Source organism: Jaculus jaculus, chromosome 1, assembly GCF_020740685.1.
Source record: "Jaculus jaculus isolate mJacJac1 chromosome 1, mJacJac1.mat.Y.cur, whole genome shotgun sequence".
NCBI lineage: Eukaryota > Metazoa > Chordata > Mammalia > Rodentia > Dipodidae > Jaculus > Jaculus jaculus.
Window position 1 is genome coordinate 315,606,112 of NC_059102.1, and position 122,383 is coordinate 315,728,494.

At 44.7% G+C, this 122,383-nt stretch overlaps 1 protein-coding gene and 2 pseudogenes across 1 annotated transcript; 2 read left to right on the forward strand and 1 right to left on the reverse strand.

Moving 5' to 3' along the window:
• Positions 1–27,053: 27,053 nt before the first annotated feature.
• On the forward strand, positions 27,054–37,102 carry LOC101611265 (annotated as a pseudogene).
• Positions 37,103–53,968: 16,866 nt separating this feature from the next.
• On the reverse strand, positions 53,969–56,248 carry LOC101601975 (annotated as a pseudogene).
• A 15,039-nt stretch (positions 56,249–71,287) lies between these two features.
• On the forward strand, positions 71,288–113,664 carry LOC101601692 (SLAM family member 5). Its single transcript, XM_045135436.1, has 8 exons — positions 71,288–71,411; positions 89,521–89,862; positions 100,655–100,906; positions 102,080–102,190; positions 109,269–109,301; positions 110,787–110,884; positions 112,481–112,543; positions 113,029–113,664. The coding sequence occupies exons 1-8, from the start codon at positions 71,366–71,368 to the stop codon at positions 113,092–113,094; spliced, it is 1,011 nt and encodes a 336-aa protein (XP_044991371.1). The 5' UTR covers positions 71,288–71,365; the 3' UTR covers positions 113,095–113,664.
• Positions 113,665–122,383: the final 8,719 nt, after the last annotated feature.

Genomic DNA, 122,383 nt, shown 5'->3' on the forward strand with positions numbered 1-122,383 from the left:
ACTATCAAATATTCGATTCAGCACTCATCTGTTATGGACACATGATATGGCAGGCATTATGCAAGGTGTAGGGGGAGACAAAATGTACAACCACAGCCTCTTCCCAGTCCCTGACATAATAACTGGTATATGAGAGCCCATTCACAAATGTTTGTTAAATGAATAATAGAATGCACTACATATTTGTTATATGCAAGTCACTATGTTCAGTATTTAATGTATATTAGTCAATGAATTCTCATACCAATTCTATGGGATTATTGTCCTGTTACAACTTTTTTTTTTTAACATCATGATTGTCCCTTCATAATTTATTTATTTTTGAGCTGAGAAAGAGAATGGGCATGCCAGGGCCTCCTGTTGCTACCAATGAACTCTAGATGCATGTAGCACTTTGTGCATCTGGCTTGTCGAGGGTACTGGGAAATCAAACCGGACTGGCAGAATTTGCAAGCCAGCTCTTTTAATCACTGACCCATCTCCCCAGCCCCCTGTTACTGCTTTTTAAATGAGAAAAGAGAGGTTCACAGTAAATTAGAAATTTCTTTGTGCTCACATAGTCTGACTCTAGAAATTTCCATGAATAAAATAGGATAAGCTTATGTTTGAAGGGTAAGAAGAATGGTAAAATTTGTATTGAAGTCCCATGGTTAAAATTTAGAATATGCTATCTATAATTGAATAGAAATGAGTTAAGGTGTAGAAATTTTCTCAGGGTGAATGTAAGAAGTATTTGGCCGAGGATGGAGAGATGGCTCAGTGGTTAAAGGCGCTGCTTGCAAAGCCTTCCAACCTGGGTTCAGTTCCTCAGTCCCCACATAAAGCCAGATGCACAAAGTGGTACATGCATCTGGAGTTCACTTGTTGCCACAAAAGGCCCTAATAGTCCATTCTCATTCTCTGTCTCTCTTTCTCTTTGCAAATAAATAAAAATAATTTTAAAAATAATTTATTTTTTTATTTATATGAAAGAGATGAGCAGGAGAATGAATGGGCATGCCAGAGCCTCTAGCCACTGCAAAGAAGCTCCAGATGCATGTGTCACCTTGTGCATCTGGCTTATGTGAGTACTAGGGAATTGTACCTGGGTCCTTAGGCTTCATAGGCAAGTGCCTTAAGCTCTGAGCCATCTCTCCAGTCCCTAAGAATAATTTTGTTTTTTGTTTTTTTTTCGAGGTGGGGTCTCACTCTAGTCCAGGCTGACCTGGAACTCACTATGTAGTCTCAGGGTGGCCTTGAATTCACGGTGATCCACCTACCTCTGCCTCCCAAGTGCTGGGATTAAAGGCATGTACCACCATGCCCGGCCCTAAGAATAATTTTTTAAAAAGAAGTACTTGATCTGAAATTTGGAAGGTAGATAGAAACTTTTTGCATCATGCAGGTTTTTGTTTAACTCTTTTGAGATCTGATTTGTTCATTGGAAGAGTGTTGTTTAGAAAACTTCCAGCAATACAAAATGAACTAAGGTGAAAACTAGCTTCCCTTCTGAAATCTTTGCATATACAACACTATTGTCAGCCTTGTGCGTGTGTATTTCTAATATATAGGTTCTATACTAATGGAACTTGAATATTCTAGATGGGGAGACACCAATGCAGAGCTAAGGAATCTTAAGTGTTTAGGAGGAATGACAATGGATCGATTGTTTCTGAAACCCAGTGTTTGTAGCTAAGGAACTTCCATCTCCTTGCCTACAAAGTGGGAACAATACTGTACCTCATCCTTCATATTCCTTAGAGGTGTTACAAAAATTAAACAGTATGTTGGAAAAAGAAGAACTTAGACTCATATTGTCATTCACTGATTCAACCCATTTCATTTTATTCATTCACTTGAGCAACAAGGATTTCCTGACTTTACTTCATCCCAGATGATTGGTAGGCATATGACATTGAATGAAATGGCACAGTTCATGCCGAATAAGGATGACATGCACTGGACCTGTTGACAATGGGATGCGTGGTATGAAGGAAGGATGTAAAGTGTGTTGGAAGCATGTGGCAGGGAAATCTAGCCTGAAATGGGAGTCAGAGAAATCTGAGAGGAGATGCAGATGCCAAGGTAGAGAGCTGGAGGACAAAGGAATTGGCCAGGCACGCAGAGGTGGTCACAGGCTTTCAGATTGAGGAAATGGGAGTGTACATAGTCTAAGTCACAAAGACCAGTGCTCTCAGCAATGTGCGCTAGGAGCTTGACTGATATTTATGTTTACAAACTGACCCTCTGGCTGGGCTGGGCATGGTGGTACGTGCCTTTAATACCAGCACTTGGGAGGCAGAGGTAGGAGGATTGCTGAGAGGTCAAGGCCACCCTGAGACCACATAGTGAGTTGCAGTTCAGCCTGGGCTAGAGCAAGACCGTACCTCGAAGAAACAACAAAACAAAACAAAAATCTGACCTTTGGGGCCCGGAGAGAGGGCTTAGCAGTTAAGGCACTTGCCTGCAAAGCCTAAGGGCCCAGGTTTAATTCTCCAGGACCCACATAAGCCGGATGCACAAGGTGGCACATGCATCTGGAGTTCATTTGCAGTGGCTAGTGGCTAGAGACCCTGGTGCACCCATTCTTGCTCTCTCTTCCTTTTTCTCTCTCTCTTTCAAGTAAATAAATAAAAATAAAATATTTTAAGTGCTATGGGGGCTAGAGGGATGACTTATTGGTTAAAGCACTACCCTATAAAGCTAAAGGACCCAGGTTCAATTCCCCAGGACCCACATAAGCCAGATGTACCAGATGGCACATGCTTCTGGATTTCGTTTGTAGCGGCTGAAGGCCTTGGCTTGCCCATTCTCTATCTGCCTCTTCTCTTTCAAATGTAAGTAAAAATAAAATATTAAAAAATACTATAGGAAGATGATTAAAGCACATATAAGATGTAAGGAAGTGACAAACTCTCATCTTGTGAAAGGATTAACTCTATCCTACAAATTTCAGGTCACTAATTCATGTGACCATGTGAATCATTGTACCTTCAAAGAAGAATTACCCATGAAGGAAAGTGAGTTGGTGTTAACAGTATAACTGTTTCCTCCCAGTTTCTTTCAGTAAACAGGGCTGACTGAATCACAGGTCCACTGGAAAACCCTCATCAAGCAGTAGGGCATCTTGGGAACAGGGACTCCATCTGAAAGGGGCTTGTGAACCACTCGAAAGCTTTTGTTTCCACTTGCCTTTGAGGGTGGGAGAGGGTGACCTCACGCACCCCTGCGGGCTAGAGCGCACAGGAGCAGTTACGTCATCGGGCTTTGTGTGGGTTGTGGGTGTCAGGTCTCCTGGGGGGAGGGGACACTCTGGTTCCATTCCCCGTGTGTGGGAGCCATGCAGTCTGTTCTGTTCTCATCAGCCCCTTCCTTTTCCTTTTTCTCTGTCTCCTCGTATTTTCTTATTATTTATTTTGGATACTGTCTACGAGCTATGTTCCCCCTTTTTGTCATCCCACCAAGTCCATGTTCTGGAGGAGTGGAGAGTAGTGATCTTACAATACCTAAAGTTTTCATTTTTCCTTCTGCATGTAAAAATTGCATGGTGGTGTACGCCCTTAATCCCAGCACTAGGGAGGCAGAGGCAGGAGGATCGTCATGAGTTTGAGGCCACCCTGAGACTCCATAGTGAATTCCAGGTCAGCCTGGGCTAGAGAAAGACCTTATGTCAAAAAACCAAAACAGAAAAAAAAAATGTTCTAAAAATTCAACTGTATGATAGTGGTTCTTAATTTTATTTCAATCTTAGATCTCTTTAGGAAATGATATTTATAGAAGTGCCAAAAGAAAAACACCATGCCTAAGTTCAGAGGCCCATGCTTGCACATAAGACTCTCAGCTTTCTCTCATTCTTTTATGTTTAGTTGCTGAGGTTCAGGAGTCAAGAAGTCACTCACTGCTTTGGGTGTTTTTTCACAGCCCAGGTATGAGCCCACTAGAGAAGCTATGTCATCTTGATAGTCAGGCAATCCTGGAAGAAAGTCCCACATGCCTCCCAATGTACCTATGGAAAAACCACCACAACATACCACCCCTCGGCCACCCATGCGGCAAGGGACAAGCACTCTGTTTTAAGCATTACTATTAACAATCCTGAAAGAGCAAATGCCTAACCACCTCCCTCACTCTTCTGGGGCAATTATGTTTCTCAACCACACTAATCTTGGCTTTAGACCAGATCCTCAGCCTTTTCTTTTTTCCCCAACCACTGGTCTTGAGTTAATTTTAGCTGGGCCCTTTAGTGGTCAATATGGGATTTCAGGGCATTTTGATGTTGAAAACATTTTGTCCAGTTTCCCTGATTCTCCAATGGCTGACCTTATAGCCACTGCTGATGTGAGGGGCTCTTTTCTAGACCCAGTGCCACAGCAGAGAGTTTTGTTTTACTCTTCCAGATTTCTTACCAACCAGAACGATCTATGCTCTCTGAGCCATGTGCTCCTTTTATGAACACCAGGTTATGGTTGAAATCAGTTATATACATGGTGGGCAAAGTTAACTAAGAGATTTGGTTTTCAGCCTTTGTAAATTGAACAAATATTTGTTTAAAAGCCTCTCATATGGTAGCTGCTGTGTTGGGTCCTGAGACCAAAACAAATTAAAAATCTCCCAAATGCCAAAATGCTGTGCTGAGCCCTAAGACCAGAAGAGTGACATGAAGTTCTTTCTCCAGAGGAGATCAACTTCCAGGGGAGCAGACAACAATCAAATAAACGAATGTTCACTATGACATCAGGCAGTGACAAGAGCAAGTGGGAAGGGCTATTTTAGATGCACAGTCAAAGGAGGCATCAGAGGAGGTAATTCTTTGAACAGAAACATAAAATAAAGTGAGGGAATGAGCTATCCAGGTACATTCAGGAGAATGTACACAGAGAAGCAGCAAATGGAAAAGTCTGGAGACACGGATATGCTTGGTCATCTCTTAGGCTTTTCACCTCTCCTGAAGTTCCAGGTCCCCGCTCTGGCAAGTGCCTTTAGTCTCAGCTGATACGGGGGAGAGTAACCGTGCTCCCGTGTGGGCAGGAGCGCTCTGCACTCTCCTCCTTCCTTCTCTTAATCGATTAAAGTCTCTTTACATCTTAAAAATAAAGAAGAATATGCTTGATGAGTTTAAGGATAAGAAGCCAGTGTGGCCACGGTGTGGTGAGAGCTAGAGAGAAGACAGGAAGTTCGAGGTACACAGTGTTTTAAAAGCAACAGCGGTCAAGGACAGCGAACCTTATTCTGAAAGCCCTGGATGTTTAAAATTAGTAGACAAAAACCAGACATGGTTTTATTTCATATTTTTTATTTATCGACATATTCGTATATATATGAGAGCAGCAGAGCCTCTTACTACTGCAAACGAATGCTAGACCAGCTTTACATGGGTGCCAGGGAATCAAGCCAGGCTATCAGGCTCTACAAGCAAGTGCCTTTAACCACTGGGCTATCTCCTGTGGTAGTCACGATTATCAAGGATTATTCTGTCCATTGTACAGATTGAAAGATAATAACACTAACTAGGCCTGTGCTGATGGCAGGAAGGAAGGACTTAGGAAGTGCTCAGATGTCAGACTTATTTTGAAATTAGAGCCAACAGGATATTCTGCCAGACTGAATATAGAATATAAGAACCAGGAGACAAAGATATTCCATAGTTTTGGCCTGAGAAATTTGCTAAATGATCACATTTGGCATGGAGAGTTCATCTACTAAGTTAGATGGCATTTCAACCTCTAGGTGGTGATTTCTGTAGGTAGAGAAGATTCTGGTGACGGGTTTGTTGGAAGACATAACTTGACACCATTGTAGAGGTCTGTAAGACTATGCAGCTGAATGAGAAACTGGATAGATCTAGATAGAAAAGAAAGGAAGTCCAAGTGCTGAGCCTTGGAGTGCTCCAGGAGTTAGTTAGATGTCTGAAAGAGCAGAAATTTCTCCAAGGAAACTGAGAAGAAACTAATGAAACATAAGGAACGTTGAGAGAGCATGGAGTTCCAGGCACCCAACACAGAGAGTGTGGAGGAGGGAGTGATGAGCTAGGTCAAAAGGTCCTGGGAAACACAAGAGATAAAAATGGAGAATTTTTGACTTGACTTCATGGAATAGATAGTGATCTTGACACACGTGGTCCCAGGGAGTAGTAGGGAAGAACATGTGTGTGGATGGCTCCATAGGAAATTAGGTCAGTAAGTGGGAACTGAAAATATAAACATACATCCAAGGGCCTTCCTATAAAGAAAACAAAGGGCTGGAGAGATGGTGTAGCAGTTAAGCGCTTGCCTGTAAAGCCTAAGGACCCCGGTTCGAGGCTCGGTTCCCCAGGTCCCACGTTAGCCAGATGCACAAGGGGGCGCACGCGTCTGGAGTTCGTTTGCAGAGGCTGGAAGCCCTGGCGCGCCCATTCTCTCTCTCTCCCTCTATCTGCCTTTCTCTCTGTGTCTGTCGCTCTCAAATAAATAAATAAAAATTTTAAAAAAAATGGAGGAAGAAGCTAGAGATGAACCTATGATCAGGGGAGGACTTAAAAAATTGATTTGCATATGAGTGTGTGTGTGTGTGTGTGTGTATACATATGCCAGAGCCCCCTTGCTGCTACAAACAAATGCCAGCCAATTGCACAATTTCTTGTGTCTAGCTTTACCTGACTGGTTTGGGATTTGAATCTGGGCCAGGAGGCTTTGCAAGCAAAAGCCTGTAAGATGGCCATTGAACCATCTCGCCAGCCCTTGGGGGAGGGAGGATTAAGATTTTCATGTGTGTGTTAATGGAAATATCTCAAAAGATAACTGATTATATGGTAAGGAGGGATTACAGGGGAAGAGCTGTTCAGTACTCCCCGAGGACGAGGGCCATTCCTCCTGGTTGGTAGGTTAACTTGGGACTGTCATAAATGGAAGTTCTCTTTTTGTCTCTTCTACTGTTTTATCAGTGAAACAAAAAGCAAGGTGACCAGCCAAGAGAGGAAGGAGGAAGGCGGGTGTGGGTTTGAGCAGAGAGGAGATGTTAATTAATCAGCAGCAGGATTCCTTAACAGTGGTTTGAAAGATTTTGAGGGTTTGCCACCTTTTCTTCTGATTCTTGTTGGCTCAGCTCTTTTTAAATTTTTATTTTAAAAATGTGTGTGTGTGTGCGCGCGCACGTATGGTGTAAGGGCAGGTACACATATGCCACAGTGCGTATGTGGAGTCACAGGACAACTTTCTGGTCTCCAGACTTTTCCATTTGCTGCTTCTCTTTCATTGTGAGGCTCTCCCATCTCTCTCTCTCTCTCTGTCTCTCTCTCTCTCTCTCTGGCACCTCTCACTCTGCCACAGGCTTCTAAGAAATCCTCCAGTCTCTGTGTCCTACCTCACCGTCAGCATGCTGGGATTTCAGAAGCCTACCATAGCTTTCGTTTTTTTATGTGGATTCTGGGGAATCAAAAGAGTACTCTGGCTTAAGTGGCAAACACTATATCCAGCTTCACCTTTTTTTTTCTTTTTGGATTTTTGAAGTAAGGTCTTGCTTTATTCTAGCCCAGGCTGACCTGGCATTCACTATGTAGTCTCAGGCTGGCCTGAAACTCACAGCGATCTTCCTCCCTCTGCCTCTCAAATGCTAGGATTAAAAGCATGGGTCGCCATGCCTGGCAACCTCAGCTTTTCTTTTTAATGCACGTATGTGTGTGCACATGTTCATATGAGTATGTGTGCAAGTGTGTGTGTACAGGTGTATGTATGTGTACAAGTGGAGGCCAGAGGACGATCTGAGGTGTCATCTGTAGGAATGCTACCCACCTTTTCTTTTTTTTTTTAAACTTTATTTATTTGTAATCAGAGAGATTGAGAGAGAGAGAGAGAGAGAGAGAATGGGCACGCTAGGGCCTCTAGCCACTGCAAACAAACACCAGATGCATGTGCCCCTTGTGCATCTGGCTTACATGGGTCCTGAGGAATGGGACCTGGATCCTTTGGCTTCTCAGGCAAGTGCCTCAACCGCTAAGCCATTTCTCCAGCCCAGCTACCCACCTTTTTTTGAGAGAGGTTTCTCATTGGCCTGGAGCTTACCATTTAGGCTAGACTGGTTGACCAGTGAGCCCTAGAAATCCTCCTGTCTCTGACTCTCCAGCACTGAGAATGCACACCACCATGCCCAACACTTTTATGTTGGTGTGGGACAACAAACCCAGTTCCTCAGGCTTGCAAGGCAAGCACTTTACTATCAGAGCTCACTCCCCAGTTCTGTCTCAGCTTTATTTTTAAAAAGGAAATAGGGCTGGAGAGATGGCTTAGCAATTAAGGCACTTGCCTGCGAAGCCCAAGGACCCAGGTTCAATTCCCCAGTACCCACATAAGCCGGATGCACATGTGGCACATGCATCTGGAGGTCATTTGCAATGGCTAGAGGCCTTGGCATGCCCATTCTTTCTCTCTCTCTACCTCTCTCTCTCTCAAATAAATAAATAATTTTTTTAAAAAGGAAAATAAAGAGAGCTAGAGAGATGGTTTAGCGGTTAAGCGCTTGCCTATGAAGCCCAAGGACCCCGGTTCGAGGCTCAGTTCCCCAGGACCCACGTTAGCCAGATGCACAAGGGGGCGCATGCTTCTGGAGTTCGTTTGCAGTGGCTGGAAGCCCTGGTACACCCATTCTCTCCCTCTTTCTCTCTCTCTCTCTCTCTCTCTCTCTCTCTCTCTCTCTCTCTTTCTCCCTGCCTCTTTCTCTCTGTGTCACTGTCAAATAAATAAATAAAAATGAACAAAAAAATTTAAAAAAAAGGAAAATAAAGTAACATATCACTGGGCATTGCTCAATATCTCGGGAAATTTTGGAGAGCTAGATTTCTAGCTTGGACACTGGGCTTGCCACCTTCCTGACTCCATATTCTTTAGATGTTTCTGTGTTTCTCATGCACCGACATGGCATTTCTGTAACCTTGGTCCCCTGGGCTCCTTTTCCTTGCTCTCCACCCTTCACCTTCTATATACAGTGTTCACAAGTACCCTAGTAGAGGAATGATAGATTGAGACTCTGGTCCTGACTGTAGGATCCCTGAAGTCTGAGCTGACAGAACCCCAGTGGACTGGTCCATAAAATCTCTATCCTAAACAATGTAAAGATTTCCATGGAAGGTTTTTGAACTATTGAGGATACAGGAGGGGCCCTCGTGGTAGTACTGTGGGCCACTGAGGTCATGGAGCCCTCGGGGGTAGCTCAAGAGGACAGGATGAGCTGAAGCCTGTCATCCCCGGCCCTCAGCACAATGTGGCTCCCTGTCGCCCCCATCACGAGGCCATCTCTTCCCCTTCCCACAGGTGGGGACCCGACGGAATGCCCACTGATCCTTAAACAGTTGGGAAGTGACATATTGCTGCCCCTGACATCCGAACGGATAAATAAGAGCATGAGCAAGAGCATCCGCATCCTCGTCACCATGGCAACGTCAAAAAGAAACAGCACCAGGAAGAAAATCGTGTCTCTGTTCCCGTCTGAAGAGAGCGTTCCCCGTTACGTGGGGAAGGGCTATCAGTTCCACCTGGAAAACATGAGCCTGAGGATCCTGGGAGGCACGAAGAAGAACGAAGGGTGGTACTATACGGCCCTGGAGAAAAACGTGTCCGTTCAGAACTTTTGTGTCCAGCTGAAGCTCTACGGTAATAACGGGCGTCTCCCCACTCCCCACTCAAGGGCCTTGGAGGTTCTCCTCCAGGAATTCAGTCCTCGCTCAGATGCGAAGGACACTGGGAACTGAAAGATCATGTAGTGGGAAGTGTATATAAGCTGCGCTTCGTGGAAACGTGTTTAGAGGCTTGGCATTCGTCATTCGCGGGAGCTGATCTAGCGTTACCCATTTTGGAAGGAAGGGAGCTAGGCTGCACCTAGGCCTGAGGACCTGCTGCAGGAAACCTTCTAGATTCGCCTTAGGATCTTGTGTTTACTTGTAACGCATTAGCATATATTAATTATATATAATGGATTTCATTCTGACATGTTCCTGCATGTATAGATTTTACTCATAGTCACCCTCCATAGCCCATAACCCTCTCTTACCCTCCTCCACCAATCCTTTTCCTCTTCCAAACCAGGCCCCCGTCATTGTCATGTCTAAAAAATATTTTATTTTTGGGCTGGAGAAAATGGCTTAGCGGTTAAGCGCTTGCCTGTGAAGCCTAAGGACCCCGGTTCGAGGCTCGGTTCCCCAGGTCCCACCTTAGCCAAATGCACAAGGGGGCGCACACGTCTGGAGTTCGTTTGCAGAGGCTGGAAGCCCTGGTGCGCCCATTCTCTCTCTCTCCCTCTATCTGTCTTTCTCTCTGTCTGTCGCTCTCAAATAAATAAATACATAAAATATATAAAAATATTTTATTTTTATTTATTTGATGGAGAAAGAGGGAGAGAGAGAGTGAGAGAGAGAGAGAGAGGAAGAGAATGGGCGCGCCAGGGCCTCCAGCCACTGCAAACGAACTCTAGACGTGTGCGCCCCTTTGTGCATCTGGCTGACATGGGTCCTGGAGAATCGAACCTGGGTTCTTTGGCCTTGCAGGCAAATGCCTTAACCACTAAGCCATCCCTCCAGCCCACATTATCATGTCTTTTACTTTCCCTTCTTTTTCCTTTTCCTCCCTTTCATCTTCCTTCTATTCCTCTCTCCCTTTCTTTCTTTTTTTTTTTGTGACCCAATGGATTTTAGAGATGTTTACAGCATCCTGGGTGAGAGTTTGCTTACAGGAATATAGGCACCTTGCCAGTGGTTTTACCACTGAAGAAACTGTCTCTCCCTTCCCCAACAACCATTAACTGCCTCTGAATTCTCCATGAGGGGAGCTACCCTGTAGCTATTCTTAATTGCTTATCAGTCTGTTCAAGGTAAGGGTTTATTTCACTAAAATTAAAAAAAGTATTTGCCGGGCATGATGGTGTACACCTTTAATCCCAGCACTTGGGAGGCAGAGGTATGAGGATCGCCATGAGTTCGAGGGCACCCTGAGACTCCATAGTGAATTCCAGATCAGCCTGAGCTAGAGTGAGACCCTACTTCGAAAAAAAATAAAAGAAAATAAAAGTTTTTCAAGTCAGGTGTTGTGGCGCATGCCCTTAATCCCAGTACTTAGGAGGCAGAGGTACAAGGATCTCCTTGAGTTCGAGGCCACCCTGATACTACATAGTGAATTCCAGATCAGCCTGGGCTAGAGTAAGACCCTACCTCGAAAACCCAAGAAGAAAAAAACAAGTTTTTCCTGTTTTTTAAATAGTTTGGGCTGGAGAGATGGCTTAGTACTTAAGGTACTTGTTTTCAAAGCCAAAGGACCCAGATTTGATTCCCCAGGACACATATAAGCCAGATGCACAAGGTGGCGCATGAGTCTGCAGTTCGTTTCCAGTGGCTGGAGGCTCTGGCGCGCCCATTCTCTCTTTTCCTCTTTCTCTTATTCTCTATAAAATAAATGAGTAAAAACAAAAAATTGTTTAAAGAACTTATCTCTGTCCAAATTAAACACAGAAAGCACCTCTCTCTCTCCCTCCCTCCCTCTCATTCTTCTCTCCCCTCGCTCTCTAATTGTACCACCGAAAACTCATTCTTTTAGGTCTAGGAAATAGTATTTTAAGCCAGTTAAAGTCCATCTACTCCTGATAGAATATGGGAGAATGAACAATGTAGATGGACAACATCAGGAAGGGCAAGCACAATCCCAAGACAGTATTGGCAGCGGGGGATTCAAAAAGAAAAGGACAACACATTCTTTTCTGTCTCAAGATGGTGTAACAGCGCACCTCCGCAGCGGAGGTGGTTTCCACTGCAGCCCTGTGGGGAGGGAAGCATGGCCTGCGTTCCAGGGAGAATTCAGGAGAAGTAGTCTCAGCGCTGTCTCCCTTTCTCCTCCTCGTGACAGAGCAGGTTTCCACTCCAGAAATTAAAGTGCTAAGCAGAACCCAGGAGAAGAATGGGACCTGCAGCTTGACTCTCACCTGCACGGTGAAAAGTGGGGACCATGTGGCTTACCGCTGGAGTGATGGGGCAGGCACCCCCCTGCTGAGCCCGGCCAACAGCTCCCACCTCTTGAACGTCAGCCTCGGCTCGCAGCGCGCTGCCAGCATCTACACGTGCACTGTGCGAAACCCGGTCAGCAACAGCTCGCAGGCCTTCGACCCAACGAACAGCTGTGGGCCAGCGTTGTCAGGTGAGTCCTGAGGTCGCAGCCAGGGGACCTCATTGATGAGTGCGCGTTCCATCTCATGGCTAACCGGGCCAACTGCTCGACTTCCACAGCCAAGACCTTTGATTTGCTAACAGTTTGCATTTTTTATAAATATATATTTTTAATTAATTATTTATTTATTTGAGAGCAACAGACACAGAGAGAAAGACAGATAGAGGAAGAGAGAGAGAATGGGTGCACCAGGGCCTCCAGCCTCTGCAAACGAACTCCAGACGCGTGCGCCCCCTTGTGCATCTGGCTAACGTGGGTCCTGGGGAACCGAGCCTCCAACCGGGGTCCTTAGGCTTCACAGGCAAGCGCTTAACCGCTAAGCCATCTCTCCAGCCCAACAGTTTGTATTTTTGTCTGTTTTTAATAGATTGTATTTTTATATAAATAATACTTTTATCTTATAAATAATATTTATATTTTTATATAAATATTTATATCATATTTTTATACATGCATACAATGTATTTTGATCCTAATTACCTCCCATTTAGCTTCTCTTGTTCTCATCCATATCCCCCTTCCTGTGAGCCCCTTCTTCCCAACTAGGCTCTCTTCAACCTTGATGTCTTTGCGTGTGTATGTGTGTCCCACTGAGTTTAATTGAGTTGTCTGCATAAGTATGGGTAGGGGATTATTTACCAGCACAAGTAATTTACTAGTGACATGTCTCCCACTCCCCCAGCAGCCATTAGCTGCCAATGACGCCGCGGGATGTGTTTCCTTTATATTGCCAAAGTTTCTCTCTATTGTTTTCATGTTGGCCCACGTGGCAAACATTATTATATTTGGTTTACAGTTAAGGAACCAATAAGAAACATCAGAACTAAAAGCAGAACTCAGGTCTCTGGTGTGGGATCCTTCTCTCTCTTTTCCCCTCTGTGGTGGTTTGATTCAGGTGTCCCCCCATAAACTTAGGTGTTCTGAATGCTAGCTCCCCAGCTGATGGAGATTTGGGAATTAATGCCTCCTGGAGGGAGTGTATTGTTGGGGGGGGGCTTATGGGTATTAAAGCCAGTTTCCCCTTGCCAGTGTTTGGCACACCCTCCTGTTGCTGTGGTCCACCTTATGTTGGCCAGGGGGTGATGTCCACCCTCTGCTCATGCCATCATTTTCCCCTGCCATTGTGGAGCTTCCCCTTGAGCCTGTAAGCCAAAATAAATCTTTTTCCCAGAAGCTGCTCTTTGTTGGGTGATTTCTACCAGCAAGGCGAACCGGACTGCAACACCCTCTCTTCTTCCTTCTCCTCCCCTTTCCTCGTCTTCTTTTTCCTCCTTTTCCTCTTCTTCCTCTTTCCCTGTCCTTCTCTCTTCTTCCTTGACACTAAACTGCAAGGATGACTGAGAAAGGAAGTACAAGTGACAGTCCCAAGCCCATGCTCCTCTAAGGGTAGAATAGTTTTATACCATTAATAAATATTTATCAATTACCTATACTGTAAAAAAAAAAAAAACCTGAATAGATATTATAGGGGATCTCTGCTCCTTGGCAGTGCATTGCAAGGGTAAGAGATGAAACATTTACTCAATAGTGAAGCACAAGATAGAATGAAGGGTCTTATTTCATGAATAAGTTGTGACTCTCATAGCAGGTTCTAGAGAGCGAGAGGAGTTAGCAAGAGATGACAGTAAGATCTAGACAGGAAACTGGAGGAGTGGTGATGAGCCGCATAGTACCTCGCTATTGGCAACGCACTTTCAACTCCGCATTCCCCTTGGACTCTCACAGTCGCCTTGCCAGATGGGCTCTATCATCAGCCTCATTTTATAAATGAGGAAGATGAAGTCCATAAATCTCAGTTTCTTCAGCTTATAAATAATGGTTAGCACTTAAACCTGAATCTTCTTAAAAATTAACTTTCATAATTCTGTACACACATGTGTATAATCTACTTTGATCACATTCACCCCCAGGACCCTCTCTTGCTCCCCGCTCACTCCTGCTGAACACCTGCGTCTGCCCAGCTGGTTCCACTTTGACTTTGGTGTCTTCTTTCTTTCTTTCTCTTTGGTGGCCCACTGAGTTAGTAAGGGTTGCTTGAATGAGCATGGTGCAGGCTACTGTACTGACTGGAGCATAAGCAACTTACCAGTAGCTACAACACTGAAGAAAGTGTGTGTCTCTTCCTCCCCCGGAGCCATTAACTGCCAGTAGCTCTCGACCATCTTGTAGCAGAGTCTCCCTTGGAGGAGTCTCACACGGGAAAATACTCCTGTTGTCTGGTGTGAACCTGAGAATTCTTCTGTGAGTTTAATGTACTGGATGTTGCCTCCCCCAGCTACATAATGGCTAAAGCAACCATCTGTCTACTTCCTAAATGCCCACCTACCACAAACACCATATTCAGAGGCTTTCTTCCCAGGGTAGATCTCACTACTTTCCCACAGTCATGCAGAACATGCTGCCGGGATCAAGAAAACAACGTTGAAGAAGGGAACTAAAAAGAATGTGGCCCTGTGGGCCCAGATGCAATCTGCTTACAAGGGTAGATCATTTTATTTCTCTCTGAGACTTGGAATCTTCATCTATAAACACCTAATAGATGTTAATTATTTTCTGTGTACCAGCTCCATGCTCTCTCACTTAATCCTCATAGCAACCAAAGAATATAGATAAAAATATCTTCACTTTATAGGTGAGGAAAGAAAACTACAAAAAGTGCAAGAGGGGCTAGACGGATAATGGCTCAGTGGTTAAGAGTGCTTCCTGTACAGGAATGAGGTCCAGAGAGGGGCCTGAGACCAGTGAGTTTGATTCCCCAGAACTCATGTAATTAGCTGGGCATGTCGGTGTAAGTCTATAACCCCAGTCCTGTGGGAAACAGAGCTCTGGGAATCACTGGGGTCACAAAAGTACCAAACTTCCAGAATCAGTGAAGAGACTCTGTCTCAAGGAAACAATGAGCAATGGGGGAGGGGGCTCACCTGCTGTTCCCTTCTGGCGTCTGTGCGTATGTGTATGGGGCACCGTATTTGTGCACATGCACCCCCACACACTCACGTGCACACACCACACATCAAACCTACTATGTATACCCATGCAAGAAATACCACCAGGCATGGTGGTACACATCTTTATTCCCAGCACCCAGGAGCAAAGGTGGGAGGATCGCCATGAGTTCGAGGCCAGCCTGGGGCTACAAAATGCATTCCAGGTCAGCCTGGGCCAGAGTGAGAGCCTACCTTGAAAAACAATCCCCTCCCCCACAAAAATCAGTTCAAGAAAGATCATATATAGATCAAGGGATGGAACCAGACTGTCTGATGCTGAAGTCCTCATAAGTATGAGCGAAAGAGAGAAAGAGCCGGGTGTCATGGCACATGCTTTTAATCTCAGCTCTTAGGAGGCAGAGGTTGGAGGATCACTGTGAGTTTGAGGCCACCCTGAGACTACACAATGAATTCCAGGTCAGCCTGGGCTAGAGTGAGACCCTACTTCGAAAAACCAAAACCCAAAAACCAAAAAAAAAAAAAAAAAAAAAAAACTTTAGAAGACATAAAGAAAAAGTAGTTTTTTTCCTTAGAAATGAGGAATAACTACTCATTATGCAAGTCTAGTCTCCTCTGGTTATAGCAACTGATGAAGGACAAGATAGCAAATATTCTGTCCTGGCCCAAATCCAAAACAGGGGTTGGGGGACTTCCTTCAGACATCAAGGTGGTTTTTTTAGCAAGACTCCAAGTAGTGCATAACAAAGTCTATGGTAGGCCATAAACCTTACCATAGGGACATTTGAGGACATTCTAACACATGAAAATGCTCCTGCCCATTTGAGCCATTCTGAGGATGAGGCATACGCTAGTGCGAACCAGATTACTGAGTATGAAGCAGGCTCCCGAGATGAGGGACACGAAGCACAGAGACATGATGCTCCAGGGAGATCCTGGTCAATATCTCATCCAGCCAATAGGAGAACTTCAGGCCACTGTTACCACCTGTAAGAGGAGGGAGGTGAACTACTGACATTCCTTCCAGAGGCGATAGTCTGCATTTAGTTCACGTTTATGTTCACAAGAACTACTAATAGGGGTTACCAGGGTGTGGTAGTTTGCTAAGGGTTCCTTAATAAAATGTCATGAGCTGGATATTCATACCATTGAAATTGATTGGCTCTCAGCTCTGGAGGTTAGAAGTTCAAGGTCAGGTTTTGTTTCTCCAGTGCCCTCTCCTTGGCTTACAAATGGCCATCTTTCTACCTCGGCACCTGTGGTCTTTGCTCCCTGCATGTGCATCCTTGGTGTCTCTACCTTTCCTCCTACAAGGACACCAGTCAGATTAGATAAAGGCCCACACTAATGACCTCATTCAAACTTAATTGCCTCCTTAAACGCCTATCCCCAAATATAGTCACATTCTGATGAGGGCTTCAACATATGAGTTGGAGTAGGGGGAAAACTAAGTCCATAGCACCACCCAGAGACCTAGATTAAAAAAAGAGAGAGAGACTTTAATGACATGTATCCAGGCTCACAACCATTTATTCATAATTGTTCCAATTTCTATTTAAGTGTTTTATGGTCAGAAACCATAGTGTGTCTATCATAATGAAGCATCTTTATTGCAAAGCCTAAATTTTGAGGTGCTATACAATCTTCTGTCTAGGTCATGTGAGTCATGCATGTTGCTGCGGCTCAGCAGTGGACAGTGTATGACTTGCTGTTGTCCTTAATCACCATGTTTTTAAATACTTATGTCAGTGCTAGGATGATTGATACAAAACCTCATCAAATCTGACTGGAAGGGAATGGCTCTGGAAGCTTGTCTTGAAAGGGACACCCTTTGTAGATTAGCAAACAGCTGCCTCAACATGTTTGCAAAGGCTCATGGAAGAAAAGGCTGACGCTTGCCAGTGAGCTACAGTGGGTCCCCTTGTCTAATAAAGCCCCATTTTCAAGGAGTCCCCCACAGGTGCCATACCCAGGGGCAGATCCTCTCCATGCTTCTCCCCATCAGGAAGTAAGGATGGAAGTATGGAGGCTGGACACTTCTCATGGGCTAGGGCTGCTTCTCTATGAAGAAAAGTTATGAGGAAAGCTGGGAAGGATAGTTCTTAACTGGGAATCCATGTGCCTAGACAATATTTGTATGGGCATGAAAGGATGGGAAAAATGGCCCTGGAGACATGAGTGTTACCCTCTGCAATACTATCTAGGAGGAATAGACATTTTTCCACAAGTTATAGGCTCTGTGAAAGTGTACACTTTGGTGGTCCCAGGCCTTAAATTTATATATGATTTGCTAGTATATTCTCCCCACCCCCAATTCTGAGTGAAAACTGCCACCAATAAAAAGGTATCTCTTAAACCAAGCTTGGTGGCACACGCCTTTAATCCCAGCCCTCGGGAGGCAGAGGTAGGAGGATCGCCTGGAATTGGAGGCCACCCTAAGAGTACGTAGTGAATTCCAGGTCAGCCTGAGCTAGACTGAGACCCTACCTCGGCAAACCCACAAACAAAAGAAGCATCTCTTAAAGAGATTTGACTTCTTCAGGGAGCCATGCTCCATGTCAGCAGCCTTGCTGGCAGACCACATGAAAGGCAGGAAAGAGATCCGGTACAATGACCGTTACGTGAGCAGCTCAGTAGCTTCCAGGGTGTGCTGCATTTGCTTCTCAGCTTCTTTTCTCTTTTCTTCTTTTTCTTCCTTGAAATAATATGATTTGGCCACTCAAGGAGACAGACACTTTTGTGCCTCTGTGACAACTGATTTTTTTCAGAAACCAAAGTTTAGGGCGCCCAGCATTTTCCTTGGAGGTGTGGCTCTGGGCCAAGTTCCCTTGTTTAAACCACAGCCAATAGTAGAAGAGAGCTACAGGGTGAAGACTCATGCAAGAGCATGGCCAGCTCACCTCTACGAGGTTCCAGAAAAAAAAAAATAAATAAAAATATATATATATATATATGTATATGTATATATATATATATGTATATGTATACACACACACACACACACACACACACACACATATATATATATATATATATGAAAATTCAGGTAGTGTTTCGTTGTGAATGAAAGGCTTGTGGACCCACCTTACTGCGTGGCTGAGAAAAAGGAGAGAGCTGCTGTGCAAATGAGAACACAGGTGATGCACTCTGTAACCTACTTTGAACTTGTTATTGTAACGTGCATGGGAAGTAGGTCATCGCTCCTTTCCTTTGGCTTCCTCCTCCAGGGCACCCAAAAGGGGACCTTGCCCTCTTGAGATCTTCTTATATTTAGTTCTCTGATAATTCTTAACAAAAAACGTATCTGATAGTCTTCTCCATTATTCATTCATATGGTCACTAATTTAAGCTCATCAAAATATCCCTATGCCTAACATTGTATCGTGTTTTTAAAAAAAAAAAAAAGAACAAGGTTCAAGGGGTTCCTTTATAGAACCTCAATCTTGATGGAACTTCTATGCCTTACTAGATGGAAAAACATTGCCACATTAAAGAGACCACTATTTATTTAGGATAATGGTTGTTGGACTCACTGAGGCCCCAGAGGGTATGATGGCCTCTCTACAACATGCCACTATTAACTGGCACACTGACCTTAGTAACTAATACCACCCTATTGAGCTATTGGTCTCATTTTGTGTGTCAATAGCTCTCCTTCACTATTTCCCAAAGTGTTGCTCACTTCACAAGGATTTGGTACAGTGGCCAAAGGAGAGAAAGCTGCAGAAGTTGACTCTGAATTGGGTTAGCTACGTTTAATATGCAGCGATTAAGAGTGGAAACTAGCCGGGTGTGGTGGTGCACACCTTTAATCCCAGCGCTCGAGAAGCAGAGGTAGGAGGATCGCTGTAAATTCGAGGTTGGCCTGAGATTATGTAGTGAATTCCAGGTCAGCCTGAGCTAGTGAGACCCTGTCTTGAACCCCCCCCCACAAAAAAAGAGTAAAAACTACATGCTTCTTTCAGTTCAGGTCAGGTGGGCTCAATAGACTTATTTGCATGAAACCTTCTGTCTGGCTCCAAATACCATTAGTTAAATTTGTTTCCATGGCAAAAACACAGGTTCTAAGATAAGAGGACCTAAACCACAGGTGCCCCTGAGCCCTTTGGCAGCGGGGGCCAGGGGGGAGTGAGAGCTGGGATGGCCAGGAAGGGCAACAGGAAGGGAGAAAGCAGCCTGAGCATCAGGCCTGGGCAGGCATGGTGGGCAGCTGCGGCTGCATCAGCAAGGAGAGTATGGGCGGGAGCCCTGCGGAATGGAGGATGGTGTCGGGCTGTCCACCCACAGAGCCTCCGACTCCAGAGGTCTTCACGGCATCAGAGCCTGCCACTACTGTCCTAAGGGAAACTGACTACAAAATCTGCCACTCTCCTTGTAGTCACTTTTGCCACCAGCATTTTCTGAGACTCTAGATATATTTGTCTGAGATTCAGTATCCTCACCATAAAAATTAATGGGCTGGGTCAAATAAGCACTGTAGTTCCTTTAAAGTTGTTTTAAATACTTTATTTATTTATTTACAAGCAGGGAGAGAGAGAGAGAGAGAGAGAGAGAGAGAGAGAGAGAGAGAGAGAGGGAGAGAGAGGGAGGGAGAGAGAATGGGTGCACCATGGCCTCTAGCCACTGCACATGATCTCCAGATGTATGTACCACACTATGCATCTGGCTTTATGTGGGTCCTGGGGAATCAAACCTGCCTGAGTCATTAGGCATTAATTAGTGCTTTTACTGCTGAGCTATTTCTTCAGCCCCAAAGTGTTTTTTAAATTTTTTATTTATTTGAGAGTGACAGAAAGAAAGGGAGAGAAAGAGACAGATAGAGAATGGACACACCAGGGCTTCCAGCCACTGCAAACGAACTCCAGATGTAAGCGCCCCCTTGTGCATCTGGCTAATGTGGGTCCTGGGGAATCGAACCTCAAACCAGGGTCCTTGGGCTTCACAGGCAAGTGCTTAACTGCTAAACCATCTCTCCAGCCCCCAAAGTTTTTAGTTAAGCCTATATTCCTGTAACTTAAATTTCCCCAGTAGATTCCAATATATTTCTAAAGGCAAGAATAAAAAATAGAGTTGATGAAATATCTTCCAGGATTATGGCCAGATTGTTGGAGATCTGCTAGGATTGGCAGAAGCTGACCATTTTTGTTACAGGACTTAGGTAACACATTGATTTCATCCACCTGAGATACTGGAAAGGTAGAGAGGGTGAGGGTGACCACATGTTTGGAGCCTCAACCACATGCCTATCATCATTGGCTTATGTGAGTAGGTGGGCAACAGAGCTTCTGGCAGAAGGCACCAGGGAGAGGAGGAAAGCGGACTTGGCACACAAGTCCTGATGAAGGTTTGCCATCTGTTGTTTCCCAGTTTTAGAGGCATTACCTAGGCTTTTGATTTTTTTTTTTTAATCTCAAATGAAATTTGTGAGACATAGTATCTTTCAAAATGATATAGATGGTTGAGGAGTTTGTTCTTAAATGAGCTGTTGTTGTTTTAGAAGCTCTCAAATGACACATGCTAAAAGAAGATAGAGGAAACAGTCTCAAACTTGAAAGCACTATAGTCACAATTTGCTAGACCAGATTGATGGTGGATGCTGGCTCTGCTTCTTATCTTAGCACTGGGGAGGGGGCTTCTCATGGTTCCTGGTCTGAAGCAAGAACTCTGAGCCAATCAGATTCTGACAGACATACACATGCCTCATACAGAAGTTGTTCAGCCAACATCTGCCAATTCAAAGTGCTCCTTCAGAGGGTATTCAAGGGTCCTTCAGCCTCATGTTTTATACAAATTCAGAAGTCTTTTTAAAACCCTCTGCTGGGTTGGAGAGATGGCTTGGCAGTTTAGGCACTTGTCTGCAAAGCCTAAGGACCCATGTTCAACTCTCCAGGTCCCACATAAGCCAGATGCACAAAGGTGAGGCAAGTGCAAGGTTGCACATGTCCACTAGGTGGTGCAAGCATCTGACATCCTATTGCAGTGTCTGAGGCCCTGGTGTGCCAATTCTCTCTCTCTCTTTGTAATTAAAAAAACTCTCTGCTTACCCTTGTTTGCTTTTTTGTTTGTTTGTTTTAATTTTTTCTGTTTTTGTTTATTTATTTATTTGAGAATGACAGAGAAAAAGAGAGAGAGAGAATTGGTGCACCAGGGCCTCCAGCCACTGTAAACAAACTCCAGATGCATGTGCCCCTCGTGCATCTGGCTAACATGGGTCCTGGGGAATCAAGCCTTGAACCAGGGTCCTTAGGCTTCATAGGCAAGCACTAAACTGCTGAGCCATCTCACCAGTCCTTGGTTGTTTTTTTTTTTGGGGGGGTGGTTGAGGTAAGATCTCATGATGCAGCCCAGGCTGGCCTTGAATTTGTCATCCTCTTTCTTGAGTAGTGAGATTACAGGCTGGGCCACCACACCAAGTTCCCCTTACTTTTTGATCAAGATCATATGATTATTGAAGATGCTGTCTGGCCAGGTTACAACATGCTTAATTTGGGGAAAACAATGTGATATCAAATCTATAATAAAGTCATTTCAAGGAGATTCTTTGGCATGACTAGATACATGAAAAGGACGCATCATGCCAAGGAAGACAAAGAATCTTTCCAGACCTAGAAGAAAGCTCTTGGGTAGCTGCCACACTGGAAATCCACTATGACAAAGGTGGGATGTGATTTATCAATTCAGTGAGATTTCAGTGTATTTCTCATCAGTTCTATCAATATCTAAATTGTGCCTACAATTACTTTGTCCCTTTTTAACCCATCCATTCCTTCTAACCCACCCCTCGAAGGTCCAATAACCAGGGGGTTTATTCCACAATCATTCTTACACATGAATGTTAAGACTTAGTATGACAACACAGAGAAACATGGTGCTGTATTACTTAGAACCCTGGTGCTTCACGTGGGACCTCGCTCTTCATTACCCTGCTGTTCTACTCTCCAAGCCCAAGAGTCTCTCTGACTCCCAAGAATGTGCCATTAGCATTCAGCCATGTTTCTACTTCCAGACCAAGCTATAGTGCTTGAGTCTCAACATGCTGCTTCCTTACCCACAGAATGGAAATCCTCAAAGCACCTACCTCAGAGGATTGTTGTGAGGATTAAGTACATTAGAACATAAAGTGCACTAACAAAAAGCCTGGCCTACTGGAAGCTGACAAGAAGTTTATTTAAACAACAAGATGTTGGGCTGGAGAGATGGCTTAGCAGTTAAGGCACTTGCCTGTAAAGCCAAATGACCTTGGTTTGATTTCCCCAGGACCCACATAAGCCAGATGCATATGGTGGCGCATGCGTCTGGAGTTCATTTGCAGTGGCTGGAGGCCCTAGAGCACCCATTCTCTCCCTTTCTCGCTCTCTCAAATAAATAAATAAATATTTTTTAAAATGGGTAAAAACTACATGCTTCTTTCAGTTCAGGTCGGATGGGCGCCACAGAGTTATTTGCATGAAAAGGCAATAATAGCACTAGGATGTTTGTTTTTTTAAGAAGAAAGCAGATTTCTTTCCCCCAGCGTCTCATGAGAGTGACCTGGGTTCATGGGACAGCACACAGAACCATCATGTTCTTTTTTTGTTGCTTTTACCAAAAATGGACATATGCTACATTAAAAATTTAAACATAGAGAAACGAAGCAGAGAGATTGACCTAAAAGGGACAAAGGTAAGTTTAACTTTAGACAGATAGTGGTTGAGGTGAAAATAAATCACCTTACTGGAAAAATATTTATGGAAACTAGAAACATAAAAGTCAAGCATAGTGAGAGAAATGAGGGTAAAAAAAAAAAAGTACAGAAATCTTCAGTGGTCTAAAGCTGGTCTCCAACACCATGTAAACAAATGTCCTCCCTGGGGAGACAGAACATGAGGCGCCGTCTTCCTGTTTCTGGGTAGCATGCTATTCAACCTGCAGCGCTCTTGAGCTGTCCTCTGACTTCTTTTCAGAATCCAGGCCATGGGTGCTGCCTGTTGGGCTGTCAGGGGCCATCGCAAGTGTCATCCTGATTGTCATAGTGACAATAACACTGGGAATAAAAGGTAGGTGTCAGACAACAAGGACATCCTTACTAAATTCCCTGTGCTAAGCAGAGTACCTCTTCCTGTAACAGGATAGCACAGTCATCTCTCCAGCTTTCTGCCTTGAACCACTTTTGAAGCATACTGAATAACCATATCCTGGGCCCTTGCTCAATTCAATTGAATTTTAATATCTTGAACCTCTATAGTAGGCTAAGGGAATAAGGAGAGAAAAGAACCATCAATGTCTAAAATAGGAGTCATTGTGCAGATAATTTGTATTCAGCGCTGCCATTCAGCTTGTACAGGATGCTAAAGACAAGGGAACTGAACAGTATCCACTAGGCAGGGGAATTCAGAGAACTCTCAAATCCCCCATCCGAAGTGTCCTAGAGTAGACAGAAACTAGCAAAGCCCAGTGAGTCCTCTGCAGGTTAAGTGCTTTGAGTCAGTATCTCCTGGTCTCTCTTCCAAATTGTCCTTTGATTCAAACCTCAGTGTAATGTGACCCCCACCCCCAGCCACAAGAACCACTGCCCATCCATCCCAGATCTGTCCTAGCCCAAGACCAGGTCAGATGCCTATCCCATGGGGAGAGTAGAACTTGACAGATTACCAAGTGGATGGCTCATCTCCTTCTCAAGTAGTCCAATGTTAGCAATCTTCATAGAAAAGCCCTTACCTCAGCACTCTGATGTTGGTTTTGCTTATATAAGAAAGGCTATATCATAGCACATCTGCCTGCTTGTGTCTCATTTCCTTCATCTGAGAGTTCAGTGGGGAGGAGATGCGGAAGGGGTGTGTGATTCAGATAGAAATTCTGTTGAAAGTATGGGGGTGGAACAGTCACACTTAGCTTCAATTATAAGAAACTGGTAAGATAGTAGGGATGAGAAAATTGGAGTTGATTTATACATATTTGCCTACCTGTCCAAGGTGCTGGAATCCTAATGCATACCTCAATTGTATCCTGTTCAGCACATGGCTGACTTTCCCATCAAGCCACAGTTCCAGCCATCTCCCCTCAAACACATACCCATCCTCACTTCCAGTCATCATTTATTCCTTGTAAGGTTGCAACACACAAACCTGCCTCAAACTTGTGTCAAGATATATATTTAGTTGCTATGCCCTCCACAAACATTGCTCAGAAGATCCTATTGGCAACTTCTAATGCTATCAGCTCCAGAATGTGGCCTGACTGAAAAGTTTCAGATTGACTCTGGCAATTTCAGAAGAATTCCAGAAAATACTAATTAACATGGGTTTGGGGCTATGTGTGGTGAGGCAAGTTTGTAGTCCCAATCTATCAGGAAGGCTGAGGCAGAAAGATCGCTTGAGCCCATGAGCTCTATCTAGACCAGCCCTGGACAAACAGACAAACAACATGGACTTTGGTATTACAGAAACACTCAAATGTAAAGATTGCCACTGATGAGCTTTGTAGCCAAGCAAATTTCTCATCATCCGGAAAATGTAGATATTATTATGTACTTCACAGCATGGTTGCCAATACACAGAAAACATCATAGCCATTCCTCTGGGTCATACATACATACATATATAGATACATCTATGGATGGATTGATAAATCTCTTGGTGTAGGTGAATTAACCTGTCAGTGTTTAAGTCATAAGCCAGCAGAAGACTCCATTGGAAGAATCTAGTGATGGTAATAGAAAACAACTTTATGCTTCAAGTCATAGCTAAAAAGGACATTAGAGGATCTATATACTCATTTTACAATTATAAGAGATCCATTATGTGATTGGTTTTGTTTAATGTTATATAGCAAGTGCTAATTAGAATGAAAATATCTTAATTCTCAGGCTAAAATATTATTACACTCTAAGATTTTGCTGATTTTGAGCCAACTTGAACTGCCTCTTGACAACCTTTTCCTATACTGGAAAAAGAAATGAGACTGATATCTTGATCCCACCATCTTTTCGACCTACTCTCATTTGTGATCTGAGTAACCATTTAACTTCTCCAATTCTGAATTTCATCCTAAGATGACCTGCAAGATTTGAAGTCTTTGAGGACTGGAATCTGCTCTGACTGCATGTAGAGGGTTCTGGGAAAGCATGTCTAACCTTGCAGACACTGTGGGTTTGAAGTTTGAATAGAATTACCTTGAACCCATCATTACCTCTACCCCCAAGTATGTCTGGTTGCCCCTGAACCTTACCCTCCATTTCTCTGCCTGTTTATCTCTCTCTACCTCTCACTTCTGGTGCCAAAAGAAGTGAAATTGGAACCATCAGGTACACCATGCCCAGACCCACAGGAAAATCTCATGCTGACTTTCCTCCTCCGTGCCCACACATCAGTTCCTCCCTAAGAGTTGCACTTGCATGTAGCACATCCTCCCGTATTTGCTTCACACAGACTAGAACTTTCTCTTCTAAATAAAAGCGCACTTCTCCTTGGAGCTCCCTCAGTGATATACGCCTAGATTTTAAAGAGGATAAGTTAAGTGATGTTAAAATAAGTTTACCCAAAGGACTAATTTCTTCTGGGTCAAGTGTCCACGGCCTCTGCCCAGAACTGGCAGTAGTTGCCTAAAAGTCCATGCCTCAGTCTCTTTCGACCCTCCTAACTGCTGTGTGATGTATGTAAGGCATATGACCCAATGTTAGCAAGAATGAATAGGTCCTCTGCACCAGCATGAAAAGTATCCTAAACACGTTTAAGGTGCAAAGGTCAAGTTCCTGAGAAATGTGTATAGAATCACACCACTATTATAAAAAAGAAATCCTATCTAGCAAACATTCAGAGCTGTACTGTCCAATATGATAGCCTCACAGGGCTAGTTAAATCTAAGTAATTTGAATGAAATAACATCTTTTTTCAGTTGCTTTGGGCACAGACTGAAGTACTTAGTGAGTGGCTTGTGTCTCTTAGACTGTGAAGATCCGGAGCATTTCCAGCATCACAGAAAGCACCACATTGCAGAGATGGTCTGTAAGGCCATACACCACACTTCAAATTTGGTTACTTCTAGAAGTGAAACTGAGTTGTTAATGAGAAAGAGAGAGTTGTACATTTTATCTTTTTCATTTCTCTACAACCTTAATTGTACAATGAGAATGAATTGTTCTTTATAACTGAAAAAGAAAACTTTAACTACTGACTAAAATTTAAAGTGGTTTGAAACTTATAAACGACAGAGAATCTAGGCTCTGAGCAAACGTTCCAGCTTGTGAGCATTAGAAAGGCGGTGCAATATTATTTTCCAAATAGTCCCAACTGGATCATCCCAGCTATTCCACCATCCCACACCCCGTCTCAAGTCCTCCAAAAACAGGGTGCTGAGAAAGCCATGAGGGAAGCAACATGCCACCAGCTGGAGCAGACAGACGAGGTATAAATAACAAGAACCTAGTGTCCTATGAGGAGAGCCAAATGCACACAAAACAACAACAGAGCTTAAAGTAATTGAATGGCACAGCAACGGCAGTAACATGCAGAGCCAGCTGCGGCAGTATTTGCCTATGACACCAGTGCTTGGGAAGCTGAGCTAAGGGGCATCATGAGTTTGAGGCTCGCTTGGGCTATGTAGTAAGAGACTGCCTAAAAAAAAGGCTGAGGAAGAGGAAAGAGGGGATAAAACGAAAGAGAAGGAGCATCTGTTGGACATTTACTATGTGCTAGGCACTGTTGGAAACACTTTGCAAGAACCCATTTCATTAGCACCATAGCCCTATCAGGCAGGTATTTCCAACTCCACTTGACAGGTAGGGAAACAGGTCTAGAAAGATCAAGTAACCATTTCAGTGTCATATGCCAGATGTGAGGGGCTTGGAACCTAGCCCTTTGTCCTATGGCATGAAACAGGGAAGAGAGGTAAGACAGGGCTAAGCAGGGAGCTCCTGATGGACGAGAGGAAGTTAACCACTGTGGTCTCTCCCCCAGGTAAAGCAAACCCGCCAGTGATGGAAGACAAAAGCCTTACTGTCTATGCCCAAGTGCAGAAACCAGGTGTAAGTGCTATGTTTTCCTTGGGGTAGGTAGATGGTCGTATTTCCCACAGGAGTCCTGACTAGACCCCTCGGACACATTGTGTCTGGGTTCTAGAGTAGAGGAAGTTGGGGGAGCAGAAGTGAAGAACTAGAGCCCTCCTAGTGGTTATAAACCAGCATCGTTGGGACACTCTTTGGTTTGAAATAATGGGAAACACTGAGTTACCTTTTAATCATCTCCTTCCTGGGAAAGAACAATGGAGAAGCTGTAAATGCATGCCGTGACTTTTTCCAGCTTGGGCATTCTAGAAGTTTGCAGTTTATGTTACCAAATCCCTTTGTCTAGGGAGAAGGGTGCAGGGTTTAAAGACAGCAGAGGTGGTTTAGAAAAGCTATTGTGTGACATATTGGCTGTTGCAAATTTGGTCATTTTCAAAGTTCAAGTTGGACAAGGGCAGGAAGATCTTCATTCCCTCTCTTTTTAATTTTTTTTTTGTTCATATTTATTTATTTATTTGAGAGTGACAGACAGAGAGAGAAGGAAGCAGATAGAGAGAGAGAGAATGGGCATGCCAGGGCCTCCAGCCACTGCAAACAAACTCCAGACGCGTGCGCCCCCTTGTGCATCTGGCTAACGTGGGTCCTGGGGAATCAAGCCTCGAACTGGGGTCCTTAGGCTTCACAGACTTAACTGCTAAGCCATCTCTCCAGCCCCATTCCCTCTCTTTTACTTTGTTTTATTTTTATTATTTTTTACAATTTTATACATATATATATAATGTATTTTGATCATATAGCTCTATTACCTCCTCTTATTCTATCAAACTTCTTTTTCTACCCAACTGATTCCTTTCTGGCTTTCCTGTCCTTTTGGGTGACCCATTTAGTTAAATTAGGGTTTGGTTGCTTGGATGAGCATGGGCCATTTGCCAGAGGGTAGACCTCTGAAGAACAAGCCACACGTCCCCCAGCGACCCCTAACTGCCAGGAGCTACAGTGGGAGGACTGGGGTTCACGACCCAAGAGGGGACTCTTGAGAGTTTCTCTAAGTGTCGTTGAGGGCTGGAGAGATGACTCAGTGGTGAAGGTGCTTTCTTGCAACGCTTGATGAGGTGGGTTAGTTCCCCAGGACCCAGGAAAAGCCAGATGGACAAAGTGGCACATGTGTCTGGACTTTATTTGGAGGAGGCCCTGTTGTGCCCATTCTTTCTCTCTCCCTCTCTCTCTTTACAAATAAATAAATGTTTGGTGTTTGCTTTTTTTTTTTTTTAATGTGGTTGATGCCAGGCATGGTGGCACACACCTTTAATCCCAGCACTTGGGAGCAAAGGAGAGAGGATGGCCATGAGTTTGAGGCCACCCTGAGACTCCATAGTGAATTCCAGGTCAGCCTGGGCTAGAGTGAGACCCTACCTTGAAAAACCAAACAAAAGAAAATGTGGTTGAGGGGTTGGAGATATGGCATAGCAATTAAGGTGTTTGCTTGCAAAGACTAACAGCCCTGGTTCAATTCTTTAGAACCCACATAAAGCCCAACGCACAAAGTGCTGTGTGCATCTGATGTTCATTTGCAGCAGCAAGAGGCCCTGGCACACACACTTTCTCTCTCCTCTCTCTCAAAAATAAATAACTTTTTTTAAAAAGTGTGATTGAGAAGCCGAGCGTGGTGACACATGCCTTTAATCCCAGCATTCAGGAGGCAGAGGTAGGACGATTGCCATGAGTTCAAGGCTACCCTGAGACTCCATAGTGAATTCCAGGTCAGCCTGGGCTAAAGTGGGACTGTACCTCAAAAAATAAAAAAGTGTGTTGAGACGGAATAAAGCAAAACTGAAGTAGTATGGCCATTGAACTAAGAGGAGAGAGCAGCATGTAGTAGGACGTACAGATATGCTATCAGTAGGAAATAAGGAAGCTGAAAGACTGTGATTAGATGTGAAGATGTTATGGTTTTCAAGACATAACATTAATTTTAAGTGATTTACAGACCAGAATCGAGCCATTTAGGATGTGGGAGAGGTGGATTCTGGAGTGAAGGATGTGAACGTAGTTTTGTTAGTACTTTGAAAAAAAAATGCTTCAGATTACAATAAATTCATTTCTGAGGCCCAGGAGAGTCTTGAAGAAAATATTTCTGCTCTCTTCCTACTTGCCTGGAGAGCTCATCAGACCTTTCATGCTCCCTGCAGCAAAACTTGCCTGTAAAAATATTGGAGCCCTGGGCTGGAGAGATGGCTTAGCTGTTAAGCGCTTGCCTGTGAAGCCTAAGGACCCTGGTTCGAGGCTCGGTTCCCCAGGTCCCACGTTAGCCAGATGCACAAGGGGGCGCACGCGTCTGGAGTTCGTTTGCAGAGGCTGGAAGCCCTGGCACGCCCGTTCTCTCTCTCTCTCCCTCTATCTGTCTTTCTGTCTGTGTCTGTCACTCTCAAATAAATAAATAAATTTTAAAAAAATATTGGAGCCCTAAGATAACAGTACCTGCTCATCCCTCATATTTACATGTGAGGGGCTCTGACCATCTTTACAATTAGTCTTTCTCTTAGCTACTACATCGCATGCTGCCAGTCCACTTGCTCTTCCTGTGAGGTATAAGATCTGCCAAAGAGACAAGAAACAAACAAAAAACCCACAGCACACAGAAATGTCTCAGCTGAGTGAATTACTTTTAACTGTCCATCATGATGCCCAGGAAGGCAGGCACATTTTCCCATCTTGTTTTTCAAGAGTTTTTGACTGTTCTTGTCCTTTTTTACTTTCATCTGTATTTTAGAATCAGCTTCTCAAGAACCACAAGAAGGAAAAAAAAAATGATTAGGATCACATCATATATATACTGATATATTTGACCAGAAACTACATCTCTCAGTTTGAGTGTTCTAACTACCATAAAACTACCACCACAAGAACACCGTCGCTGTCTCCAGAACACTTGCTGCTCTCTCCTGCCTAGGGACAACCACTATTCTGGCTTCTAGGAAATATAGACTAGCTGTTTCTTCTCTTGAACTTTGTAAAAACGAAATCCTTTAACATTTTTCTTCTTCTGTCATGAGACTTGCATATGTCTGTGAGTGTGGATACAATGCATTCATTTCCATTGCTTCATAGACTATCAATGTGTGAATGTGCTCGAATGTACTTACAGTTTACTGCTGACAGACATTTGTGTTACTTCCGGTTTGAGATCGTTATGAAAGTTCCAGCTATAAAGATTCATAGGAATGGATTTTGGTGGATATGTGCATGATTTTTTTTTGTTGGGTACATACCTAGAAGTAGACTTCGTGAATGATGGAGCAGGTGTATTCCCTTTATTGATTTTTTTATTTGCACGTGTGTATGAGTGTTTGAGTGTGTCTTTACATGTATGGGAGCACTAAGGCCCCTTGCCACTGCAAACAACCCCAGACATTTGCACCACTTCTTGCTTCCGGCTTTCATGGTTAGCTTAGGAATTGAACCTGGGCCAACAGGCCTTGCAAGCAAGCACTTTTAACCACGGAGCAATCCTCCCAGCCCCCAAATTCTCAAATTGACTAGTCAAGACCAAATTGTTCTTCAAAATGGGTATACCAATTTTCTTTCTCCTTCCTTCCTTGCTTCCTCCCTTCCTTCCTCCCTCCCTCTCTCCCTCTCTCTCTCTCTCTCTCTCTCTCTCTCTCTCTCTCTCTTTCTTTCTTTCTTCCTCCTTAATATCTTCCTCATTCCCTCCCTCCCTTCTTCTCTCTTCTCTTCTCTGCAGCCCATGTTCACTTTCTTTATTGAGGCAGAGTCTCTCACTGAACTCAAGCTTGCTCATTCAGCTAGTCTTGACAGCCAGCTTGGGTCCCGTCTCCACCCCTCAGCACCAGGATTCCAGGCAGGCTTCCGTGCTCAGCACTCATGTGGGGTCCTGAGTTCAGGTCCTGGGGCTTGTGCAGTGAGAGCTTTATTGTCTGGACCATCTCCCTAGTTCCCAACAGAAGATTTTTTTCAATTATATCTAATCACTTATTCAAAAGTTAGCATTTCCTTTGTTTTTATTTGTAATGGCTATATAACAGCCTTATAAAAAACAATAACACAGAAAAACATTCAACAAATGTTGATATCTACTAGGAACTCTAGGAGAACTTATCATGGTTATCCACCTTATGCCATGAATTCTGGAAGCCACCATTACAAAGAACATGCGAAGATCAATTGTGCTTCTGCAGTTGCTTTTAAGTAATGGGTATCTCTGGAAGGTGTGAAAGCAATGACCCTGTAAAAATGTACTAACTTGTTTAAATTGTGTTTAAAATAATTCCCTTATTTCTAGATAAAACCCTAAAGGGAAATCTCGAACATAGTCCCAGTGTGGTGTGGAGTGATTTTTAGTACAGTTTTCTTCTTTCTAAAACTTCCTCATAAAATGCTAAATGCCTAAAGTATTTACTCTCTCTGCCTTTAAGTCTGTCTGATCATACCAAAGTTCTCCTAGCCAGGAAGAGAAGCAAGGGTCCCGTCTGTGGATAAAGGCTGCTTAATAACCCTCTCCTATCTCATCTCATTGTTACGAATTCAAATGTACTACAAGGTGTGTTACCCAAGAATTGTATGGGAATCGTGCAAAGAATCTTTAAAACACCTATGAAGCACTAACAATTGACAAGTCTCCCTTGGGATGTAACTTGGAGAAAGTTAGAGCACATGACCAGGGAGCATTACCTTGAACTTCTGAAATCTATGGTTCTGTGTGGGGCGAGTTGGATGGGAAGCAGCTCTCTGCTCACTAATCTGCCCTTTGTTCCTCTTACAGATTCTTCAAGAGAAACCCGATGATGACCTGCTAACTCAGGACCCCTGCACGACCATTTACGTAGCTGCCGAAGAGCCTGTCCAAGAGCCTGTCCAGGTGAGGCATCTCTCCATGCCTCCCCGCTGTGGAGGGGAATAATAGGTAGAGGACATCGGGAGGGAAGAAGGGTTTTCATCTTTTTTTTTTTTTTTTTTTGGCAAAGGTAGAGCAAACAGGTTTATGAGCTCTGCACTGGGAAAGAGGGACATAGCAAGCAGGCAGTGAGGAGCAGCAGAAGGTTTGGTTTGAAGCTTCTAAGAAAACAGCTCAGGCCTGCTCATGGGGAATAAGCGGTGGTCCACTGCCCACTGGCTGGTGCTTTCTCTGACAGTCATCTAGCAGCCACATCGGAATCTTACTGACATTAAAGATGAAGGTTCCTTATCTGGGCGTGGTGGCGCACGCCTTTCATCCCAGTACTTGGGAGGCAGAGGTAGGAGGATAGCCATGACTTTGAGGCCACCCTCAGACTCCATAGTGAATTCCAGGTCACCCTGGGCTAGAGTGAGACCCTACCTCAAAAAAAAAAAAAAAAAAAAAAGAAGAAGAAGAAGGTTCCTGGGATCTCCTATCTAGGACTGTGTTAAATCAGAACATCTATGGAGTAGAGGAATCTATGTATTAAAATTTGACACATAGCTGGGCATAGTGATGCCTGCCTTTAATCCCAGCACTCGGGAGGCAGAGGCAGTAGGATAGCTGTGAGTTCAAGACCATCCTGGAACTACATAGTGAATTCCAGGTCAGCCCGAGCTAGAGCGAGACCCAACCTCAAAAAACCAACAACAACAACAACAACAAATTATTAGCTTGAGCCGGACACAGAGGCTCATGTCTATAATCCTACCCCTTGTGAGGTTGAGGTAGGAGGATCGTTGTGAGTGCAAGGCCAGCCGGGGGCTACAGACTGAGACCCTACCCCGACACAACAGCAACAAATCAGCACATAGTAGGTGACTCCGCTGTGCACCTCAGCTCGGGAATTGCGGCTTGGGTGCATTTCTCAGCTTTGCCTATGAAACAGAATCACCAGGGAGCTTTGTAAAGATGCCTCATGTTGGGCTGGAGAGATGGCTTAGCAGTTAAGCGCTTGCCTGTGAAGCCTAAGGACCCCGGTTCGAGGCTCAGTTTCCCCAGGTCCCACGTTAGCCAGATGCACAAGGGGGCGCACGCGTCTGGAGTTCGTTTGCAGAGGCTGGAAGCCCTGGCGCGCCCATTCTCTCTCTCTCCCTCTATCTGTCCTTCTCTCTGTGTCTGTCGCTCTCAAATAAATAAATAAATAAAAAGATGCCTCATGTTGAAACAATGCACTTCGGAAAAGGAAAATTTAAGTACAATCATGACATGTTAATCAAAACAACTAAATTTTTTTTTTTTTAAGAGAGGCTCAGAAAGAGAATTGGCACACCAGGGCCTGAGCCACTACAATCGAACTCCAGACGCTTGCGCCACCTAGTGGGCATGTGCAACCTTGTGCTTGCCTCACCTTTTGTGCATCTGGCTTACATAGGATCAGGGAAGGCGAACACAGGCCCTTAGGCTTCTCGGGCAAGCGCCTTGACTGCCAAGCCATCTCTCCAGCCCACAGTTAAATTTTGAGTCAGTTAAGTGCCTGCAGCACAGGCAAGAGGACCTCCATTCCTATGCCCAGAACCCACATACACCAGCCAGACATGGTGGCCCACGCTTGTAATCTCAGCACCAGAGAGGTGGGGACAGGATCCCTGGAGCTTGTGGGATAGTCAGTCTAGCCTACTTGGTGAGCTCCACATCAATTAGGAGACTTTGTCTCAAGAAAAGCTTGATGGTGTCTGAGAAGAATATCTGAGGTTGTCCTCTGGCCTCCATATACAAGTACACACACATGCACATGCACGAACACAAGTATAGCACAGAAACACACACAAAAAAGTTTTAGTTTAAAAACTTCCACTGGGCGTGGTGGTGCGCCCCTTTAAACCCAGGAGGCAGAAGTAGGAGGATCACTGTGAGTTCGAGGCCAGCCTGGAACTAGAGTGAGTTCCAGGTCAGCTTGGTAGTGAGACTCTACCTTGAAAAAATTAATTAATTAATTAATTAAAATTTCCATAATTATTAAAATGTTCCCATCTAGACATTCACAACCCTATTTAATCGGAACACTTGGGGGTGGAGTTTCTGCACAGCCAGAGGAGAATACAAAGCTCAAGCGAGGAGGCTGCTCTGTTCCATCCTCTGCTAGATCAGCATGGATTCCATTTACCTCACACAGGACTTTTGACCAAATGAACAGAAATGAGTTCTGGAGTGAAATACTGGCTCCTTTTGAGCTCAGTAGACAAAGCATTCGAGGGGAAGGTCCAGGATTACAGAGGGACAATGACCACTAAAGGACCTGTATCCACCATCCTTCTGTACTTGCATGCAGTTATGCCTGGGTGGGTGCCCTATTTCAAATAGACCTTCACCTTGAGACCTAGTCTCTTAGCACATTATCACATCTAAGAGTGGGAAAATATAAATTTTACGTCAGTACCTTAAAAAAAACAAAACACTTTTTTTTTTTTTTTTTGGTTTTTCAAAATGGAGGGTCTCAGTCTAGCTCAGGCTGACCTGGAACTCACTGTGTAGTCTCAGGATGGCCTTGAACTCACGGCGATCCTCCCACCTCTGCCTCCCAAGTGCTGGGATTGAAGAGGTGTGCCACCATGTCTGGCTTAAAACAAAACATTTTAAGGAAAAATTTTCTTTCACTTGAGGAAGGAAAACAGTGTATTGCATAATTCCAGCAACACCTAAACTTTCCAATCCTTTGTCCTTTTATCTCAGACCATCCTTACTTTATGGGAGGCTTATTAATTATTTTTAAATTTTTTGTTTGTTTATCTATTTGTGTACTTATTTGAGAGAGAGAGAGAGAAAGAAGCAGATAAAGAGAGACAGAATGGGCACACCAGGGCCTCCAGCCACTGCAAACAAACTCCAGATGCATGTGTCACCTTGTACATCTGGCTTATATGGGTGCTGGGGAATTGAACCTGGGTCTTTAGGCTTCACAGGCAAGGACCTTAACAGCTTAGCCATTTCTGCAGCCCTATTAATTATTTTTATATTACTCCAACCAAAATACTTAAGAGGACAACTTGAAGGAGGAAAGGCTTGCTTTGGCTCACAGCTTCAGGTGCTGCCTGCCCATCACGGCGGGAGAGCAGCTCACAGCAGCATGGACCAGAAGCAGAGCCGAGAAGAAAGGAAAGGCAGAAAATGCAGAGCACAAGTTCCCCTCCTTCTCCTAAACAAAGCTGCTTCTCCTCACAGCCTGTGAGGCCAGTGCCCATCCCTTCATTCATGGCCTCTTTCTGCTTTGCCTTCAGAAACCAAATCCCATCACCGTCTATGCCAGTGTGACCCTTCCAGAGAGCTGACAGCAAGGACCTATGAAGGGGCTTCTTGAAGGAAGACAGAAGAACCAAAGTAAACACTGAGCTTGGCCCCAGGGCCCAAGTTCTCTGCAACAGACACTGCACATCTGTACCCTTCTTGGATCAACTTCCTGCAACACATCTCCCACACACCTATGAAATGGACAGGGAAGTGAGATTTCCAAAGCATTTCCACCTGCTCTGCAGCTGGCAAAGCCACAGAATACAGAGCTGCTTCATACAGCTTCCAGTCTTTGGTGTAGCAAACAAAACAGTGTGAGCCTGACATCTCATTCTTTGCTGGGCTGGATAATAAAACCCAACGATAGGAAGCCAGGACATATGATGTCTATCTCAGACTGCCAACATCAAGGGACAAAGCCTGGAATTGTTTACATTTTGGCCACATGGGCGCTGTTCTGGGAGGTGACCCTGGTCACCCACCGGCAGATCCGATCAAGGCTCAGTGCTTCAGTTTCTTTCTCTAGATAAAGAGCAAAAGAAAAGCAAAGGATGGAGTCTTTCTTCGCGTGCTCTTAGCCAAGAGGCTGAGAAGTGATAAGCTGTTTCTGATCTGTACAACACTGAGAGATCATTCTATAAGAGAAGCTAAAAGAATCACCTCTTTATTTGCAAAACTCAAGCGAGTAAGTGAATAAACTGAAGCTGACTTTGAGATCTGTGAGCGCTGAACAGTAATGAAAGCCCTCTGAGTTTACGGTTCTGTGCAAACAGCATTCAGCTTTAAGGAAAAGCGGCAAGTGTTTGGTAATGCTGGTCTAAAGTCACTTGCAATGCTCAGAGAAACTTGTCCCCGGAAGATTTTTCACTTCTCCAAATGACTTATGAACTATATAATTCTCTGTTTATTCCTTTGAGTGACAAACGTGGAGTGTCAGCTCTCAACTTTGATTCTGACTCCATTTGCCAACCCAACTACCTATGGAATGACTTGTCTGCGTCTCCACCAGGTATCCCCCCCCCATTCTCTGCATACCTCTCTGTGTATTAAATTTATATTCAAGTATAAATTAAATTATTTTGATCCAACAGTTTCAAATGATTGAAGGCTCAATTACTTCAATTACAGGTTGCAGGGAGAGAAAGTGTCTCCATGTAAAGTTCTATTTTCTTTGTACTATCTGCCTTTGCACAGGCTGTCAGTCAGTTTGCACTGCATAGCAAGAAACACCAAGTGCCTGGCTGAAAATTCTGATGTCCCATTTATTACCCTGTACCTCCTCCTCTGTTCAGCCAGTTATCACTGTAAGTTCTGATGCTCATGGTATCCCATCTCCTGGTACCAGCTTCTGGAATAAGGTTTATAGTTGGGATCAACAAAAGCTTACTTGGAGGGTTTTTTTAATGTAGAAAAGGAGCATACTGAAAATAAATCAAATAACTATTAGGATATGCTGCAAAACCACCTTTGAAGAGGATGGGGCCGGGGAGATTGCTCAGTGGATAATGCATTTGCCACTCAAGCCTGAGTTTGAGTCACAGAACTAATGTAAAAAGTTGAAAGCTGGGTGGATCAGTGGTGACTTAACCTGTACGAGGCAAAATGGAGCTCAAGGCTATGAGCGTTACACCAGCCCAGCCAACCCAGCTGTCTTGCCCCACCTGACCATGGCACTTCTAGCCACAGGCATGTTCTTCACTGCCTGGTCCTTCATTTATGAGGTCACCTCCACCAAGGACACATGGGATATCGACAAAGAGTTCCTCATCTCCTTGGTGGCCTCACACTTCATAGGCTTTGGAGTCCTCTTCCTCTACTCTGGATCAGCATCTACGTATGAGCACCCAAAGGTACACACCACACAGCTTCAACGAGTTTCTGCTTTTGTAAATTAAATTTTTTTTGTTTATTTTATTTGTTTGAGAGTGACAAACAGAGAGAGAAGGAGGCAGATAGAGAGAAAGAGAGAGAATGGGCACGCCAGGGCCTCCAGCCACTGCAAACGAACTCCAGATGCATGCACCCCCTTGTGCATCTGGCTAACGTGGGTCCTGGGGGATCAAGCCTCGAACCGGGGTCCTTAGGCTTCATAAGCAAGTGCTTAACTGCTAGGCCATCTCTCCAGCCCTAAATTAAATTTTTTATTAAATTGTATTTATTTCTTTGCAAGCAGAGAGAGAGCTAGAGAGAAGAGATAAAATGGGCACGCCAAGGTCTCTAGCCACTGCAAACAAACTCCAGACACATGTGCCCCTTGTGCATCTGGCTTACCTGGGTCCTGGGGAATTGAACCTATGTCCTTTGGCTTCGCAAGCAAATACCTTAGCCGCTAAGCTGTATCACCATCCCATAAATTAATTTTTTTTTTTTTACTGTTGCTAGAAGTGTCCCATCTGCTACTTATAATAAAAAAAAAAAAGTTGGAAGCCATAGTGGACTTCTGTAATCCCAAGACATTAACAGTGAGGTAGGAGGCAGAGACAAGAGAATTTCCCAGAAAGCCCCTGAGGAGATGGAATGGTGAGGTGAGGACAGACCCAAAAGTCACCTATGACCTGCACACACACATCATGGAATGTGTCGTGGCACACGTGCGCCAGCATTCACACACATGAACACATATGCACATGCATTCACACACACATAAATAACCATCATCATTATAATAACGAGCAAGTTATAAGGGCAAAGGAAGTGCAGACTGTAGCTAGGGATGCAGACAGATGACAAAGCTAGGGACAACACAGTTTCATGTCACTGTCACCAACACTAGATGAGGGTTCTATCCCTGCCTCTGTGGCACTTAGATACATGATGTTACACGACTGTTGCATTGCCCACCATCCAAATAAATGCTCCTGGGTGCCTCCGCCACCTTCACATTTCTAGTTTCTAATTCAAAGTCTGAGAACAAGCTCATTTGACTAAGGGTTAAAACTTGTCATTCAGTGGGCGCTCCCAAGACCAGAGGAAAGTAAAATAACCATGTGTCACTTAACAAGGAAGACGGGCTCTGAGACATGCGGTTAGGCAACTTCATTGTGCAACCATGACAGAGCATGGCCAATCTTAGGTCACAGTCCATGTCCTACCTCTGAGGGATGCCAAGCGTTGGACATCTGGCATTTTTGACTCTTGTAGTGGTTGGTAGGCTCTGTCTTTTATGAATTGGGGAATTCTCTAAATATAAGAAGTGAGACTCAAATGATAACAAAAACATGTGCACTGCACCACCCTTCTGTAACTTTAGGTTTGTTATTAGCTAGCTATTCCTAAAACTGTGGGGTTACCACCAGGGATCTGCAGACTGTGGGGCTGTGGGCTCTCATTCCTTTAGTAAACTTGGATTTCTCTAGAAACTCGGTTCCTAACACTGGGGATTTTCCCATGACTGCATCTTACCTGAAGGAAGGGTAGAAACAAAGAGGGGAGGCTAGCCTCCAAGTTTCCTGAATCCCTGGGCTCTAGACCTCACTGTGGAGGGAGGCTGTGCCAACACTATTTGACATTATGCCTGAAACCCCAAACCTGGGCTGCAGGGTGGGAAGGTGGAGAACCCCCTTCTGGCAATACGCTTGCAAAACTCTATGGATGAGCCCTGGAGCATGTCCTCTCTGAGCTGAACGTATCAACTCTAAGGCCACATAGTCAGAATTCCCCATTTCTCTGCCAGTGCTGTTTTCTTTTGACCAAGCGTATGTGATTCTGGAGAAGTCAGGAGGAAGAGAGCAACTCTCAGTTTTAAGGGACTAATGTTCTGAACTAGAGCCAGGTGGAGTCCAGGCTCCTTCAGGAGTTACTCAGCCGCTGAGTGATGGTTGCTGGGTGCCCATGTTGTCTGGGAAGCCACTGGGCATTCATTCCCCTCCAAAGGTTATGTTTCCACTACTTCCTCTTTTGCTATGTAGCACAGGCTGGCCCTGAATTCAGTCCTCCTTCCTCAGCCTCCTAAATTCTAGGATTACAGGTGTTTGTCACCATGCCCAAATTATAGTTCTATTTTTTTTTTTTTTTGGTTTTTTGAGGTAGGGTCTCACTCTGGTCCAGGCTGACCTGGAATTAACTCTGTAGTCTCAGGGTGGCCTCGAACTCACAGCGATCCTCTACCTCTGCCTCCCAAGTGCTGGGATTAAAGGTGTGCACCACCATGCCCTACTCCATAATTCTACTTTCTGGAAATGACTATGATAGAGCTAATTCACCAAAATTTCACTTTCATCTTGTGTGTTCTAGAGGATTTATAACATGAAGGATGGCCGGACACGTTTCACAGCTTGTGTCTCCACAGCTGTGGTTATGAACAGTGAAGATGGCTGCTCTGCTTGTACAAGATGTGAGGTCCCCACAAGGGGGTGGACAAGGGTGAGCTCAGTGCTTCCCCTCCACCTAGGGTCAGACAGAACTGTGTCTACAGAATGTTTAATATTTGTCACTGTCAAAGTAATCCCCTTCCCTGAACTCCCCTAAGTTCCCCTCATAGAGAAATCTGGAGTCGATATCTCCTGTGTGGTGCCTCTAACATTTGTGGCTGAACAGGGTTTTGTTATGAGGGTTGTTCCATTTAGTAAAGGAGATTTTACAGCATCTCGGCCCCTTGCCTCCTAGGAGCCCATAGCACAACCCCTATCCTGGTCACAATCATCAACAGTCTCTGTGGGACTGGAGAGATGGCTCAGTTGGTAAAGTCCTTGCTGCATGAGCGTGTGTTGGATCCCCCACCATCCACATGAATGCTGAGTGGGTACGGTATGTATTACAATTTTAGCACTCCAAAAGTGGAGACAAGATTTCCTGAGGCAGGCTGGCTAGCTAAACTAGCTGAGTCACCCAGCTCTAGGTCCAAGTGAGAGACCCTATCTCAATAGTCAATGTGGAGAGTGATCAGGGAGGATACTTAACGTCAACCTCTGGCCTCCATGTGCAGGCACACATGCATGCACATGCATACACGTAGCCCCACACTCAAACACGCATACAGGCACACCACACACACATAAAAGTGTCTTCTTGACCTGGGGGTATGCCTCACTGGTAGAATTCTTGTCTAGCATGTGTGAGGTCCTGGGTTTGAACTCCAGCATGGAAGAAGAAAAGTGTCTCCAGATATTACCAAATTTTGTCTAATGGGAAAAAATAAACCCTCATAACCTAGAGCTTTGCTGGTTTCTTAGTTACCTGGGAGTAAACTAAGTATACTTCTATTACCAAGAAGTATGTCTATCAAAAATCACTTGGAAAGTGGCCACCTGGCCACTTGAGCATGCCAATATTACCAAGATTATTGAAACCTCAGAATTACTTTGAGTAGGTTTTTAAATTTTTTTCTATTAATCATGGATATACTTAGTATGGAAACATCATGTGTTTCCCCCATCTTTGCTCCTTTGTCAAAGGGGGGCCTCTTCATGGGGTGGCAGGTTATCCCCATGAGGACTGTGGGTCATGTGTTGTAGGAGCCACAGTCAGTTGTTGGGAGAGGCAATGCCTCTGGGCATGATGGCCCAACTTGTGGCTCTAATGCTCTTTCTGCCTCCTCTTCCGCAAAATTCCCTGGATGTTTTAAGTCTACTTTGGTGATGGGCTCTTAGGAGCCTCTGGATCTCTGCTTTGGTAGGTGTTGAGTGTCCTCAGGGTCTGTCTCCTTCACCCTGGCGCTGATTATCAGGATTGCATGGAAGCAGCCCTCTTGCTCATCTCCCCATTCTTCTGTGCTTTCAGCTGGGGCTGGGCTGAAGTACAAGTTTATCTCCTCAGGTCTTGCTCCTGTCTGAAAAAAGAGAAACAGATTCTCCAACAGAGAGTAAGTCAGCTTTTTTAAAAAAGAAAAATCAGGGCTGGAGAGATGGCTTAGCGGTTAAGCGCTTGCCTGTGAAGCCTAAGGACTCCAGTTCGAGGCTCGGTTCCCCAGGTCCCACGTTAGCCAGATGCACAAGGGGGCACACGCGTCTGGAGTTCGTTTGCAGAGGCTGGAAGCCCTGGCGCGCCCATTCTCTCTCTCTCTCCCTCTATCTGTCTTTCTCTCTGTGTCTGTTGCTCTCAAATAAATAAATAAAAAAAATTAAAAAAAAAAAAAGAAAAATCAGTGCTTAAAATGATTTCTACACACAGCTTCTTGGGAGGCAGAGGTAGGAGGATCACCATGAGTTTGAGGCCACCCTAAGACTAAGCAGTGAATTCCAGGTCAGCCTGGACTAAAATGAGATCCTACCTTGAGGGAAGGGGGGAATGAGTTCTACACAATAGCCACAAGAGGGTGGTGTGACAATATAGATTACCTCACCCCAATATCTCCACAACTGTCCACCTTGGGTGTGGAAAGATATGGACTTGGCCACATACTTGATTAGATTAGATCAGCTCATGACACTTACAGGCAGAGGGAGAGTTGACCCTCCTCTCATAGATAAGAAGGCCCAACATGGGGATGGTGGCACACTCACAGTTCACTGTATTCACAGGAGACTGCTAGTGCTGATAAATGCTTTGCTCATTTGACTAAGGGTTAAAACTTGTCATTCAGAGGGCGCTACCAAGACCAGAGGAAAGCAAAATAACCATGTGTCACTTAACAAGGAGGACGCGCTCTGAGACATGCAATTAGGCAACTTCATCGTTGTGCAGCCATCACAGAGCATGCCTACACAGCCTAGGTGGTATACATGACCAGGATATAAGATAGACAGTACACACACAGACACACACACACACACACACACACACACACACGAACCACCATATATACGTATGCCTCAGATCAAGCATCAGAGAAAATGATACAATCAGAAATCACACACAGTGCATGAGGCTGCTGATGGTATTATATGCATCCTGCTTTATAGTAAGTTTTTTAAAATAAGAATAAAGTAGAGCTAGGGAGATGGCTTGGTGGTTAAAGGCGCTTGCTTGGCAAGTCTGCCAACCTGGCCTCGATTCTCCAATACTCACATAAAGACAGATGCACACAGTGGCTCATGCCTCTGGAGTTTACTTGCAATGGCAGGAGGCCCTGGTGTACCAATACTCACTCATCCATTTTTTTTTTTCTCTCTTCCCTACTCTCTCTCACACACACAAATAAATAAATAAAATTTAAAACACTGCTTTACTTTACTTTTCTATCTCTTAAAAATGAATAGGGTAGGGCTGGAGAGATGGTTCAATGGTTAAGGTGCTTGCCTGAAAAAGGCTAAGGACCCTCATTCAATTCCCCAGCACCCACATAAAGCCAGATGCACAAGGTGGCAGTATCTGGTGTTTGATTGCAGTGGCTACAGGCCCTGGCATGCCCATTCTCATTCTCTCTCTCTCTTTCCCCCTCTGTGTCTCTCTCATTAAATAAATAAGTAAATAAATAAAATAAGGCAAATAATCTAAAACAATTACTAAAAAGTATAATAAAGTGAATTTAGCAAATACTTAAGCCAGTGACACAGCTATTCATCATCAAGTGTCATGCTCTGTATATAATTGTGTACACTGTACTTTCATGCTGCCAGTGGTGTGGTGGGCTTGCTTGCACCAGCATCACCACAAGCCCGTGAGTAATGCACTGTGCCCCTATTTATGACTGCTGCAACCTCATCGGGGGTAGGAAGTCGTCAGCTCCACCACAGTCTTAGAGGAACACTGCCGTATTGTAGTCTCTTGACTGAAACCCTGTTGTACAGCACATATCTAGGTTTTAAGTGGGTCATTACATGTTCTACCAGGACCCACTAGAAAAACAAAAGTGATGCTATTAATAGTTTCACTGGGTCAATGGCTAAGATGTATGGTCACCCTAATGACAAAGGGAGTGAGGGGTCCTCAGTAAGTGCATGGGAGATTTCAGCAGTCGGGAGGATTAGCCTATTTTCAGTAACAAGTTTAAAGTGGCAATGGAAATAAAGTAGAAAATTTCCATAAAGCAGTCAAAGATGACATGCTGTGACTCAGGAAAAAAGAACGAATCCTGTGATGCTGCAGTTTCTTTATCACAGCCCATTTCAAAGTACAAACTGGCAAAAGAACTTAACCAGCACACTGTGCTTACTTTACAACACCTAAAATAAAGTGGACTCTGAATTTGTTTTTATTTTGTTTTTTAATGAGAGATAGAGAGAGCAAAAGAGAGTGAGAGAATTGGTGTGCTAGGGTCTCCAGCCACTACAATCAAACTCCAGACACGTGTGCAACCTAGTGAGAATGTGTGACCTTGCGTACTTGTGTCACCTGTGTGTCTGGCTTATGTGGGAGCTGGAGAGTTGAACATGGGTCCTTAGGCTTCACAGGCAAGTACCTTAACTGCTAAGCCATCTCTCCAGCCTGACTCAGAATTTTTTTTTTTTTTTTTTTTTTTTTTTTTTTTTTGGTGAGGTCTTACTGAAATTTTCTTCTGATGATTTTTTTTAAAGTACTCATTAAAAAAAAAGAAATGAAGATTTTCTTGCATGGTCGCTGTGTGGGCAGGCACAGTGGTCTGGAGTGAGTAGGCCAGTCCCATTTCTGGTCTTCTCCCACCTCCAGGGCTCTAGGGTATGAGTTCCTTGCATCTGAGGAATGTAGGGATGGTTTAACACAAGGAAATTGGTAAACATAATGCACCACATAAATAAACTGAACCATAAGAACCACATGATCATCTTAACTGATGCAGAGAAGGCCTTTGACAAAATATGATCCCACTTCATGATCAAAACATGGAAAGAATAGGCATGGAGGATTTAGATCTCAACACAATAAAGTCTATATATAAAGCTCCTAAAGCCAAAATAATACTCAAGGAGTTCCCACTGAGATCAGGAATAAGGCAGGGGTGCCCACTCTCACCACTGCTCTTCAACATAGTACTAGAGGTTCTAGCCCAAGCAATAAGACAGGAGAAAGAAATAAAAGGGATTCAAATTGGAAAGGAAGAAGTCAAGATAGCCCTATTTTCAGATGACATGATCCTGTATATAAGTGACCTGAAAGTCTCCATCCCCAAACTTCTAAAGGTAATAAATTCCTTCAGCAAAGTGGCAGGATACAAAAATCAATGCACAAAAACCAGTAGCTTTTCTATATGCAAAGGACAAATATACAGACAAACAAATCAGCAAGGCTGTCCCATTTTCAATAGCAACAAAAAAATTAAATACCTTGGAATAACATAACAAAGGATGTGAAAGAACTATATAATGAAAGCATAAAAACACTCAAGAAGGAAATAGAGGAGAACATGAGAAGATGGAAAGACCTCCCATGCTCCTGGCTAGGTAGAATTAATATTGTAAAAATGACAATTCTACCAAAAGCAATAGACAGATTTAATGTAATACCAATAAAAAATACCAGCATTATTCTTCACAGAGATTGAAAAAATGATCTCAAAATCCCTATGGAATGGCAAAAGGCCTTGGATATCCAAACATATTCTCAGCAAAAGAAAACCCTCTGGTGGTATCACCATACCTGATCTAAAGCTATATTACAAAGCCATCCTTACAAAAGCAGCATGGTACTGGAATAAAAACAGAAACATAGACCAATGGAACAGAATTGAAGACCCAGACCTTAGGGCAAGCAACTACACCTGCTTGATCTTCGATAAAGGTGCCAATAATGTAGACTGAAAAAAGACAGCATCTTTAACAAATGGTGTTGGAAAAATTGGATGACCATATATAGAAAAATAATATTAGACCCACTCATTTCGCCATACACAAAAATCAAGTCCAAATGTATTAAAGATCTCAAAATAAGACCTAAAACTCTTCAACTACTGGAAGAAAAAATAAGAAGCACTCTCCACGAAATAGGACTGGTAAAATACTTCCTGAACAAAACCCCAGTAGCCAAGGAAATTAAACAAGCACTCAACCAATGGGATCTCATGAAGCTAAAAAGTTTTTGCACAGACAAACATACCATAAACAGAGGCAATAGATTACCTACTCAGTGGGAGAAAGTCTTTGCCAGCTATACCACTTACAGAAACCTAATATCTAGAATATACAAATAACTCAAAAAACTAACAATAAAAAATCAAACAAGGGCTGGAGAGATGGCTTAGTGGTTAAGCATTTGCCTGTGAAGCCTAAGGACCCTGGTTCAAGGCTCGATTCCCCAGGATCCACATTAGCCAGATGCACAAGGGGGCACACGCATCTGGAGTTCGTTTGCAGTGGCTGGAGGCCTTGGGGCACCCATTCTCTCTCTCTCTTTGCCTCTTTCTCTCTCTATCTGTCACTCTCAAATAAATAAATAAAAATAAACAAAAAAATTTTAAAAAATATCAAACAACCCACTCCAATACTGGGGCAGAGAACTAAATGGGGAGTTCTCAGAGGAAGAATTACAAATGGTTAACACACACTCATGAAAATGTTCAACATCCCTAACCATTAGGGAAATGCAAATTAAAACAGCTATGAGATTATACCTTACCCCAGTAAGGATAGCAAACTTAAAAAATCAAATGAAAACAAATGTTGGCGAGACTGTAGACAAATAGGAACTCTCATTCACTGTTGGTGGGAATGTAAGCTGATATAACCACTGTGGAAATCAATTTGGAAACTCCTGAAAAGGATGAATATAGAGTTACAACAGACCCTGTTATTCCCTTTCTGGGAATTTACCCTAAAAGCTCTACATCTCTGTTCAGAAATATTTTCTCAGCCATGTTTATAGATGCTCAATTCATAATAGCTAAAAACAGGAATCAACCCAGGTGCCCATCATTGAATGAATGGATAACCAAGATGTGGTATATCTACACCATGGAATTCTACTCAGCAGTAAGAAAAACTGACACACTGAAATTTGTAGAATTTTGTGGAATTTGTAGAACAGATCATTCTAAACGAACTCTAAATGTAGAAATTTGTGGAACAGATCATTCTAAATGAACTCTAAATGAACAATCACAGAAAGACAACCATCACATGATCTTACTCATCTATAGTTCCTAACCTGGATCAGCCCAAGTTGCTGACATAACTGAGTAACATTTTGAAGCTTGGACAATAAGGAGGGTAGGGATTGGGGGAAGGAAAAGGGTGGAGGGGATACAAAACTGAACCCAAATTGAACTGGTACCACAGAGTCCTATATCCTGGAAGTCAGACTTAAAGGTAGAACCTTCAAGAGGACCTCAGAGGGAGGACCTGAATCAAAGGGCTCTGGAGAGGGTAAGATGAAACCTAACCTCAAATTTCTCCTGTTTCTCTTTCTTCTCTGGCTTTTTTTTTTTTCTTTTCCCTTGGTGCTGGCCTGTAATTCTCTGTACCAGGATATGGTCTGCATCCACAATGAGCTGTTCATCAGAGAGACCTACTAGATCTCCCAAAACAAACAAGACAGACTTGTGTCAGAGCACTTGATTACCTACCAGAGGTTAATGATAAACCCTACTGCTGAAGACACCAGACACTATTGGCATGGACCATGGAGAGGCCTGTTTGGAATCCAGTGGAGAGCCATTTCCCAGACAGTAAGCCCATCTAGTGCTGAAAGGTGCTACATGAGCTACCAGGGGAAAGGGGCCAACATCTGTCCAAGCAACTCAAAGTCTAAGCAACTCAGAAACAAACAACCTGATGTGATGCGCACACAAATGGAATAGTGACACACAGCCATGGTGGGTAACAAGCTTCTCTTGTATTGGATAACAGATCTGCTCAGTGGAAAGGAAACCATATCTGGAACTGGGAAACAAGTCAGAATCATATCCAGATAATGATTCAGCTTTCCATTGTCAAGCTCCCACTAATCTTAGACTATAAGAGGGTATAGACTCTTTTAATTCTAAATTAATAATGGTTATCCCATTTAATCAGCACTTACTTCACCCTCTATTGGAGAATCTGCTTCTCTTTTTCAGATGGGAACTGGACCTGAAAAGATAAATGACCCAGTGCACTCCACCCTGGACCCAGCTGAAACCACAGAGGAACTGGGGAAATGAGCAGGAGTGCTACTTTTTTAGTCAACCTGATACCAGCACAAGGGTGATGGAGAAAGATACTGAGGACACTCAACACCTACCAACCCAGAGATCCAGATGCTCCTAAGTATCCATCACTGAAGTAAACATAAAATGCTCCCAGAATGGCACAGGGAATTTTGTGGAAGAGGGGGCAGAAAGACTGTTAAAGCCACAAATTAGGACATTTTGCACAGCAATGCATGACCCACAATCCCCATGTTGTTCGTTCTGCATCTCCAACGTGGAAGGCTTCTGAAGAAAAGGGGCAAGGAGGAGGGAAAGGATGATACCAACATGTGATGTTTACATACAAAATATGTCCATATCTAATAATAAAAATAAAAATGACGTTAGTAACTCAGGTGTGTAACAAATGCAATGGGATCAGCTCTTAGCTAAGTGCAAGGCCAATAAACACAACCAGGCAATAAAGGAGTAGAAAAAAAGGTTTCTAATATAAAACAAGTAATCCGAGCACTGAAGATAATTCTCAAATCAGTGTTCCTTCTGCATGAAGAAAGCAAAGGACTTTTATCGGGAAACTTACATGTATTCATACAAGAAAGGCTCATCACAACAGCGAGAGGTGGACACGTTTCTGAGCATGCTCACTTTGAGATCACAGATCAAAAATTTGTTTGTTTTGAATGGACACAAATGGCCAGGCGTGGTGGCACACACCTTTAATTCCAGCCCTCAGAAGATAGAGGTAGGAGGATCGCTATGAGTTCAAGGCCAGCCCAAGACTACATAATGAATTCCAGGTCAATCTTGGCTAGAGCAAGACCCTATTTGAAAATGCCAAAAATAAATAAATTAAGGATGCAAATGCCTGTAGGCAGAGAGTTTAGTATTACAATGAGGCAAGTTTATAAGGGTGGTCTGTTACTAGCATGAATGCTCTTAGTCTCTACTTTATCATTATGCTGGGAAGCTGGTTTTTGCTCTTTCCGTGAGTTCTGGTTTGGATCTGTGGGTATCTATCTACTTTGCCAGCCATTTTGCCTCAGCACTTGTGCTTAAAATGGAACAGCTCAGGGGAAATTGCTGTTTTATAAAAGAGTCACTCAGGACAACACAGACTGCTCTCTGCAGAAAAAAAGGGGGGGCACTAGTAAATGCAGGGTAGGAGGTCACAAAGAGACTTTGTTTTCTAAGTTCTGCTTCTGGGGCTAAAGCACTCCAACATTATCCTGGTTACTTGGAAAATATCAAGGGTGAAAAAATACACATATATGTATGTACTTATTACAACCTCTCTCCTACACTAGGATCATTCTTCTGTTTGGACCTGCATAAAATAAAATATTTTCCTTCTTCCATCAAACATACTCATCAGTTACAGAGTGGGAACTTTTTCTCCACCTATGTGCCTCTTCTGTCTATTTCAAAATCGATTCCAAATGCAGAAGGAGTACAGGAGGCCCCAGCTACTGCCCCCTCTCTGGAACTGAAGCTGACTAATGAGTTCACTTGTCTTTTGCAATTTTTTGCTTTCTTTCCCTTTGCCAGGTATTCTAAATTCTAAATAACAGTCACATCTAAATGATTAAGATAGTAACTCCTGGACGAGCATGGTGGTGCACATCTTTAATCCCAACATTCAGGAGGCAGAGGTAGGAGGATCACTGTGAGTTTGAGGCCAGCCTGAGACTACAGAATGAATTTCAGGACAACTCAGGCTAGCCTGAGATCCTACCTCAATAAACAAAACAAACAAACAAAAAATGATCATAACTATTGTTCCAAGAAAGAAAAAGGGAACAAAATAAAATCTAATTAAGACCTCCAAATCAGGATTCTGTATGACATCACGAATATCTGGTACCTTCAGATAACATAGGCATGTATACCAAAGAAGTGGACCACTGAAGAATTAATGGTTACTCTAGAAACCACACATCAGTTGCTAAAAACACACATCTTTAAATTTCCCATAGAAGCCTTCTTCACTTGAAGCTATCAGCTAAAATAGTTCTTAGGACTGTGCCTTACAACAATGGCAAAACCATGGCACTCTCTCAAATTCCCAGTCCAAGCACCAACCATGCTTGCCTTGGGCTTCAGCTCTCTGAAATGGTGCCCTTTTATCATTCCAGCTGTCCTCTGAACACATCCTGATTGTCAGCCATCTCTCAAAATTTACTATTCAAAACTGAATTCTGGAGCCAGGCGTGGTGGCGCATGCCTTTAATCCCAGCACTTGGGAGGCAGAGGTAGGAGGATCACCGTGAGTTCGAGGCCACCCTGAGACTACATAGTGAATTCCAGGTCAGCCTGAGTTACAGTGAGACCCTACCTCAAAAAATAATAATAATAATAATAATAATAACTGAATTCTGTATTTCAGATGTAAAACATGCTCTATTTTGAGAGGCTGTGGAATCTTTAGGAGGTAAAGGCCAGCTGAAACAAATGAACTGCTGGGAACAGGCGGGGTGTTACCGCCCAGCCCCACCTCCAGCCCAAGTTCTCTGCTTCCCAGACCAACAAACATGAGCCTTTCCAGCCATACACTCCACCCCTAAACTCTCACATCCTTTTCCCACCATGATGGACTGTATGATCTCATACCCGGGTCAAAATAAATCTTCTCATGCCCTAAATTGTTTCTGTCAAGAAGTTTGTCACAGAAATGAGAAAAAAAAAAACCTAACAGAGAAAAGTGGTACCAAGAGTGAGTTAGTAACTCTTAGATACGGTGTAAGGGAAGAATATGAAAGACTTTGGATTTCCTTCCAGAATTTTCCAGCCCAGGTCTTCAGCCTGGTGTTCCACAGAATCTGGCAAATTAATTTATGGAGAGGCAGCCATGAAGCTCTCTCACAGAACTGCAGAGCTGAGCACTCTGCTTTTAGAAGTGTTGAATTTCAGTGACAAGAAACCATTTGGAACTAAGTTCCAAAACAGAAGGCCCCAACAGACCAAGCCAAAAAAGGAAAAAAGAAAAATGGAGCCACTCATACCAAAGATACCAAAATTTCCCATCACCAAACAGAAACTAAGTTGTTACCTGACCTGAGAAGTCAGAAGAGAGGTCACAGCAGAGTTTCCCCAACAGGCCCGTTTTATTTGTTCGGTGGTAGCTATTGCTCTGTTCTGTGGTCTTAGGGATCAAACTTAGGATCTCATCTCTCACTGAGCTGGAGCCTCAGTGCTAACTGGCTGGGTTCACCTGTCACGACAATTGTTGTAGACAGCGTCAGGTCACTGAGATGAACTTCCAGACCAGGCACAGTTATGGAGGAAGGGATTGATTAAAGCTTACAGATCTCTCTTTCTCTCATTCTCTGTCAAGTAAATAAATAAAAATAAAATATTTTTTTAAAATTCTTACATTTTATTGAAATGAGGCTAACTTTACAATTTTGTATCATTTAAATTTGACAAAATGAGATAATTAAGTATAATATATCTTACTTCATATCATAAAAATATTTATGTAAGAAAGGTATCATGAATCTGAAAATATTTGAACTAAGTGCTTGACATAACTATTTAAAATTCATAATGTTATTATCAATGCTTATGTGCCCTCAAAATTCACATGTTGAGAATCTTACCTCCAAGTGGTGACGAGGTAGGCCTTTGGGAGGTGGTTAGATCATGAGACAGAAGGCCCCATGGTCAGGACTTGCCCTCATAAAAGACCCTGGAGAGCTGACTCGTCTCTTCTGCCATGGAATGATGACCTTTCATTAAAAAGCAGAGTTTCACCTGACCCTGAATCTGCCAGCATCTTGATGTCAGTCTTCCTGGCCTCCAGATCCATGACAGATAAATTTGTCCCTTACAAGTCATTCCATTTCTGTTATTTTTCTACAACAAAACAAGGGGAACCAGAGTAAGATTCAGAGCATCTTCTATTCCACAGACTTTTTCTTGAGCTTAGTGGTACCTCCGCCCTTGCAGACCAATAAATTAGATCTCAGTTAAAGATATTCATCTATAGAGGGCTGGAGAGATGACTTAGCGGTTAAGCACTTGCCTGTGAAGCCTAAGGACCCTGGTTCAAGGCTCGGTTCCCCAGGACCCACGTTAGCCAGATGCACAAGGGGGCGCACGCACCTGGAGTTCGTTTGCAGTGGCTGGAAGCCCTGGCGCACCCATTCTCAATCACTCTCTCTCTCTCTCTGTCTCTTTCTCTCTCTCTCTCTGTCACTCTCAAATAAATAAATAAAAAATGAACAAAAAATTTAAAAAAAAAGATATTCATCTATAGAGAACAGTCATCTAAAGATTCCAACAAGGGCTGGAGAGATGGCTCAGTGGTTAAGGTACTTGCCTGCAAAACCTAACAACCCAGGTTCAATGCCCCAGTACCCACTGAATGCCACGTGCAGAAACTGGCACATGCACCTGGAGATTATTTACAGCAGCTAGAGACCCCAGTGCACCCATTCTCTGTCTCCTTTCTATCTCTTTCTGCTTGCAAATAAAAATTTTTTATTTTAAGATTCAAACAATTTTAAAGATAAGATGCAAACTTGAAGAAGCTTATAGGCAATTAATTTATAGAATTTACTTAAAATAAGATGAAATTAAGTTTGAAATATATATTCTTAAGTTGGGCATGGTTGTACACATCTTTAATCTCACCACTTGGGAGGCCAAGATAGGAGGATTGCCATGAATTCAAGACCAGCCTGAGACTACATAGTGAATTCAAGGCCAGCTTAGGCTAGAACAAGACCCTACCTCAAAAAAACCATATATATACACACATATATATATACATATATATATTAGAACAAATTGCAATGAGTTGGTATTAGAGACAGATACAGTGAAAAGCTAATGACACTGTGAGTGTGGTCCAGAAATAATTATTTTTGAAAGCCATATGACCAATCATCTGAATATAACAGTATATGAATAGTAATAAAATTTCATTTTACTCAATAAAGATAGATGTCTTATGTTTGTTTTTAGACACATTTTTTAAAACTATTTTAATAAGGAGGCTGGGAAATAGCTTAGCAGATAACAGTGCCTGCCATGCAGGCATGAGGACCTTATTTACCCTGAGTTCAATTCTCCAGAACCCATGTAAATAGCTGGGCGTGGCTGTGTAGACCTGTGATTGTAATCCTGTGGGGAGCAGAGACCCAATAATCGCTGAGATTCACTGGGCAGAATGACGGCTCCAGGTGGGAGACTCCACCTCGAGGAAGAACGCTGATGAGTGACAGAGGAGGACACAGACATTCTCCTCTGGCACCAGCATGCACATGCATGCACTGTACATACACACCCCACGCCACATGTAACACACACACATACACACACACGTGCGCCAAAAAAATTAACAAAACTTTCACCGATTTGCAAATTAAAATCACATTTCATTCAATGTATCAAAATGTCATATAATATCCATTAGCTTAGTGCCTTAATTATTTATTTACTTATTATTTCATCCATTCATTTTAAGACAGGGTCCATGTATCCCAGGCTGGCCTCAGACTTGCTGTATAGTTGAGGATGACCTTGAAGTACTGATCCTCCCGCCTACAGTAAGTCTTGGGATTATAAGCACGCCACCACCACACCCAGTGTTATGTGGTGCTGGGGACTGAACCCAGAGTTTCATACACACTATGCTCTACCAACTAAGTTATATCCCCAGTCCTAGTGCCTCTTTTAAATCACAAACATCTCTTGGTGTGGATGGTAAGTTAAATGCTTAGTCTAAAAGAGGACTGTCCAATAGAGTTCATAATGTACAGATCATTGCTGAATTTAACAGCGTCTTTGAGGACTGAAGTGAGAAGGAAGGAAACCAGGCATGGTGGCATCTGTAAGCCCAGCCAGAGACAGAGGCAGAATAATCATAGCCCTGGCTATATAGTGAGATCCCATTTTCAGAAGAATAGAAGGAAAAAAAAAACAGAGTGGAGATCTGTCAATATATTCATTTTACTATGTTTTGCTGTTCCTTGTTGATATTCTTATTCTTTTAAGACATGCCTTCACGTTACTGCCTAGGCTGGCCTGCTGTTCACTATTATAACCCAGGCTGACCGTAAAGTGACTTGTGAGCAGACAGAGAGAATGGGTGCACTCTTGCCACTGCAAACTAACTCTGGATGCCTGTGCCATTTTGTTCACCTGGCTTTATGTGGGTACTGGGGAATTGAATCTGTGTCAGCAGGCTTTGCAAGCGAGTGCCTTTAACCACTGAGCCATGTTCCCAGCCCTTGTTTGCTTTTAATGAGCGTAAAGACTATGAGGTACTTTATGGTAAAGCACGTGAGATCTGGAGATAATATTTTGGGACTTTAATTGTAGAGAACAGATTTGTGCTTCTGTTGATTATGAGGCCAAAAAGTCAGTGATGCAGGATAGAAGGAAAGAAACAGAGCCCAAAGAACAAAGAAGATTGGCTTTCACTCAGGACCACGATTTTTCCCTTTGCTCCATTCTGCTCAGCTCCGGTGTTATTTCTCCCTTCTCTCTGTTCACACTATTGTGTGGACATGCACATGTACACACACACACAAGGAGCATGTTGTCCTTTTCTGGTCCTCCAACTGCCTGCACTGAGTGGCAGCTACTCCTAGCTGTCATTTCATAGCCTTTCTGACCAACAGTTAAAAACACAAGGATAAAAAAAAAAAAAACACAGAACTTTTGATTTCCTAAAATAGGTTTTTATGTGTTGATATAACCAGCGACTAGTTCCTTCAGTTCCATCGGCATGCTCGGATCAAAATTGTCGCAGAATTTCCCCTTCCCCCACTGGTATTTATTATGTTAGTTTATCCACACGCTGCTGCTGTTGCTAGTGTCTGAGCCAGCATCTATTAGATAATAGCCCCAGAGCTCACTGAGCGCTTGGAAGGATTTCGTATGAAGGAAAACAGTATGTTTGCATCCTTGTTTCGGCATCCTTTTGTCATCTTCAGGATTTAACCACACAATGAAAGATTCCCACAATGCCATCCATGTCAGAGGTCCACCATGTCTACTTCTATTGATTGATAATGGCTACCCTGTGAGTGGGGAATCCTTCTACCCAGTAAGCAGGGAATCCTTATATAGAAACTTGCATGGTCATCAGTCCTGCCTTGTGAAGACAACTTGATTCCAAGCTGTAGCAGTTGCAATACCTGGCCACAGTGATCACCTGTATCACCTCTGCCTTAATGCCTGCCCCATCTTACTCCCCACACGCTATCTTTTCTCTTTTCCAATTCTTCAGCTGTTTCTCAAATGTCCTTGAAATAAATCTATGCCCAAGAAATAAGAATTGTGTTTTTTCTTGCTCAGTTCTTAATCATTTTTGGTGGGAGTAGGGTTAATCCCCAGCAGGGATCTGCCAAAACTTGTTTTAAAATTAAACATTTAAATTTAAATGTTCTATATTTCAGGGGTATGGCATTTTGGATGATTTAGCTAAATGTGCATGTTGACAACAGAAAATGGAACCACATAGTGTCAACTGAGTTTCAGATACCTAAGCTTGCCCTGTACTCAAGAGGAGAGGCCTGGGGGACTCCGAAACTGTTCTCCGTAGACATACACGATGGAGTGAGGGCTGCCATCAGGTTAATGAGCACAGTCAAAAGTTCTCTCTCTCTCTCTTTTACATTTTTATTTTATTTACTTTGTTTCATTTTATTTTATGTTTCTTTTATACTTTTTCATTTTAAACAAGTTGTTTATTTAACAACAAGATGCTGGGCTGGAGAGATGGCTTAGTGGTTAAGGCGTTTGTCTGCAAAGCCAAAAGGACCTTGGTTTGATTCCCCAGGACCCACATGAGCCAGATACAGGGTGGCACATGCGTCTGGAGTTTGTGTGCAGTGGCTGAAGGCCCTGGTGTGCCCATTCTCTCTTGCTCACTCTCTTTTCTTTTTTTTTTTTTTTTAATTTTTATTTATTTATTTATTTGAGAGCGTCAGACACAGAGAGAAGGACAGATAGAGGGAGAGAGAGAGAATGGGTGCGCCAGGGCTTCCAGCCACTGCAGACGAACTCCAGATGCGTGCGCCCTCTTGTGCATCTGGCTAACTTGGTTCCTGGGTAATCAAGCCTCGAACCGGGGTCCTTAGGCTTCACAGGCAAGCGCTTAACCGCTAAGCCATCTCTCCAGCCCCTCACTCTCTTTTCCTCCCTGTGTCTTTCTCTCTCTCTCAAATAAATAATAAATAAATAAATAAATTTAGAAAAGCAAGATGCTTGACTTGAAGGGAAAACTGCCAAGGATTCATTTTTTGGAGTAAATTTATTCATTTTAAAGACAAATTGCCCTAAATGTAACATCTATGTATCAGAAAGTCATAAAATTGTCCTTGGTTTTACAATGATAAATGAAAAACATAAAATTCTACCATCAAACAAGGTATGTAAGGAATTTTATTTTATGTTGTTGGGTTTTGTTGTTGTCATTGAAGCAATGAGAGCAAAATGACTTACTGAAATCTAAAGGGCTGAATGAGCCTTCCACTAAGGGAGAAAGGGGACATTTTCATAGGACCAGTAATTCTCCCCACACCATGTCCATTTGATGTCAACCAAAACACTGGCCATTTAGTTTAAAAAGAAAAAGAAAAGCACAACATGCTTGTGTGCACACACACCAGTTACTTATGTACAATAAAGGAATGGGGAAGGCGATAATGAAAGAATAGAGAAAACTATACTGTAGTAGACAGGATGTGGTGGAATCAAAATGGGGCTTCCTAATTGAAAATGTGCTCTTGGTCTATAACAAGATTCTGGTGTAAAGTAGAGGTTCCGTTCGTGGTAGACACCTCCCATCTGCTGCTGGACCCCATCAACTGTATCTTTATCTTCCATTTCCAGCTGTGCAGGTGTGTCGGTTTCATTGATTGGCTGCCCATCAAATCAGAATCTGATCCACCTTGTTGACAAACCCTTTGGGTCACAATAGGCTTTCATTAATTTACTAAGTGGTGTATGCCTCTTCATCTTAAACTGCACCACAGACCCATCCTGCTCCGCAACCTTCCAGTTAATATGATCACTGTTCTCAGTCTTGACTCCTTCCTTAGGTTTCTTGTCGGCCATGGCCAGCACTCGGGTCTCCTCAGCTGCTGCTTCACAGAAGTACCAGGTTCGCTCCAAAGGAACACGCAAGCTGCACCAGAAGTAGCAGGAGCTATTTTATTTATTTGAGAGAGAAAAGAGGCAGATAGAGAGAGGGACTGTGAGAGAGACTTGGCATGCTAGAGCCTTCAGCTGCTGCAATTGAACTCTAGACACATGCGCCACTTTGTGCATCTGACCTTATGTTTATCAGTCCTTGGGAATCGAACCTGGGTCCTTTGGCTTCACAGGTGCCTTAACCACCAAGCCTTATCTCCAGTCCTCTTTCTTTCTGTGTGTGTAGTATGTATGCATGTGTGTGTATGTGGGGTACACATGTGTGAACATCTATGTAGTGGTCAGAGATGGATCTGTAATTTTTTAAAATATTTTATTATTTATTTATTTATTTGACAGAGAAATAGGGAGAGAGAGGATGGGCGCCCCAGGGCCTCCAGCAACTGCAGACCAACTCCAGACATGTGTGCCCCCTTGTGCATTTGGCTAATGTGGGTCCTGGGGAATCGAACCTAGGTCTTCTGGCATCGCAGGTAAACGCCTTAGCTGCGAAACCGTCCCTCTAGCCCATATCCTTAATTTTTAATTTTTAATTTTTATTTATTTGCATGTGTGGCAAAGAATGGAGTGCCAGGGCCTCTTGCCATTGCAAACAAACACCAGACACTTGCACCACATTTTGTGTTTAGTTTCAGTGGGCTGCTTGGGAATTAAACCTGAACCCCATGGGCTTTGCAAGCAAGTGCTTTTAACCACCGAGCCATCTTCCCAGCCTATCTTATTTTATGAGACACTGTTTCTCTTTGAGCCCAGATCCCACCAATTTAGCTATACTAGCTAGCCAGCAAGCTCTAGGAATTCCCCTGTCTCTGCCTTCCCAGCTCTGGGATTACAGGCATATGCTGCCATGACTGGATTTTAAGTGGGTGCTGGGGATCCAAACTCAGGCCTTATGTTTGTATGGAGAGTATTTTATCGACTGAGTCATTTCCACAGCCCCTCAGAGTTTCTTTATGCTTCTTATGATCTATCCACCCATGCTGTCCCTTTCCAAGTAAGCAAATAACATGCTTTCTGTCCCTATAAAAAGTCTGCCTTCTGTAGTAGTTTGACTGTATCGGCCCATAGACTCAGGTGTCAGCTGGCAAACTCCTGCTACATGGGGTAGGATCTGACCTCTGCATGCATGTGCATTTGCACACATACATGCATATCCCACCACAGGTGCACATCCACCACATATACTACACACCAAAACAAGGAAAAATAAAGAAGTACAAATGGTTAATAAATATTTTTTAAGTGTTTAACATCCTTAGCCTTTAGGGGAATTCAAATTAAAAGTGCTTTAAAAGTCAGTCCCTTGACAGATAAATGAGCTGTTCTCTGAAGCTGTCTCCCAGGTGTTTTTTCCTGTTGCACTCACAACTGCTCAAGACCCTGCTCCACAGTGGCCTGGACATCTCTGGGGATCTGGTGGAACCAGGGACCCACAGCTGGCACCTGGACAGGGACCCTCTGAGACACACCAGGGTAGGTGAGTGCTCCCCTGGAGGGACACCCTTCTCTGAGGGACATCAGCCCCCTGTAGCCTTGGCTCCACATTCTGAGGGCTGACAGGTTTTTCTTTTTTCTCCTTTACTTTTGGTTCACACCATCCAGAGGGACCAAAACAAGGCAAACAGGTAACTGATGTCTCTTTGTCAAGGTTGCTCATTGGCATTAACTGAAGGCCCCTAGTCCTCTGTCTGGACCCCAACAGCCCTTTTGGGTGTTGGCAAAAACCCTCTATCTATTTCTCTTGAACACATAAGCCGGTAACACATCAACCTCTTTAAAGCCTGTAGGGCAAGTCACTGGTCTCTTAAACTTGCAGACAGTCTTGCATCCAGACCTCTGGGGAATCCCCCATGGTGTTATCAAGCCCTTGGGAACATGGTCCTCTGAAGTTGGCATTTCCACTATTTTTCTATCATATTGCATCCCACCAAAAGGAATCACAGATACGTGGATTAAGGGCTCTCCTGAAAGTCAGGGGAATTAAGCTCTCCCAGAGAGAGGCTTCCTTCTGGGAAGAAGTCCTCCATATCACCTCCTGGATGATTTCTGAGGATCCATATGACCCAGACACATGAACCCACATAGCTTATTTAGCCAGGAGACGGGAGGTTCAGGAAAGAAGCCCCCCTCTCTCTTTTCTCCAAATCATAGCAGCTGTTGGGCAATGTGTTAGCTCCCCTAAGACCACCTCCACTCAAAAATCAGTTCATGACTTACATGAGGAGAGTCCTGAGGACTGGCCAGTGGCAGACCTCAGTTCCCTTGAAAAACCAAAGGAAGAAATTAGAAAAAGAATGGCCCTAAACTCCTCTACACCCACTCTCCTTTATCCACCTTTGCCACCATACCTGCCTCCTGATCCAGGCTGCTCCCCTCCGGACTTATGTTACACAGGCCAAAAGAATCCCAACATAATAAATTCCCCTGGCTAGGACCCCTCCCTCCACCCGCCTCCCCCCATTTATGATCACACAACAACTATGTGATGCCTGAGATGACAATAAAATACATTCAATCAGGAAGTAGCAGCCTTCCTGTTAACGTTCAACCAATTCAGGCTCGGCCTCTAGATTGGTATCCCTATCAATCTGGTGATCTTAAAGAGCTCAGACAGATCCAGACCGTTAGGGAGGATGGGATCCATGTGCCATGGACTAAGTCCTTCCCCCTGAGTCTACAGGGCTCCATTAATACCACACAGGACTGGCATGATATCTGCCAATCCTGACTACCTAGTCCCCTATTCCATCAATGGGAAGCCCTCTATAGAGACGAATGCCTCCAACAAATAAAAAGAAACCAAAACCAACAGAACATTCCTGGGGATTTGATGAATTATTCGGACAGGGCAATTTCTCCACAGGCCTTCAACAGGCCCAACAGCCTTCAGGGTTCTATTACCAAGTTCGCCTCTGCACCCTCCAGGCATGGGATAGAATACCCTCCCACCCCTACCCAGGATAATACCTTTTCTTTACTGTCTCTTCATCAGAAACCAGGGGAGACCCTCTCTGATTTTAAATTAAGGGCAAAAGTCAATTTAGGCAGAAAATTTCCTGACCCAATGGCCAGGGAGCTCTTTCTGAAAAGCATTATTTGGGAAGGTATGACTTCAAAATGTAGGCTGACTTGCCAAGGCCTCAAAGTGGATAGTCGCCACTCAGGACATCAGAACTGCCTCATATAAGGCTGCCTCTGTGGCACAGGCCTTTGAAGCGGACTTAAAGCCTAGAGGCAAATGCTTCAATTGCAGAGAAGAAGGACATTGGAAAGGGGAATGTCCTCAATATCAGGCCACTGAAGGCGCTCCCTCCACCAAAAACAATTTGCCCTAGATGTTGCAGGGGGTGTCACTGGATAAAAGACTGCCGCTCTACTCATGACAAAGATGGCAAACCCCTAGAGCTTTTAAACTTCAAGAAGGGCAACCCTCAGCCCCACCAATAAGAGGGAAAACCCATAATATACAATGGGTAACTAGCATCCTAAAGGGGGCCCACCCAAGGCTAACCTTAGAAGCCAGAGGAAAAATTTTCAAATGTCTAATTGATACTGGGGTAGATAAGACAATCCTAGAGCGATCTGAAGTTCCCCAACACTGGGAATTAATTCCTGGGCCCCAATTAATGGGGGTAGGTGGTCCTTCACAGGCATATGTTACCAAGGAAGCCTTTAAGTGGCAGGACCCAGATGGAACTACAGGTCTCATCCGACCCCTAGTGGCAGATGTAACAACTAACCTGCTAGTGAGGGACATCCTTGAGGTCCTACATGTAGTTATTGCCAGAAATATAGAGGGAGAATGCATTGAGATAGAAGACTACAAGAGATACCTTCACCAGTGTCACCCCCAATCCTAAAGGCCACTGTTAAGTATGAAACTCCCTGCCTAAAAAAGCTCTCTAATGAGCCACCTGGGTTGAACAGTGGCCTCTGCCAAGGGAGAAACTTGAAATCTTTTTTCAAAAACATTTTACTTATCTGTTTTATTTATTTATTTGAGACAGAGAGAGAGAGAGAGAGTGTGTGTGTGTGTGTGTGTGAGAGAGAGAGAGAGAGAGAGAGAGAGAGAGAGAGAATGGGGTGCACCAGGGCCTCCAACCACTACAAACAACTTCAGACGCATGTGCCACCTTGTGCATCTGGCTTACGTGGGACCTGGGGAATCAAACCTGGGTCCTTAGGCTTCACAGGCATATGCCTTAACTGATAAGCCATCTCTCCAGCCCCCAAATTTGAAATCTTAAATCAGATAGTAACAGAACAACTCCAACTTAATCATATCCGCCCCTCACAGAGCCCATAGAACACTCTGTGCTTGTAATTCAAAAGGGCTCAGGAAGATGGAGGGTTACTACAAGATCTTAAGGCCATCATTAAAGCTATGCTCATTTGGGGCACCCCTCAGAGGCAACTGCCCCATGTGTCAGCCATTCCAGCCAACATCCCCACCTTTCTATTGATATTAAAGATTTTTTCTTTTCTCTCCCCCTGCACTCCCGAGACCGACAAGGCTTTGAGTTCTCAGTCCCCTCTATCAATGATGCAGGACCTGCCAAACACACTGAGTGGATGGTTCTGCACCAAGGTATGGCTAATAGTCCCACCATATGCCAGAAAGCAGTTGCTATGGCACTAAGGCCACATTTAGATCAAGGCCTTAATATCAATCATTATATGGATGACATACTAGTATGGAAAGACTCCTCCACCTCACGAGCCAAGCTAAGGAACCAATTAATACTCACTGAGGTAGGCTTCAGAATTGCCCCAAATAAAGTCCATCTTATCTCACCCATAACTTTCCTGGGAACAGAACTCTCCTTCACCTCTGCCCAACCTCTTAAACCCACACTCTCCTTTCCCCAGAAGCTCATAATGGCCTCACTTCAGAGTTTTCTGGGGAACCTCAATTAGCTCCAGCCATGGCTTCCTATCCCCACCAGTGATTTACAACCCTTATTTGGTGACAAAGATCCATCCTCCCCCTCCCCTGCCCCACCTCCTAAGCCCAGAGGCAAAACAGGAATTCACCAAGATTAATAACATATTTTCTGATATGGCACTTGCCTGGTACTCACCAGACAAGCCAGTTCAGCTTGTGATATTTAACTCCTGCCCAGTTGTCATGGGAGCACTATACCAACCCCAAGGAGTCCTGGAAAGCCCCCACACGTCCATTGGCGGTGCCCCATGTATATTAACAGAGATTGATGCCCTCGCGGCCATGATCAAAACCAGGCAAGACCAGGGCAAACCTTGGGCAAAGAACCTGACACTATCATAACCCTCTCTCCCCCAGTGATATACAATGGCTATTCAGGAACCACTCCCGATTTGCAATCCGCCTAATAGACTTCCCCAGTCAAATTGACAACCACTGCCCTAATGAAAAATGGGCTCCTGCAATACCCCTTCTAAAAGGGCTTCTGCCAGCCTCTTTTCCAAAAAACCAATCCCCAGAGGCCCCTCCCATTTTTACAGATGGGAGAGGGGAGAGGGGAGCAGCTATAGTTCTTTACCACCCAGGGGATCAACCTCCCACCATCATGTGTAAGGAACTTCCTGACAGATCCCACAATATAAGGAACTGTATGCATCTATCTGGCACTCCTGGAGGAAGAAGCCCCTTCATCTCTTTTCAGAGAGCATCCGTGCTGTTTAACTTACTCCCCTGGCTTGCTTCTCACATATCTGACTACATGAAAACCCTCTTTCACCCCTGCAGATAAAAGTCTCCAATCTCATTTCCAAAAGAAGCCCCCCCCCCCCATTTGTGCAACACATAAGGTCTCACAGCCCCTTACCTGGCCCCCTCACCAAGAGAAATGCATTAGCAGACCAGACGGCCTCCTATGGAGACCCAACAGACATCTTCCTGGCCACTCTTGAGGAAGCAAAAAAATTTCGTGCTAACACTCATGTCAACCTTAAGGGATTATAATCATGCTTCCCTCTGACTCCCAAAAATCAACTCCCACGCATACTGAAACCATGCCAGTCCTTGCCTCACTAATAACAACACCTGCCCTTCAGATGATGGGCACTAACCCCAGAAGCCTCAAGGCCAATGTCCTTTGGCAGACTGACGTCACTCATATTCCCCAATTCAGTCATCAGAAATGTGTCTTTGTGACAGTGGATACTTACTCCCATCATATATGGGTCACAGCACAAACAGGAGAGAACTCAAAGAAAGTTATACATCATAGGCTCGCTACCTTTGCCATCATAGGTGTCCCCCATCAAATAAACACTGATATGGCCCAGCTTTTGTCAGTTCCTCATTCAAAGCCTTTTGCATGCAGTGGTAGATTACCCATGATACGGGAATCCCACATAACCCACAAGGCCAAGGTATAGTAGAAAGAACACACCAAGCCTTAAAAACCCAACTTAAAAAACAACAGCCCAATACCTATCCCCACAACCTTTAGTCAGCCATGGACCTGACTACTTTAAACATTTCTAATATGTATGACAACTCCCAATACCCCCATCACCCTCCACTGGCATACACCAGAGACTGCCCCTCCCGTTCTGCTGCGGTGGTGAGATCCCTCAGGTGGGATATGGAAGGATGAGATGCCTCCTCACCACGGGAAGGGGATTTGCTCTGACTTCCCACAGGACCAGCCCAGGCCCATTTGGGTTCCAGCTCGAAATGTCTGATTCCATCCACTGACCAAAGTGATGGCCTGCCTGACGTTGACAGATCAGAGATGGAAGAAAAGGAGGAAGCACCACCCCCGCCAGCACCACCTGAAATAGGGGCCCCCCGGAGGGATGTCCATGACCTCGTGGGCACAGCCAAAGCCATATGCCCGCCGCAGGCCTACCGCTCTGCCATTTTGTTGGTGGCTTTAACAATCTTACATTCCAATGCAAATGTCTCTCTCACTGCCTCTTTTGTCACCCCCTCCAGCCCCAGTGGAAGATGGCACTTTGCAGCCCGAGAGACCTACCAAGGGGTCAATAAAATCACTGGCACAGGATACTGCCTCACTAAAGGCTGCCAAGACACTGTCACCTTCCGTGTCTATCCTAAGACTATGGTTTGTGTGGACAGCATAGCCCGCTTCGCCTGTCGCCAAACTAACCGAGTGTCTTAAAGACCAGGACTATTGGGCTGGAGAGATGGCTTAGCGGTTAAGCGCTTGCCTGTGAAGCCTAAGGACCCCGGTTCGAGGCTCGGTTCCCCAGGTCCCACGTTAGCCAGATGCACAAGGGGGCGCACGCGTCTGGAGTTCGTTTGCAGAGGCTGGAAGCCCTGGCGCGCCCATTCTCTCTCTCTCCCTCTATCTGTGTGTCTGTTGCTCTCAAATGAATAAATAAAAAAATTAAAAAAAAAAAAGACCAGGACTATTACGGAGGATGCCGATACGATTACTGTGTCATTGACAGCTTTAGGCATCCTGACGCTGTCTTCAAAGCCTCCTGGAATACTAGAGAATGTGCACTCTCCATACAAGACCCCTGGAATGGACGCTGGGGGATGGGGTGATGGGAAACTCTATACTAGTATCTACCACTCATCTCCCCCTGGGACTCTTTGTATTTCCAGACAGTACACCCCTGCTTCCCGCCCGGTGCAAGCTAACTGTCATACTCTCTCACAGGAACAAGTCACAGAAAAAATACCAGCCCCTGTAACATGGACACAATATGTCCGCTATGTGGCCAAGCCTCTCCCCTTCACTACCCGTCCTTGTGCTTCTAACGGCTTCTTTCGTGCATCTCCTCCCATCCCTGCTAACCGCAGTTCCTATTAAAGCCACCCTTAATACCCTACATCGATAACAAGCTATTCCCAACCCTGCCTTACTGATTGATATTCCCCTCTTTTTTGTGTGTGGTTTTTTGAAGTGGGATCTCACTCTAGCCCAGGCTAACCTGGAATTCACTATGGAGTCTCAGGGTGGCCTTGAACTCACAGTGATTCTCCTACCTCTGCCTCCCAAGTGCTGGGATTAAATGCATGCACCACCACGCCGGGCTGATATTCTCTCTTTAATTCTGGCCATGGTGTGCCTCTGCCTGTCCAGCTCTAGGCCGACCAGAGCTGAATGCCTCCTCGACATTTCCATAACAAGGACCACTTGTGTCAAGACACCCACTCTCCTTTGGTGTGAAGGGCTAACCACCCCATGCATAATTGTTTCCTCTCCCTCCTCTTCCCGAGTCTAGATGATTCCACGGGTGTATCTCTGCGAGGAAGAGGAAGCGGCCTATCAGCTCCGTCCACACCAACCAAGCGAGATGTTCATCCCTCTGCTGGTGGCCTCGGCCTGCGCTGTCCCTGGGGGCCTCCGGTGCTGCAGGAGCTGCTCTTGTCCAAACCAACCACCTCGCAGGGGGCTTCCAAAGTAAGCTTGACCGGGCCATAATATCCACTATCACTGCCTCATATGTCTCCAGAGACCACTGAACTCTCTCACTGGTGTGGTACTTCAGAACCGTAGGGCCTCAGACCTCATTAGTGCTGAGCATGGGGGGACATGTAAGGTCTTGGGAGAAGAATGCTGTTTTTTGTTAATGAATCAAACGTTGTTGAACAAAATGCTGAAACTCAAAAAACTCCACAAGGAGCTGCTTGACTGCCACAAGCCTGAGAACCACACCACCTGGTTCTTTAACCCTTTAGTCACTTGGCTTCTCCCCCTCCTATTGCTTGTAGCCCCTGCCTCATCAAATTTCTCAGACAACAGATAACTGATATTGCTGAGGTTGCTGCTAATCAGGTCCTCGTGCACCATCGGGCTCTATCTGAACCTGTGGTAGGTATAAAGATCTCTCTCAAGATGATGACAGCTCCCCATTGTGAAAACAAGGGGGGCTGACACAGGCGGGGCCCTGGGTTAAAGCAAGCTTAAGTTCTCTGACAGGACTAAGGGCCCCAGGCTCTGGAGAGGTCACAACCACCAAAACAGCTGGACACATCTCAGCAACCAGACCAGCAGGGGAGCTCCTCACCCCCATTCTCAGGGGTCTCAGTGAGCCTGAACCCCCTGACAAAATCTTGGGCCACGAGATTGGCAGCCTCCAATCTCTCCATAGAATTGAACTCTTTCGTGGGTGTTGTGCTTTCAAACCATAGAGCCTTAGGCAAGCCTAAACTATCAGACACAATGAGGGCCCCCAGGGTATGGAGAGATCTCAGCAGCCTGAGCCGGGGAACAAAATCTCAGGTCCCAGACCAGCAGGGATGCTCCTCCTCCATTCCCAGGGGTCTCAGTGAGGCTGGACCCCCGGACAAATCTCAGGCCCTGAGATTGGCAGGAAGTAGGGCCACTGCCTCCCCCAGCCTGGGGTGCCTGGAAGTCCTGATAAGACTTAGGCTTCTCTCATCGTCCTGTGACCTTTGGCCAGTTGCCTAGGAAACTCCTTATATGGTATCAGCCAGCAGCCTTCACTCAGCCCCATGCCCTGTGACTCATACCCTATACCTCTTCCGCCACTACATAGATCACCTGACTCTCTCCCTAGGTGCTGGACTGAATGTCCCTATCTGCCAACTAGGCAGCTGCGAGCAACATTTGAACCCACCAATCCCCTTAGGACCCTCTTCAGCTGTCTCTCTCAACTGCTTATAAAAACTCAGTCCCCTGACAAATAAATGAGTTTTTCTCTAAAGCTGTCTCCCAGGTGCTTCTTCCCATCACACTCAAGGCTGCTCAAGACCCAATTCCACCATGGCTGGATGCCTCTGGGGAGCCGGGGCGCAAGGGCCACCCAAGGAACCAGGAACCCACATATAGCTAGTGGAGCTACTATGGAAATCAGCATGGAAGTTTTAAAGAAGCTACAAATAGAATTCTATATGACTCAGCTATACCACTCCTGGGCATACACCCTAAGGACTCTACTACAGAGATATTGCTCATCAATATTTATTGCTGGTCTGTTCATAATAGCTAGGAAGTGGAATCAGCCTACATGTCCATCAAGTGATGAATGGATAATGAGGATATAGTGCATATATATAACAATGAAGTATTATTCAGCTATATCTAAAGAAAATGAAGGGCTGGAGAAATGGCTTAGTGATTAAAGCATTTGCCTACAAAGCCAAAGGACCCAGGTTCAATTCTCTAAAACTCACATAAGCTAGATGCACAAGGGACACATACACCTGGAGTTCATTTGCCGTGGCTGGATGCCCTGGCAGGCCAATTCTCTCTCTTTCTTTCTGCATGCCCCTCTCTCTCTAATAAATAAACGTAAAATATAAAAAGTAAAATAAACTTATCCAATTTACAGGAAAATGAATGAATCTAGACAAGATTATGTTTAGGTAACCCATAATTAGAAAGAACAAACAATACATGTTCTCTCTCCTATGAAGATCTTAGCTTCGAATGTTTCGATATTGTAACGGCTTGAATGTAAAGTATCCCTCATAGCCTCGTGTGTTTATGATTAAGCCTCATACTTGACCCCTTGGCCCTTAGGTAATGGAGGCTTGCTGGAGGAGATGTGTCACTGGAGCAGACCTTGGAATTTTATGATCAGCCTCCACCAACCCACCACCACTTGTCAGCTAGACAGCTTACTCTTTTGTTGTTTGTTTGTTTGGTTTTTTTTTTTTTTTTTTCAAGGTGAAGTCTCACTCTAGGCCAGGCTGACCTGGAATTCACTACATAGTCTCAGGGTGGCCTTGAACTCATGGCAATCCTCCTACCTCTGCCTCCTGAGTGCTGGGATTAAAGGCATGCACCACCACACCCGGCAAAATTTCATTTTTATTTATTTGAGAGAAAGAGGCAGAGAAAGAGAATGGGGATGTTAGGGCTGCCAGCCACTGCAAATGAACTCCAGATGCATGGAACACCTTCTGCATCTGTCTTACATGGGTACTGGAGAATCGAACCTGGGTGCTTAGGCTTTAAGATAAGCACCTTAGTTGCTAAGCCATCTCTCTAGCCCAACAACTCACTCTTGCTACTTCCTCCTAGCTGATATGACAAAATGTGATGTCCTGGTTGTCTGCTCGTCCATATTTTCCCTGCCATGATGAAAAATGTCCTCAAACTGTAAGCCAAAATAAACTCTTTTCCTCCATAAATTGCTTCTGGTCGGGTTGTTTTGTCCCAACAACCAGGAGGCAATAGATATGTATATAAGAGTGAGAATCAGTAGAGGCCAGAAATCTAGAAATGGGCCATGGGAGGGGGAGGGAGGGCTTAAGGGAAGGGGACAGCAGAACACATGTGATATGAAAATAGAGTGGTGGAATATTATGAGTGGAAAGGTTTAAATAGGGGCAGGAGGAGAAAGAAAAGGAGGAAAATTCCTGAACATTCCTACAAAGAAGTAAGAAAAAAAAAGAAACAAGATACAAAATCATGTTTTATTTTTATTTTTTGTTTGGTTTGGTCTGATTTGGTTTTCAAGATGGAGTCTCACTCTAGCCCAAGATGCTGACCTGGAATTCACCACGTAGTCTCAGGCTGGCCTCAAACTCACAGAGAGTCTCCTACCTCAGCCTCCTGAATGCTGGGATTAAAAGCGTGCACCACCACGGCCGGTGCTAAAATCGTGTTTTTAGCTCTTAGCAACTTCATATTCTTCTTTGTCCCTTCTATATGCATGATAGTGTGTTTGGTACATGTACCAATTGCATTTTTTAAGATGTATTTCCTCAAATTAAGAAAGTAATACAGCATTCTCATGGTATAAAATACAGTTAATTTGGAAATTTCCATTTTTATTTGGTCCTTATTTGGTCCCAAATAGCTGGCCATATATTTATACCTACATAAAAGCATTCAACCATATGATATTGAACAAATATATATGACAGATGATGATGTTTGTTGAATGAATGCTGTCAAAGACTCAGTTTATCTAGAAATTACCCAGCTAAGCATGAAGATTCTCCTCAGTGGGAAAAGTTTCACAAAACCTTCCTCCACATAGTGTCCCTACATGAATTAGTCAGCTCTTTGTCCCTGTAGCAAATATCTGAAAGATGCTTCACCCAGAAACCAGGGGTTTCTATAAGAAAATTCCAATGCCAGTGATGGCCCTGAGGCCTGCAAAGTAATATAGGCTATTGCCAAAGTCCTTGATTGCCAACCAAAAATAGATGGTAAGTCCCTATTGCTAAAGACACAACATGCTTCAGTTGCAGGAAACTGAGAAATGAAGCTGGAACTGAGCCAAAAGCCTTCTTCCTGCTGCCTGGCTCTTACATTGCTATGCAGGCTACTGCAGGAGAAAGGTCATCAGTAGTCTGAGCCAGCAGTGGGCCCTGTGAACTACACAACCAGCCAGGCAAGATGTGCCCACAAGTGCAATGGGGGTAACCAATTGCTCTCTGACTGGATTGGAGGCCTACTCCATGGTAGGGACTCATGTGTGGTACTGAAACCTTGTCATAGTCCTATGGCATGATACTGCCTGGATTCAGCGATCTCAGGGCAATGCGCTGAGACAGTACAGCTATAATACAAACGTTTTGGTGGTCAAAAAAAACTTAGCATGTTGCCAGCCAGGTAGTACTATGGACTGTATACACTGAACTATTTAAACTTGACATTTTAGTCAACTGATCCTCACCATATCTACTTTTTCCTTAAAGACAAAGAAATACATGTCAAAAACCAAAAATTCTATGGCTGGGAAGGTCATAGCCCCGGGTGGAGGATGCTACTGATATTGTTTGGGTATGTTGTGCCCATCAAGAGCCCTCTAAGCATTTATATAGTAGTGCTTCTCTCACCCTTTGTTAGAGAAGTTTCATCTTCTTTTAACTTATGGAATTTGTCTTTATAATTTTATTACACGTACAATAATGTATTTTGATCATAATCCCCTCCCACTCCTTTCTTTTGTCCCTTCTCTCCCTTCCACTGAACATGATGTTATTTGTTTCCTTGACCTCTCTTCTCTCTCTGAATCACATGAATGAACTCAATCAAATTCTTGAGGACTGAAGAGGTGGCTCAGCAGTTAAGGCACTTGCCTAGAGAGCCTAATGACCTGAGTTCAATTCCCCAGTACCCATGTAATGCCAGATGCAGAAAGTGGCACATGCACCTGGAGTCCATTTACGGTGGCTGGAGGTCCTGGCACACCCATTCTGTCTGTGTCTGTCTCTCCTCTATCTCTCTCTAATTGCAAATAAATATTTTTTTCTTAATCTTGAGCTAAAAAGTTACACACACACATTGTAAGTCCACTTTTATTCTTTTTAAAAATATATTTCATTTATTTGATAAAGAGAAAGAGGCAGAGAGAGGGAGGGAATGGGCACACCAGGATCTCCTGCCACTGCAAACAAACTCCAGATGCATGTGTCCCCTTGTGCATCTGGCTTATGTGGGTGCTGGGGAATTGAACCGGGATCCTTTGGCTTTCCAAGCAAGCTCCTTAACCACTAAGCCATCTCTCCAGCCCCAGTCCACTTTTATTCTAACCATGATGAATACCTGAATACCCTCTACTGGCAAATATATTGTCCTGCGTTACATCTAGTTCAGTTCCCCCCAAGCATGGCTCCTGGGACTTCCTGTCTTTCATCCCCACAACTTTTAGTTTTCATCATGTAGCAAGTGCTACAGTCTATCTCTTTCCTATATCCCAACACATGTGCCTCATAACACAAACTCCATAGACAGGTCTCAGCTGAGCTCCTGACAGGAAGCCCTCTCTCAGAGTCATACAAAACATATCACATTTTATTGGAATTTCCTATGTAGTTGTTAATCTGAAAAAAGAAGGATCAACTCAACAAGACAGCAATCAATTACTTTATTACTGTAGATATTGCCAACACCCTGATTACTGCCTGGCACATAGTAAGCCACTAATAATGATTGACATGTAAAGACCAACGTTTCCTAAATCAGCTCATACTTCCTTTGTGTTCGTGTATTCAGGGTGTGTGTGTGTGTGTGTGTGTGTGTGTGTGTGTGTGTGTGTGTGTGATTCAACCTCAGGTGTCATTTCTTAAGAATACCATCCTGACATGGGGAAACTATTTCCCTGGGGTGACCAAATACAGTCTTGACCCCAGATAGGGCACAGACAACAGACCAACATGTGATTACATCTAAACCTAGTTTAGGAATGGGGAGATGGCTCAGCATGTTATGGCACCTGCTTGCAAAGCCTAATGACCCAGGTTCGATTCCCCAGTACCCATGTAAAGCCAGATGTACAAAGTAAAGCATGCATCTGGAGTTCATTTGCAGGGGCAGGAGGCCTGCCCATTCCCTCTCTCTCTCTCTCTCTCTCTCTCTCTCTCTCTCTCTCTCTCTCTCTCTCCCTCTCCCTCTCCCTCTCTCTCTCTGCTTGTAAATAAATAATTTTTTTAACTAGTTTAGTGAACCAATGAGTTTATTAGGGTTCCTTACAGAGCAAAGCAAGAGGCTATTTAAAGGAGCATGGGTGTCTCAAAGGCAGCTGCATCACTACAAAGCCTGCCCAGCAGGGGTGAAGACTTCTGGAAGCTGAGTATCTGGAGCACAGTGCACAGCCTGCAGGCAGCTAGGTTGTCGGGTGTCTAAGCACAGTACACGACTTGCAGACAGCTCAACCGAAGAGTTGTTTTTCCTTTAGATAGCCCTAGGGAGGGGTCTTGCAACCTTTACCCAGACTTGCCAGCTTCCTGAGTCTCTTGAGCTTCCTCCCTCCCCCAGGTGGAAATGTTTCAGTTGTGCGGAATCTAGTAGACAACCCATCCCCTGGGCCCTGAATTTACCCTATTGGGTTAGAATGGCTTGCCATTGAGCCCCAGGAATCTGTCTGTTTGCAACTGCCCTCCCCAGCACCGGAATGACAGGTTGTCATCATGCCCAGCTTTTTATTTATTTATTTATTTATTTTTTACATGAGTTCTAGGGATTTGACTCGGGTCCTCACGCTTGCAAGGCAAGCACTTTAGTCACTGTACTGCCTGCCCAGCCCCACACACTTCCTTTCTTGTACGTGGCTATAAAAAGAAGCAGAAGCAGTCAAGTGGAGCTAACTCTGCTGGAAGAGTGTGGTTCTGCAGAAGACTAGACCGGACCCGAGATGGCTCAGCACCTCCTGTGGATCCTGTTCCTCTGCCTGCAAACCTGTGAGTTCTGTCCTTATGGAATTACACTCCTCGTTTTATCCCCTTCCCCCACCCCCAAAATTAGAAATCTCTCCTTAAAAAGACATTGACATGTTCTTTGACCAGTTTTAACAGAACATCCTGGGTCTTTGTAGATATTGCACTAGACAGGGATCCAGCTGGTGGGGGAAGGACTTCAGATCCAAGCCTATGTGTTCCTCATGTGAGAGCTAGTGTTTCTGAATTTGGTCTGTGCTATCTCAGAGGTCTTCTCAGAAGGGTCAGGACTTGCTAGGCTCAGCCATAAAGCCCAGCCAAAAGGATAGATCGTCCAAAACCTTCAATTAATTAAAAAACAATTTGACTTGTTTTTATTTTGACTGATTTTTGCTAGTCTTGTGGCCAAGTTTTCTCCTTTGTAAACATTAAGGTACTTAACTTTGTGTGTTTATAATAAGAATATTATTAAGCACCCTCCATTCCCCTTCCCTTGGAAACCCCTTTTGTAATTTGTTGTCTTTAATTTTTAATCAATTATGGACTTTAATGTAGGAACAAATCGGGTGCTGGTCCCTCATGTTTTCCTCCTACATCTCCTCTTCCCTGTCCCCATTCCATGGGGGACCGTCCTCAGTAGGGTTATGAGTATGTGTGAACAGTTTGATTGTTGGCATTGGAATGTATCATATTGTTTTGTATTTCATTGCTCTATCAGATTAGAATAATCTTCTAGAATAAACTCCTTGTTCCCATTCTAAAAAAAAACTCATATCTATGAATTCATTTTGTTTTCAAAGTTATTACTCTAGGTTTCATGTTCCAAAAACTCTAAAACAAATTGGGAACATATGATTATTCATTTATAAATATTTGTATTTGTTTATTTAATTGAAAGTGGGAGAGAGGGAATGGGCATGCCAGGTCCTCCTGCCACTGCAAATAAACTCCAGATGCATGCACCATGTTGTGCATCTGGCTTTACGTTGGTACTGGGGTTTTGAACCTGGGCCAGCAGGCTTTGTAGTCAAGCGCCTTTAACCACTGAGCCATCTCCCCAGCCCCTTGCTGTCCAGTTTTTACAAGTAAAGCTCAAAACAGATGGAGAACCTGAATTGAAAGCCCTGGGTTTTGTTTGTTTGTTTGTTTGTTTTGGTTTGGTTTTGTGGGGGTCGTGAATGGCTAAACTACAAAGGACAAAATAAATATTGGTTATTTGGGCAAAGAACACCAAGTAACATTAACAGATTGTCATCAAACATATTGCTGTCTTAAACCTGAGTCACTACTTTATGCACTAGTATATCTTTTTTAAAAAAAATTTTTGTTCTTTTTATTTATTTATTTGAAAGCAACAGAGAGAGAGAGAAAGAGGCAGAGACAGAGAGAATGGGCACGCCAGGGCCTCCAGCCACTGCAAATGAACTCCAGATGCATGTGCATCTGGCTTATGTGGGTCCTGGGGAATGGAGCCTCGAACTGGGGTCCTTAGGCTTCACAGGCAAGCGCTTAATCACAAAGCCGTCTCTCCAGCCCCTACTTCTAGTATCATCTTAACAGTTCTAAATATGCACTAGTGAACTCTTGAACCCCCGAAAGTTAGCAAGTGAAGGCTTTCCAAGATGGCAAATGCAATGCACTGTGATCTCTCCGTGTGCTTGACCAGTGGCCCTTACACTTAAGCTTCATGCAGACTGAAGCCTGTGCCTGTAACCCCAGCATGAGACCAGACAATGCGAGTAGACGGGATAAGAATTACATTGGGATGTCCGCAATCTCCAGCGAAGGGTAACATTTGATACCGCTGGAACGCATTCTATAACTTTTATGCCTCTGTGTCATCCATTCTAATACAACTGAAATAGGTGAGATGCAGGCTATAGCGATGGCTCAGTGGTTAAAGGCTCTTGCTTGCAAAGCCTGCTGGCCTAGTTTTGCTTCCACCATACCCACATAAGACCAGATACACAAAGTAGCTCCTGCCTCTAGAATTCACTTATAGCAGCAAGAGGCCCTGGTGTGCCCCTATTTTCTCTTCTTTCATAAATAAAATAAAAGTATTTTTAAAAATACAATAAGTGAGGTGGATATTATTAATTGCGTGAAAATATACCCCACGCGCCTCCGGCTGCTATTGCTGGTAGAGCTGCCCCCCTCTATTCAGCGCTGGACACGGGAGTCAGCCCTGCTTTCATGTCCCCCCCTCGGCCCGCGCCCATCCTCACTCTCACCAAATGCAGAATCTGGAAACAGCGGAAAAACTAGAAAGAAATGAAGGTGGAAATTTTGCCCTGAAATCACTGACATGAGAGGAGTTGGAGACTGAACTCCTGACTTGTTCATGTTGGAAAAGTTTTCTCAGAGTCTGAGACTCACAGTCCTGTGCTCTGCTCGTGATGTGGGAGCATCGTGACTCTGGCTGCCCTCCGCTCACCCTGCGGGAGAGACGGTGGGAGGGCGCCACCGCGTCTCCACCCTTTTGACGTTCATCTTTTCTCCTTCTACTTATGACATGACGTTCTTCAACTTCGCCCTTTGTTCCTTTCTTCTACCTCACCAGTTATAGCAAACAACGAACCGTGTGCGGGGAAATCATTACACACCTGATACAACTCTATAGGCAATCTACAGTTATTATTCCATTTAAATCTCACAATGCCAAATGATTATTAATACGCTCACAAATGAAAGTGTTGATACACAGACAGACAGTGGTCATTTAGCCAAAGAGTCAAGGAAGTAAAATTTTAACTCCAGTGTCCTTGGACTTAACCACTCAGTGATGCCGCCTCTGCCCACCGTGAGGCTGACGTGGACTAAAACATTGGCCCTGCTGTGGATGCGTTATGATAGTTGGAAATTTGCTAGAGATGAATGATGATTGGTTAATTCCTTAAAAGATAGGATTATTCACATAGAAGCTGTATTCCCACTGTTGAGGTGAGTGAGGCTGGTGGGAAGAACTTTGCCCATAGTAGAAATTTAGGCAGGCCAGCAAGGCAGGATGTCCAAGGAAATAGCCCTCCCTCAGACACCATTCAAGGACTTTCTGGAGTATGATTTGGATTGCCTTGAATCAGCTTCTTCAAAACAAAAGTCCAAGGTCAACATGGTTTTTGTTTTATTTTATTTTGCTCTGGAATTTTTTTCCTTGTGGGGGGATATTATTTTTTAAAGTTTTTTTTTTATTTTTATTTATTTATTTATTAGGGACACAGAGAGAGAGTGAGTGAGAATGGGCACACCAGGGCCTCTAGCCACTGAAAACTAACTTCAGATGCATGTGCCACCATGTGCATCTGGCTTACGTGGGACCTGGAGAATCAAACCTGGGTCCTTAGGCTTTGCAGATATGTGCTTAACTGCTAAGCCAGGGGGATATTATTTTGTTTTGAGACAGGGTCTCTCTCCTTAGCCCAGGCTGGCTTGGCACTCACCATGTAGCTCAGGATAGCCTCCAATTACGATGCTCCTGCCTTAGCCTCTCGAGTTCTGGGATCACAGCTCAACGTGGTCTTGATGGCCTACTGAGTGCGGAGTACATCAGCAGAAATTTAATAATCAACGACGTGAGAGACCCACCTGGATATCTGTCCAGGGATAACTGGGCCCTGTCACCGTCCTTGAAGGTCAGAAGCAGGATGCGTGACTATGAAAGGTGCTGAGAAAAGCCAACCTGCCAATGGTCTGAAACCAAGATGAAGAAAAAACCTCAATCTTAGAAAGATATTCGAGGAGATATCACAGTAGACACTGAGAAAGGGCTCCAAAGAAGTAGTCTACTTACAGAAATGGAAATAGTCTATGTATCAGAAAATTAGACCCCAGGGCTGGAAAGATGGCTTAAAGGTTAAGGCACTTGCCTGCAAAGCCTAAGGACTCATGTTCGACTCTCCAGGTCCCACATAAGCCAGACTCGCAAGATGATGCAAGCACGCAAGGTTGCATAAGATGGTGCATGCGTCTGGAATTCGACTGCAGTGGCTGGAGGCCCTCACATGCCCATTCTCTCTCTCTCTCTCTCTCTCTCTCTCTCTCTCTCTCTTGCTCTCACCCTCTCACATAAAAAGAAGGCCAGTCTGTTGGCCTTGCCTCAACAAAAGAAAGAAAGAAAATTAGACACCAGTGTATCAGCTCAAAAACTTAGTTTCCAAGTAAAAGCTAGAAGTTGTGTTCCCATGACAACACAAGATTCTGGTGGTGGGGGACAGAGGCCCATTTGTCACCTGGTCCTTCGGAAGCAGCCCTGGAGACCAGTACAGTAACCATCAAGGCAGCTGGAGCGCCTGTACATCAGGAGCCTGCTGGTTAGTGCCAGGACATTTAGGCTACTCAGGTATTCCTGAATCAAATCTTTCTTGTCTTAGACCTCAGAGAGGGGGGAATCTAAAGTTTGGGGCTAGCTGGACTCATCAGGGTGAAACCAGGAGAGAGACAGAAAAATAGTCAGGTGGGAGGGATGTTGGTGAAACCATCAAGACATCTGCATCCCTTTGTTCTGGTCAGCGTATTATATAGCACATTATTAGTTACGTGATATTAAAGGGCACAGTGATGAAGCAATGGATAACTATGACCTCACCTCCATTTGTTGCATGTTCATATGTAATTGGTTTTGTTTTTTGAAGACATTGATTTAAATTAACCCAACTCTTAATAAAGATGACATAAACTAAAAATCCATGGGAAGCCTGGTGTAGTGGTGCACACCTTTTTTAAAAAAAGATTTCATTTTTATTAGAGACAGAGAAAGGGGAGGGAAAGAGAGAGAGAGAGGATGGGCTCGCCGGGGCCTCTAGCCACTGCAAATGAATTCCAGATGCGTGTGCCACCACGTGCTTATGTGGGACCTGAAGAATTGAACCTGGGTCCTTAGGCTTTGCAGGCATGCGCCTTAACCGCTAAGCCATCTCTCCAGCCCTAGTGTACACCTTTAATCCCAGCACTCGAGAGGCAGAAGTAGGAGGATTGCAGTGAGTTTGAGGCCACCCTGAGGGTAATTCCAGGTCAGCCTGGACTAGAATGAGACTCTACCTCAAAAAAGAAAAAAATAGATGGGAAAATAGTCAGGAATTGTAGGTTCCTATTTCTTGCAACCCTGTGACTAATGGCTTTCCATCCTTAGAGAGAATGACACAGAATTTCTGCAGCCCAACCCTTTGCTTCCGCTTCACCCTCAACATCTGCTGACTGAGTTTGACAGATTCCAACTGACCCTTGATTAGGTGTCACATATTCAAGCGATCCCTGGTCACTGAAACATGGAGGGAGCTCCTACTCCCAAAGGAGAAAGTATGGCTATTGCAAAAAAAAAAAAAAAAAAAAAAAAAAGGAGGAAAAAGGGACACGGAATGCTTACTTAAGGGATCTCAGCAGAGCAGGGGGCGGCAGAGTCTGCTAAGCACCAATGTGCCCGTCCCCACTTCCTCTCACGTGGACCGGACTTCCTCTCACTTCTCCCCGCCATCCCAGCCCTTGTTTTCTTCAGAGTTTTTAGAGGTGTGATTTTAGTCTCTGCAACAATGCAGATTAGTTTTATATAACAGACACACACACACACACACACACACATATTAAAGTATTAATTCATTTAGCTCTCATGACCCTTCTGTGAGGTCAAAGTTACTGCCATCTTCGTTTTAAAGCTGAGGAATCTGAGGCACCAGGTAGGTACTAACTTCTCCCAGGGCTGAAGGCCAGTATCTGACCAAGACAGGATTCACATCCAGTATCATCAAGTCATGGTGCCTCACGCAGGGGCAGGCCGGCTTTCCATGAGATTTAACATCTTCTCCTTGGTACAAACACTTGAGAGGACTCCAGTGAGACCTGGGCCTCACAGCCCCTCAGAGTGGCAGGAGAGCTTTGCTTACTTTCATTAGTTTCACTAGTTTCATTACTTTCATATTTTGCTAGGGCTGTGAGACTTAGCAGGAAAGTGACATTCCTGGATATTTGGCTGATCAGCATATAGACACTTGAGTACAATGTGTTTCTTGAGCCCTAGTTTAAAACATTTTCACTAATTATCAATGCAAAATAATAATAGTAATATCACTCTCCCCTCAAAATGAATAAGAGAGCACATTCTGGAACCAAATAGGAGTGACCATAGTGTGGGAGACGGATTTAGGATGCCCTAAACACCATGTTCCAATGTGGTAATAGTTGCATGAAGTTTTTTTGTGTTTTGTTTTTAGTTTTGTTTATTTTTACTTATTTACTTGAGAGCGACAGACAGCGAGAAGGAGAAAGAGAATGGGTACATCAGGGCTTCCAGCTACTGCAAATGAACTCCAGATGCATGCGCCACCTTGTGCATCTGGCTTACATGGGTCCTGGGGAATCGAGCCTCAAACCCAGGTTCTTAGGCTTCACAGGCAAGCACTTAACCACTAAGCCATCTCTCTAGCCCCTGCATGAAGTCTTTATAATAATAGAACAAAGAAAAATAAAACAAGGCACTTTTCTAATTATTTATTTATTTATTTGAGAGCGACAGACACAGAGAGAAAGACAGATAGAGGGAGAGAGAGAGAATGGGCGCGCCAGGGCTTCTAGCCTCTGCAAACGAACTCCAGACGCGTGCGCCCCCTTGTGCATCTGGCTAACATGGGACTTGGGGAACCGAGCCTCGAACCGGGGTCCTTAGGCTTCACAGGCAAGCGCTTAACCGCTAAGCCATCTCTCCAGCCCACAAGACACTTTTCAAATACGTTGGTAAAATCATATAGTGACAGGTTACAGCAAAGTGGGAAATATCTATTATAGTCCTCAAGTGATATCTTTTAACATCCCTTAGCCTTTGTGTTGGTGGGAGTTAGCAGTCTGTTTGTACATTCCAAGAGGATTTACCTAGTAGTCAAAAGAATGTTAGGTCGCACACTAAACAACTTTTTTGGGGTTAAGATAGTCCAAGATAAACTCTAATTCCTAATCTTTAGCATTCCAAATTTCTGCAGTCATTGGAGGTTTTTTAAAACTTTTATTTATTTATTTAGTTAGTTAGTTAGTTAGTTAGTTAATAGAGAGAGAGAGAGGGAAGGAGAGAATGGGCACGCCAGGACCTCTAGCCACTGCAAACAAACTCCAGATGCAAGTGTCATCGTGTGCATCTGGCTTACATGGGTCCTGGGGAGTTGAACCTGGGTCCATAGGCTTCATAGGCAAGTGCCTTAACCGCTAACCCATCTCTCCAGTCCAGTCATTGGAGTTTTAATCAGTAAATCTTACAGAATTTTTTAATGTAGTGCATTTTTGTTTTCTGAAAACTTCAGTCCACACAATTACTCTAGGCAGGTCTACATTCTGTAAGTCCATACAAAATTTTATTTTCCAAAAAAGCAAACACTGGAGTAGAAGAAAGTTACAGTTTTCTCACTACTCCTCTTTTTTTATTTAAAAAAAAATAGTTTATCTATTTGAGAGAGAAAAAGAGGCAGGATGGGCATTCTAGGGATTTTTGCCACTGTGAACTTCGGATGCAAGCAGCACTTTGTGCATGTGGTCTTATGTGGGTACTAGAGAATTGAACCTGGACCAACCCAGGCCTGCAGGTTTTGCAATTGGGCACCTTTAAAAGCAAACAGGTTTTCACGCCTTGATTGTATCAATAGTAAAATAAAAACATTCATTGTTTATTCATTTTTTTTTTCTCCCCCAAGAAACACTTATAACCACCCACTAGTCATTGGGAAAGGAGTACCAAAGGGAAGGAAACCTCTTCATTCTTAGTAATTACATTTTGGAAGGGTTGCCTCGGGGCAGGGTGGGACGCAGTGAACTGACATGAGTGGAAGATTCCAGTAGTGACTGACTGGCAGGCAGGTAGGCAAAGCAACGGCTCGCGGTGGGTAGGGACTTCTGCTTCTGCCCCGGTGCGCTCGAGAAAGCTCTTGGATGGGTTGACATTGTTACAGGATTTGTAGCATCAGAGCCTTGGCCCTGGCGGCCCATAATGAGCCGGGCTCGGCCACCCATCCTGAGTAAACCAATTAAACAAGCAAGCAATAATTAAAAAAAAAAAGAAAAAAAGAAAAAAAGAAAAGGGGCTGGAGAGATGGCTTAGCGGTTAAGCGCTCGCCTGTGAAGCCTAAGGACCCCGGTTCGAGGCTCAGTTCCCCAGCTCCCACGTTAGCCAGATGCACAAGGGGGCGCACGCGTCTGGAGTTCGTTTGCAGAGGCTGGAAGCCCTGGCGCGCCCATTCTCTCTCTCCCTCTATCTGTCTTTCTCTCTGTGTCTGTCGCTCTCAAATAAATAAATAAATAAATAAATATTTTTTAAAAAAAGAAAAAATGAGATTTATTCTGTGTGGCCACACTGAGAAGAGGAACAATGAGGTCCAGTGACTGCTCTCCCCGAAAGCCTAGGAGCCCTACTTGAGAGGTGGAGGGCAGAGAGGTGTGTTCGGTTAAACAGTCCTGCCAAGGTGTGACCCCATCCCCTGCCTTTGTCTCAGCTCGTCTCTCTGGAAGGTGGTGTGACAAAAGGTCAGAACTGCACGAAATCTCTGTCAAGCAAACAAGCTCCCCCTCTGGTTGGCACCAGGACCCCCTTTTCCTTTTTCCAGCATGAGATTCCTGAGGAAATTCTGACTCCTTAGGGTACACTGTCTCATTAGTCTGACAGCCAAAGGGCGGGCATACGTGTGTCTTTGGACCAGCTCCCCTCGGGCCAGAGCAGTCAGGGACCGCTGGAAAGTGCTAGAGAGAAAGGAGAACAAGCAGAGCAGAAGCTCCGAAGCAACGTGTCCCTGGCCTGCAGGGCTGGAGTCAAGAAGGAAACCAGTGGGAGATGGAGAAAGAGGGCCCTGATGTGTCAGGACCTCACAGGTGCTGGTGAAGTAAAGAAAGAGAGACTGGGGAGCTCCCCAAACCCCAGGGGCACCGTATCTGTTAACAGAGTCAAAACCTACAAGTTTTTAGAACCGCCCCATGATTATCAAGAATTGGCATTTCCAAAATTAGATGCACCCAACACTTTTTGCAAAATAGTTTTCCTCTGCCTAGTCCAAAGCTCCCTAGTCCACCAAGTTCCCTAGCCCAGATGATATCCTGATTCTTGATTGTTTATTCTTTTCAAATATCTTCTCATAGTCCCTGTTGCCTTCTTCCAATATGACTCTTGGCAGCTACTTAATCATGAAAGGTGTGTCTGTGAAGGCCACCCGTGCACGCGGATAGATCACTGAAGGAAACAGACATTACCACCTAAGACACAGATGTGTTGAGTAAGGAAGTGTGACCAAAGAGGGGACAGCTGCCTCCCATGGACAGTGGGCCCCCGGCGCTCTCTGCCCAAGCTGGCGTCATCCTTTGATCTAGATTCCAGTTTCTTCTTCATCACAGCTACCTAAGGTTGACAAGAGTTAAAATTCACAGGGCTGGAGAGATGGCTTAGCAGTTAGGGGCTTGCCTGTGAAGCCTAAGGACCCCAGTTCAAGGCTCCATTCCCCTGGACCCACGTAAGCCAGATGCACAAGGGGGCGCATGCATCTGGAGTTCGTTTGCAGTGGCCAGAGGCCCTGAGGTGCACATTCTCTCTGTCTGTTGCTCTCAAATAAATAAATAACAAAAAAAAAAAATTAAAAGAAATAGAATTCACCATCTGTTAGAGTTTGGAAATTGTTTTTTTTTTTATTTCTTTTTTATTTATTTGAGAGTGACAGACACAGAGACAAAGACAGATAGAGGGAGAGAGAGAGAGAGAGAATGGGCGCGCCAGGGCTTCCAGCCTCTGCAAACGAACTCCAGACGCGTGCGCCCCCTTGTGCATCTGGCTAACGTGGGACCTGGGGAACCGAGCCTCGAACCAGGGTCCTTAGGCTTCACAGGCAAGCGCTTAACCACTAAGCCATCTCTCCAGCCCATGGAAATAGTTTTTGCTCAAAGGGGCTAATGAGTGAAAGGCTTGGTGGTTATTTGATGGACTTTGGGGAAGTGATTACACAATAAGGGTTCTAAGCTCATTAGTGGATTTATCCACAGACATTCAAAATTTTTATTTATTTGTTTGTTTAACACAGAGAAAGAGAAAGGGAGAGAGACAGACAGACAGACAGTGAGAATGGGCACATCAGGGCCTCCAGCCACTACAAATGAAGTCCAGATGCTTGCACCACCTTGTGCATTTGGCTTATGTGGGTCCTGGGGAATTGAACCAAGGTTCTTTGGCTTTGCAGGTGAGCACTGTAACTGCTAAGCCATCCCTCCAGTCTCACATTCACAATTTGATGGCACTAGGCTGGGGAGCTGGCTCAGTGGTCTGTGCAAGTATGAGGACCTTAGTTCTATACCCAGCACCTATGTAAGGAGCCAGTCATGGCCATGAATACCCGTAACCCAACACTAAGGAGGGTGGACGCAGGAGGATTGCTGGGGCTGTCTGTTCAGCCAGTCTAACTGAAGAATGAGGAGCTCCAGGTTCAGTGAGAAAAATCTCAGGAAAACAAGGCAGAATGATAGAGGAGGACGCCCTGCAGGGCGCACACACGCCCGTCACATACACATACTACATATAAACACTTTAAAAAATCTGATGGTGAGGTACAAGGATTGCTTAGTGGTTAAGGTATTTGCCTGCAAAGCCAAAGGGGACACTGGTTTGATTCCCCAGGACCCACGTTAGCCAGATGCACTAGAGGGCACACACATCTGGAGTTTATTTGCAGTGGCTGGAGGCCCTGGTGTGCCCATTCTCTCTCTCTCTCCCCCTCTTTCTCTGTCAAATAAATAAATAAATAAAAATAAAATAAAATAAAAATCAGATGGCTAGGGCTGGAGAGATTGCTTAGTGGTTAAGGCGTGTGCCCACAAAGTCAAAGGACCTCAGTTCAATTCCCTGGGACCCTTATAAGCCAAATGTACAAGGTGGCGCATGCATCTGGAGTTTGTTTGCAGTGGCTGGAGACCCTGATGAGCCCATTTCTCTCTCTCTCTCTCATACACACACACTCAAAAATTTTAAAAAATGAAAATGCCAGATGTGCCGCTGCTCACCTGTATTCCCAGGGCTGGGGAGTTGGAAACAGGATCCCTGGGCTTCCTGGGAGACCCAGAGAATAAGGTGGGGAGTGATTGGGGCAGACATGGACATTGACCTCTGACCAGCACACATGAGGCTAAGCCTTACCCTTCCTGAATGACCCTCCTTTTCTTTTTTCTTTTTTTTAAACTTTATTTATTTATTTAAGAGAGAGAGAGAAAAAGTAAGAGGGAAAGAGAGAATGGGCACACCAGGGCCTCCAGCCACTGCAAACAAACTTCAGATGCATGCTCCCCCTTGTGCATCTGGCTTACGTGGGTTCTGGGGAATAGAACCGAGGTCCTTTGTCTTTGCAAGCAAACACCTTAACCGCTAAGCCATCTCTCCAGCCCCTCGATCCTCCTTTTCTTTACTTGCTGTCTGTGGATGATTTCTAGACTTACAGGAATCTCCGTTTGACCATAAGTAACAAAGACAATAAAATAAGAATGGCTTAAAGAAGAATGATATGTATTCCTAGCTCATGTGAGAAGTCCAGAGCTAGTGGCTCACAGTGGGTAGCTCACCAGGTCACCAGGGACCAGACTACTTCCATCTTTTTGCACCACCATCCTCAGAACTTGGCTTTCTCCTTAGGATCCTTCAAAATCTCTCTGAGGTCCGCTGCCATGCAAAGAAAACTAATAGGAGTAAGAAAAAAATTAAGAGAGCAATTTCTCCTCTCCTTAAAGGACTGAAGGCAAATATGATACTTTAATTTTGTTGGCCTAAATGTAGTGACATCATGACACTTAGCTAGCAGAAATCAGGGCAATGTGGTCTATTCAGGTGTCTATCTGCCCTTCTGAAAATCAGGGGCTCTGTCACTAAAACGAGGGAGAAAGAAGCTAGCAGACTCTGTCACAGCCCCTCCACTCCCGACCTCCATCCCGCAACAATACCATCAATACTTCAAGAGTGTATTTTCTCCTAACTTTCTGCTGTGGTCAGTTCCACGCTGCTGGGATGAACATCCAAACCAGGCACAGGTTAGGGGAGGAAGGGGTTCATTTCAAGCTCACAGATGGAGGGGGGAGGTTCCATTGGTGGCAGGAGAAGCTGCTTCATACATCCAAGCAGAGAGAAACCATCACGAGGCCACAAACACCAAAAGCAACGAGCACAAACTCACTGCAAGCAGCCAGGAGTGAGGGGCCCAGACAGAGCTCAGCCCTCTGTGCATACCTGGTGGCTGGAGTTCAGATCTGCCTCCAATACTCACCTTAGGGCTGAACCCCAGGATGTGTCCCTCGTGACAGCTCCCCCAGCCAGGCAGCTGAAAACAAGCTGTAATGAAACACCTGAGTCTATGGGGGACACGCATTCACACTACCACACCTTCCGTCCTTCCAGTTTCACAGGTGGTCCAGTATCGTCTTAAAGGCAGCAATTCTGACGCTCATCTGTCTCCTTTAACTTCTTTGCAACATATCAGTTTTCTATGAGCTTTTCCATTGACACAAAGCACAAACTCAAGACAGATTTTTGACTGAATTCTATTCGACGCCTCCCTATTTGTTGCTTTTCTTTTCACTATCTGTCAAGCCCAGCCCTTCCTTTCCATTCCCATTATCACCCCCTGGCTCAGCCCATAGGGCTACAATAATGCCCTAAAAGTCTTCTCTAGCTGAGCTTGTATTTTATTTTATTTTATTTTATTTTATTTTATTATTTTGAGGCTAGCCCAACAGACTGGCCTTTTTTATGCAAGAGAGCAAGAGAGAGAGAAAGGGAGAGATAATTGATGCACAAGGGCCTCCAGCCAGACTGAATGCCACCTTGTGTGCACGTGTGACCTGTGTGCTTGTTTCACCTTGTGCATCTGGCTTACGTGGGACTTGGAAAGTTGAACATGGATCCTCAGGCTTCGCAGGCAAGCGCCTTAACCTCTAAGTCATCTCTCCAGCTCTGAGCTTGTCTTTTCTTATTGTTTCATGCATCATTTCTATATTACAATGACTCTAAAACATTGTCGACCTTTATCCTTCAAAACTGTAATAGATCCTCTCTGCCTAGAGGATAAATCTCAAATTCAAGACTGATCCATATCCAAACTTAATTTCTATTTTCAGCTCTCTTGCTCTCTTTCTCTCCCCCCACCGCTGTTATGAAAATCTATACTAAGCCAACAGACATCAAAAGCTCTGCTCACAAGCTTTAAATCAGAACACAAGGCCCCGGGGCTCCATTCTCTTCTGTCTAGTAAAACCCTACTTGCAGACTGGGGAGATGGCTCAGCAAGCACGTCCGCTGCACAGGCACAAGGTCCTGGGTCTGATCCCCAGGACCCATGTAAAAAGCCAGGCATGGGCTGGAGAGATGGCTTAGCGGTTAAGCGCTTGCCTGTGAAGCCTAAGGACCCCGGTTCAAGGCTCGGTTCCCCAGGTCCCACGTTAGCCAGATGCACAAGGGGGCGCACGCATCTGGAGTTCGTTTGCAGTGGCTGGAAGCCCTGGCGCACCCATTCTCTCTCTCTCCCTCTACCTGTCTTTCTCTCTGTGTCTGTCGCTCTCAAATAAATAAATTAAAAATTAAAAAAAAAAAAAAAAGCCAGGCATGGCTACACATGTCTGTAACCCCAGTTATTGAGGAGGACAGAGACAGGAGGATCACTGGGACTCTCTGGTCAGCCAGTCTATCCACACAATAGCAAGCTCTAGCCTCAGTAAGAGACTATGTCTCAAGGAAATAAAGCAGAAGAGCAATAGAGGTCATCCAGTGTCCTCCTCTGGCATTCATGTGCATGGGCATGGGGCCCATGCATCTGCACACACACACACACACACACACACATACACCATACATACATGCACAACACTAGTACACATATCACAAAAATTCCACTTGCCCTTCAAGATCCTCCTCAGAATTCTATTCTTTCCAAGAAGTTTTCCTTAACCACCATTTCTCAAAATGAGCTCTCTCTCTCTTTCTCTCTCTTTTGTCATTGAATTTAGATTGAAATTACCATCTGTACCATTCATATCTGATACTTCACATTGCAAAGGAGAGTTTTTATCTGTTCACATGTGATTTATTTCCCTAACCAGATATTAGATTCCTCCAAAAAACGGGACCTGTCTTTATAATAGCCCAGAATAGTACAGTTCACAGTAATCCTCAAGACTGTGTCCATGTGTGTGTGCATGCGTGCGTGCATGTGTGTGTGTTTCTGGGAATCAAACCCAAGGCCTTGTGTGATAAGTTTTAAAACCTTAGCCTCCTCTAAAGACATTTTTGTGCCATAAAGTTCAAAGTGATAATACATTTCAGTCTCTAAAGCACCGTGAAGAATAAATATTGAAGTTGATTGGTGGATTCTTTCTTTTCAAACCTGAAATGTTTTAAGAGTAGAATTAAGTCTAACGAGAGAACTTAAAACCATCCACCTTGGGGTAGAGAGATAGCTTAGTGGTTAAGGCACTTGTCTGCAAAGCCAAAGGATCCATGTTCAATTCCCCAGGATCCCACATAAAACAGATGCACAAGGTGGCACATGGGTCTGGAGTTTATTTGCAGTGGCTAGAGGCCCTGGTGTGCCAATTCTCTCTCTCTCTCCAAAAAAATAAACTAAAATATAAATTTTTTAAAAATCCAGGGCTGGAGAGATGGCTTAGTGGTTAAGTGCTTGCCTTTGGAACCTAAGGACCATAGTTCGAGGCTTGATTCTCCAGGACCCACATTAGCCAGATGCACAAGGGGGTGCCATGTCTGGAGTTCGTTTGCAGTGGCTGGAAGCCCTGGCGTGCTCATTCTCTCTCTCTCTCTCTCTCTCCATCTCTCTCCCTGTCTGTCGCTCTCAAATAATTAAACAAAAATAAACAAAAAATAATAATAATAAAATCCACCTTGGCTTTCCTTAAATTAGCAAACAAATGGCTTTAAAATGGCTCCACTGAGGCCATCCATCATAGGGGTGGCCTATGGAAGCCTTAAATGGGATGCACCCATTGGTTATGATTAACTCTCAAAATAACTAACACTTGTTACCTTGCTCGTCAACAGTGCATGTCTGCTCATATTATAACATTCGCTGCTCACTAAGTAAATAGGACTGTTGTAGAAATTCTATACCTTCAGGGATGATTCCTATAGTTCATAAATAGGGCCAATACTGTAGCTCTTCTAGACTCAGAAAGGCTTTGTGACTACTAAGTTTATGATGCCAGGATGGCGCTTACATCTTCGGGCTCCCTGTATTTCCAGCCCGTGCTCTGGGTGCGCAGCTGCCCCTCTCGAAGCACAGTTGGGAGTGTTTCAAAGTAGCAGAACAAAGCCAGACGCGCAAAGTGGCACATGAGTCTGGAGTAAAAAATTTTTTAAATATCATAACATTTACTTCATGCCTGTTCAAACTCTGCCTTTTCTCAGCAAGCCCAGGGTGCTTGTCAACAATACCAGCAGGATTTCCCCTCAGCTTCATCTCCTCACCATCCGCATTGCCCGATGGTTCCTTGATAACCCAGTATCACTTCCTGAATGACTTGCTCTTGACGGTGGTGAGATAGTCTTTTAAAAACTGGCACCACAAACCTACCACTTGTGTCTGTACAGCTGTCCTGATTCTTAGACACCCTCAGCCTTAGCAAACTGCATGTACATTTCAGGGGTTTCAGGAGAGACATGAGAAGTTATATTCCCACTCATCTGCTCAGACCTACCCCAAATCCAAAGGGTAGAGTGACAGACAGTAGGCCCTGATTTCAAAAAGGCTTTGAGAGACACAGCGGATCTGGGACAGGGGTTGACTATAAAATATCAGGGTCTAGTTGAAAATGAAAATGTGGGACCCCCCGTTTAAAAGGCATTGAGCATTTTGAAGCGGCATGGCATCGATAAACCAAGTTCCAGGTCTGATCTGGGACACTGAGGAATCGAGGCTGGGACATGCCAAGTGCCCTCCATGAACCCTGTCAACTCAGGACAGCACTTCTATGGGGACAAATCGCTTTCTGGGATTTCTGCACTGTGACTGCCACCGTGGAGGCGGCACGGATTGGACTCGACTCCGTGGTCGGTTCCTACCGCACTGCTGTCCCCGTTCAGTTGTGTGTGCTGTGGCTTGTGTGTGCGGTGCCCGCGTGTCTCGGTGCCGCCCTGTGGGCCCTAACACAGCGTCTGGAGGGTGGTCAGCACTGATAAATGTTTATGAATCTGTGTAGGCAAGTATGCCAGTTCCCCTGCCCCCAGCCCTTCCCTCCTATAATGCTCTGTAATGTCTTCTCTTATCACGACCACTCCAACTTGCCTGGAATGTTCTCCTGAGGAAAACAACCTTCCATTGGTTTGCAAGGAAAGAGGCTTATAGTAGCAGTTCCGGGACTCCTGTGGTAGCTCGAGGGCATGGCTGGCATTCATAGGACAGCACCTATTAAAATTGTGGAGAAGGCCGGGCGTGGTGGCACACACCTTTAATCCCAGCACTCGGGAGGCAGAGGGGGGAGGATCTCCGTGAGTTCAAGGCCACTCTGAGACTACAGAGTTAATTCCAGGTCAGCCTGGACCATAGTGAGACCCTACCTCGAAAAACAAACAAAAAATAAAAATAAAAAATAAAGTAAAATAAACTAAAATTTTGGAGAAGGAAAGAAAATTGGATGTGATGAAGGAAAAAGTACAGAACGGCATCATCGGGTTAATAAATTCCTTCACTTTAGTGACTTTTCAAGGTGCCTTTCTTTCTCCCTCGTCCTTATTATTGCCCCTTGTAAACCAAACCTTGTGTCAACTTTAGGGTGAACCTGAACTCACTTATTGGGAAAGCATGGCTTTGCCTTTGGAACTTATACATAGATAATGAACACCAGAACATCCCATCCTCACTGGTCAATGCCCAAACCGCATCCATTTGAATTTTTTAAATTTTTTAAGATTTATTTATTTACTTGAGAGGAAGAGAGAAGTAGGAGGGAGGGAGAGAAAGAGAGAGAATGGGCACACCAGGGCCTTCAGCCACTACAAATGAACTCCGGACACATGCACCCCTTTGTGCCTCTGGCTTACGTGGGTCCTAGGGAGTCGAACCTAGGTCTTTTGCCTTTGCAAGTGCCTTAACCACTAAGCCACCTCTCCAGCCCTCCATTCTTGAACTTTGAGTGTCTCTTATATCAGTCCCAAACACTGTTTATCACTAAATGGGTTAATGAAGTTGTATTAATCTTCAGTGACAATAGCATAAGTTATAAGGAAGAGTACTTAACAACAACAACACTGTGTGTCAAGTACTCATCTAGAGGTTGAGGAGACAGAAATGAGCCATGACCTTCCAAAATCATCAACGCGGGGATAATTTCTCCAGAGCCTCAAAACACTCCCTGCCTATGTCTTCCAAGAATGGGGCAACACTATAAAACATCTTTCAAAGAACACGGTACAAGAAAAAGCAGTGACCCATGAGATCATCCACCCAGATACTCCAGACCCTGGTTCCCAACTCCTCCACAACATGTCTGTATGACCTTGGGAGAGGAGTCCACTTAACACCTTAGGCCTCATGGTGGGTCTTCAGCCCTCAAGTGCAGCTGGCTTTGTGAGGCTGAGGAGATGGCTCAGTGGTGATGGCTTAGCAGTAAAAGGTGCTTGCTTACAAAGTCTGCCCAGATTGAATTCCTCAGCCATCCACGTAAAGCCAGACAGGCTTTTGTTTGCAGTACAAGAGATCCTGGGGTGCCCATACACACACACAAGTGCGAAAATAAAAATATTTTTTGAATTTATTTAGGCTAACATGTTTTAATACAACAGATCCATATGTCTAGAAAACTTAGTTGTCATAGCACATTAAATATTAAATATACCTGGAGTAGAATGAAAGAAAAATAACCTCAAGAAACCAGATGAGAGGTTCAGCGGTTAAAGGTGCTTGCTTGCAAAACCTGCTGGCCTGGGTTCAATTCCACAATCACCCCCGTAAAGCCAGACAGGCATGTATTTACAGCAGTAAGAGATTCACACACGGGCTCACACACGTGCAAATAAACAAGTGAAAAAAGAAAGAAACTGAATGAGTGCTGTCCATGAAAGCGCCTCAGGGAAATTCAAGGCAGAAAAGACAAGAAGTTGTAAATTCTCAACAGCTGGATGCTTATAGTTTTCTACCTACATCCTCAGGGTCTGAAGCAGCTGGGAGAGACACAGATCTGCTTGTGGTGAATGGGGTTCTTGGAGAATCGGTTACTTTCCCCTTAAATATTCAAGAATCCCAGCAAGTTTCCAGCATCGCCTGGACAGCTCAGTCTTCGGTGGCTTTCATCACACACGCAGCCTCAGGAGCGCCTCCCCTGGTCACTGTGACCAACAAGAATTACTACGGGCGGGTGGAAGTCGCAGAGCAGAGCTATAACCTGGTGGTTCGAGATCTCAGGATGGAAGACGAAGGAGACTACAAGGCAGACATCAACATAGAGACGGTTCCCCACACCACCACCAAGCACTACCTGCTTCACATCTACCGTAAGTGGCTTGCCTCTTACTTGTTTGTCACAAATTTGCTATCTGAAGAACATCAGTTTTTCTGAAAGCTGGGCTTCCTAAATCTTTTTAGGTTGATAGTTGTCAAAGTATATCAATACTTACAAAGATGTGTGGCCTGACTGTAGTCCAGGCTTGGACAGATTTTTAGCTATTTGTCCTCTGAGTTTTGCTTTTCTTTTTTACAAAATGTCAGTGAACATACTACTTAATTTGTGCCATAACAGGTTAGTGAGATAGAATATATAAAGTGGTCTTTTAGAAAGTTTTCCAGGGCTTGGGCTGGAGAAATGGCTTAGCGGTAAGGCATTTGCCTGTGAAGCCAAAGGACCCAGGTTCGATTCCCCAGACCCACGTAAGCCCAATGCACAAGGGGCACATGTATCTGGAATTCGTTTGCAGTGGCTAGAGGCTCTGGTGTGCCCATTCTCTCTCTCTCTCTCTCTCTCTCATTGCAAACAGATAAATAAAATAAAATAAAGCTTTCCAGGACTGGAGAGATAGCTTAGTGATTAATGTGCTTGCCTACAAAACCAAAGGACCTGGGTTTGATTCCCCAGGATCCACATAAGCCAGATGAATAAGGTGGCACATGCGTCTAGAGTTTGATTGCAGTGGCTAGAGGCCCTGTTGTGCCCATTCTCTCCTCTCTCTCTCTCTTGCTCTCTGGTTTTTTGAAGGTAATGTCTCAGTGTAGCCCAGGCTGACCTGGAATTCACTATGTAGTTTCAGGGTGGCCTCAAACTCACAGCAATCCTCCTACCTCAGCCTCCCAAGTGCTGGGACTAAAGGCATGCGCCACCACACCCAACTTCTTTCTCTCTCTCTTTCTCTCTCTGTGCCTCTTTCTCTCTCAAATAAATAAAAAAAATATATCTTTATATTTTCATTCTTTGGTTTTTCAAGGTAGGGTCTTACTCTAGCTTAGGCTGACCTGGAATTCACTATGTAGTCTCAGGGTAGCCTTGAACTCATGGTGATCCTCCTACTTCTGCCTCCCTAGAGCTGCGATTAAAGACGTGTGCCACCACGCCCTGCTAAAATGTTCTTAAAAATTTGATGGCTTAGTGGTTGAAACACTTGCCTGCAAAGCCAAAGGACCCAGGTTCAATTCCCCAGTACCCATATAAAACCAGATGCACAAGGTGATGCATGCATCTGGAATTTGTTTGCAGTGGCTAGGGACACTGGTGCACCCATTCTCTTTCTATCTGCCTTTCTTTCTCTTTCTCAAATGATTAAATAAATTTTTTAAAAAAATTTAAGTTTTTCACTTGGAGAAGTGGCTGAGCAGTTAAGAGCACTTCCTTTGCAAGCATGAGGTCCTGAGAAGTCTGAGACACCCAAGACTCACAAAAAGCACTGGGTGTGGCCACGCAAGTCGACAGCCCCAGTCCCAAAGGGGAGCAAAAGGAGCCGGTAAGCTCCAAGAGACTATGGCTTAAATAAGAACAGATAAAAGAGGGCTGGAGAGATGGCTTAGCGGTTAAGCACTTGCCTGTGAAGCCTAAGGACCCCAGTTCAAGGCTCGATTCCCCAGGACCCACATTAGCCATATGCCATATGGGCGCTCGCGTCTGGAGTTTGTTTGCAGTGGCTGGAGGCCCTGGCGCGCCCATTCTCTCCCTCTCTCTCTCTCTCTGCCTCTTTCTCTCTCTGTCTGTCACTCTCAAATAAATAAATAAAAATAAAACAGAAAAAAGAACAGATAGAAGAGCGCTGGAGCAGGACAACTGATGTCCCACCGTGCCACAGCAGGCAAGTGTCTCTTGAGCACATCCACGTGCATACACTGCACACATCACACATACCAACGCACACAATTCTAAACTAGGTGTGATAGCGAATGCCTGTAATGCCAGCACCTGGAAGAAAGAGGCAGGAGAGGCTGGAGAGATGGCTTAGCAGTTAAGGCATTTGCCTGCAAAGCCAAAGGGCCTCAGTTCAATTCCCCAGGACCCACGTAAGCCAGATGCACAAGGGGGTGCATATGTCTGGAGTTTGTTTGCAGTGGCTGGAGGTCCTGGTGCACCCATTCCCTCTCTTCCTCTCTCTGCCTCTTTCTCTCTCTTTCAAATAAATAAATAAAAATAAAGTTAAAATATTTTTAAAGATAAAAAATTTTAAAAAGGCAGGAGAATCAGAAATTTAAAGCCATCCTTGGCTGCAGAGCAAGTTCAAAGGCAGCCTGGGCTATGAGAACCTTTCTCAAAAAGTTAAAAAAACTATTTCAAAATAATCTAGAGACATAGGAAGATGCAAAGAAAAATGGAGAGAGATTCTGTGTACCCTTCGCTCAGTGTCAATAGCTTGCATAACTATAACACAGTGTACAGGATCAAAACAGGAAATTGACATTATAGGGAGCTTATTTAGAATTCATCATTGGCACCTACACTGATTCACGTGTGAGTGTGCGTGTAATTTTACAGAATTCAAGCACATATGTAGCTTTGGATAAACACTACCACAGCCAAGATAATTAACTGTTATTGCTCCAGGATTCCCTTATGATATCCCTATAGCCGCACTTCATATTATCCCCAATCCTAGAAACGACTAATCTTCTCACACCTATGTTATTTCACAAATGCTGTGTAAATGGAGTCATGCAGCATGTATGTATGTGATGTCCTTTTCACTTTTTTTTTTACTTCGTGTAATCTCTTTATGATTCATCCAAACTGTGGCCATTATGAACAGTTTATACTTGTTAATTGCTGGATACTCTTCCATGGTGCGATGTAGTAGTTCATTTAACCATACCTCTGCTAAAAGATACTTTAGGGCCGGGTGTGGTGGCGCACACCTTTAATCCCACCATTTGGGAGGCAGAGGTAGAAGGATTGCCGTGAGTTTGCGGCCACCCTGAGACTCCATAGTGAATTCCAGGTCAGCCTGGGCTAGAGTAAGACCCTATCTCGAAAGACCAAAAAAAAAAAAAAAAAAAAAGATACTTTAATTGTTTCTGCTTTGGGGCTCTTACTAATAAATGTTCTGTGGTTATGCAGGTATAAGTTTTTGCATAAGATGAACCTTCAGTTCTCTGGGATAAATGCCCAAGGATAAAATCAGATGATAAGTCCATTTTTTAGTTTTAAAAGAAATTGCCAAACTATCCTACATTTTACATTCCTACCAGAAATGTAGGAGTGACTCAGCTTTTCTACGTCCTCACCAGCATTTTGCATTATCATTGTTTTTCTATTTTGGTAATCTTGCTGAGACAGTAATCCTAGAGCAATTCGTTTTAATTTTAGTTTTTCTAGTAGCTAGTATAAAATTCTCTTTATTTTTTGCGTATGTGTGCATGCATGTGTATGTGGAGGCCAGAGGACAGCCTTGTGTGTCCTCCTCAGGCACCACCTATGTTTTTGAAGACGGGTCTCTCCTTGACACAGAGCTCCCCAAGTAGACGAGACTAGCTGGCCCGTGAACCCCAGGCATCCACCTTCTCTTCCTTCACAGCACCCGGTTTACACGTGCACACCACCACACCCGCCTTGTTGTAACATGGGTTCTGGGGATCAGAGTCGGGTTCTCAAACTTGAAAGGCAAGCATTTTACTGACTGAGCTATCTCCCTAGCCACAAAGTTCTTTTTATTTATGTGGGGGCTTTTATTGTTTTTGTTTGTTTTTTTGTTTTTGTTTTTGGGGGGTTGTTTCAGAATAGGGTTTCACTGTTACTCAGGATGACTTGGAATTCAACCTGTAGCCCCTCCACAGCAATCCTCCTCCCTCTGCCTCTCGATTGCTGGCATTACAGGTATGTACCACCCAGGCCTGGCCCACAAACTTGGTTAGTGAGTTTGTTTTTCGAGGTAGGGGCTCACTCTAGCCCAGGCAACCCCGAATTCACTATGTAGTCTCAGGGTGCCCTCAAACTCATGGAAGCCCTCCTATCTTGGCCTCCTGAGTGCTGGGATTAAAGATGTGCGCTACCACGTCAGGCCCACAAAGTTGTTTTTAAAGGTAAAGTGTCAGAACTACTTGTTACCATCATTACAATGGACACAGCATGTATGCAATACTTTCCGCGGGCTGTGGACTGACCAGCAGCAGCATGTAGCTAGGACCTTTCTGGAAACATTAAATTCTCAGCTCCCAACTCCAGCCTTTGACAATGAAGCCCAGGAATCTGTGCTCTCCTTCTTTATGAATTATTCTTACATGTGCTAAGCTTTGAGAAACTTTTGAACTGGCCTGCCCTGTCTAATATGGTAGCCACTACCCACATGTGTGTCTTAAGGAGCTGATGTGCGGTGAATCCAAATTGAAATATAGCAGAGCATGGTGGCGCACGCCTTTAATCCCAGCACTCAGGAGGCAGAGGTAGGAGGATAGCTGTGAGTTCAAGGCTACCCTGAGGACTACATAGTGTGAATTCCAGGTCAGCCTGGGCGAGAGTAAGACCCTACCTTGAAAAAGCAAAAAACAACAGCAAAAAAAAAAAGGTGCTGAAAATGTAAAATACACAGCATATTTTCAAGTGTTAGCTCTTCACAAAAGAATATAACAGGGGCTGGAGAGATGGCTTAGCGGTTAAGCGCTTGCCTGTGAAGCCTAAGGACCCCGGTTCGAGGCTCGATTCCCCAGGTCCCACGTTAGCCAGATGCACAAGGGGGCGCACGCGTCTGGAGTTCGTTTGCAGAGGCTGGAAGCCCTGGCGCGCCCATTCTCTCTCTCTCCCTCTATCTGTCTTACTCTCTGTGTCTGTCGCTCTCAAATAAATAAATAAAAAATGAACAAAAAATATTTTAAAAAAAAAAGAATATAACAGGGCTGGAGAGATGGCTTAGCGGTTAAGCGCTTGCCTGTGAAGCCTAAGGACCCCGGTTCGAGGCTTGGTTCCCCAGGTCCCACGTTAGCCAGATGCACAAGGGGGTGCACGCGTCTGGAGTTCGTTTGCAGAGGCTGGAGGCCCTGGCGCGCCTATTCTCTCTCTCTCCCTCTCTGTCTTTCTCTCTGTGTCTGTTGCTCTCAAATAAATAAATAAATAATTTTTAAAAAGAATATAATATATCTCACTTATAATTTTATTGGTAATAGGCTGAAATGACATTTCAGATATAGTGGGTTAAATACAAACCATCATTAAAATTAATATTACCTGCTTACTTTCACTATTTTAATGTAGTTATTGGGAATCTTCTGCCACATTATGATTCATTGCATTTCTATCAGGAAATATTTGATTCTAAAGTAGAGATCAGCTGGGCCATTTCTCAAGGATCTCACTATCCATCTGCCCCTTCACAGAAACATGCAAAGCTGTGCTAATACATGTTATAACAAACACAACTCGGGATACAGGACATGCACTGACATGAAAGCTCCTCAGTGGCAGGGACTTTGTATGTTAAGCTCGTTGCAGTATATTCACGCAATCAGATACGTAGTGAATACCCCAGAAGTATTTGTTGAATTCAAATGAAAAGAATGAGCTGGGCATGGTGGCACACACCTTTAATCCCAGCACTCTGGAGGCAGAGGTAGGAGGATTGCCATGAGTTCGAGGCCACCCTGAAACTACATAGTGAATTCCAGGTCAGTCTGAGCTAGAGTGAGAATGAGAAGGGATGGCTCACTGAGGAAGAGCACTTGCTGTACAAGAATAAAGCCCTGAATTTGGGGCTGGAGGAATGGCTTAGCGGTTAAGGCGTTTGCCTGCAAAGCCAAATGACCCAGGTTCAATTCCCCAGGACCCACGTTAGCCAGATACACAAGAGGGCCCATGTGTCTGGAGTTTGTTTGCAATGGCTGGTGGCCCTGGTGCCCCCATTCTCTCTCTCTCTCTCTCTCTCTCTCTCTCTCTATCTATCTGTCTGTCTCTTTTATCCTCTTTCTCTGCCAAATAAATAAATACATACATACATACATACATACATACATACATACATACATACATACATACATAAGACCTGAGGTTGTTCCTCAGCACCCATAGAGCCAGGCATGCCTCACATGCCTGTAACCCCAGCGCTGAAGCAAAGACAGGAGGATTGCTAGAGCTCACTGTCAGTGAGTCCAGCCAAACTACAGCAAGCCCTGGGTTCCATGAGAGACTCTATTTCCAGGAAATAAGGTAGAGGAACAACAGAGGAGACACCTGACATCCTCTGGCCTCCGCACACATGCACCCTGGGGTGCATGCATCTGCGCACACACACACACGCACACGCACACTCAAACTTACACAGCAAAAAATAACACAATAATTTCTTTCACAAAGCAATCCCAGCATCTAATGTTTTAACACAAGAAAGCAAAAGCATGTTCTAGTGGCAGTGCTAGAAATTTTACTTGCCGAAATTAATGTTCCCTTGACAAGTAAGCCAACGTTTTCAAATTTTTGGTGGGCTAGCTTATCTGAAAATAGTTAATAAATGATATTAACTTGCCTGGATTATGCCAAAACTTACACACGCACACACACAAAGTAAAATATTAGCTTCCTTTTTTTACTCTTAGGTAATCTACATTGGTCATGTATAGATATCTTTTATCTTTTCATCTTCTGATGGCTCTGCTAAGATGAAAAATCATATGCCAAAATATCCAGATACTCTGTAATTTAATTAGCTTTAGTTTCTATAACTCTTATTTTTAAAAAATAGATAAACATGTACTCAGAGGTTGGTAAGGTAAGAATGTAGTTAACTTAGTATACGTGGACTAGGGAAAGAATTTCTGATCCAGCTTGGGTATTTTGCTTCTGAAGGTGACCCACGTGTCTCCTATGCTCAGTGTCATTGCTAGAGACAACATGGTGGTCTCAGGGTTGTCATCGTGGGCAGTGGATAGAGGCCATCATCTTGCTTTGTTGCGATTGTTTTTTATTTTTTTACTTTTTTATTGACAACTTCCATAATTATAGACAATAAGCCATGATAACTCTTTCCCCTCCACAAATCCACTCTCCATCATATCCCTTCCCTCTCTCCACTAGTCACTCTTTTATTTTGCTGTCATCATCTTTTCCTCCTATTATGAGGGTCTTGTGAACATAGTGTTAGGCACTGTGAGGCCAAGGATATCAAGGCCAATTTCTGTTTGAATGATTTCATTGAAAGCAGTCCCACCCTTCTTTCTTTCTGCCACCTCTTCCTCAATGGACCTTGAGCCTTGGAAGATATGATAAAGATTTTTCAGGGCTGAACACTCCTCGGTCACTACTTCTCAGCACTATGGTGCCTTTTGGGCCAGTGGTCACCGCCATCTGAAAAGAGACGCTTCTCTAGCCAAAAATGAGTGTAGCATTAATATGTTGGTATGAACATTAAAGAGAAGTGCTTACCCAGGCAGTTTGGTAAGCATAATATATGCAGACAAGAGCAGGCGTTACACTCCTAGGTCTCATGACCTCTCCCACCTTAGGCTTTTGATTAGGTTTTCAGTACCAGGCATGTATTCCCTGCCATGAAGCGGGCCTCCAGTCCAAGTAGAGAACAGTTAGTTTCCCCCATAATAGACATGCCATTATTGCACCCAGTTGGTCATTTGGCCTGGCTGGCCAAGCTTAAGGCTTGCAGTGTCCACTGTTTTCACCACTGATGACTTCTGTCTTCCATAGGGCTGCGTGCAATGCAGCTTTTTCCAGCTTTCTGTCAGCTGGTCTACAGGTAGGAGGTTTTCAGCTCAGCTTCAGCTTGATTTCTCGGTGACCTTGCAACCCAGACATGTGAAGTCTTCAGCAATAGGATCTTACCATCTGTTCCTGGTGGGAAACCAAGAGCCTTGGCAATGGCCTGTAATATTTTGGGGTATCAGGGACCTCCCTGGCCAACAACTCACTGGAAGGTAGCCCATTCCTGACAGTAATATTTTTCTATTCACAGTCTATGGCTTCTGGGTTTGCCATTATCCAAAAAAGCAGGTTTCCGTATGGCTTATTCACAATATCTTGAATTTTGATTAACCTTCCCCCCACTCTTCTTTTTTTATTTTTTTTATTATGTTCATTTATTTATTTGAGAGAGACAGACAGAGAAAGAGGCAGAGAGAGAGAGAGAATGGGTGCATCAGGGCCTTCAGCCACTGCAAACAAACTCCAGATGCATGGGCCACCTTGTGCATCTGGCTTACATGGGTCCTGGGGAATCGAACTTTAAACTGGGGTTGTTAGGCTTCACAGGCAAGCGCTTAACCGCTAAGCCATCTCTCCGGCCCCCACTCTTCTTTTACTCAATCTCTTGCCATGACCTCGCTTAGGCCATTCCACCCCCACTGATGTGCTTTTCTACTTACATGCACGCAGTACCATCCCCCTAAATCCTCCCCTCTCCTCCCTCCCTTTTCTAGCTCACTGGCCTCTGCTACCAATTTTTACTCCAACTCACACACAAGTCTAAACTTTTGCAGCTAGGATCCACATATGAGAGACAACATGTGATATTTGGCTTTCTGGGCCTGGATTACCTCACTAAGTATAATCCTTTCCAGATCCATCCATTTTCCTGCAAATTTCATAATTTCATTTTTCTTTACCACTGAATAGAACTCCACTGTATAAATGTAGAACATCCTCATTATCCATTCACCAGTTGAGGGACATCTAGACCGGTTCCATTTCCTAGCTACTGTGAGTAGAGTCACAATAAACATGGTTGTGGAAGTATCTCTCTAAGGTAGTGAGAAGAGTCCTTAGGATATATGCCTGGGAGTGGTACATAAATGGAGTCTATGGACTCCATTTTTTTGGGAGGGGGTATGGGGGTCATTGAGGTAAGGTCTCACCCTAGCCCAGGCTGACCTAGAATTTAATATGTCTCAGGGTGGCCTGGAACTCACAGAAATCCTCCTACCTCTCTGCCTCCTGAGTGCTGGGATTAAAGGCTTGCGCCAGCATGCCTGGACATGGGCTCCACTTTTAATGCTCTCTACCCAACAGCTCTGTGCAGCTAACACCTCTGGTCCTACTGAGGGAAAGAGATGGAGCCTATTCACCACTATGCCTATCTCAAAACCCACAAAACAAAAGGTTGTTGCAAGCCGGGCATGGCGGCACATGCCTTTAGTCCCAACACTTGGGAGGCAGAGGTAGGAAAATCGCTGTGAATTCGAGGCCAGCCTGAGACTACATAGTGAATTCCAGGTCAGCCTGGACTAGAGCAAGACCCTTCCTCGCAAAAACAAAAACAAAAACAAAAGTTGTTCTAAACATAGGTAAATAACGAGTGGTGACAGACATTCTTGGAAATCTGATTTCTAAAGAAACACATGTGGAGTTTGGTTGTCATGGTGACAACTAGTCAATGCCTTTACTACAAACTCATTTACAAGGCTCGTTACCAAGTCACCACTTATTCTAATCTAGACCAAATCTTTTTTTTTTTTTTTGTTTGCGTGTGTGTGTGCATGCATGCGTGCATGGGTGCATGCGTGTGTATGGAAGTCAGAGGTCGACATCATGTGTCTTGTGCAAAGGCTGTCTGTCTTATCTTTTGAGACAGGGTCTTTCACTGAGCCCAGAGCTTGCTGATTTGGCTAGACTAGCGAGCTAGCAAGCCCCAGGGATCTGCCCGTCTCTGCCTCCCCAGCATGGGTACAGGCAGATACCACCATGCCTGGCTCTTATGTTGGTTCTAGACATCTGAAGTCAGGTCCTTGTGCTTGCCCAGCAAACACTTTATCAGCTGAGCTATCTGCCCAACTTCTAGACTAACTTAGGTTCTTACTATTCATGTTCTATTTCCACACAGACCTAAACTAGTCATTCCCAAGTTTGTCCTGCTGAATGTATCACCTTTCCAGACTTAATTAGAAAGTGAAAGCCAATTCCTTTGGTCTCCTCTGTCCCCTACAAGTGGAAGGAAGAAAACTCCATCATAGCTGCTTTACCCGTGTACACAATCTTAGGAGCTTTGAATGTGGTGATCTTGTCTCCTGATAAAAGTAAAGATTTTTCCCTTCTCTCTGCTAACTCCAGATATAACTAACTTTTTACTGGAACTTTAATCTATTTCTCTTTAGCAGCCATTTACTAGTCTATAGCGTTTGTAGTTTACCCTTTGCCACTGCAGAAGAATACCAGATGCATAACGGATGGCAGGCAGTCTTTGCAAGTAAGCACATCTCACCATTGAGCTATCTTCCCTTCCCGTCCACTTCATAACTTCAACTTTTTCCCATTAAATTTTTTTTATTTAGGTTTTTAATTGGCAACTTCCATGATTGTAAACAATATCCATGATAATTCCCTTCCTCCCCCCCCCCACTTTCTCCTTTGAAACTCCATTCTCCATCATATCCCCTCCCCCTCTCAATCAGTCTCTCTTTTTTTTATTTTTTTAATTTTTTTATTTATTTATTTGAGAGCGACAGACACAGAGAGAAAGACAGATAGAGAGAGAGAGAGAGAATGGGCGCGCCAGGGCTTCCAGCCTCTGCAAACGAACTCCAGACGCGTGCGCCCCCTTGTGCATCTGGCTAACGTGGGACCTGGGGAACCAAGCCTCAAACCGGGGTCCTTAGGCTTCACAGGCAAGCGCTTAACCGCTAAGCCATCTCTCCAGCCCGTCAGTCTCTCTTTTATTTTGATGTCGTCGTGATCTTTTCCTCCTCTTATATGGTCTTGTGTAGGTAGTGTCAGGCACCGTGAGGTCATGAATATCCAGGCCATTTTGTGTGTGGAGAAGCACGCATAACTTAATTTTTTAATACTTGTGTTTAATAATCATCATGCGAAATTTCTGAAGACTTAACAATCGGTTCTCACAAGCTAGTATAAGCAATCTCTAGCTTACCACCGGCTGGTATGGTTCCCCCTCATAGGTCGGCTTGGGAAACCAAAAATCACACAGAGTTTAATGGCACTGGTTAACAACACCTGCACTGTCAGACTGACGTGTTCTGTGGATAAGGAAGAAAAGAATGTGACATATAGATGGAGTCCCCTGGGAGAAGAAAGCAACTTCCTTCAAATCTTCCAGACCCCTAAGGACCAAGAGAGGACCTACACGTGCACAGCCTGGAACCCTGTCAGCAACAACTCCAACTCCGTCTCTGCCCGGCAGCTCTGTGCAGGTAATCAGCCCGCCGCCTGCCCTAGTGACACCCAGAAGTCCCTCTGAAGAGCTTCAAGGCCTGACCTTAGCCTCATCTTCAGGGAATTTATGCTGAGCTTGGTCCTGGTGTGTGGGGGGGGGGGCGGGGGGGAGAATCTCTTCTCAGGAAACCCTTTGGAAAGAGACCAAAGCCTTTTGTAAGGAGCTAACCATGTCAGGGTGTTTTCAGGCAGTCCCGTTCCCCACATTGACTCCGACTTTTTTTTCTTTTTTTATGCTTTTTCGAGCTAGGGTCTCACTAGCTCAGGCTGATCTGGAACTCACCATGTAGTCTCAGGGTGGCCTCAAACTCACTGTGATCCTCCTATGTCGGCCTCGGTGCTGGGATGCTACTCCCTGACTTTTTTTTTTTTTTTTTTTTTGGTTTTTCGAGGTAGGGTCTCTCACTCTAGCCCAGGCTGACCTGGAATTCACTATGGAATCTCAGGGTGGACTTGAACTCACGGTGATCCTCCTACTTCTGCCTCCCGAGTGCTGGGATTAAAGGCGTGCACCACCACGCCCAGCTCTCCCTGACTTTTTTAAATGCTTCATATATTCATTTGAGGGGCGGGCGGGGGGGAGAGGGAATGGTACACCATTAGCCACTGCAAACAAACTCCAGATTCATGCACCACCTTGTTTGTGCATCTGGCTTCATGTGGAATTAATTCATGGGGAATTGAACCTGGGTCCTTAGGCTTCGCGGGCAAGTGCCTTAACTGCTAAGCCATGACATTTAAAAATTTTTTTTGTTGTTGTTGTTCATTTTTTATTTATTTATTTGAGAGTGACAGACACAGAGAGAAAGACAGATAGAGGGAGAGAGAGAGAATGGGCGCGCCAGGACTTCCAGCCTCTGCAAACGAACTTCAGACGCGTGCGCCCCCTTGTGCATCTGGCGAACGTGGGACCTGGGGAACCGAGCCTCGAACCGGGGTCCTTAGGCTTCACAGGCAAGCGCTTAACCGCTAAGCCATCTCTCCAGCCCAAGCCATGACATTTAATAACAGAAAGGGCAGTTTCCCAAGGAACTTTGGCATTCCCTCTAGGACATCCCATTTTGATTGGGGCCCTGCATGTGGACAGACTTGCCCAACCTCGGGGGAGTGTCCAGAGAGCCAGCTCACGGCAGCTTCTCTTGTCACCGCAGGCTCGGGCGCTCGCGGCCGCCGGGCGGCGCTGCTCGGCGCGCTGGCTCTGCTCCTGCTCCTGCTCATCCCCGCCGCCGTGATGCTGCTCCGCTGGCGCCGGAGGAGGCAAGGTAGGGCGGCTTCCGGGCCCTAACACGGGACGCTGCCTCTTCTCCCCCCACATAGACCGGGGTCACTCACTTCAGGCCATGCCAGGAATAAGATGGCAAACCAAAGGTACAGAGGTGTAAGACTGTCACTTATTGAAAAATTTATAAAGAAAACACGCTGCAGGAGCAGCAGAACTGGGGGGAGAGACAGTTAAGGGAAGTCATTTGGGGTAAGGCGACATGGGTTTATAGGTTATCAGGAGATTGGCTCTAGATACTTGTGTAAAGGTATCTCAGGTCACTGAGGTCAGCTTCCAAAGAGTCAGGGTCTGATCGTGAAAGTGAGGGAAATTCTGGGTTTATTTATTTATTTACTTACTTACTTACTTTGGGTCTTTTTGTCTCTGCATTTCCTCTCTGATAGATCAACAAGTTCAAATCCCTGACAAGGCATGAAGGTCTGTTATTCTTCTGGAATGGCTTCAGAGCTGGTTAGGAGCCTTAAGCAGTTGTGGTTGGCATTGCCGACCTGTCACAGGGTTGTAAGACCATAAGGCATAAAAGGCTTCAGCAGCATTTTAGGGAGGAAAGGGTGTAGTAAGAGACTGAAGACTCTTGCTTCAGACTGTGACATCACTTGGAGATGGCAGGGCTTTTGCAATAGGAAACAGGTACTGATTTTAATGTTTAATGTCCCTAAGACAGGGCTATCTGGATCTTAGTGACTTGTATCCTGGAAGGTGCCAATTGTACCAGAAAGTTAAGGAAAAAAAAAAAAAAAGAAAGAAGGAAGGAAAGAAGAGAGGGAGGAAGGAAGGAAGAAAAGAAAGAGGGATGGGTGCTGGTGAGCAGACCAAGAAACCGGAGTTCTTCCATAGGGTCATCCCTTGAGGGCTAGCCACTGAAACGAACTCCGGACGCATGTGCCGCCTTGTGCAGCTGGCTTACATGGATACTAGGGAATTGTACCTGGGTCCTTAGGCTTTTCAGGCAAGTGCCTCACTAGTAAGCCATCTCTCCAGCCCCAGATGTCTCCTTTTTTTTTTTCTTCTTTTTCTTTTCCTTTTGTTTTTCGAGGAATGGTCTCACTCTAGCTCAGGCTGACCTGGAATTCACTGTGTATTCTCAGGTGGCCTCAAACTAATGGCGATCGTCCTACCTCTGCCTCTCAAATGCTAGGATTAAAGGCCTGTGACACCACGCCCAGCCCCGGATGTCTCTTCTTTTAACTGCATCTCATACTATCCCCAGCTGATTGGCACAAATGCAGCATTTCTCCCCTGGAGCCATAAGCAAGTCTAGGACACTAGTTTTCAAGTACTATTGAGATAACAGAAGCAACCTGGTCTTGAAAGGCCTGTGGCCCATTGAGGTATGACCTAGGCCCATGTCTAATTCAGCTGACAAGCTCCAACAAGCATAAGAAACTAATTTGAGTCCACTTATTCCAGTACCCAAGACAACGTGCAGGGGTATGTTATCTTGGAATTGAGGAGAAAGAGAGAGGAGAGAGAGGTGCTTTTTGTCCCACATAACAGGAGAGTGAAGTTGCATTATGAAAGGGGCGGATCTAAAGGAATGGGCTTCCCAATGGCTGCTCACCTGAATCCCTTGGTTTAAGAGGCCACTATCTGACAAGACTGCCCTCAACTGGTGAGTGAGGAGGTGTGGCAAAAATGAAATTGTGCAGAAAAGGGTGGTAAATCCAGCAAGATAGAGCTCCAAGTACAATGTGCATGCAGGGGGCTGGGGAGCTAGCTCAGTAGATAAAGGTCTTGCTGTACCAGTGTGAGGACTGGAGGTCAGTTCCCCGGCAGCCATGGAAATATCTGAAGGGCGTGGTAAACTGCCTGCAATCCCAGGGCTAGGAAGATAGAAACACGGGATACACAGGACAAACTGGTCAGCCAGACTAGCTGAATCAGCAGGCCCTGGGTTCAAGTAAGAGACCCTGCCTCTGGAAGCAAAGCGGGGAATGATCAAGGAAGACACCTGATGTCAGCTTCGGGTCTTTGCACATACATGCCCACACACATAAACACACACACACACACACACACACACACACACATTGAGAGAGAGAGAAAGGGTATATGGAGAGACATTGTTAATTGGGTCCTTCCCACACATATGTGCATGCACACACAGAGAGAGTAAGAGAGAAGGCGCCTGCGCAGACATTGTTAATTGGGTCCATCGCAATGGAGTGACTGGGCAAGTGTTGCAAGTCCAGTTAGGACTTCAGAGCGGTGAAGACCAGCGCCTCTGCGAAGGTTGAGCTGTTGCTGGGTGAGATCACGGGTGTCTTGGAGGTGAAAAGGGGAGGTAGCTGTAAGAGCTTAGAATGGGCGTGGGAGGCTGATGAAAGTTATGGTATTTAAAAGTGGCAGTAAGCTGGGCGTGGTAGCTCACACTTTTAATCCCAGCACTCAGGAGGCTAAGGCAGGAGGTTGCCGTGAGTGTGAAAACAGCCTCGGCTACAGTTAGTTCCTAGTTAGACTGGACTAGAGAGATATTCCGCCTCGAAAAAACAAAGTGGAGGGAGGACACCATAGGATAGTGTTTAGGGGGAAAGTACGATAATAGTGATTGTGAAGATGGGGAGCACAACAACACTGGGGTAAGGGGAGTAAAGATGGGGGGTCACAACTCAGAGTAAGCGAGGACCTCAGTCCAAGAACAATCTAAGAAGTCTCCCTAAAGGAGAAAGATTAAGATGAATTCTCCAAGCTGCCTCAGGGGAATAAAATAAGAACTCAGAAAGGTAAGGGAAGGAATCTTGGCTCTCATTAGAGTCTAGATGTGATTGATAGTTGATTTCACCTAGATCTTGCTGCAAGAGAAGACAAAAATCTACAAGGCAGCAGGAGTTAAATGTCTGAGGTTTTATCGTGTGCTCTTGAGCCTGTAAGAGAAGAGTCTGGTGAGGGCGCTATCTGTTGACTCGGCTTAACTGAGACCCAGTAGAAGGTCCTGGAGTTGTGAGAGTCTCGAGCACCATCTTACTCTGTCCCAGGGTTAATCTAGATCGTCTCTCACCAGGAAAACCACAGCTGCAGGGCCCTGAGGCAGGGGAGACAGTCCCCAGGTAAAATGACTTGAAAAAAATGCATGACCCCAAAGCTTGACTTAAAACTTCTTGTTTTGCTTCTTTCCACTCATGCATATGAAGAGAAAGGGGTTGAGTGAGATCAAGGAGAGCTAGTGTGGAGGTGCCTGCTTTAGAGGTTCATGGCCTGCAGCATCTCAGGGGTCCAAGCAAATGGCTCTTCCTCTGTCCCCAGAAAGCCACATGGAAAGGTTTACTGTCAGGTCACCTGGGAAATCCAGATTCTACAAAACCCTGCCACGTCCATGAAAGTCCTTCGTTGTTGTTTTGTGACTAGAGTCCTCATAGTTAAAATGAGATCCTAATGGGCACTGGGAAAGGCCCACTGTGCCTAGAGTTAGTGTAAGTTCCAGAAACTGGACCTTTGTGGGGGAGAGGTGGGTCTTTAAAGATGATTCTTTTTTCTTTTTTTTGGTTTTTCAAGGTAGAGTCTCGCTCTAGCTCAGGCTGACCTGGAATTCACTATGTCATCTCAGGGTGGCCTCGAACTCATGGCAATCCTCCTACTTCTGTCTCTCAAGTGCTAGGATTAAAGGTGTGCACCACCACGCCTGGCTAAAGAAGATTCTTTTGCCCACATGAGGAAGATTTTAAAGAGGGCAGTGTTTTGATCTAAAGCGAGTCTGTCTGGGCTATAGATTAGTAAATCACCTAGCTCCTGAAGGAGGCTACTCCTAGGAGGGAATTAAATGGGGTCTTTAGTTAGGGCCTGTCCAAAAGGGTAGGGATTGTTCCAGGTAAGCTGTTGTGTAACCTGGGTGGAGGAGTCCTGCCACTCAAAGGCAAATGGGAACTGAGAAGCTGGGTGGACAGGAATACAGAAGAAAGTACCCTTAAAGGTCTAGTAGTATCAGAAACCATGTGGTATTGGAGATTATCTGTCCCAGAGGGTATATGATTGGGAACTATGGAGTGGGTTGAGACCAAAGTCTCACTTATGGCCCTCAGGTCCTGGGCAATTCTGTCATATCCGTCTGACTTTTTTACTGTAAAAATAAGGATGTTGTATGGAGAATCTCATTGTCACAGTAGCCCAACATCCAGTGATTTATCATTGAGAGGCTGCAAATCTTTCTGTGCTGCAGGGTTTAAAGGATAGTAACACCTGTGATGAAAGGTGTAAGAGTCCTTAAGAGGAATTGTAACAGGCGTGGCTGCTAGTGAGTGCCCAAGAATGTAAGTATACCAGACTTTAGGGGGAGAGTACTGGATGATGTCGAAGTCGAGAGCAGACACTATAGTGAGAATCTTTGATACCCCGACAACTCTTGGGCATTACAGGCCACCAAACTCAGTGTTGGAAATACCAAGAGAACCTCTGAGGTCTCAAAGAGCCGTAAGTGGATCTGATGTTTAGATGTGTTGTCCCTATCTAAGAGGGGAATGGGGAAGCCAGATAGGATCAGAAGTGAATGAGTGAAAAAGTATCTGTCTATCATGCAAATTAAGATGGGTAGAAAGTGGGCTGACTTGGGGCTTTCCATCAATACCAGTGAGCAGTACAGGGGAACAGAGCCAACCAGAGAAGGTTGTCATGGTGGAAAAAGTCACTCCCATGTCCATAAAGGATGTAATTTTGGTCCTGCCACATCTAGGGTCACCTGGGGTTCACCCATAGAGATGAAGAACATGGGGCCTGCTGGGCGTGGTGGCGCATGCCTTTAATCCCAGCACTTGGGAGGCAGAGGTAGGAGGATTGCTGTGAGTTCAGGGCTGCCCTGAGACTACATAGTGAATACCAGGTCAGCCTGGACCAGATTGAGGCCCTGCCTCAAAAAACAAAACAAAACAAAAAAGAATATGGGGCCTGTTGAGCCTCAGGACTTAATCAGTCCTCATAGGAAAAGGGAACTCTTTCCTCCCTGTGATCCTCATAGTCCGGAACAAAATTAGTCACATTTGTCCTTTTTAATATATGGCCCGAGTATGAGGTCATTGGATAAGGGTTGGCCTTTCTTCACTAGAAAAAAGGGACAGTTTTGCTCCCAATAGGCTCCCATTTTGAAGACTGGACATGACCCTGGGGAAGGCTTTATAGCCCAGTAGCCCATTTTAACTCCTAGTTAAAATGTCCCAGCTGACCTCAAGAATCACAGGTCTTTCAGCCTGAGGCCAGATTAGTTCCCTGAGACTGAACCGAGTGGCTGCTAGATGGCGCCCTAGGATTTCCTGAGATGGGCAGGGATCAGGCAGTTGCTGTGGCCATATACTGAGCTTCCTCCTTTCCTCCACTTGGGTCTTCCTTGCTCTCGAGCTACCTAGCTGGTTATTAAAAGACCTCAAGGGCTCGGCTGGAGAGATGGATTAGCAGTTAAGCACTTGCCTGTGAAGCCCAACCCTAACCCCAGTTCGAGGCTTGATTCACCAGGACCCACATTAGACAGATGCACAAGGGGCCACACGTGTCTGGAGTTTGTTTGCAGTGGCTGGAAGCCCTGGTGCACCTATTTTCTCTCTCTCTCTGCCACTTTCTCTCTTGTCTGTCGACCTCAAGGGCTGTGCCTAACAAGGAGAAGAAAGGACTCTTGGATCCCTGGTCTACTTTTGAAGATTTTGTCAAATATCTGGACATGCTTGGCTTATCAAGTGTACTGTAGGATGGTTTGGTCGGTCCAGATCAAGAGAATTGTGCCTGGGTTCAAACAATCCAGCTTGAAAGAGTCCTCAAAGTTCTCAAAGGCTCCCTGAGTTAGAACTGACAACGTGGTATAGTTATGGGCTCAGTAGTAGCCTTTTCCATTCTCCCTAGTAGACAGGTAGTCAGTGGATCCTTCCCCCATTGTGTCAGTGGCCTGATGTGACCAGCAGGGCTCCGTGTTAGACGTGGCAGTGGAGCCTGGCCTGGCTGCCACTGGGCTATGAGCACGCCTCATCAGCTCAGGCGCCTGCTAAAGGCCGGATACGGCACTTCTCCCCTTGCATGCACCCTACCTCGAAAAACCAAACAAGAAAAAAACAAGAAAGAAAACATGCTGTAGAAGAATAAAGACAGAGAGGACAAATCCCATTCAAACCCGTGAGTGGAAATGAGAATGCATTTATAATGGTTAAAGGAAATTACTCAATCTTAGCTCATGTGCCATTTGTGTGGATCCAGATCTTGATAGGTAAGTGTGTATCTCACTATCTTGCTAAATAGTCAATTTTACATTACCAGTTGTCTTTCTTGAGATCACCATCTGGGGTAAGGTGCCATGGGTCATTAAGAGATGAGCTCAGTAGGGTCAGGCTCCAAGTAGCCACGTCTGATTGTTAGTGTGGAAATTTCTTCTCTGTTTTTTATTTTATTTTATTTTTGGCTTTTTGTCTCTACTGAGGGGCAGAACGGTCCTATATTTCTGTGTTCCTCCAATTCCCAACCACCACCTCAACAACTTCCAGGCCAGTGGTCCTGAGGACTGTGTGCATTACTCAGAGAAGTCTTCAGAATCTTATTTGAGTTCAAGCTTGGCACTGCATTTGGCAAGCTGCTCCTTTTTGCACTCATGTGCTCATTTCTCTGGCTCAGTGTCCCCATAGACGAAATGTTTGGACTACAGAGTCTCCACAGTCACTCAAAAGTTCACTGTACTTTGACAGTGACCTTGGGGAAGTCATCGAAGGTTATGTGCCAATTGTGCACTGTATGGTTGTCACTAGACCGCTGTGGATCCCCGCAGATCTTTCTGTTTGCCTGACCTTACAGGCATGTTGATGTGCTCCTGTAGTCCCTGCTATCCAATTGGCTGAGGCAGGAGAATCACAGTAAAACCCCAGCTCAGAAAGGAGAAGAGAGGGAGAGGGATGCAGGAAGGGAGGGAGGGGAAGCAGGAGGGAAGAAGGTAGAAGGAGGGAGGGGAAAAGGAAGCCTGATGTTAGTCTCCCAGAGGACATCGCCCCGTCCCTCTTAACCTCATGTCCACCCAGACTCTTCCTTTCCACCACTCACAATAAACTACATGGAATGTCTGCTGCTGTGTTCCTAATTCTCCTTTGGTTCTGCTTCCTCAGATCCCTATTTGAAGACCTTCACTAAGAATTCTGGTATGTTCTCAGGACAACAATAGAAGGGTGTGGGAGTTCACAGCGGAGTGACTGAGATTAAGCGTGAGCTTTACACTGTATCTAGGGGTGGAATCCCATCTTGACCATGATTTGACCAGTTATTTTAACACTGTAAGTTTCAGTTTTCTCAGTTATAAAATGTTCACAATACAGAGTTTGCTGCATATGCTTATTAAGTAGATTAAATGGAATTGCACACATAGAGTAGTCATCTGGGTTCCCGGCACCAGTGAATGTCTCAGAGAATGTTCGCTACCATGTATGTAGTTGACAGGCCTGGGTACAGTATCAAGGGACGTTCTAAGGGAAGAGGGCTGGTGACACGTATCACAAGTGAAATGGACTCACAAAGGGGGACACCATTACCTCCAAGGCCTGATTTCCAAGGTTTCTAAGTTTCTTCAAAGAGACATCTTCCTCTCACAATCTGAGAGGGAGGGGGGAGGGAAAAGCGGAGAGAGGGAGAGAGGGGGGAAAATGATATTCTTTGTGTATACAAATAACATAAGACACTTTGTCTAGCCCCTTCACTAAATCTGGGGCAGGGACTTACACAAGACTAACACAGAAGTTTTGAAGCCTATGATATTGCTTTTGATGCCCTGGAATATGAAGACCTGAAATTCAGCTGTCTCTTTTCAACCTGACCCTTAAATGTTCTGTGTCAGTATTCAAGCAAAAGGGTCTATGAAGTGAGTGCCTCTCCTAGCTTATAAATTCTTAAAAGTAGGACCTTAACTCTCCCTTTTTAGTTTCTCTGAAGCCTCACCAGGAGCCTGGCACATAGGAGGAATTTAACAAATGTTCATTAACTGTTTCAGTCAAGCAAATAACCAGTGCATGTCCATGAAGCTTCTCCTATGTGCTTAACATTTGGTGGTTACGTACTGAGATCACATAACACAGGATATAATTTAAAAGAATTGGCCGGGCGTGGTGGCACACGCCTTTAATCCCAGCACTGGGGAGGCAGAGGTAGAAGGATCACCATGAGTTCGAGGCCACCCTGTGACTACGTAGTGAATTCCAGGTCAGCCTGTGCTAGAGTGAGACCCTACCTCAAAAAAAAAAAAGAATCAAGTTAAACAACTAAGATCCTGACGGAGAGTAAACCAGCTGTAAAAGGCCACCAATGCCAAGTGCAAGAGACACTGAGGGAGACCCTGTGTGGAAGATCTAACTTTAACTTCCCATACAGGGGCTGAGGAGAGTCTCCAGTATAATAGAAGAGAATTCCCACTGAGCTCTGGGTAAGACCTGAACCAGATGCCTGCTCTTCTCCATGTGATCTCTGGTGAGGAGGTCATCTGAGCCTCCAAGAATCCATCTCAGTGGAAGGGGAGCCATCTAACCTCTTAGGACTTTATTTCTCCATCACAAAAAGAGAACACAGGACTCCAAAATCCCTTTTTAAAAGAGCCATCTACTTTTCACCAACTGTGATTTTATGTTTATTTGTGACAGATGATATCTCATCAAAAACAATATACACATATGTCACCGTTTCAAAAACTGCCCAGCCAGCAGAGCCCAGAATCTATGATGAGATCCCTCAGTCCAAGGTGAGTTGATGTTACTCATAGACACACCCCCCGAGCACCACCACCAGGATGGGAGTCACGGGCACCCCCTGACCTCGGTTTCTCACTGCCTAGAAGAGAGTCACAGCCAGGAGTTGTGGAGGGCCCGACAGGAAACACCACGGCAGGGGCCCTCCATGAGAACTAGAATATGGAGGCCTGATCCCCAATGAGGAGGGTCCCTTCAGAGGGGGGACAGGGATGAGAGCAAAGGTGATACCAACATGTGCTGTTTACACACTGAGTATGTCCATAGCATATATGTGTGTGTGTGTGTGTGTGTGTATACATACATACATACATACATACATACACCTGGCCATGGGCTAGATAGGAGTCATAACTAAGGAGCACCAAACCATGAGAGACCCACCTAGTGTGAGGCAAGGGCACTTATGGAGTCACTGACATAATAAACTGGTGGTGAAGGTGGTCCCAAGGGCACAGAACTGAGGAAGGACACATCGAGCTCTACTAGCTGGTCTGGCAGCAGCAGCTTGCTTACTCAGACTCACTCTCTCTGTCCAACACCCCCGGCCTTTTAAAAAAATTTGTTTTATTTATTTGAGAGAGAGAAGCAGATAGGTAGAGAATGAATGGGTGCACCAGGGCCTCCAGCCACTGCAAAGGAACTCGAGACACATATGCCATCTTGTGCAGCTGGCTTTACGTGGGTACTGGGAAATCGAACCTGGGTCTTTTGATTTCACTGGCAGGCGTCTTAATCATCGAGCCATCTCTCCAACCGTCCCTCCCCCCGCCCCCCACCTTTTATCTTTCTGTCCATGGCCCACACCTTCCTCTGAGTTTCCAAAAACCTTCTTCCCTGAAGCCTATAAAGATTGAAGGGGGAAAGCGAGGTTGCTCTGGTTAGGCCAGCACTGTGATTGAGCGGACACACAGCCCACGCAAAGCACCACTCCTTCTGAACCACACAGAGCCCTCCTCTTGGCTCTTGAGGGTTCTTTGCCCCAAGACTCTGCTCACTGCTGAAGCACTCCCCTTCATCCCTCCCTTAACCTGGTCTTCTCCAAAGAAATGCTGAGGCCAGGGGAGGAGGCTCCACAGTGTAAGTGAGGTGGTGGGCAGGCAAAATTAGGAAGGGAGGGCTGGAGAGATGGTTTAGTGGTTAAGGCGCATGCCTGTGAAGCCGAAGGACACAGGTTCGATTCTCCAGCACTCTCCTTCATCCCTCCCTTAACCTGGTCTTCTCCAAAGAAATGCTGAGGCCAGGGGAGGAGGCTCCACAGTGTAAGTGAGGTGGTGGGCAGGCAAAATTAGGAAGGGAGGGCTGGAGAGATGGTTTAGTGGTTAAGGCGCATGCCTCTGAAGCCGAAGGACACAGGTTCGATTCTCCAGGTCCCATATAATCCAGATGCACATGGTGGCACATGTATCTGGAGTTCATTTGCAGTGGCTAGAGGCTGTGGTGTGCCCATTCTCCCTTTCTCTCCCTCTAACTGTCTGTAATAAATAAATAAGTGAGAATAAAATCTTTTTAAAAAAATAGGAAGGGAGGTTCCTGAGGCTGCGCCTCTGCGCATGCTCACTGAAGGATATCCGCTGGGTGTTTTCCAGGTGCTCGCCTTCAAGGATGAGCCTGTGAACACGATTTATTCCACAGTGCAGTCCGCAGAGAAGGTAAATGTGGTCCTGCTTTTTGTCCCTCTTTTTCCATTTGTTCCAGCCATCTGATGTACCCCACCCATCATTAATTATGTGGGTTAAAACTCCTCAAGTCAGTGGAAAGGTTCTTCACCTCGCCCTAAGTTATTAGACCTCAGACATTTGTAGTGACTAAATACCTCTCTCTACGAGTATGTGAAAATGAAGTTCTTAGGGTAGGAACAAATGATGCAGTCTGAATGCTGTTTGAATTCCATCATTCCTTTCCATGGATCTTTTCTGAGTTCAGGAGTTCCCTATGACTCCCAAAGGAGGCTGGAGCAGACACAATGGACTCAGCAAAGGAAAAAGCCTGGCTGCCCCCAGATTTTACCAGCACAGGGGAAATTTAAGACACCTCCCTGTGCCATATGTTTAACTCTCTTGGTATCTCGTGGGGCTGGAGTTCCCCCACCACCCCTCTCAGTTAACATGTTCTCACATTTCTCTTTCATGCACAGATGGGGAAAACCAGCACAGAGGACCACAAACCTCCCAGGACTTTGGGCTCTGGCATTGTGGTCTAGGCTGGCAGACAGAATTCTCTCTCTGGAAATGGAGTTCACACCACTGATGAGGCAGGTGTCCTGGATCTAGACCTTCTCTGTTTGGCTTTTACTAAAAAAAAAAATTGCAAGTCACCACATCCCAACATAGAAGCAGAAAACAGGAAACCTATTAACAGACAGTGCCCAGTTGGACAAATTGTCACTTGCCTTTTCTTCTTGGCTATTTTCTGGGTGAATGACAAGACAGGTTCTCTAATAATGGTGCTTTCAAAACTTCTCACATTATAAAAAACAATACTTTTTTTTTTTCTTTTGGCTTTTCAAAGTAGAGTCAAGCTCTAGCCCAGGCTGACCTGGAATTCACCATGTAGTCTCAGGCTGGCCTGGAACTCACAGTGATCTTCTTACCTTGACCTCCTGAGTGCTGGGATTAAAGGCATGTGACACCCCGCCTAGCAGAAGACAATTTGTTTATGACACACTGAGCTAAACAATCAAGATTTCTCATGTCTGAAGGCTGCATATGGCTGGAGAAGTCTCAAGCCTAAAGGTGACAACCCTGTCTATTAGTAGGCATAGGAAGAGAAGATTGATTTTGTTTTTTTTTTTTTTTTTTGAGATAGGGTCTCACTCTGGCTCAGGCTGACCTGGGATTCATATGGAGTCTCAGGGTGGCCTCAAACTCTCGGCAATCCTCTTACCTCTGCCTCCTGAATGCTGGGATTAAAGGCGTGCACCATCACGCCCAGCTACAAGATCAAAATTTTGTACACCAGAGAGATGCTCTGCTCACATTCAACATATGTGAGTATCCCTGATGGAAGGCCTCCGCCAATCTCTACAGCACCGTGAGCAAGTTGGGAAAATGAACCCTTTCTTAAAGCAGATGCGGCCTCTCACTTGAGTGATGTCATGGCACGCAGAGTGTGGGCTACATGTCAATCTGTGCTCATTCCTTGGCACAGGAACCTTCATTCAGGACACCACCAGCTCTTCCAGCCCACATGTAGATGGGTGCTGTGTGGGAGGCTGTGAGGTGTGGCTCTCAGCCATGCAGATACACTCTCCTAAGGAGACCTCAGAAAATGCTCCTGCTGTAGGGACTAGAAGGCTCGAGCTCTTCAGGGGCCTTCTAAGATTTCCTTCCAATGGTCAAGCTTTCCTTCTTTCAGTCTCAGTAAGCATTGATCCTTCGGAGAACTGGTTGTAACTCGGCCATCAAAACAAGAGACCATAAAGGAAGCAGAGTCATTTCATGAGAGGCGACTTGAGAGAAGGCGATGCAGATGAGGAAATTGGGTTGGTGCCAGTTCCTAACTAACTGAATGCTAAATCCTGTGAATAATCTCAGGCCGGCAGAAGAAATGAGCTACGTTTAGAGAGAATGAAATTGTCAGCTCCACTGAGTAGACCCGTGGAAACGTCTAGCATCAAGTACTACTCTTAGGGCCGCAAGGCCCCAAAGAATACGGTGAGCTGTATCTTGCCCTTGTCTAGTGGAAGAGGCAACTCCGGCACCAGCGCTACAGCTGAACTGCAGCGGCCTATATGGCATGAGCTCGAACTGTCAGCAAAGGCCTAAGGGAGGGGGCAGGGCTGAAGCTGGCTTCAAAGTGTGCAAGGGCTTTGAATAGAAAAGCAGGAAGAGGGCTGGAGAGATGGCTTAGTGGTTACGGTGCTTGCCTGCAAAGCCTAAGGACCCACTTCCGACTCCCCAGATCCCGTATAAGCCAGATGCACAAGGAGACGCATGTGCGACGTTGCACATGCGCACAATGTGGGGCACGCATCTGGAGTTCGGTTACAGTGGCTGGAGGCCCTGGAGTACCGATTCTCTCTCTCTTGCTTGTTCTTGCTCTTGCTCACTCTCATAAAAAAGGAGGGGGGCAGTCTGTTGGGTTTGCCTCAAAAGAAAGGAAGGGAGGAGGGAGGGAGAGAAGGAGTAAGGAAGATGGGGGGCTCTAGGTAAACAAAGCATGAAAAAGAAGTCAAGCCCAGCATCTGTGGGATGTAGTCTGGGCACCTCCCTAGATACCCCACGTCTGCTCATAAGTCTCTAACCTATGCATAACAGAGTGAGATATGGCCTAACCTCTGTCCATTACCTGTCCTCCAGTGCCCAGCTCAAATGAAGCTTTCCCTGGCATCACCAGTCATAAAGCTGTCACTCCTATTTCATTCTGACTTAACACATAAATAATCATGTTTTCCTCAGCATGCTGTACACTACTAAAGACATGATCTGTGATTTTTTTTTAATTCATTGCTTCCTTTCCCTCTGTGTCCACCATCACCCAATGTAATGCCCCGTACCCTGTGTAAGAGAAATAAATGCTGCCGAATAGAACTGAAATTGACAAGCCAGCTCAAGTGGAAAGTGTATGTAGAACGTAGAGACAGATGAAGCCAATAAGAAAAAGATACAAATTATAATAAACATTAATTATAAGGATGAAGACTTCAGATACTTCCTGAGTGTAAGGGCATTTGGGGGAAAGACGTGTAGAGTTAGATGTACCAACTGAGATGTCAGCTGAAGCTGGGCATGGTGGCACATGCTGGTAATCCCAGCACTCAGGAGGCGGAGGCAGAAGGATCAGGAATTCAAGGCCAGTCTCAGCTATATAGCAAATTCAAGGGCAGCCTGGAGCACATGAGACCCCATCTCAGAAAAAAAAAAAAAAAAAAAAAAAAGCCATTTTCCTTGTACCATGGGCCTGCATGAGAGGACAGCAAAAGTAGTGAACCAGGCATGAACACACTGAGCTTCCAGATCAAATCCCTCCTCATTGTGTAGATGATCTGAGGGCTCACTCCACAGCACCTGACCCTTCCTCTCCCAATGTGTCCACTCAGCCAATCCCCACGTGTCCTAAAGCCCCGTGTGCAGAGTCAACAATAAAGACCAAGCGACAGGAGTTGTTACATCTCAAAAGAGCAAATTTGGGGTGATCACAGGAATTCTTAAGATGGCCTTAGGGCTCAGAACTAGCATCTACTTTCCTGCAAATCTTCTGTTACAAAGACAAGCTACTCACCTTAGGGCTCGGTTTTCAGATTCTTCTTCTGAAAAATGAATGGGATCTTATTTTATTCGTCAGAGATTTCCAGATGAGCTAAACTGTGACCAATGAAACCAAAGTATTTTTTTCAATGGAGAAGGGTCTTCATCAGACTTAGATACACCTGTTGCTTTCTTCAAAGTGCATAGAAATTGAAATGTTAGTCACAGTGGCCTCTAGTGGAGAGTGCTGGTAAGCCAGGATGGTCCTTGTTCTGCAAACACTGAGGGCCTCCCCAGGGACTCCACTTAAAAAATAAGTTGTTTAAAAAATAAAATTAAATAAATAAATAAATAAAAATCCAGACTTGGGTGGCTCATACCTTTAGTCCCAGAACTTGGGAGGCAGAGGGAGGGGGATTTCCATGAGTTTTAGGGCACTCTGAAACTACATAGTGAATTCTAGGATTTCAGGTCAATATGGGCTAGAGTGAAACCCTACCTCGAAATACCAAAAAAAAAAAAAAGTCCTAACTCATGCTCCCCAGAAAAGAAAAAGAAATAAAGCTTGTTTATAATATTATTTTTTTAATTATGGGATACTTGTATATTAGAAAGCCCACAGAGAAGAACTTTGCCAGGCCACTCTGGAAACAGCCTGGATTGGAAAGAAGTTCATTCGTCTTGGTCTGTGTCAATAAAAAGCAGGTCTTGGGCTGGAGAGATGGCATAGCGGTTAAGTGCTTGCCTGTGAAGCCTAAGGATCCCGGTTCGAGGCTCGGTCCCCCAGGTCCCACGTTAGCCAGATGCACAAGGGGGCGCACGCGTCTGGAGTTCGTTTGCAGTGGCTGGAAGCCCTGGCGCGCCCATTCTCTCTCTCGCTCTCTATCTGCCTCTTTCTCTGTCTGTCACTCTCAAATAAATCAATAAAAATCTTTAAAAAAAAAAAAAAAGCAGGTCTTGGGCTGGAAAGATGGCTTAGAGGTTAAGCACTTGCCTGTGAAGCCTAAGGACACCAGTTCGAGGCTCAGTCCCCCAGGACTCAAGTTAGCCAGATGCACAAGGGGCACACACATCTGGAGTTCGTTTGCAGTGGCTGGAGGCCCTGGCGCACCCTTCTATCTGCGTCTTTCTATGTCACTCTCAAATAAGTAAATAAAAATAAACAAAAAATTAAAAAAAAATAAAGCAGGTCTTAGCTAGTACTTGAGGAAAAGAAATGGCTAGGCTGTATTATATTCCATACTTGTTACTTTTCCCTGCAATTCCATTGATGTGTATAATTTTTTTCAAGGACAGTTAGTGATAATCTATGTTGGATGTGAACAAAGCTTGAAAACAGACACCAGGAAGGAGTGTAATGAATGGTCAAATGTGGGCTTTGGCAGTTCAGTACCTGCATCCACAGTGTGGTTTCTAAGGGACGTGGCCTTGGGCAGATGACTTTCATTGCCTCACATTTCAGTGTCTCCCTGTGGTGGTTAGATTCAGGTGTCCCCCATAAACTCAGGTGTTCTGAATGCTAGGTCCCCAGCTGATGGAGATTTGGGAATTAACGCCTCCTGGAGGGAGTGTGTTGTTGGGGGCGGGCTTATGGGTATTATAGCCAGTTTCCCCATGCTGATGTTTGGCACACTCTCCTGTTGCTATTGTCCACCTGATGTTGGCCAGGGGCTGATGTTCACCCTCTGCTCATGCCATCATTTCCCCTGCCATCATGGGGCTTCCCCTTGAGCCTGTAAGCCAAAATAAACCTCTTTTTGTCCCACAAGCTGCTCTTGGTTGGGTGATTTTTACCAGAAATGCGAACCTGACTGCAACACTCCTGTTGGCCATCTATAAAAGGTGTTACTACAAGAATACATCAGTGGGCTGGAGAGATGGCTTAGTGATTAAGGCACTTGTCTATAAAGCCTAAGAACTCATGTTCAAATCTCCAGGTCCCACATAGCCAGATGCACAGTGATGCAAGCATGCAATGGTTCACGTGTACACAGAGGGCTCACACATCTGGAGTTTATTTGCAGCGGCCAAAGGTCCTGACACACCCATTCTCTCTCTCTCCCTCTTTCTCTCTCGCTCAAAAAAATAATAATAAAATATTTTTAAAAGAATACATCAGTGCATAGGAAAGTCCTGGATCTTTGTGTAAGCTATTTGTAAGAGGCTGGAATCCTTTATTAGTTGTTAATCCAAATTTACAAGATAAATTAATTGCATCAGAAATGCAGTTGAAATGATATAAATGATAGGAAATTAATGTTGTGTGACAAACTTTCAACTTTCTCTTTGTAACTAAGGTATGGGGGTCCTCACTTTTTCCCCAGGGGCCATTGGCCGCTGACGTCCAGGGCACAGGAGGAGTTGGGGGGAGCAGGGTGAGGGCGAAGGGCAGTGAACCACTCGGGAGACGGTCTGATGGGTAGTGCTTTGTCTCGTTTATTCAAAAGAGGAGTGGGTTTATAAACAATTGGGGAAGGTTGAGAAGGCACATACAGACTATAAGGGGATTGGATACATAGGCTTACGGGTTGCTGTCTAATTGGCTGGTGTTGGAAGGCAGACGTGGTGAGGGAGAAGTTGCAAGGGAGGCAACAGAAGCAGCAAGAAAAGCTACTTGACTTTAGCCACATATTGGATGGCTACAGCAGCAGGAAGACTGTTTACTACCTTGTAATATAATATAGTATATTGTAATATGTAGACCCATATTATAACATATAGACCCATAATATAAGGGTATCTTGGGCAGCTGGCCACAAGGTCAGGAACTGTTGGGGGGGGCAGAACCTTAGACTATGGAATGCTCAAGTGCTTTGGGGTGGGGGATGGCCTGCCGTCCTGTTTCCTCTGGGCAAAGATGAGGCACACTTCGACCTCTTGCCAGAGTGGGTTCCCAAGGCTAAGGCCGGCTGCAACCCCCACAGCCAAAGGTCCCCGGCCATGTCCAACAGCCCAGGCCAGCTTTCTCACAGTCCCAGCCCGTGTTTAGCAATGCCTGACGAAGGCATATTTTGTCATAGGCACCATCCATTCTTGTCATTCCAACATCACACTTTACTTCCCTACTACCGTACCTGCCTTCCCCAAGGAACCTGTCAGGCAGCTATGTCTAAATAATAATGAAACTGAGATTAAAGAGCTGCGTGGCAGAGAGTCTAGAATGTTTCCTCTGAGTGCTTCCTATGTCAACTGCTACCATCTTGTACATTACTATGACTGCTACTGCCCTGAAAAGCAGAAACTCATCCTACTCTTCATTACAGCTGAGAGGAAAAATACACTGGGAACATGAGGAAGCTAGAAAGGCAGCAGTTGAACAGAACACTTGGTACATTTGCACCCACCCACATCGCCTTCCTTTTCCTGCTGTGGACTCCCAGTGCCTGATATGTGACCCCAGATAGAGCCCACAACTGACACTTTGCTGGCATTATAATAGATGGATACCAGGTATCTGTTGAATGAATACTAGCCTATTTATTTATTTATTGGAGAGGGACAGTCAGAGAAAGAAAGAGGCAGAGAGAGAGAGAGAATGGGCGCACCAGGGCCTCCAGCCACTGCAAAGTAACTCCAGATACATACGTCACCTTGTGCTTCTGGATTACATGGGTCCTGGGGAATCGAGCCTCGAACCAGGGTCCTTAGGCTTCACAGGCAAGAGCTTAACAGCTAAGCAAACTCTCCAGCCCCCTATACTATTATTTTAAAGACACTAAAAGCAGCTCACTGTAAGTATACTCATACATTAGTTCCATTGTGATGTGGGTAACTACTCATCTTTTTTTTTTTTTTTTGGCTGGAAATGCCCATTAACTTAAAGAAGTTTGGGAAGAGCTGTCTGACTGTATCTGGGCAGAACTGGTTTTATATCAAACTAGAGATCCAGATTATGTACATTTCAGATGACTTCACAAAATGAGGGGGGCAGTGTAAATTCCTACCAGTAATACCATGAGAACGACGGGAACAGAAGAAGAGGTAAGAGTCTTGGCAATTGCATGGCACTACCTAATGGTTACTAGTAAGAAGCTTTTGTGACTTTTCAAAACATTAAAATGTTAAAACACACCAGGCGTGTCAGAGTTGGTTTTAGTCAAGAAACCAGTCTTATTTTTTCTTTGAGTTCTCCATGCTTAATAAACTTCGCTAAAAAGTTGTTGGAAGCCAGGCATGGTGGTGCATGCCTTTAATCCCAGCACTTGGGAGGCAGAGGTAGGAGGATCTCCGTGAGTTCAAGGCCACCCTGAGACTACATAGTGAATTCCAGGTCGGCCTGAGCAAGAGTGAGACCCTACCTCAGAATAAAAAAAAAAAAAAAAAAGTTAAAACACTTGGCAAAGGACTGTTAAGTCTTGAACTCTGACTTAAGGAAGCAAAGGAATGACTACTGTATGATCTAGAAACTTTCTTCCTTTGAGAAATTTACTTTGAGAATTCATTTAAAAAAAAAAAAAAAGGATGGTGATTGTTAACTCTTTCTGACTGATGGTCAAGTCATCTCTCTGAAGAGCCCTCTACAAGTCTCTGGGTTTGGGCAGGTAACTCTGTGGCCTGAGAATGGCAATATCTTTGAAAATGAGAAAGTAAAATGTTTTTCTTGAGCTGGAGAGATGGCTTAGTGGCTAAGGAGCTAGCCTGTGAAGCCTAAGGACCCATGTTCAACCCTCCATATCCTGCGTAAGCCAGACCCACAGAGTGAGTCAAGCGCAAGGTCACACATGCCCACTAAGTGACACAAGCATCTGGAGTTCGATTGCAGTAGCTGAGGCCCTGGTATGCCAACTCTTTGTCTTTCTCTCTGTCTCTCTCGCTCTAAAAAATAAATAAATAAATGTTTTTCTTTTGAGGTGTTACTGCAGGAAAATAATTATGCTAGCTCTTTTTTCAGACCATTTAAAATATCTTTTTATTGACAACTTCCATAATTATAGACAATAAACCATGATAATTCTCTTCCTCCCCCATTTTCCCCTTCACAAACTCATTCTCCATCCTATCCCCTTCCCTTCTCAAGTAGTCTCTTTTATTTTGATATCATCATCTTTTCCTCCTAATATGAGGCTCTTGTGTAGGTAGTACCAGACACTGTGAGGTCATGAATAGCCAGGCCAAATTGTGTCTGGAAGATTGTACTGTAAACAGTCCTACCCTTTCTTTGGCTCTTGCATTCTTTCTGCCACCTCTTCACAATGGACCCTGAGCCTTAGAGGGTGTGATAGAGATGTCTCAGTGCTGAGCACTCCTCTGTCACTTCTTCTCAGCACTTTGGTGCCTTCTGAGTCCCAAAGTCACTACCATCTGAAAAGAAGCTTCTCTAACCAAAAGTGAGAGTAGCATTGATATATGGCTCTGAATGTTAAGAAAAGTGCTTGCAGGGCAGTTTGGTGAGCATAATACATGCATTTAACCAAACAACAGCAGGCATTACACCCCTAGCATTCATGACTTCCCTGTTATAGGCTTTTGACTAGGTTTTCAGTAGCAGGCATGTATTCCCTCCCATGGAACAGGCCTCCAGTCCAATTAGAGAGCAGTTGGTTTCCCCCCATAATAGACATGCCAGTCACTACTGCACCTGTTGGCTCATTTGGCCTGGCTGGCCAAACTTGAGGCTTATAGTGTCCACTGTTGTTTATCTCCACGGATGATTTCTCTCTCCCATAGGACTGCATGCAGCATAGATTTTTCCAGCTTTCTGTCAGATGGTCAAACCATTTTTAAGTGCATGTCAGTCTCAGTCCTTTCACTTACAATCTGTGCTTCCCGTTGTTATCTTACAGCAGATGTCAAAAGTCATCTCAAACCCGGCATGGTGGCACACACCTTTAATCCCAGCACTCAGGAGGCAGGGGTAGGAGGATAGCCATGAGTGAGAGGCCACTCTAAGACTACATACTGAAGTCATCTCAAGTTTAACATGCCTAAACTTGAATTCATGAGTCTCTTCCTCACCTCCCCAACATGCTTTCCTCCTGTTTCTCCTCTTCTAGTCAGTAATCCATTACAGGCAGAAACATGTACTCAAGAGCATGCTGAGAACCATTCCTGTGCTGACTTACACATATTAACTCATTTAAAGCTCCTAAGACCAAGATTAAAACTCATCTACCAGGCTGGAGGGATGGCTTAGTGGTTAAGGCACTTGCCTTCTAAGCCTAAGGACCCAAGTTCAACTCCCCAGTACCCACATAAGGTGATACATGCATCTGGAGTTTGTTGGCAGTTACTAGAGGCTCTGATGTGTCCACTCTCTCAAATAAATAAAAGAAAAGGATTTTTAAGTCTAAAAAGGAAACTCGT

What these genes read in the sequence shown, in the direction of transcription:
- LOC101601692 (XM_045135436.1), top strand. Translation starts at nt 71,366, where the DNA reads ATGGCTCAGCACCTCCTGTGGATCCTGTTCCTCTGCCTGCAAACCT. An exon ending in CTACCTGCTTCACATCTACC is followed by an intron (nt 89,863 to 100,654) that starts GTAAGTGGCTTG and finishes TCCCCCTCATAG; the next exon opens with GTCGGCTTGGGAAACCAAAA. An exon ending in CAGTGCAGTCCGCAGAGAAG is followed by an intron (nt 112,544 to 113,028) that starts GTAAATGTGGTC and finishes TTTCATGCACAG; the next exon opens with ATGGGGAAAACCAGCACAGA.